Raw genomic sequence first — 121896 nt, 5'->3', positions numbered from 1 at the left:
GTTTTATAAACCATTCTGCAGCAACATGACAATAATTGACAGTTACTGATTTACTGATCACCTACCAGGTTAGTTGTTTTACCTCAGATTTACCGATGTGTTTCCGCTATGCCTACATTCTATAACAATAGGTAAAAAGATCAAAGAAAGTGTAATTATAGTCTGTTTCAAGTTTCTTACTACATGTACTTACCTGGACTTTACCTATGCGTACATATAGATTATAGTTGTATACTATCAGTTGTTAGTTTAAAATTATATAATAGTTTTATTAATATTACATATAGAATCATTATTGAGATGAAACATCATTTAATAACACAATTGCTATGGGCAGTATGGTGATATTTTCCTGCAAAAATATACATACGGCATCATAATCTTCTTATCAAAGTTTATACATGTAAATATAAAATGTTGTATGTCTTCGATTGTAAGGTTTGTAATACCTATTTTTACTGAATGCTCGATACATGTAAATGGAATTGAGATCTTTAATTCCCTTAGTCGCTGCCATCGGTTTTATTTCGTTTTTTTTTTTTTTTTTTTTTTTTAATAAGTATAAGTTCGCCTGACGAAGGTAGTTTGCTGTCCATGTTATCAGAAAATAGACATTTTATAAAAAAAATGTATATTTTGCCATGGGTTGTATCAGTTATGAACTTGTGGTTCATTAAGGGCTATACAGTGTATGCATGGTTTATGCCTTTTTGACCCACGAAATACGTCTTTTTAAAATTTGTTTTTAGGTTGAAATTCAAATATCGAGTGCAAATTCCGTGATACAATAAATACAACGATTGTATAGCATCGTGGCTGTAGTTGTTATGGTAACCATCTTAAATATGCATAAATTATTAAAAAACACAGACACTTTTTTGTCAACATTTGCTAGATTTTTCATAAAGAAAACATGGAGCGCATCATCGAACAAAACTTTATCCTATAAGATGTATCTGAAGTGCCTGCATATTACCTGTAATCTTGCAATTTTGAGATAGACTATACCTCCCTATCAACACATCTTAACCCCTATGAAAACACCCCACCCTAACCAGAGTTGGTGTTCGGGGAAGGCCCCGTTTGAATATCTCGTGGGGCAATTGCCAGGCACTGACAGCAGGTCGGTGGTTTTTCTTTTGATACTTTAGTTTTCACCACCTGTTAACCTTGCACGACCATTTATGAATGTTTGTCATGTCAGTATTTCTTCTGTAAGGTACATATGTAGAGATAGGGTTGTTTATTCTTTGTACATTTTCTCTCTGACAAAATAAGGTAGTCAGATGTGCCGCCGATATCGGTCGTTGTAGGATTGAAGGTAGCTTATTGCACAACGCGGCTATGTATACTGTTTATTTGCATTGGAAAAATCTACCTTGTAACAGGTTTACCGCTGGTTTTAACCCGGACATAAATACACATTAATACATGACGTTATTGTGTCGGTAAATGACAAGATTTCTACCACATATTTGTCGCTTCTCATTTGTAATTTATAAATGATTTAGAAGAACAGGAGAACTTCCCCTTGTACACGATCGAATGGAACACGAACCACCGAAACTTTCTTCAGTTTGAATATTTGTTTTGTTAAAGCCTATTATCTGTGTATATTGAAATCAGTATTTTATTCACCTATCTTTGAAACAAAGCTCACTTACAAACACAAAACTTGGTTTTATCATGTGTCTTCATACAACTACTGCATGAGCCTTTCATACAGCGCTTATTCTCATTTTGTTGTTTAATGAATACTTCATAGGTCTTGAATAGAGAGTTAATTCTCTTTGTTGTTGTTGTTAATTCTCTTTGTTGTTGTTGAATGAATACTGCATTAGTCTTGTATACAGAGTTTATTCCCTTTTTGTTGTTTAATTAACACTGCATGAGCCTTGAATAGAGAGGTTTTTCTCTTTTTTGATGTTGTTTGAATACTGCATGAGCCTTGCTTAAAAAATTGTTTTCCGTTTTTGTTGTTGAATGAATACTGCACGAGTCTTGCATAGATTTTTATTCTCTTTTTTGTTGTTGAATGAATACATCATGAGCCTTGCTTTGAGAGTTTATTCTCCTAGATCATGAAGATGTATTACATAAAAGTATTGATTTTGCCTATTATTTCTTATGTCTTTTAATCAAATTCTATTTACGAGTTGGGCTCTAGAAACGCCCCTAAAAACAATCTGGGGACGTCATGCAAATTAGTTTATTTGCACTAAACATATCATATAAGTATCAGCATGAATGTCTTTGGATACTTTTGATATCAAACACTATGATGTATCGCCGTTGATAAATCCTTAGAAACGTTGTTACTTACAGAGTAGGGTATGAATGCCTTAAAAGTGAAGAGCACAGCTATTTTGGTACTTTCACATATAAAGCATTCTCCAAGAGGAGGTTACTCTGTCGTACAACACAGATAGTCTGTGGCTATTATTGTTGATCATTGATATGGTTTTACGTATATCATCAGTGTCTCCTTATTACAAAGTGATTTCTTCCAGTTTAAGATTGATAGACTTCGGTTGCAGCATTCCAATGTTTCTGAGCCCAGGAGGAATCTATGAAGCAGAGAAAATTAAATATTACATAAAAAATCTGTTAGACAAAGAAAATTAGATATGTCATTGAATATGTAATACGGAATAAGCAACTGTAGTACATCTTCTTTCTGTACAGGGATAAACATATGCCATACCATCACCAGTCAGTCTAAAAGATAGTTACCTTTGTTTCACTGCAGACAGAAAGTGGGGCAGTTCTTTCTTAACCTATGGCTTCACCTGTGTTCTTGTAATACATGCATTTACCCCCTTTTTCAGTATTGAGAAAGTCATCGCAATCAGGTAAGGATTTTACATGAGAAGATGATATTTATTCATATAACATTTAGCGCTATATGAATAAGCGTTTCACGACAGCGTAACAATGTTAGAATAATCTACTACTATGATAAATACAATATGTACAAACCGAGCCGGTTTGGTCCGATTTCCTGTCTAAGTTTGTCCTGGTACTCCGGATGTATAGACAGATAATAGCATGCCATCGACAGTGGTATTGTAACAGTCTCGTAACCAACAAAGAAAAAATATTTCAGAATTTCCAAGAATTTCTTCAAATGTGATACCTGTTTGTGAATAACAATGCAACTATTATAGAAACCGTATCACGTTCATTCTTACAGTATATCGAAACACCACATCGTAACACAAATTGTATCGATAATAAATGTCAACATTAAACGATGTAAACTAAATTATGACAAATGCCCAATGAGGATAAACAGGTATCCAATACAATTAATGCTTTATTTATCTTGGTAGATACAAGTTACATACCTAAATAAGTGTAGAATTGTAATTTAAGAATAAATAAACAGGAAGAAAAATAGTTATATTAATACGACACATTTGGTTTGAATGGTTGAGTTGGAACTTTAACCTGAATGTTATAACAAGTGTTAGACTGATATAGCCATATTCATGTCAACAATCTTAAAGATAATTTTGTACCTTTCTTTGTTTACGACGTTTGGAGTTTCTTCTTTTGCTCATTGTTTCTATCATCATCAGAATCCTCGTCTTCTTTATCTTAATTTTGTTGTACATTCTTCAACAGTTGAAGGAAATCTGAATGTTTCTGAAATAACCAACGATGCTTATACAATGTGGTAATGTATAACCCGTTCATAAATGTATAACTGACAGACCTGATGCGAAAACCAGGATGCAATTTTATTTGCTATGGCTAAATAATGTACCTTTGTTTCTCGTGTAATTACAACATAACTGTTGGAGAATCATGTTTAAACGTCGTCTTTTTTCTACCCAGGAGTATTTAAAGTCAATAAAGACAGCATCCTGTGTATGCTGTGTGTTGCGTGTGTAAAGTGCGTGCGTATTTGGGAGACTGCAGTATGTTCATGTTGTGCTCTTTGTAAGAAAGGAGCACATGCATTTGTTGCCAGACAGAGAGAAGGCGTACCCCAATCGATCACATTATAGAACTTAAGGATGTAAAGAATAGACAAGTTCCCGGTGAGAGTTTAGTGTAAGCCAACTGTATGTTATATATAGGCCCAGTTTATGTGAAGTGCAATTTTAATTATACATCGCTATTTACCTCTCTTCCCACAATGCGTTCGTCGAGAAGCTTGATCGTTACATCATCCGGAAAAAAACACAAAGGACCCTTAAGTCATCAAAGGGGCGACCTAGTTTGGGGAAAAACACTGCAAAGAAAACGTCAGTTAAGTCATCAAAGGGGCGAGTTTGGGGAAAAACACTGCAAAGAAAACAACAGTTAAGTCATCAAAGGGGCGAGTTTGGGGAAAAACACTGCAAAGAAAACAACAGTTAAGTCATCAAGGGGCGAGTTTGGGGAAAACACTGCAAAGAAAACAACAGTTAAGTCATCAAAGGGGCGAGTTTGGGGAAAACACTGCAAAGAAAAAACGTCAGTTAAGTCATCAAGGGGCGAGTTTGGGGAAAAACACTGCAAAGAAAAACAACAGTTAAGTCATCAAAGGGGCGAGTTTGGGGAAAAACACTGCAAAGAAAACAACAGTTAAGTCATCAAAGGGGCGAGTTTGGGGGAAAAACACTGCAAAGAAAACAACAGTTAAGTCATCAAAGGGGCGAGTTGGGGGAAAAACACTGCAAAGAAAACGTCAGTTAAGTCATCAAAGGGGCGAGTTTGGGGAAAAACACTGCAAAGAAAACAACAGTTAAGTCATCAAAGGGGCGAGTTTGGGGGAAAAACACTGCAAAGAAAACAACAGTTAAGTCATCAAAAGGGGCGAGTTTGGGGGAAAAACACTGCAAAGAAAACAACAGTTAAGTCATCAAAGGGGCGAGTTTGGGGGAAAAACACTGCAAAGAAAACAACAGTTAAGTCATCAAAGGGGCGAGTTTGGGGAAAAACACTGCAAAGAAAACAACAGTTAAGTCATCAAAGGGGCGAGTTTGGGGAAAACACTGAAAAGAAAACAACAGTTAAGTCATCAAAGGGGCGAGTTTGGGGAAAAACACTGCAAAGAAAACAACAGTTAAGTCATCAAAGGGGCGAGTTTGGGGAAAACACTGCAAAGAAAACAACAGTTAAGTCATCAAAGGGGCGAGTTTGGGGGAAAAACACTGCAAAGAAAACAACAGTTAAGTCATCAAAGGGGCGAGTTTGGGGAAAACACTGCAAAGAAAACGTCAGTTAAGGCATCAAAGGGGCGAGTTTGGGGAAAAACACTGCAAAGAAAACAACAGTTAAGTCATCAAAGGGGCGAGTTTGGGGAAAAACACTGCAAAGAAAACAACAGTTAAGTCATCAAAGGGGCGAGTTTGGGGGAAAAACACTGCAAAGAAAACAACAGTTAAGTCATCATCAAGGGGCGAGTTTGGGGAAAAAACACTGTAAAAGAAAACAACAGTTAAGTCATCAAAGGGGCGAGTTTGGGGAAAAACACTGCAAAGAAAACAACAGTTAAGTCATCAAAGGGGCGAGTTTGGGGGAAAACACTGCAAAGAAAACAACAGTTAAGTCATCAAAGGGGCGAGTTTGGGGAAAAACACTGCAAAGAAAACAACATCGTTAAGTCATCAAAGGGGCGAGTTTGGGGGAAAAACACTGCAAAGAAAACAACAGTTAAGTCATCAAAGGGGCGAGTTTGGGGAAAAACACTGCAAAGAAAACAACAGTTAAGTCATCAAAGGGGCGAGTTTGGGGAAAAACACTGCAAAGAAAACAACAGTTAAGTCATCAAAGGGGCGAGTTTGGGGAAAACACTGCAAAGAAAACAACAGTTAAGTCATCAAAGGGGCGAGTTTGGGGAAAAACACTGCAAAGAAAAACAACAGTTAAGTCATCAAAGGGGCGAGTTTGGGGGAAAAAACACTGAAAGAAAACAACAGTTAAGTCATCAAAGGGGCGAGTTTGGGGAAAAACACTGCAAAGAAAACAACAGTTAAGTCATCAAAGGGGCGAGTTTGGGGGAAAAACACTGTAAAGAAAACAACAGTTAAGTCATCAGAGGGGCGAGTTTGGGGGAAAACACTGCAAAGAAAACGTCAGTTAAGGCATCAAAGGGGCGAGTTTGGGGGAAAACACTGCAAAGAAAACAACAGTTAAGTCATCAAAGGGGCGAGTTTGGGGAAAACACTGCAAAGAAAACAACAGTTAAGTCATCAAAGGGGCGAGTTTGGGGAAAAAACACTGCAAAGAAAACAACAGTTAAGTCATCAAAGGGGCGAGTTTGGGGAAAAACACTGCAAAGAAAACGTAGTTAAGGCATCAAAGGGGCGAGTTTGGGGGAAAACACTGTAAAGAAAACAACAGTTAAGTCATCAGAGGGGCGAGTTTGGGGAAAAACACTGCAAAGAAAACAACAGTTAAGTCATCAGAGGGGCGAGTTTGGGGAAAACACTGCAAAGAAAACAACAGTTAAGTCATCAAAGGGGCGAGTTTGGGGAAAAACACTGCAAAGAAAACAACAGTTAAGTCATCAAAGGGGCGAGTTTGGGGGAAAACACTGTAAAGAAAACAACAGTTAAGTCATGCAAAAGGGGCGAGTTTGGGGAAAAACACTGCAAAGAAAACAACAGTTAAGTCATCAAAGGGGCGAGTTTGGGGAAAAACACTGCAAAGAAAACAACAGTTAAGGCATCAAAGGGGCGAGTTTGGGGAAAAACACTGCAAAGAAAACAACAGTTAAGTCATCAAAGGGGCGAGTTTGGGGAAAAACACTGCAAAGAAAACAACAGTTAAGTCATCAAAGGGGCGAGTTTGGGGAAAAACACTGCAAAGAAAACAACAGTTAAGTCATCAAAGGGGCGAGTTTGGGGAAAAACACTGCAAAGAAAACAAAGTTAAGTCATCAAAGGGGCGAGTTTGGGGGAAAAACACTGCAAAGAAAACAACAGTTAAGTCATCAAAGGGGCGAGTTTGGGGGAAAAACACTGCAAAGAAAACAACAGTTAAGTCATCAGAGGGGCGAGTTTGGGGAAAAACACTGCAAAGAAAACAACAGTTAAGTCATCAAAGGGGCGAGTTTGGGGGAAAAACACTGCAAAGAAAACAACAGTTAAGTCATCAAAGGGGCGAGTTTGGGGAAAAACACTGCAAAGAAAAACAAACAGTTAAGTCATCAAAGGGGGCGAGTTTGGGGAAAAACACTGCAAAGAAAACAACAGTTAAGTCATCAAAAGGGGCGAGTTTGGGGAAAAACACTGCAAAGAAAACAACAGTTAAGTCATCAAAGGGGCGAGTTTGGGGAAAAACACTGCAAAGAAAACAACAGTTAAGTCATCAAAGGGGCGAGTTTGGGGGAAAAACACTGCAAAGAAAACGTCAGTTAAGTCATCAAAGGGGCGAGTTTGGGGAAAAACACTGCAAAGAAAACAACAGTTAAGTCATCAAAGGGGCGAGTTTGGGGCAAAGAAAAAATCAAGGGCGAGTTTGGGAAAAACACTGCAAAGAAAACAACAGTTAAGTCATCAAAGGGGCGAGTTTGGGGAAAAACACTGCAAAGAAAACGTCAATTAAGGTATCGATAAGGCTTCATTGAACAATGTACATACTGCTATAAAGTATAAAATGTATCGGGGAAGTGAATCGGGGAAATGCATCTAAATTGTGAAACGTACAAAACAATGAAGAGTAGAGAAAACAAAATCTGATCAAATATGTGCATTATCAAGAAAAAATTATAACAAAAAAATTAGTCCTGTGGCTTTATTCTTGAACGTCTACTGTTGAAAGTACCACCGAGTTGGTGCTCATATTCAACTTAAACTTAATAAAACTGAAGAGTTTAAAGATCCATGGATTTTTGGCATTTTTTTTTATCAAATCGTCGTTAGGGTTTTTCTGTGAATCCACTTTGATACCAAAAGGTGTAGAAAATATCACATCCATAGCATAAGGCCCGGATGCTTTAAGTAAATCATATTTATATATATGGGCAACATGCAAAGCTTACACATCAATATAAAGAGAATATATAATTAATCTAAATCTATGCGTAGTATGATGAATATGCGATATAAGTGATAGCAAATGTAAAGATGATATATATATCATGAAGAGTCTTGTAACGTAAAAGGGGGATAGAACCGGATGTTTCTAAAGAATGAGTCATGTTTGCCTGATCGACTACTCCATAATACAGGTCAATTATCAATAGGTCTTCATTGACCAAGCGAAAATTTGCTTGCTATGATGGTAATCACAAAACATCTCATTGATTGCAGCGGAAGAATGGATCAGGTCATGGGATTCCATCTTAAAGGGACAATTTAGTCTGAGAGTACATTAAAAGTTGCACATATATCGGAAAGAAACCAGTTCTAATGGAAGTTGGATAAGATGGTTTTACTGTGATATGCCAGAAAAAGCTCAATGTGGTGAAATGTGTGTGTGAAGTATGTAAACTCGCCTGCTGTCCGCGCCATTAGACATTGGGATCCGAACTCTTGTATGCCGAACTCTCGCCTTTGCCATTTGAATAAAGCAACTTTTGTTTAGAACTACATAAATCGCTCTTACAGAAGTGTTTTACCGTATTAGGTGCATGGTTATGTCTAGAAAACAATTTCATCAATTTCCAACTTACGTGACAACGGCTCGGCTATGGGTAAAGCATACATATTGTACCTGCTTAATCGTATTGCTATATGATTTGGAATTTCAACGGTATTGATTAAAATATTTAACAAAATCGATATTTAAATTTTGAGTTATACTGTTTTTATAATTGTAGATCAATATATTTATGCCATATTTTGCTTCGTGGTTATGAACAGATTCTTTTTCACTGTGTCCATTAATGTTTATCATAATTCACAGTTATCTTAATCATGTTCGCTACACTTAAGCAATAAACTGTTACCAGATTGGACATACAGTTGATATGAAGCCCATCCGCCAGAACGCCATTCTATTTATCTTCCTTCCGGTTGGGCTTCATTTAAGGACTAAATTGAATAGATTTTTATGTTATGGATATATGATACAAAAATCTGAGTGTACTCTAAATAAACTGCGAAGCGGTTTATGACGAGAGTACACTCAGACTTTTGTGTTATATCTCCATAGCATAAAAAAAGTAATCAAATTAAATTGGTAAAAATTTGGTGAATTAATAACCTCTTAAACAATATTGGATGTTGTAATCATTTTTTTCTGCCTTCCAAGACTTATTAATATTAAGTCTAGCAAAACACAGAGGGGATAACATTGACATTGCAGTCTGTCAATTGTTAATTTTCATTTTTTTTTTTGATAATAGCCTCCTTGCTTTCTTTCATGCGATATGCATGCTTCTGATATTTAAACAGTTTGGAAACAGCTATGTGAATGTTTTATCCTCGCTATCATAAAGTTATGCGGAAGTAAAGCATACCATGTCATTTATATTTTACACAACACCACAGGTATTATTTACAGCACTAAAATTATTATTACTTCACCATAGATAACACAGGGGGAGAGGGCTATTTTTGTCATGATTTTAAAACCAATGGGAACAATTACAAATGTCACCAAATCCTGTTCAATTATATATGTACACTCGACTTGTACATTGGACACTTCAATACCTAGCTGCAAATATTGTAGCTCAAAAAGACCTTTTGACAGAAAATGGTATCGTCTTTAGAAAGGTACATGTATAGTAGGCCGGGTACTTATGTTCGTTCTATTCAATACCCATCCTCGATACTCCAGGGGTTCCGACCACATACGATCTCTACACCCCTGGACTATCTCATAGTAAAACTGGAGGCAAACGGACAGAACAGGTAGTTTAGTACTTTGATGTACATCAAAAGAGCTGTGTAACGGTACACTGTGGTTGGCTGTGTGGCTTTGAAGTTGGGCGTCTCTCTGTCTGTAGTCTTCAAAGGAAATCTTTGCTGGTCTGTGATTGGTCAGAAATTTTCTTCTGAACTGCCTTCAGTTTTACTATGAGATAGTCCAGGGGTGCATATAACGGGGTGCATATAACGTCAGTTATGGTAACCCGATGAAGTCAAACAATTGGGACTTACTCCAACTCACCGCCCTGATAATGGGATAAATATATCGCCATATATGTCACAGAGTTAGTATTCGGTGAACACAGGAAACAGCATCAATGGAGATCCTGGGATTTACTGTCCCGCTGTGGCTGCTGCTGATCGTCCATCATTCTGGTCCTCTATACATAGTAAGTGCAATAATATAAAACAGACACAATATGGAGGCCCTGGATCGAGTATACAGCACGGAGCTCATATGTTTTACTGTAGCTGTCTCTCTTCAGCCGCAAGCATGTTTGTAAATGCATTGTAATTATAGACCTATGAGCATTCATCAGACACTGTTTATAATAGTAATTATTTGATTTTAATCATGTGCAGACATGATATATACAGTATGTCACAGCACGGCCTTACTCGCTAGCTATGTAAACATTACATCATTATGCAAGGAGGTCAGAGTTCAAAAGTCATTATCTTGTTCTATATAATAAATAAAGAGCGTTATCCCTGAGTTTAAGAGAGTATAACTTGATGTTACGAGTAAGACCTTTCTTGGTTCTTAAATAAAATCAAGCAATGAAAAGTCCTTACTGTGCATCATCATTGAATAATTTTGTCCTCGAATCATTACGTACATTCAGTTTTCTAATATTTTTCCTCTAATTATTACATTCAGTTTTCTAATATTTTTCCAGGAATTATTACATTCATTTTTCTAATATTGTTTCCTCGAATTATTACATATAGGTTTCTAAACAAGCATTTGTGTCGATGTTGATTTTATAACGATTTAAGAAAATCACAAACAAATGTAGGTAAACAATGAACTTTATACGTGTTTGTTTATGTAAGCCTTTGTATGTTTTAGTGTATGTAATAACCATGCAATTAATGGAATCAAACTTAATATTGACAAAATATATCAATAAGAATAGTGCTTTAAAATCTTTGTTTTTCATATTTCGCGGTTTCATTGCAGGTTTTTGCTGCATATCAAAAATGTGAGCTAAATTAATGTATCATTTTAAAGATAATTCTTTACATAAGCTCTGATATGATACTTTTATATTTGTTACCATTTGATGACTTTAGAAATGTTTTACTGGTGTTTTAAAATCACGGATTTTGCAGGGAAGAGGAACATAATGAAAATAAAAAACAACAACAGTTGTTATTTCCGTATGGATTCCAAAGTAAGGAAGTGCGGTGTTATTGTAATAGATATTGATTGTTAAGTTATTGACAATTTATTGTACTAGATATCACTTAAATTGCACATACCTATATATATCTATAGTGCTATACTATCTATTGGCACATTTCGCTGTATCCAATATATGCTTTCTTTTAAAGTATGATGAGTCGGCATCATGGCACATTCAAGAAGCTCAACATTCCCGGTCCCGCTCCTTGGCCGATCATTGGTAGTCTCCCAGAGATAAGTAAGAAGGTAGGGATCTTAGTATATTTGTTATAAATAATATATACTGGTGTCTGGGTCTTATAAATAATTTGTTATGTAATATATACTGGTGTCCTGGGTGTTTATAAATAATTTTTTATGTAATATATACCTGTGTCTGGGTGTTATAAATAATTTGTTATTAATATATACTGGTGTCCTAGGGTTCTTATAAATAATTTGTTATGTAATATATACTGGTGTCTAGGTGTTATAAAAATAATTTGTTATGTAATATATACTTGGTGTCTGGTCCTTATAAATAAATTTGTTATGGTATATATATACTGGGTCTGGGTCTTATAAATAATTTGTCTATGTAATATATACTGGTGTCTGGGTCTTATATAAATAATTTGTTATGTAATATATACTGGTGTCTGGGTCCTTATAAATAATTTGTTATGTAATATATACTGGTGTCTTGGGTTGTTATAAATAATTTGTTATGTAATATATACTGGTGTCTGGGTCTTACAAAATAATTTGTTATGTAATATATACTGGTGTCTGGGTGTTATAAATAATTTGTTATGTGATATATACTGGTTTATTAATGGTGTATTTATACTGGTGTCTTGGGTGTTAATAAATAATTTGTTATGTAATATATACTGGTGTCTGGGTGTTATAAATAATTTGTTATGTAATATATACTGGTGTCTGGGTGTTATAAATAATTTGTTATGTAATATATACTGGTGTCTGGGTGTTATAAATAATTTGTTATGTAATATATACTGGTGTCTTGGGTGTTATATTAATTTAATAAATACTGGTGTTGGGTATGTAAATATATACTGCTGTTGTGCTGGGTGTTATAAATAATCGTTGTTATGTAATTTATATACTGGTGTCTGGGTGTTTGATAAATGTATTTGTTATGTAATATATACTGAGTGTCTGGTCTTATAAATAAATTTGTTATTGTGAATATATTACTTGTCTGGTGTCTGGGTGTTATAAATAGTTTGTTTATTGTAATATATACTGGTGTTCTGGGGGTTATAATATAATTTGTTATGTAATTAATATACTGGTGTCTGGGTTGTTATAAATAATTTGTTTTGTAATATACAATACTGGTGGTGTCTGGGGTTATAAAATAATTTGTTATGTAATATATACTGGTGTCTGGGTGTTATAAATAATTTGTTATGTAATATGATACTGGTGTCTGGTGTTAATAATAATAAATTTTGTTATGTAATATGATTACTGGTGTCTGGGTCTTACAAATAATTTGTATTTATATGATACTCTGGTGTGTGGGTGTTATAAATAATTTGTTATGTAGTAATATATGCTAGGTTGTCTGGGTGTTATTTGTATGATTTATGTTATGTAATATATACTGGTGTCTGGGTGTTATAAATAATTTGTTATGTAATTTATACTGGTGTTCTGGGGGGTGTTAAAATAATTTGTTTATGTAAAATAATAACTGGTGTTGGGTGTAATAATATAATTTGTTATGTGTAATAATATAATGGTGGTGTTGGGGTGTTATTAATGATCTGTTATGGAATATATACTGGGGTGTGTCTGGTTGTTATGATTGTTATAAATAATTTGTTATGTAGTATTATACTGGTGGTGGCGGGGTTGTTTTATAAATAATTTGTTATGTATTATACTGGTGTCTGGGTCTTATAATAATTTGTCATGTAAGTATATTACTGGTTGTCTGGGTGTTATAAATTATTTTTTGTTAATAATACTCTACTGGTGTCTGGGTGTTTAAATAATTTGTTATGCTAATATATACTGGTGTTGGGTGTTATAAATATATTTGTTTAGTAATATTACTGGTGTCTGTTTGTCTTATAAATAATTTGTTATGTAATATTTTACTGGTGTCGTGGGTGTTATTAATAGATCTGTCGATGTAATATATACTGGTTGTCTGTGGTGTTATTTGATGAATTGTTATGTAATATATACTGGTGTCTGGGTTGGGTGTTATAAATAATTTGTTATGTAAATGTTTTACTGGTTGTCGGGGTGTTTTATAAATAATTTGTTTTATTACATAATTGTTACACCAATCTTTTATGATGTATATAATTTTTTCAAACTAATTACACCGACAGATTCAATAAAACCCTTGTTATATTGCACGGTTCGAAGTTATATTGCACGTTCCATGGAACGTTATATTGCACGGTTCGAGATGTTATATTGCACGGCTTTAGGAACACCTCGCTGTTGTTGTCTAGTTTTGTAAGAAAAACTTCCGAGGTATTGCGGAGTAACAGTGAGTGACGTTATTATGACGTCACAAAGTGTTCACGCTCAATTTCGCGCATGGGATTTATAAATCTAATGATATCATATACGTCATGACATGGACGTGTCATGTACGATTTGTAAAGGAATCTACACGATGAAAAGTATTAGAGTGTCAAAAGCGCTGCAAGTTAGGTAATAAAAACTGGTGTCTGGGTGACAATAAAGACATCCAAACGGAGTGCAATTATGTACTGGTGTCGTGGGTGTTTATACTTTCAATCTTCATGTAGGAAATTAAGGGTTTTTTTCCGTTTAATAAATACGGTGTTGGTGATATATACTGGTGTAAGTGATTGTCGATAATCGTGTTTATAAAAACAAATACTGGTGTCTGGTCTTGATAATACTGGTGTTATGAGATAATAAAAACTAATCCAGTCCATAGTCAATGATGTCTAGTTATGTAATATTTACCTCTCGCGTGATGGGTAATCAACACAATATGTTATATTGCACTTGGCCTGGTGGCCGCGTGATTAAATAACATTTGTATATGAAATATATACTGTGGGTCAGGGTGTTATAAATAATTATGATTATGTAATAGAAATACAGGGTGTCCTGGTGTTATAAATAAATTTGTATAATGTAATATATACTGGTGTGTCTGGTGTGTTATAAATAATTTGTTATATCGTAATATCATACTACTGGTGTCTGGGTGTTTATACAAAAATTTGTTATGTAATATATACAAGGTTGTCCTGGGTGTTATAAAATAATTTGTTATGTATAATATACTGTGGTCCTCTGGGTGATATATTACTGATTTGTATTATGATAATATATACAGGTGTCTGGGTGATATAAATAAAATTGTTATGTAAATATATACTGGATGTCTTGGTCTTATAAATAATTTAGTTATGTAATATAATACTGGTGTCTGGTGATATAAATACTTAGTAACGTAATATAGTAACTGAGTGTGGTGTCGCGTGTTATCAATGATTTGTTATTTAATATATACTGGTGTCCCTGGTGTTATAAAATATAATTTGTTATGTAATTAATATATACTGGCTGTCATGGGTCTTATAAATAATTTCTCATGTAAATATATACTGGGTTCTGGTTTTATTAAACGAATATGTTATGTAATATATACTGGGTGATCTGGTGGTTATAAATAATTTGTTTATACATAATTTGTTACACCAATCTATATATGAAGAGAATAATATAGTATATCAACTATTACACATACACCGATAGTTCATAAAACCATGTTATATTGCACGGGTTCGAATTATATATCACGCTTACATGGAAACGATATATGCAAACGGTTCGAGATGTTATATTGCCGGCTTCATTAGGACTCCTCGCTGTTTGTTAGTCTAGTTTTTGTATAAAACGTCCTGAGAATTGCGAGTAACAGTGGAGTTACGTTATATTCCATACCACAAAGGATACACAGCTCAATTTCCGCGCTGGATTTACAAATCTCGAATCAAAGCACTCATGTAGACGATTACTGATACCGCGTACAAGGACGGACACGAAGAAAGAATTAAAATCAAAAGGCTGCAAGCAGGTCTAAAAATGTGAAACAGACAAAAAACATCCAAACCGTAGTTACAACGATGACGTACGTGGTGCTAACTACGTCAATGTTCAATATGATAATTAAGGTTTTTTTCCCCGTGTACGGTACGATGTTGGTGAATGTGTTAAGTGATTGTCGTATTCGTCTTTATAAAAAACATAATCAACTGAAAAACTGGTGATTATGTAATAAAAACAATATTCCATGGTCAAAAGTGCACAGGAGTAAATATTTACCTCTCGTGATGGTAATCAACAACTGTATGTGCACTAAGGGCCTTTTGCCTCAGTGCCAATATAGACAATAGTGATTACCATACACCCATCGGTTAAATATTATGAACAAGAGCACTAGGTAACACCATGAAAATTTTGGTATAATGTAAGATATACTGGTGTCTGGGTCATATAAATAATTGAATGTAAATATATACTGGTGTCTGGTCTTATAAATAATTTGTTTATGTAATATATATACTCGTGCCTTAGTACCTTTCTACATATAGTATTTTATTAGGTTGTTCCCGGATCAGTTACAATCGTGACGGCATATTTTTTTCTAGACAGAGAAAGCGACGTACTTTTTTAGCATACAAAGTAATGACTTTACAATCGATACATACATGTTTCATAGAGAGGGAGATAAACTCCGTATTATGAAAAGACGAAACTGTTGAAAGAAAATGTGAAGTTAACTCTATCATCTAATGTCAGAGAGGAAGTAATAATTGTGTTGAACATTGTTTGGGTTGTTATGTTACGTTCTAAAATTATTGATCATTTTGGCATTACCATTACGTAATCACATTCGGTAGAGAAACTGAATTATCGCATGAGACTAGAACGCTCTGTTTGTTCTCTAGAATATTATTTATGTTATACAGGGTATTCACAATTTCCAGTATGATTGTATGAAGAAGTATGGAAAGGTTTTTTGGGTATGTAGTTATGAATTCAATGTATTTCAGTAAGCCACATATTTATACTGAATTACTGAACACTGAAACACACTCAATTAAAACATCAGTATGCGTCCTTGAAGTAGCAGGATAAAGTATACTGCGAACTCGCTATCACAAGAAGCCACACAGCCATGACTGAGCCTCTCACAACAAATAAAGGCGATTAGGCCTACTACCCGCGGATATGATTTATATTAAGGGTTATAATCTCGTTTGGTTTTAATTTGGGCGCAGCTTTACAAACAACAAAATCGTATGGTCTGTTTTGAATTTTCTGCATGTTTCCTTCCAATAGAAATAATAATTTTATTTTACCCTTCTAGATTTTACGGAGGAGTGTCTCCTAGTACCATCGTTGTCGGAGACAAGGAAATGCTTCGGCAAATTATGATCAAGGAATTCGCCAATTTTTCCGACCGAATGGTGAGCAATACACACGATACTTTCATCAAATCAGATCACCTAGATCAAGTTAGCTGACGACTTTTCATTGTATTGGCCCACACTCTGCGATACCGCATAACATGGTCAGAGGTTCCTTGAAGCGATATCTCTCTTTTCTACACTAAAACATCTATCTCTGTCATGATTCCATAAGTAATACAAATAACCAGCAAGTAGAAATGATATTATATGTATAATATTTTGATATCAATATTTCTACAATCCTACAACAATGTCTACAAACAATGTCTTCATATCTGTACATTGTTCTTTATCACCTATGGTATGAAACAGGCCTAAGAGATTTCATAATAAGATCAATGATCGACATTGTTTAACGTTTCCCGATAAGTTCAAAGATTGACAAAGATCCCTGGTCGATACAAACACTCAAGAAGATGTCGAATAAAAAACAATAAAGTTCATGTGATCTGAAAAGGACGTTTTAAGAAACATAATTTTGAAAATGAGAAATATTTTGTAACCTGAGTTACTTCTTCAGCAGTGTAGCCATAATTAATTGATTTCCAGACAATCAACGGGTTGAATGGTGACCTGGATTCGTCACTGCTTTGTCTATCTGGTGACCATTGGAGACATGTCCGTAACAAGATAACGCCCGCATTCTCCTCCGGGAAACTACGGAAGGTAAACTACGTAGACCTGTTGAGTAATTCCAAAGCAAGCTTGAACGCCAGTAATGTCTTTTAAAAAAATAACAACTGTTGAGGTTGAATGATAAGTTAAAGTTATTTGTGCCGTAACTGGAAACTATTTTGACTTGTTGTTTTTGGATACCATAAGTTTTGATGAATTAAGCTGTGTGAAATCATTCAAATAGCGTCAGATGCATTATAAAATTTATGAACATTTCAATTATTAATAACACTGTAAAATGTAAAAAGAAAAATTGCAGACCCCAATCGAAATTTGGCTTAAATTTCTGATTGTATGTATACTTTTTTGAGCTTTTATTTGTACTTTGTAAAATTAAAATCTATGTATTGAACGTACAACAAACGTACTATAATTCTCAACATGTTGGTGAGTTTTGGTGATGAGTAAGATATAAAAGCTCATTTCGATTCATGTACACGTACCTTGTTTGTTATCCAATGACATGCCCATTACTAACTTATATAGGAAGTTTTCCATTATATTCACCAGATGTGTTTGCTGGTAGATACATGCAGTGACACACTCGTGCAATCATTGAAGAGAAAGGTCAAGGACGGACACGGGGTCATGGACATGATGGAGTGCGTATTTAATGGGACATATGCAGAGTGAATTTCAAGTATTTTACACCTTGTATTAAAATCATTAATTATCCATAATGTTGCAAAAGGTGTTCATTCAAAAAAAATATAGAGTAGCTTGTATTTTTGCTTACCTATTCAAAGCAAAGACGGAATATATGTCAAATGCATTGCAGTGTATAATCCGACTAATTCGACTAGATATATGTGGTAATGTTATACATTGTGGTGTTTCTATTGTTTCAGTGCATTCGGTGGCTACACCATGGACGTAATATGTTCTACTGCCTTTGGTATACAAGTGGATTCACAACAAAATCCTAATGACGAATTTTGTGTTGCACGCAAAAAAGTTTCTTGATGTGAATTTCTCATCTCCAATCTTATTGGTTTTAAGTAAGTGAAAATGTTGTGGTAATACATATAAAGAATGAATGTTAGGTTAGTTTAAAAAAGAGGGTTTATTTCCTTTGATATTTATCTCCTTCACTTGAACTGCCAAATAGATTACCCCTTTACATTATTTCACTTCTTTAATTTACACTCTCTTGGATTTATGTTGAATTGCTTCTATCTAAACCTGTTATAAATAGTTTTCATGAAGCGTTTAAATTTGATACTGTTTCGTTAAGATTACTGTAAACTATTTATCCCTGTTTTTATTAGAATACTCGAATATACTCTTAACACTAATTCACACTAATTATGTTAATTAGTTTTTAATCAAGTGTTCAATCCCTACTCCAATGTTTGGCCACTTTTGCGGTAGTTTTTGTTTGTTCCTTCTTCAATTAAGCTTATGATTTTAACACAATTCTCCTTTTTATTTTTTACAGTGCTAATGTTTTATACAATCTCTGTTTTGTCACATGTTCACGCTGCGCTCCGCTATATCCCTCCTTTACCACTTTTGCAGTGTTTTTACCCAAACTCATCCCACTAATTATTAAACTCGGATGGACCTTCGCTGATAAAAATACATTAAAATTCTTCCGACAAGTCACGATCAAACTTCTCAATGAACGAGTATCAGGAGACAAGGTACTGTACCATGTTTCACATTATGTTATTGTTATTAATTTTAACTTCCAAAACAAATACCTTCTTTTGTTCTCGTATGAATAAGAGTATTCTAATGTGTTTAGTTGCGTCAGTTATAGCCACATTTGATAAGTTTGATACGTCTCCTTTCCTTTCTTCTTCTAACGGTATGCACTCCATTGTTATTCCCCAGACCACAAGGTAAAATACAACATACATAAAATGAATAAAAATGTCTATCGCCGACAGAATTGCCTATTGTACTACCTCACACCTGCCAAGCAGGGAATTATTCTACTAGGCAATTTTTTGTGATGATATGATACCCGGTATCTAATTTCATTAAATCCTTGAATGTCTTTGACGGGATTGTATGAAGTCAAGAATAACAAAGAAACACGTGAAACAATTTGCTGTTATTTTCAGAATCATGCAGATTTCCTTCAGTTAATGAAAAAATGTACAACAGGATGTAGACGATTCGGATGATGACGGCGATAAAGGACGAAGAAATTGATGGGGGAAACAACCAAACAAAATCATGGCGTAATGAAGGTAATCATAAACCAACTCTGTTCTCATCATCAGCGTTTCTTCTGTCTTGATAAAGAATTTTTCTGAATGACGAAATACGGTGTATATATTGCGGCCTATTAATATTAGTTTTATTTATAATTGGAAACATATGGTTAAATAAATTTAATATTGGCATCTTTCGTAGGGAAACTTAACGTTCTGATATTGCCCATTTGGCAAACTCGATTAAGAGAGCTTTACTAGAAAACGTTTTCGTAAGATAGAATGACAGGGAAAGGGCAGGGAACAGATAGGAGGGCAAGGAAAAATTGGAGGACAGGGAAAAAGATAGGGAGGACAGGGGAGGACAGATAGGAGGACAGGGAGAAGGAAGAAGGGAAAAGATAGGAGGACAGGGATACGATAGGAGGACAGGGAAAAGATAGGACAGGAAAAGATAGGGGACAGGGAAAAGATAGGAGGACAGGGAAAAGATAGGAGGACAGGGAAAAGATAGGAGGACAGGGAAAAGATAGGAGGACAGGGAAAAGATAGGAGGACAGGGAAAAGATAGGAGGACAGGGAAAAGATAGGAGGACAGGGAAGATAGGAGGACAGGGAAATAGGAGGACAGGGAAAGATAGGAGGACAGGAAAAAGATAGGAGGACAGGGATAATAGATAGGAGGACAGGGAAAAGATAGGAGGACAGGACAGGAGAAAAGATAGGAGGACAGGGAAAAGATAGGAGGACAGGGAAAGATAGGAAAGGGAGATAAAGACAGGGAAAAGATGGAGGACAGGGAAAAGATAGGAGGACAGGGAAAAGATAGGAGGACAGGGAAAAGATAGGAGGACAGGGAAAAGATAGAAGGACAGGGAAAAGATTGGAGGACAGGGAAAAGATAGGAGGACAGGGAAAAAAGATTGGAGGACAGGGAAAAATGGAGGACAGGGAAAAGATAGGAGGACAGGAAAAGATAGGAGGACAGGGAAAAGATAGGAGGACAGGAAAAGATAGGAGGACAGGGAAAAGATAGGAGGACAGGGAAAAGATAGGAGGACAGGGAAAAAGATAGGAGGACAGGGAAAAGATAGGAGGACAGGGAAAAAAGATAGAGGACAGGGAAAGATAGGAGGACAGGGAAAAGATAGGAGGACAGGGAAAAGATAGGAGGACAGGGAAGATAGGAGGACAGGGAAAGATAGGAGGACAGGGAAAAGATAGGAGGACAGGGAAAACGATAGGAGGACAGGGAAAAGATAGGAGGACAGGGAAACGATAGGAGGACAGGGAAAAAGATAGGAGGACAGGAAAAAGATAGGAGGACAGGAAAAAGATAGGAGGACAGGGAAAGACGATAGGAGGACAGGGAAAAGATAGGAGGACAGGGAAAAAGATAGAAGGACAGGGAAAAGATAGGAGGACAGGGGAAAAGATAGAGGACAGGAAAAAGATAGGAGGACAGGGAAAAGATAGAAGGACAGGGAAAAGATAGGAGGACAGGGAAAAGATAGGAGGACAGGGAAAAGATAGGAGACAGGGAAAGATTGGAGGACAGGAAAAGATAGGAGGACAGGGAAAAGATAGGAGGACAGGGAAAAGATAGGAGGACAGGGAAAAGATAAGGACAGGGAAAGACAGGGACAGGAAAGAGAGGACAGGGAAAAGATAGGAGGACAGGGAAAAGATAGAAGGACAGGGAAAAGATAGGAGGACAGGGAAAAGATAGAAGGACAGGGAAAAGATAGGAGGACAGGGAAAATAAGGATAGGAGGACAGGGAAAAGATAGGAGGACAGGAAAAGATAGAAGGACAGGAAAGATAGGAGGACAGGGAAAAGATAGGAGGACAGGGAAAGATAGAGGACAGGGAAAAGATAGGAGGACAGGGAAAAGATAGGAGGACAGGGAAAAGATAGAGGACAGGGAAAAGATAGGAGGACAGGGAAAAGATAGGAGGACAGGGAAAAGATAGGAGGACAGGAAAAAGATAGAAGGACAGGGAAAAGATAGGAGGACAGGGAAAAGATAGGAGGACAGGGAAAAGATAGGAGGACAGGGAAAAGATAGGAGGACAGGAAAAAGATAGGAGGACAGGGAAAAGATAGGAGGGACAGGGAAAAGATAGGAGGACAGGGAAAAGATAGGAGGACAGGGAAAAGATTGGAGGACAGGGAAAAGATAGGAGGACAGGGAAAAGATAGGAGGACAGGGAAAAGATAGGAGGACAGGGAAAAGATAGGAGGACAGGGAAAAGATAGAAGGACAGGGAAAAGATAGGAGGACAGGGAAAAAGATAGGAGGACAGGGAAAAAGATAGGAGGACAGGAGAAGGGAAACGATAGGAGGACAGGGAAAAGATAGGAGGACAGGGAAAAGATAGGAGGACAGGGAAAAGATAGGAGGACAGGGAAAAGATAGGAGGACAGGGAAAAGATAGGAGGACAGGGAAAAGATAGGAGGACAGGGAAAAGATAGAGGACAGGGAAAAGATAGGAGGACAGGGAAAAGATAGGAGGACAGGGAAAAGATAGGAGGACAGGGAAAAGATAGGAGGACAGGGAAAAGATAGGAGGACAGGGAAAAGATAGGAGGACAGGGAAAAAGATAGGAGGACAGGGAAAAGATAGGAGGACAGGGAAAAGATAGGAGGACAGGGAAAAGATAGGAGGACAGGGAAAAGATAGAAGGACAGGGAAAAGATAGGAGGACAGGGAAAAGATAGGAGGACAGGGAAAAGATAGGAGGACAGGAAAAGATAGGAGGACAGGGAAAAGATAGAGAGGACAGGGAAAAAGATAGGAGGACAGGAAAAAGATAGGAGATAGGAGACAGGGAAAAAGATAGGAGGACAGGGAAAAGATAGGAGGACAGGAAAAAAGATAGGAGGACAGGGAAAAGATAGGAGGACAGGGAAAAGATAGGAGGACAGGGAAAAGATAGGAGGACAGGGAAAAGATAGGAGGACAGGGAAAAGATAGGAGGACAGGGAAAAGATAGAAGGACAGGGAAAAGATAGGAGGACAGGGAAAAGATAGAAGGACAGGGAAAAGATAGGAGGGACAGGGAAAAAGATAGAGGACAGGGAAAAAGATAGGAGGAAAGATAGGAGGACAGGGAAAAGATAGAGGACAGGAAAGATAGAGGACAGGGAAAAAGATAGGAGGACAGGGAAAAGATAGGAGGACAGGGAAAAAGATAGGAGGACAGGGAAAAGATAGAAGGACAGGGAAAAGATAGGAGGACAGGGAAAAGATAGGAGGACAGGGAAAGATAGGAGGACAGGAAAAGATAGGAGGACAGGGAAAAGATAGGAGGACAGGGAAAAGATAGGAGGACAGGGAAAAGATAGAGAGGACAGGGAAAAGATAGAGGACAGGGAAAAGATAGGAGGACAGGGAAAAGATAAAAGGACAGGGAAAAGATAGAGGACAGGGAAAAGATAGGAGGACAGGGAAAAAGATAGAAGGACAGGGAAAAGATAGGAGGACAGGGAAAAGATAGGAGGACAGGGAAAAGATAGAGGACAGGGAAAAGATAGGAGGACAGGGAAAGATAGGAGGACAGGGAAAAGATAGGAGGACAGGGAAAGATTGGAGGACAGGGAAAAGATTTGGAGGACAGGGAAAAGATAGGAGGACAGGGAAAAGATAGGAGGACAGGGAAAAGATAAGGAGGACAGGAAAAGATAGGAGGACAGGAAAAAGATAGAAGGACAGGGAAAAGATAGGAGGACAGGGAAAAGATAGGAGGACAGGGAAAAGATTGGAGGACAGGAAAAGATAGGAGGACAGGAAAAGATAGAAGGACAGGGAAAGATAGGAGGACAGGGAAAGAAGGAGGACAGGGAAAAGATAGAAGGACAGATAAAAGATAGAAGGACAGGGAAAAGATAGGAGGACAGGGAAAAGATAGAAGGACAGGGAAAAGATAGGAGGACAGGGAAAAGATAGGAGGACAGGGAAAAGATAGGAGGACAGGGAAAAGATAGGAGGACAGGGAAAAGATTGAAGGACAGGGAAAAGATTGGAGTTCAGGGAAAAGATAGAGACAGGGAAAGATGGAGTTCAGGGAAAAGATAGGAGGACAGGGGAAATCTCATAGATCTGATATTGAACTCTATTAATGTTTAATTTACGCCAGGAATCACATTTGACGAAGTCCTTGGAAACGCTGAAATCTTTTTCTTTGCTGGATACGAGACGACTACAGCCTCGTTAGCAATGGCAGCATATCATCTAGCTGTGCATCCGGAATGCCAGGAAAAACTACGACAAGAACTCGCGACCAAGATTGGTTCGGTATGTTATATCATTAGAGCAAATCTTTGCCTTGGATCTGGCACCTTTGGATAATGTATTACAAATGATCTATCATTTAAAAACATTACTAATAACAAACTTCAAAATATGCAAATTGTTGAAAGTAGTCAAAATCATTATGTATTGAAAATTTAATGTTTTTCTGTGTTTTAACAGAACCCGTTGACATATGACAATGTTCAAAAAGTGGAATATTTGGAAATGGTTATCAACGAAACACTTCGGATCCATCCAGTGGCGATTCAGTAAAATATCACTTTATCAAAAATAAGCATTCTCTTACAAAGAAAATGTAATCTTTTCAACCACATCTCGAAATAACTATCCTGCTGAAAAACTTAGAAATTGCAAATTTGGGGTAAAAGATAATAATTTCGACAATCTGAATAAGACATGATCTTCAATACATTTACGCTTTAAAGCGCTATTGGAGGTTTGGTTTTAATCAGATTTCAATTTGAATAACCGGTAGCAAAGTACTTTTATGACCTATTATCAGTAGCATCGAACGATAATTTTACAGGACAGACAGGATGTGTATGAAAGACACCGTTATCGGTGGTATTAGGATTCCGGCAGGCATGAGTATTGGTATACCAATATACTGTATACACCACGATCCGGACAACTGGGAAGATCCGGACAAGTTTATACCAGAAAGGTATTTATTGTTTCAATTTTCAACATAAGCTTATCACATTGAGTGTCATTAAGACATTTTGGAACTATCCATTTTGTAATTGATTTTTTCTTTTTTCTTTTATAATAATACAAACATGTTCCACAATGTGCTCACGAACGCGAACGAAAGAAAATGTCAATTTTTATAATCAAGAATACAAACATGACGTACAAAAATTTTCATTTTCGATTTTTCTATGAATTTTATTTTTTTACCGATATTGCTTTGACTTATTTAAAATCTTAAGTATTTTTGACTTTTAATCGCTACAGATTTGCTGGCAAAGATAACCATGATCCTCTGAACTTCCTTCCCTTCGGATACGGTCCCAGGAACTGCGTTGGAATGAGGCTAGCCCTGATGGAGATGAAAATGGCACTTGCTAAAGTCGTCCGTAATTTCAAGATGTCTGTTTGCAAAGAGACGCAGGTGACCGCTTTACTTTCAAATCTAAAATATATTATATGCCCGGTGCCGTTTCATTAAGCTGTGCAACTTAAATATTTTTTTTATTAAAATTTACCAAAATGTGACAAAAAATGTACGTATTTCGAAAGTATGTTGGTAATTCTAGAGTTCACAATTTACAATAAAATACGAATTTTTCTTTGTAAAGATACCCCACCCTCTAACATCATGGTCTAAACATGTAATAGCCATATATAATATGTGTATACTATCTAATACTGTTACAAATCAATAATCAATGCATAAAATTTGAAATTTTGTATAAACCATTCTTTATCACTTTTGCACTCTATCGGTACTGCACTTTCGGGATCAAGTGTATGCATATTTTACTCAGTTATAACCACTTAGCCGGTGCCTTAACAAATATTGATTTCTCTATAAACAATGCTATCACACATCAAAATAACTATAAACCGAATAATTTTAGTTTTATTTCAAAAGAAAATGAACACAAACGAACATTTTCATTTATATGTATACCATCTAAAACTGACTTATTTTGTGAAAGGGTTTGTCCTTCTGGTCAATACATTATGTTTTAAGTCAATGTTTGAAATAGTTTATTATTACAATTCTACCCGCAACCACCGGAGTGTTCTGTTCTGCCTAGTATAAATCGTTAAGTATGCATATGCTATCTCTTGAAATGATAAAAACGTTAGTAAAAAAAACGTATTCGACAAAATAGATCTCTCTCTGTTGAAGCAAAATGGAAGTAATGTTTCACGATGACATATCGTAGCGTAAATGAAAAGACTTTCATACACTTCACCATATCGTTACTTATAAATAAGAATAAGTTATATCAAAAATATTATTTAAAAAACATTTTCAAAATTAGTTTTTTTCCTAATATAAATGTATTTGTAATAAATGTTTAGCTTTATATGTGTGAATCTTTTCAAAATGTGTTTGTCTTCAAATCGCTTTTACAATTTTACTTATTCGAAAAGTTCAGCTTTTACACATTGTTCATAACATGCCCAGTATGATTGCATTCTATGTTCCATCTATCATATTTTGTAGGTTCCTCCTGACTTCCATAGGATGGGATTACTAAAGCCGAAATCTTCTAATCTTAAGCTGGAGAAAATTTCACCTTAATTATTTTTACGATTGTATAATTTGTTTCATCATACTATACAAACATAAAATTTTCATCAGAGATTCAAAGTTGCAAAAACATAGCTCTTACAGTCTCTTTACAATGAACAAAACTGTGTGTGTCCTGGTTAAATTACGATGAACAACTAATAGCAAGGACTTGGAAAGTTTCTAGCTCCAATACATTGGTCAGGACATTTGAGAGTTTAATGCTTACAAAACGCGGTTGTTAGTTCCAGCACACAGCATTCTCCTGGTTCTGAGTTAGGACACGACAAGCAGATCAAAGAATTGTCATATGCATTAAAACGTGGGTTACATTGTGACTGTTAACACAGCATAAGAAAGGTATAATAGGACTATGATTTAACCTTATGTGCTTATGCCATTTTATTACCATTTATATTGTGGTAAATATTTGATATATTAGATTTTATTAAACATGCAGTTGAAAAATGACGGATACTTTATATTATATTCCTTTAAATATGTATATTCATATATAAAAATAATTACCCCTTCAGAAGTTTCCGGTATTTCCCATTTTTACATGTATTAAACCACTAGTAAATGAATACTTGTTGTTTGTTCTTTGTTAGTCCTGTATTAAACCGTTAGCTTAGAATTAGGTTTGGTAAACCAGGGATTTAATGAACTCGTCTACGCAAATTTCATTGGGTTCGTCAATTGCCCTTTTCCCCTGAAAAGCTATATATCCTCAGTACATGGGTATATTGATGAACACCTATTGATACGAGAGAAAATGATATATTTAAATTTTGGTAATTTTTTGCTAAGGTTTTGTTTTTATAAACCATAGAGCGCATCCTTGAATAAAATGTATATTTCTCCTAATAATGTATTGGAAGTGCATACATATTCTCATTAAATATTTAGTTTGTTTAAGGATGTTCAAGGATGAGCTCTATAGGTTCTTAGATAAAAAATTATCAAAAATGGCCAAAATTGTCAAAATTGTCCCATTTGTATAATTGATGCATACTTTCGGATGATAACCATGGCAACTAGAGCTGCAAATTATTAGAAAACAGTCATTAAAGATGAATGAGGTTGGAATATAAGGATTGACTTGAATATAGAACTATAAATAACACAAAAACTAGAATGTCTTCTTATCGTAAATAGATAGAAAGTGACCATTTGATATAGATACCGGTATTCACCTTCCGATTCAAATTCCGATAAAATTACAGTTGTAAACAGACACAAAAATCTCGTTTCCGTAATTACCAAAGAAAATGATTACTTTTAAAACACTGAGCGTGTTGACCGGTACCTGGCCAACATTCACTTAGTAGTACAGGTTTAAGAGATAACTCCCATTTACCCTGATAAAAGCTGTATGATGAAATCTTTCAACACACAACTCTTCCTTTGACATTTAGCGATGACCAGATATTTGTTCTATGTATGATGATGAAACCACGATACTGATTGGATCTTGGTCTACAGTGAAAAAGGTATGGACGTTAGAGGTATGATGAAATCAGCCGACAGACCAGGCAGTATTAAAATTAGCATATATACACAGCATTTCACTATCGGGTGGTATTCACTCTGGTCAGGCTGGACTGAGGGCTTCACTTACAGAATGGAGGTGCTCGGATTGACTGTTCCGTTATGGCTAGTACTAACTCTACTAATCATGGCTCTATATACATAGTAAGTAAACATAAGACAAATAACCTTTATCTGTGTGTGTATTGGTCATACATTGTAACATATAAACTGTGAAGTTTTTCATGACGATAAAGTGGCCATGTACTAAAACTTCAGGGGAAAGCATCACAAAATAATAGTGTAAATTGTGCTGAAAAACAGAAATTGGCCACACATATCACACACAAACAGCCCTAAATACACATGCATGTACCAACTTATTCGGTCTATATTTTGACATATATCAGCATGGTCTGGCAAAGAAAGATAACTCTTGACGAACGATCGATCCATATTTGAGTTTAATCGTTGTAAGCTGTAACGTTATAAACAATAAATATGTATAAAAAGGCTTTACAACTCTTAATACGCCAGAACATCGATAGCCTTGGATAAGTGTGTGATACTTATACACGCTACACAAATAGACATATGTATGTCGATACGCTTCTATTGAGTACTCCCTATTGTTACAGTATGATGAGTCGGCATCACGGCACGTTCAAGAAGCTCAGTATCCCAGGACCTTCACCGGTACCCATTCTCGGCAGTCTCAGAGAAATAAAGAAAAAGGTTGGCGATACCATCAATTTACTTGTTACTGTATATTATAACTGTTATCTTTAATGTTTTATATAGAACGAATAAATATGGAATATGGAAGAATTGTAATTGCTCTTTTTATTCTACTGACGACTCTCTTCACACGAATTATTGTTTCTTTTCTAGGGATTTCAACAATTCCAAAAGGAATGCATGGCGAAATATGGAAAAGTTTGGGGGTATGTGTTCAAAAGTTTTGTTGTTTGAAATTTTTAAAAAATGTTTAAGGAAAATTTTCTCTACAAATGTTAGCGTACAAAATGTACATCTATTCTGTTACCAAAAATATTGTGTATGATAAAAACAAGATATGGCATTGTAGATAGTATCATTTATCCAGAATACAAACTTATATATGTAATAGGATCTTTTGACATTTTGAGCTATTCAACATTTACCACATTTTGCTATTTGATTTTTTTTTTAAATTTTCAACAGAAACGTGTCTTGCCTCATTGAAAACTTTTGTTTTGGCACAAAATCAAAGTATCTACATCATGGACATAGACTCAGCCCGAAAGTTTAGTAAAATATCATCACATCATAGAATACAAACGAAATATGCTGTATTGTTCCATTCTCCATGGCGTTTCATTACATTTTCCGATTTGTGATTTCAATAAATGTGTGTTTCTTTCAGATTTTACGGAGGGCTTACTCCCCAGACACTCGTGGTCGGAGACAAGGACATGTTAAGACAGATTCTTGTGAAAGACTTCTCTAACTTTCCAGATCAAGTAGTAAGAAAGTCTAAGAAATAATCATGTGTCAAAGGAAACACTTTCAACAATATTGTAGGAATGTTCAATTTTCAAGCAAAATTTTTCGATATGCATGTTATTTTTCGTTTCAGAAATACAGCATAGCAATTTGAAGATATTATTTCAATCTACACTATTTAATTTAAACCTTTTTATCGTAATCATAAAATTGATTGTATGAAACCAATAATGGTAATTTTGTTTGACATATTAGTTAGCTCATTTGCGAGTATAGCTATCCATTGTGACGTCATTTTTTGTGGGCGTAATTCACGTCTTTTTCTCCAAAATGTATGACGTTACGCTCCAAACACGTTACGTCACAAATAACACCAACTTGCAAATACAGATGACTCTGTAATAACTTCTTATGACATATTTTCTTTTCTTTACAAGGTATTTAAAGGTTTCAATGGTGACTTGGAGACATCTCTTAACCATTTAACTGGAGATGACTGGAAACATGTTCGCAACAAGATCACGCCTGTGTTCTCTAGTGGAAAGTTACGCAAGGTAGGTTAATACGGGAGACAATGTTTCTCTTGTAACTATAATCCAGGCAGGTGAGTGATTGTTATTTCACAAGTCAAACAATTAGGTAAATGTTCTGTATACCAAACAGCGTTACGTCGAGTCAACATAGTAGCGTCCTCTTGTATCTTAAAAATCACTCAATAATATTACAAATTATAATATATAATGATATAAACTTGGTGTTTATCATATCATTAATTCAGATTCTTCACGCTAAATTTTAATATAAGTATATATTCGTTATGCATTTTGTCTATCGTGTTTTATTCAAATCAATATCATCACCCTTCTTAGAGAACAAGTTCCATATTCGTCATAACTTAAATATTGCAGATATTCAATAGACGTTCAAGTATAAAAAGAAGCAGGCTTTGCTTTATATAATACTGAGTACAATACTACCCCTAATAACTATTAATTTCAGCATTTTCATATTTAGCAAGGTAACTGAATTCATGACCGATATCCTCCTGACATAAATGCCACTAACATGGTGTGTTACAGATGTTTCAGATGGTGGATCACGCCAGCGACACCTTGGTGGAGTCCCTGAGGACGAGGCTGAAGGAAGGAGAAGTGATGACGGACATGATGGAGTAGGTCAAATAACTATCAATTATACGGAAAATATTTGCAAAATTAACACTTTAACTTACGTTAAAATATACTGATCTTATCTGGAATTTAAAACCACATATTTTATTGGGTATAGAGGTATACCAGAAGCTTTATGGGAAATACCACAATGAACCCAGCACCAATCAACTAATCGATGTGTGGAATAAGCGTTTTAAAAATGCAAACATTCATCATAAACATGACCTATTTATTGATGGTAAAATGGAGTGTTAGCAACACTCTAAAGATCCTTATTTCCCTGTCATATCCAAGTAAAAAAATAGTTATGTGGCATGCTATGAAAATGTATATGTGGAAGCAACCCACTACGTGAACAATTGGCCAAAAGTTTGAGCTCAGCAAAACATGTTTTGTTATGTACATGTGTGTATTGTTCATTTGGCCTTTGTGGTGAACATCTAATTGTTTGCTATAAACAAATTTATATCAGAGAAAAATTTCGCGGGAAAACTGAAAGTGAAATAAAGTATTTACCGAATATTGTACACAATGTTATATATATGAATGTTTAAATAAATTGTTATAGGTGATCGTACATAATGGTTTGTCCTATCATTTTTTTCAATTCGGTATGTACTAAATTATTATTGCCTTCTTTTGAGGGCTCTAGGGTTTCATAGTATTGTTTTGTGATGGCATAGTACCCTCGGCTCGGGTACTATGACATCCCTCGACAATACTATAAGACAAGTGCCCTCAAAAGACGGCAAAAATATATAAATGTACAATGGACTGTGGGTAAGATCGCTTGATGGTGAATATATTGTTTACGCAAAAATGAAGTGGTTTACAATGGTTAACAGGGCGTATCATGCATAGCTACAGGTATTCGTTCTGTAACCTAGATCGATGCCATTATTTACATATCTGATACTTTATATTGTTATATTGTAGAGTGTATGGTGGATTTACTATGGACGTGATCTGTTCCACAGCCTTCGGTATCCAAGTGGACTCACAAAAGAACCCTAACGACGAATTCGTTGTCAACGCTAGAAAGTTTATGAATTTGAATTTTTCCTCCCCGATTATATTGATTTTAAGTAAGTGCGTGTTTGCTTAAACTGCTCATCCATTTATAGTCAGTTATTTTTACAATACCTTAAAATTACGTCATGGCGCATGGACATTGCACAAACAACTGGAACTGGTTTTTAATTCGAATATGTAGCCCGGCTTTTTATTAGTAAACTTGTGTAGTTTTTTAATTAGAAATTTCATGTTATAAGCGCAAAATTGTTATATGGATTTTGATTGAAATCAAAGGCATGGTATGGTAATGTTATGTAAAAAAACAAATTAATTTTAAAGGTCATGACCTATCGGGAAATCAAGTGATGTGATGCCAATGGCATTGGCATTGTAATTATTCCTTTCATTGAACTAGAGTTGTTAGGTGAGAGTTGTCTTTCTTGTGTTTCCGGATTAGTATTCCTACCCAGACTCGGCTTCCTGATGCCTCTCCTTGGCTTGTCCTTCGCTGATAGAGGTGTACAGGCGTTTTTCCGAAAAGTAACAATAAAACTTCTCAATGAACGTGTTGCTGGAAATAAGGTAAAGAATAGATACGTGATCGATGGGATTGTTACAAAGAATTTAAAGGGACAATTCACTCAAATTCTTTTACATAACCAAGAAGCAAATATGGCATAAATGTATTGTTCTACATTTCTTATGAAACATATAACATAAAATATTGACAAATTCCACGTCATTGTAAAGTATTTTAATTGATACCATTGAAATTACAAATCGTTGATCAATACGATAAAGCAGGTACATGTATACGTTGTACCCTTACCCGAGCCAAAGTCACGCACGCTAAACGATGAAACATAACCACTGAGGGGTGATAAAATGATTTAGGTAAGACAATTCACCTAATAAGGTAAACACACTACTGTCAAGCGATTTGACAGTTCTGACAAAGTCATTATTTAGTGCAGGGCGGTTCGGCATACAGACTTTGACATCACACCGAACAATTTCCATTAGAAAATATATGGACAAATTTTAATGTTCTCTTAAATGTCCCTTTAATAAACAGCACATACTTAATCAAATACACTTCAATTCAACGTTTCGCAAAAAAGCTCAACAACAATAACCATAACGGTCCCTTTTTAATCAAAACTACAAAAAAAAACCTAGAAAATCAGTTAAAGTAAAGTCTTTCAAACGTGTTTTATATTTTCAGGAAAAAGCAGATTTCCTTCAGTTGATGAAAAATATACAAGAAAACAAAGATGACGATGCCAAAGAAGATGGCAGCGAACCGTTTAGAGGAAATAAGCTACCGTCATCATGGTCAAGAAAAGGTAAACAATAAAGAAATATGCTGATAAAATAGTTAAATCAGGACGCACTCTGATTAAAAGCATTTGTCTTTGACTTTGTTTACTAAGTTTTACGCCAGAGGCAATGAAGGCAACCAATAAGTCATGAACATAGTGGTTTTGGTAAGATTTAAATCCAGAAAATTGTTTGGTTTGGTTTTCAACATAAATGCAGTGGAACGACTGTCTCGCACATTGTCAGTATAATGTGACCCGGTGGGTTTTATTGTTTGGTGACTTCGGTGGTATGCTTCAGTGAGAGATCTCTATAAAAAGGGCAAGAACTCCACTATTACACAATTACATAGCGACTTATCACGAATATACTGCCGCATCTCATACCATACAATTATTAACACGAAACGCATTGCATACAATGGAAGCCGTCCTTTGGTAACCTTAGCTGTTCAGTAGGACGTTGAACCCAACCAACCAACACTTTTAATTTCAGGTATACTGGTACACATTATCTAATTATCAGAATTATAGCTCAGATAACATACAAATGGTACACTGAGCTTTATTATTGTCGTTCACTCTGAATAAGACTTTTATGTAAGTAATTTCTCTATTACACAACAGATATCACGTTTGATGAAATTCTTGGAAACGCTGAGATCTTTTTCTTCGGAGGCTACGAGACTACTACTATAGCCTTATCAATGGCGTCCTATTATCTCGCTATACATCCGGAGTACCAGGACAAACTAAGACAGGAAATCTCGGACAAGATCGGCTCGGTATGGACACTGTTTCACATACTTCTTCCTGTATTATACTGAACCAACAGTTTATTTTGTAGTGATTATTTTTTGTCATCCATTGTCTTGTGTTTGGGATTGGAAGGCCATTGTAGACATGTTCGGTTTGCCGAGTCTCTCTCACATCCCTATTGTCTCATTGGGAACGTTTATTTATGACAATGCTTCCTCACAGTGCAAAACTTGACTAAAATGCAAACAAAATTACCCTGTAACTGCTTTCAACTGTATTTTAGTTGGTTTTATGATCGACAATTAGTGTCTATGTTTCTATATTCACAGAGTCCCCTGACATACGAAAATGTTCGTCAAATCGAATACCTGGAAATGGTCATCAATGAAACCCTTCGAATCAACCCTCCCTTTACATTGTAAGTGTTTACATTGGGGACACAGAGATTGCTGATAGATTCGTTTTATACAAGTAGCTATACCGGCATGCAACATCTACCTTTCCAAGAAAAATAATGAAAACGATGTTAAGTAAATTCGGTTGTTTACTAAAGTATGAGAAGTTCTGAAGTAATTTATAAATAACTTGATTGTTTTGATTTTGTTGTTGTTGATTTTTTATGTATTTATAAAATTTTGTTTCCATATGTATTGGCTGTTTCTGATTAAGGAACCCTTGTTTTGTTTTATTAATTTTCAAATGATGGTCGGCAATAAAATCTTGTGAATTATACACTGGCAATACATAAAGCTGTAACACATACACATCCTCGATATTGCAGGAGTTACTACCATTGTCGTTATAGCCCCAGCCATGGACTATGCCATAGGAAAATTGAAAGCATTTCAAGAGAAAAAAGATTTAATAGGGAGCGACGCCTAACTTCAAAGTAATACTACCGTTATTCGATTCTTCTTATATATCATCATCCAGCGTTTATCATCTGTTGTCGCACACACATAGAGCCTTCAGTTTTGATATGACATAGTCCATAGCGCTGGACATAACGACAGTGATAGTAACCCATGCAGTATTGAGGGTGATTACACCAATTAATACCAATGGTTCTGCTATCACAGCACAGATAGGGTGTGCCAGAGAGATACTGTGATCAATGGTGTCCAGATCCCGGCCGTATGAACATATCCCATCCCGATTTATTGTATACACCACGATCCGGATAATTGGCAGGATCCGGACAAGTTCCTGCCAGAAAGGTACGTGCATATTTTGACGTTATTAAAGTGACAAATAACACACAAGTCAAACTGAAATGACATATTTAAGTCAAACTAAACAATTAGAAACCAATGTAAAGTCTAGAGCGGTGTGACTATGTTTTACAGCCAATGACACATATTTGGCGGTGTACGCGCTTTTGTATGTAGTCTACGAATCGTCCTTCGAAGGTATTAGCCACTGATTATACTAGTGATTTGCTTGTATATCACTTCTTCGTTGTAGTTGATAAAAAGTGTGTAGGCATCGGGCGCAACTTTAGATATTGCTTTTGCCTCATAGATTGTTGTTTTGCCTGTAAATTTTGGCAAAATATGCAAACAATTGTACATTTGAATTAAACGAGTCCACTGCGCCGGTAGATATTTCTGTCACCAAATAACCATACCATCATGTTTACTAGATATGTTCACTTTTGCATACACGATAATGTCAACGGAGATAAGACACCTCAATATTCCTGATCAAATAAGCTAAGTAATGGATTTCCGTGGAAAACACATTTTACAATATTTTAATGGCCTTTGTGGAATAATACTACATTTATATGAATGTTTAATCTGTTGATCTTTAATGACTATCTTCAAACATACAGGTTTTCTCACTGCCACTCCAACCAAAAGTTTTAAAATTTTAACTAAATTATAAAAATGATTACACCCTTTTTACATACAGGTTTGCTGACAAAGACAACCTTGACCCCCTGACCTTTCTTCCGTTTGGGTACGGACCGCGGACGTGTATTGGGATGAGGCTGGCCTTTATGGAGATGAAAATGTCGCTTGCTAAAGTCATCCGAAATTTCCGCCTTTCTGTTTGCAGTGAAACTAAGGTAATCATTGTGTTTTACTTTTACTGGGGCCGCGGTGGCCGAGTGGTTAAGATGATGTACCGACATATTACCACATGCCCTCGCGAGTTCGAATCCCATGTGGGGCAGTTGCCAGGTACTGGCCGCTGGTCGGTGGTTTTCTCCGGGTACTCCGGCTTTCCTCCACCAACAAACCTGGCACGTCTTTAAATGACCCTGGCTGTTAATAGGACGTTAAACTAATCAAACCAAACCAATTTTATTTTTACGACCTACGTTGTCTTGTTGCTCCAATAAAGCATATACCGTAGTCAGTTATCTAAACGGGCCATATTTTTGTGGTTTTAAAACGATAAAATTATGTTTTAAAAGTTTCACATTTACGCAATCTAGCTTTCATGTTATATATGATTCAACAATGTCTCGATATATAGCAGGTCACGTTTTGGCGGCCATACATAACCGGCTTTGCGGAAATGCTTGCAGTTATTTTTTACATATATGGAAATTCTCAACAAATAATACTTTTCTGTCTTTAGGTATTTGAGTACGCACAATGTAGATAAACTCGCCTTCGGGATAAACTTTTATATTTCAATCTTTAATTATATGCTAGCTCTCTAAACTTGAGGGTGTATAATACTTAGTTGAATAATCGCAAACTTTTTATATTTGAGGTACCTCCTGAATTCATGAAGATAGGAATTCTGAAGCCAAAGTCCGTTAATCTCAAAGTGGAGAAAATTGGGTCAAAGTGAACTGGAGAAAAGTGGATTATAGTCAGCTGGAGAAAATTGGGTCATAATGAGCTGGAGACAAATGGGTCTTAGTGAGCTGGAGAAAATTGGGTCATAATGAGCTGGAGAAAATTGGGTCATAATGAGCTGGAGAAAATTGGGTCATAATGCATTGGAGAAAATTTGGTCATAGTGTGCTCGAGAAAATGGGGTCATAGTGAGCTGGAGAAAATGGGATCATAATGAACTGGAGAAAACTGGGTCATAAAGAGCTGGAGGAAATGGGTTCATAACGACCTGGAAAAAATTGGGTCATAATGAGCTGGAGAAAATGGGTTCATAACGACCTGGAAAAAATTGGGTCATAATGAACTGGAAAAACACAGGTCATAGTGAGCTAGAGAAAATCGGGTCATAATGACCTGGAGAAAATTGGGTTGTACTGAGCTGTAGAAAATCGGGTTATTGTGAGGTGGACTGAAAGTTAAGAATGAGATCTACGCTTTACATAAACATACGATCCGTCATGTTCAGACATAGTTGTCTCGGTGGCTTTGAAAATAACGGCAATCGAATGTCAACTTGTATATATAACACAATCTAATTTGTATTATTGAAGGACTAAAATAAGTTTGATAACTTGTGTCGAGTCCAATTGTATATTTCAGATAAAATACAATACAGTTTTGTATGTTCAATCCCCAAGTAACATTATTTGTACGATATAAATATTAAGTGTAAAGCTATCAAAATGACAACATCAACCAACCAAAATAAAGACTGGGCAAAATTTAATAAACATTTATATATAAATGTTAAGTGTAAAGCTATCTAAATGACAACATCAACCAACCAACATAAAGACTGGGCAAATTTAATAAACATTTACACATAAAATTATTACAAGTCAATATCCATTGACAGTAAAAATAAAATAAATTAATTGTACATATAGAGAAAAATTGAAAAGTTGAAATGTCTAAAAAACTTTAACCCCCTACATTATATGGAGAGAACTATCTATTGTAATACCACTATGGAGATAGGAAGCAATGCGAATAATATTACCCTAGTGGGCAAGCAAAAGGGGATGGGAGGGTGGGTTAAAAAGATATTTTAATGGCCCACCAAGCATACTCCCATACTGCATGGAGCTATGCATTGTAACAGCGTGCACATGGCTGTAAAACTGTTCTACTACTTAGAGAGCATCGCAAGGGGTAACTCTAACCGCCATGTCCGGAAAAGGCCCCAGAGGCCTGCATATTTTTACAGTCTTACAAAATTTAATTTTACCAAAATTATCACTTTGCACGATATAAATGTTTAGTGTAAAGCTATCTAAATGACAACATCAACCAACCAACATAAAGACTGGGCAAATTTAATAAACATTTACACATTTAATTATTACAAGTCAATATACATTGACAGTAAAAATAAAATAAATTGATTGTACATATAGAGAAAAATTGAAAAGTTGAAATGCCTAAAAAAAGTAGATATGATAGGACCAGTATTTGGCCTTAATTTTTCAGGCCGAAAAAATATTAACTCTGATCCAAATCAATTTCACATCAATAAATACTCTCATACTTGCCATTCATCAAAACATAACTTTTCATAACCATGTACACGATGTGCTGCACCTATGACGTCATCAAATTGATGATTTTCCTCTTCTCGTCAAATTTTGCTAGAAATTTATCATCTTTAGGTTAGAAAAGGCTCGAAATGGATTTGGCCGCCACCTTGGAGCAACGTTATATTTTGCATGAGTATGCGTAAATATAGGTTACACAACGTATGAAAATCTCTTTCTGCTCCACGAAGGCGGCCACATTCATTTTTAGAGAAAACCACTTAAAAAGTATGTTTTTCAAGGATTTTTTGTGAAAAATGGCGGGAAACCGCATGTTGATGACGTCATAGTGAATATAACTGGCACATGCGGGATATTTTCGGGATGTAATGTGTTAGCAAATGTATTCAACTGTTATATGGCAAAATATATTGTTCTTTACTGGATAATTAATTTTGGGGACATATTCGAGTCTTAACGTACCTTCTCCTTTAACCCCAAGCCCAGTGAAAATTGGTTGATTAGTGAAGTAATTGGTTAAAGAAAAAAATAGTTATGGTATATGTACAAATGGAAAAATATGGAGACAGCCAGGCGTGGTTAGCTTGTGCACAAAACATCAATTCAACGCAACTGATTTTGTAAATTCTTGCATAGTACGCAATTTTACATCATTGTCATGTTCTATATATCTATAGACCTTCAACGGCCAAAGACCAATATGCTTGGATAACGTCCACAGGAACACCTAGTTTGTTGAGCCACGTGGCTCCACCTCTACGGAAAGAATGTCCTTTGATATTCGAGGATGGAATGCCAGCCTTTGTCAAGCAGCCATGAAGCAAACTGAGAAAAGTTCTATAACACAGGGCCGACCCATCGTTTCTGAAGAAAACAAAGGGCCCATAGGGTCTGCAGACTTGGAGAACTGTAATAATACTAGAATAGCACTTGCTGGACATAATACACTAGATTTTTCTAATTTGGGGAGGTACACTTCCACTACCTTCCTCCCTATATCGGGGAGGTACACTTTGTCCACTACCTTGACTCCCTATATCACAGGCTAAAACATACACTCGTCCATAGATCCTCTTTCCTTGTTAGAAGGCTTGGCGAACTACCACATTACCTGGCCCGTAGTATCGGAAAAAATAAGCTACTAAGGCATGCACACCAAAAGGATATGTGAATTGTAGGTATGTCCATACTTAGAGTTGAATGTATTGCTTGTAGAATTTGAGGTGTAATAACATCAATCAGGCTTTTGCGCGACACCCAAAAACACACGTTTAACTCCCGGATAACTCCGTTTTGCAGGTGGTAGTCTCCCTTTAGGGGATCAGGTAATTTGAACACTTGTGAAGGTGAGTGATTATGGTTGAGAGTATTGTCTAACTGTACTAAAACGAAAGTGCTTTACCGATACCAGATAGGCGATATAACATCTGTAAGGTTAGCAGTACACAGCTTGAACAGGTGTTAGACGAAACTGCGCACAAAATTCCACATAGCACCTCAGATGTGTAGTATACGTCGCCGCCGTAGAATTAGCTCAACGCCCTTCTTTTCAGGTCTTCGGCCACTCCCTGGAGGGACTCTGCTGTTGAACCACCTGTAATTCACAAACGACAAAGACATATGGTGAGTGAGTTCCTCTACTGTAAATGGTTCAAATTGGAGGGATGGTATTAAATTGTACAGGTGTGTCAGTTTTTGTGGCTCATGTAACCTAGAACATGTGTCTGCAATCACATTATATACACCGGGGAAGTACACACACTTCAAAGTGAAATTGTAAAAGGCACAAAACCAGAAGAGAATTCACAGTAGAATCATGCCTGTGTGGCTTCGACAAGATCCTTTATTAATCCATGCTGCTGCGGACATATTGTCTGGTGTAGATAAGTACTTTTTTGTCTTTTAATTGAGAACACCAGCGACAAATTGCTAGGTAAATAGCGACTAGCTCCTTCACATTAATGTGTTCTGATTTAAGTGGTGGTAAATCAAGATTCCAATTAGTATAATAATAGTCTCCACAAAAATAACCTCCCGCACCATGATCACAGGCATCAGTTTGTAATGAAATTACAGGTTTTGTGTCTAGAATTTTGCAGATACCATTGAACTGGCATAATAAAGGGTAGACCACCAGAATATGTCCTGATAAAACTCGTGAGGATAGCAGCACTTTGTGGTGACGGTGTTTGATGGAACCTTTCATGTTGATGATACGTCTTAAAAATGTGCGACCACCACAGATTACTTGAGCAGCCCAATTAAGCTTCCCACACAGTGTTTCGAGTTGGGCTTTACTAGCACGGCGCTTTCTATAATACGACAATAAAAGAGTTGAGAACTCTGCAAGTTTGTTTGGCGGTAATTCAAAATGTCATTTGGATGCTGTCGATGATGATACCAAGAAAACAAATCCTAGTATTTGGACCCGCTACTTTGGAGTAGATTATGGAAAAATTCTAATCTGCGTAAAATGGTGATCAGTCTATAGAGGGCTTTTGATCACGCCGAGAAAGTCTTCCAAAAGATTAGAAAATCGTCCAAGTACGTCAATAACAGTAATGCCATATTTAGCCTTTAAAATCCGACATACTGCACTGCTGAGTCGTTGAAAAATCTGCGGCTCTTAGCAATACCCCAAAAGGGAGCCTAGAATCGTAAAGGTAGGTCGGAGATGAGTCACCTGTTAATATCCATTTCTAATCCTGTGGCCTGAATAGTTTGACGGATGAATAGGTACAGAGACCTGTTACGCAGCACTAACTTTAATAAAAGTCAACTTTGGCTAGGGAGCAAACCCCGAATTATGTGTGTATCTACTTCACGGAGGTCCATATATGAACAGGAACAGTCTGTCGTGATATGATCATGTTGGAGAAAGACATGATGGCCTGCTCGCATCATGAATCAGACGTATTTGTGTTATCCGATTTTGGAATCGCGCCCAATGCACTGATAATTCGCGGTTTTCACTACAAAACAACATAAGTTGTACCTTGGATAATCTCAGTGTGAACTTGTTTTTCAAACCAAGTCTATGGTATTTAACACATGATGAATAATTGGTCATTTTTAACATCAATAAATATTGTTCATGTCCTAGCTCATTGGTCGAATAAATCGAATACATTTTTTACAACCACTTAATATGTAAGTCCCTTTCAAAATCATGCTGATCGAGTAAGTCATTCCAGCTACTATAATTCAGAGGACCTAAATTGTCACTTAATCTAGGCGCTGGACCTCTGAATATTCTACTTTTTATGACTCCGCGTTGACTGGGTGTTTAGTGGCCGGATGGTCTCGCGAAAAACACATAGAACAATTATGAGCTAATTTGCAGTATTGTCGAAACAAAACACGGTCACAATTCTCAACGTTGAATCGTCGACAAGTGTCTTTGCCGTTGGGTAGGAATGGAACCTTTCTGGCATTTTGAAGCTGGAGCAACGTCCATTTGGACTGTCTTAGTATAGTATAGATGTAATTAGTACCTGCATTAGGTTTAAGGATTAACTGAAGTCCTGAATGTCACGACGTGGAGAACCCCAAGGAAAGCCGTCCTTGCACTGTGCCTCGCGATATTCCTTGTCATACAAGTGTGACACTACCCCTGGCATAACGACTGAATAGACGCAATGTATTTTTTGGTGTGGTTTGATGTATTGTTACTACCTCTGGGGTCTTTATTTCACCATTGTTTGATCATGTGTAATAAAATTCCCAGGCTTACCAATCCCCACTGTTCTACGGATACAATTGGTGGACTTCGGGACGTTGAGAGCTTCCGATTAAATTTTATGCCGTTGTCCGTTATGGTAATGCCCCCTCCTCGCGAATCGAGGGTTCTTTCCCAAACAAAATCTTTGACTTTGTATGCCTTTTATTGACTGACAGTTTTGGGGCGTTTTCGTTGATCACACCTGACACACCTAACATATCACATAGTGTTTTAAAAGATTCAGCGTTAGTGAAGTGACCATTTTTGTCAACGTTTATCTGGCCCTAGTATCAACACACTTGGGCCTAACTTGTTCAATTTTGTTGGGAGACTCTGTCCGACGTCTGGTCTTTTTGTAACCCATTTGGTCTGCATATCGGCGATCCTTTGTTTTGTTTGTTCAATGTCCGACATTAGTTTTATTTTTTTTCTCCTCTAGCTTGCAGATATACCAGTTGTTTGTCCAATATGTCGGTTTCCCGCGTAATTTGCGCCTAGGCCTAGCCTCGTGAGAGTCATGAACCATGTGTTTTCCCCCTCGTCCGACGGAATTTTGAAACTGGCCGAGGCAAAGTTCGTATTTTGGGGGTTACATCTTGCTCGGACCCACTTTTCCGCGTTGCACTGCACATGTCAAAATCGAGGTGTTCCTCTTCGGATGTCTCCGAAATCCTGAAGGGCCTCGTGTTCCACGGCCGCCACCCATTTGAAAAAAAAAATGTTCCGGTTTTGTCAGAATCAAACGCTGACTTAGGCTTCTATAAAACTCTGGATACACCGTATTTTTTCGGGGAAGTGGTCTTAATTCCATGTCCATAAACAGTTCATGTTAGGTGAGTACTTCTTTGATAACATCTCTAAAAAGATATTTAATGGCCCACCAAGCGTACATCCCATACTGCATGGAGCTTATACGTTGTAACAGCGTGCACATGAGCTGTTAAAACTGTTCTAAACTACTTAGATAGGACGGTGGTTCTCTTCCCTTAGTTTTCTCTACTCTCCGCCAGGGCTGCGCTCCCGCTCAATAGGGACCGGTAGCGGGTAACCATGATTGGGTCAATCTACATATCCGGTTCGCCTGGGCAATCACTGTTTTTAGACGTGGGAAATACACCCTTACGCACGAAGCGACGATCTTAACCTAAAGAATAAATAAATCATTTGAACAATACAAAAACAAAAGTAAATTAGGTTTTCAGTTTTGAAATGATTTCGTGCGAACAGAGTTTAGGGTGCTCATAGGAACGAACTTTAATGACGTTTTATTTTCTTCTTAAAGGAAGTAGCCTGTCTCCATGATGACAAATCATGCGCAGAATTGATGCGCACTACTCTGGAGTAGGAATTTCTCACTCAAGATGGTTACTCGCTACCGGGTCTCAGTGAAGCGTACGCCAAGGGAGGTAACTGAGAAGGGAACCAGTTCTAACTACTTAGAGAGCATCGCAAGGGGGGTAACTCTAACCGCCATATCCGAAAAGGCCCCAGAGGCCTGCATATATTTACAGTCTTACAAAATTTAATTTTACCCAAATTTATCACTTTTTGTTATGATAATGACAGAAACAGTAGTCATTTATATAGCTGAACAAAACTAATGATATTGGTGAAGCGTTTGTATTAAAAAAGTAGCATGAACTCTCGGGTTTTTCATTTTGTTTTAATCCATCTGGCCATAGAGCTTTGGTTTCAGCGTGTTTTTTGAATTTTTAAAAAACCACAGCCAACAAGGCTGTAAAACGTATCATAGAGGTAATCGTTTTTTTTTTGCCCACCTAAAAAGTTCGGGATTTTAAAAAAATACAAACTAATCATAATACACATGCATTTATCCAATGCTGATGAATAATTTACGGGATTTTAAAGTTCTTTCCTTGTCCTATATTCATACCTAAGACTGACGACGCAAACGATACATCAAAAATACCTTCCGGTTGCAGACGTCATCATTTTTTGCGCACCTCACAAAACAACATTTCTACGGTGATTCGCAAATAAGTTATGTCAAATAAAAATATTATTTTATTCTGTCGGTATTATCCATGAAAAGTAGAAAAATTCTGAGCAAGAAAGAAAGGAAAATGTGTTAATATCTGTTATTTTTATCGATTTCCTGCATTTTTAAAGTCCTATTATGTTCTTTAGGGAGGGGGGGGGGTTTAAAATTATCGTCATAAAGTAAAATAATTTGCTGAATGATAGAGCATACATGTATATCCTTAAGAAAATATCCGCTAATGAAAATGCCAAACGTGTCCATGTTTTTCAAAAACATCAGAAAATCCCTCTCATAAGAGGATGTTCCCCGACTCCTTGCCACGGAGATAAAAAGAGCTACAAAAATGTAAGCATACCGAGCAGGCAGAAAATAAGTGGGATTTCCCAAACAAACTTTGTAGATGACGCATAATGCGCCTTGTTTCACAGTATTACCCTTCCTCACATTTCCCGGGTCATACCAGTACAGTGTGTCTTTTGTCTGTGATACAGTGAGGCTTCCTTACATTTCACGGGTCAAACCAGATAGTGTTTCTTTTGTCTGTGATACTGTGGGGCTATCCTTACATTACCACGTGTTCAAACCTGTATATTGTGGTCTCCTTTGTCTGTGATTCAGTGAGGCTATCGATTACATTTTTCCCGTGTCCATACAAGTACCGACATTGTGTCTTTTGTCCTGTTGATCACAGATGAGGCTTTCGTTACATTTCCCGAGTCATACCTGTACATTGTGTCGATATGTCTATGTGTGAGGCTCTTTTGGGTCATACAGTCCGTGTGTCTTTGTCAGTGATAACAGTGAGGCTTCCTTACATTTTTCACGGGTCGATACCAATAGTGTTGTCTTTTGGTCTGTGATACAGTAGCTTCCGTTACATTTCCCGAGTCATACCAGTAAAGTGTGTCTTTTATTCTGTGGGATAACAGTTGAGGCTCCCTTACATTTTCCCGTGTCATAACCAGATAGCAGTGTTCTTTTGTCTGCGATACAGTGAGGCTTCCTTACATTTCTCCCGGGTTCATACCAGTACAGTGTGTCTTTTGTCTGTGATACAGTGAGGCTTCCTTACATTTCCCGGGTCATACCAGTACAGTGTGTCTTTTGTCTGTGATAACAGTGAGGCTTCCTTACATTCCCGGGTCATACCAGTACCGTGTGTCTATTGTCCTGTTTCACAGTTCTCTGTGCTTTCGTTAGCGTCCCCGAGTCAAATACATTACAGTGTGTCCCTTTTATCTGTTGATAGCAGTGAGGCTTCGTTGACATTCCCGTGTCATACCAGATAGTTGTTTCTTTTGTCTTGCGATACAGTGTGAAGGCTTCCTTACATTTCCCGATTTAATACCAGTACAGTGGTCTACCCAGTACAGTGTGTCTTTTATTTCTGTGTTGACGCACAGTGATGGTCACACGTTCCTTAATCACTTTCCCCGGGTCATACCAGTACAGTGTGTCTTTTCGTCTTCGCTCGATTTCCCGGGTCACACAGTGAGGCTTATCCTTACTTTTCCCGGGTCATATCAGTAGTGTGTGTACTTTTGTGTGTCTTTTGTACTTTTCCCGTGTCATACAGTGACAGTGCTTTATTCGTTACATTTCCCATTTCCCGGGTCATACCAGTACAGTGGTGTCTTTTGTCTGTGATTTCAGTGAGGCTCTTCCTTACATTTCCCGGGTCATACCAGTACAGTGTGTCTTTTGTCTGTGATACAGTGAGGCTTCCTTACATTTCCCGGGTCATACCAGTACAGTGTGTCTTTTGTCTGTGATACAGTGAGGCTTCCTTACATTTCCCGGGTCATACCAGTACAGTGTGTCTTTTGTCTGTGATACAGTGAGGCTTCGTTACATTTCCCGCGGGTCATACCAGTACAGTGTGTCTTTTGTCTGTGATTACAGTGAGGCTTACCTTACATTTCACAGGCGTCATACCAGGACATGTGTGTCCCCACGTTGTATCTGTGCTACAGTGAGGCTTCCTTACATTTCCGGGTAATACCAGTACAGTGTGTCTTTTGTCTGTGAGACAGTTGAGCGCTTCCTTACATTTTCCCGGGTCCATAAACAGTACAGTGTGTCTTTTGTCCTGCGATACAAGATGGAGGCATCCTTACAATTTCACGGGTCCATATCAGTAACGTGTGTCTTTTGGTCTGATTGATACAGTGAGGGCTTCCTTTCACATTTCCCTAGTCATTACCAGTACAGTATGTGTCTTTTCTCGTGATACAGTGTGTCTTTTGTCTTGTGATACAGGCGCTTCCTGAATTTTCTCGGGTCATACCAGATAGTGTTTCTTTTGTCTGTGATACATTGAGGCTTCCATTACAGTTCCCGGGTCATATCAAGTACAGTGTGTCTTTTGTCGTGTGATACAGTGAGAGCTTCCTTACACATTCCATCGGGTTCATACACAGATACAGTGTGTCTTTTGTCTGTCGATTACAGTGAGGCTTCCTTACATTTCCCGGAGTCATACCCAGTACAGTGTGTCAATTGTATACTGTGATACAGTGAGGCTTCCTTACATTTCCCGGGTCATACCAGTACAGTGTGTCTTTTGTCTGTGATACAGTGAGGCTTCCTTACATTTCCCGGGTCATACCAGTACAGTGTGTCTTTTGTCTGTGATACAGTGAGGCTTCGTTACATTTCCCGGGTCATACCAGTACAGTGTGTCTTTTGTCTGTGATACAGTGAGGCTTCGTTACATTTCCCGGGTCATACCAGTACAGTGTGTCTTTTGTCTGTGATACAGTGAGGCTTCGTTACATTTCCCGGGTCATACCAGTACATTGTGTCTTTTGTCTGTGATACAGTGAGGCTTCGTTACCCATTTTCCCTTCCTTACATTTTCCCGGATCATACCAGTACAGTGTGTCCTTTTATAATGTGATACCAGTTGTAGGCTACCTTACATTTCCCCGGGTCAATTACCAAGTAACAAGTGTGTCCTTTTGTCTGAGATACCAGTGAGGCTACCTTACATTACCCGTGGGTCATACCCAGTACACGTGAGTCTTTGGTCTGTGATCCAGTGTGGCTTACGTTACATTTCCCGGGTTCATACCGTGTACAGTGTGTCTTTTGTCTGCGATAACAGTGAGGCTTCGTTTACATTTCCCCGGGTCATACTCAGTACAGTCGTGTCTTTTGTCTGTGATACAGTGAGGCTTTCAAGTTACATTATATCCCACCCGGTCATACCCAGTACAGTGTGTCTTTTGTCTTTGACGATACAGCTGAGGCTTCGTTACACATTCCCGGGTCATACCAGTACATTGTGGTACCAGATTATCTGTGATACAGTGAGGGCTTCCTTTACATCTCCCGGGTGAATACCATTCAGTGTGTCTTTGGCTGCGATACAGTGAGGCCTCTTCGTTACATTTCCCCGGGTACATATCAGTACCGTGTGTCTTATTGTCTGAGATACAGTGAGGCTCCTTCGTTACATTTCCCGGAGTCATATACAGTACAGTGTGTCCTTTCGTCTGCGATACAGTGAGGCTTCGTTACATTTCCCCGGGTCATACCAGTACAGTTGTGTCTTTTGACTGCGATACATGTTGAGGCTTCGTGTACATTCTCCCGGGTAATAACCAGTACAGTGTGTCTTTTGTCTGTGATTTTAAAAAAACAGTGAGGCTTCCTTTAACATTTTCCCGGGTCATACCAGTAACAGTGTGTCTTTTGTCTGTGATAACAGTGATGGGTTTCGTTACATATTCCCGGGTCATCACCAGAACAGTGTGTCTTTTGGTCTGTTCGATACAGAGAGGCTACGTTACATTTCCCGGATGCATACCAGTACAGTGTGTCTTTTATCTGCGGTATACAGAGGAGGCCTTTCGATTACATTTCCCGAGTCCATACGTGACAGTGTGACTTTGTCTGTGATTCAGTGAGGCTTCGTTACATTTCCCCGTTCATACTGTACAGTGTGTCTTGCTTCGTTACATTTTTGGTCATACCAGTACAGTGTATTTTCTGTTGATACAGTGTGGCTTCGTTACATTACCGAATCATTCGTACAAGTGTGTCTTTTGTCTGGTGATACAGTGAGGCTTTCGTTACATTTCCCGGGTCATAACCAGTACAGTGTGCCTTTTTGTCTGTGATACAGTGTGGCCTTCGTTACATTTCCCGTGATCATACCAGTACAGTTGTGACTTTTGGTGTCTGGTTGATACTGTGAGGCCTTCCATTACGTCTTTCCCGGGTCATAACCAGTACAGTGTGTCTTTTTGTCTGCGATACAGTGTGGCTTCCTTACATTTCCCGGGTATACCAGTACAGTGGTCTCTTTGTCTGTGATCCAGTGAGGCTTCCTTCATTTCCGTGTCATTACCAATTCCGTGTGTCTTTTGTATGTACCTGATTATGTTATGTACAGCGAGGCATTTCCTTACCATTCACTGGTCACATAATGAATACAAACGCTCATCATCCTTGTTTTTAGATAGTGAAGTTGACTTACACTTCAACTATGAACGTAGACACTGTTGGTAAGTACTGACCTTCAATAGGGTTCGATTACAATCACCTTTTTAAGGTAGGTATTACTTTTTGACCTAAGTGCTAGATGCAGATATATGGCCTCATGAGTGAGGTATTTGCGTCCAAAATGAGATGTAGGTCGTATCTGCGGGTAACTGTAGGAGTGTTCTACGCGTAGCGAAATAAATGACAGTATAGCACAAGATACAAGACACATAAGCACTCAATTCAAAAGGGTAAAAGCAGAATCACAAATACAGTGGCGCACTACAATTTAGGAATAAAGACATTTAAATGTCCCAATGCTATTTTAATCCAGCATTGTTAGATGTTTGACATGACAAAAACCGTTCATATTTTAAAATATATTGCACGTTAAAACGGTCCTTTAATAGAATAAAGGGAGTGGAATTGCATGACCAAAATGCGACCGTCTTATAACTGGTTTAAAGTCAGTTTACATAATGTGTACAATAGGATTCCCAGATTAAACACAATGGCTGAACAACATGATTGGCATTGTTTCGAAAATAGAAATATTTTTCCTTGAAGGAACTCTGAATAAAATACAGTAACTGATTTTGAAAACAATTTAGCGGGAAAATATAAAAAAAACAAAATATGAAAAAACTTTGGTATTCGATTATGACTGCTAGAATACACGCATTCATGAAATAAGCAAGAGGAATGTTTATCGCCGATACCGCAGTACTTTGAAAAAATAACCTTTATGTTCAAATATCGGTCTTCTTTGACTAGGAATCTCTTTTGTTAACTAAACTGAGGGTACGTAGTTTATATATGCACTTTTGAGGTTAGAGTCAAAAAAAAAAATGATAAGTCTGTTTTAGGGTTTCATTAGCAAAAAAAAATAAAAAAAAAATAGGGTGGGGTCGTCCTGGTGATTGTTTTTTTATCACTGTCATTTTTTTTAAGTGTTATTCACTCGCAAATGATGGCCGGAACCGGGAGGTCTGAGATCGAAATCCCGATTTTTTATTTTTTCCTTTTTCGTAGTTTAGTGGAAAAAAATACGGGTCGGGGGTAATAAATTTAGGGTCGGGTACGGTTAACCCTAAAAAGATTTTTTATGGCCTTAGTAAATTGATTTCTGGTCAATGCTATGGTTTCACAATGTTGCATGCTGTTTTTTTGATAAATGAACTACTGCTACGATTGATACGATGGAATGCATGTATTCTGTTAGATTCGAGGTATAATTTGAATAAGACTATCCAATAGAGGCATTTTTTTTAAGACAAACATGTAATGTCTAAAAGAGCACATTGTTATTCAAGATAACAGTACATTTTTTTGAAGGGGCTTTATGGATTTTGTTAATGGTTTTTCGGCTCTATATAACGTTTATCATTTACAGATCCGAGTATACCAGTCTACTGATTTCATGCTGCGGTTAATGGCCAAAGACAGGGGCGTATTTGTCCCGTAACAGCAAATTACTTCCGGTGAGGTTAAGCCGTGCTTATTGTGGCCGATGGCTCATTGGTCCACCTTGTAAGGTGTCAATCTCTGGGTACTGACTTGGACTCGGAATCGAGATTGAGAGGTTATCCATTTTATTCGATTGATGACTAAAACTACAAGTCGGCGTATCTTTTGGTTAAAAGTAATAACATCAAATTGTTTCATCCAACAGAAATACATCATCGATTTTCCAGAGTTTAGTATCACTGTCGTTATATGGAGCTATTGGATACATGTATAACGAGATTGATGGGTAAACCCGGAATATCAGGCGGATGGCAATCTACAATGACAACATTAGTTATACTGATACATGACATTTGACAGCATTTATATGTGAATTAATCTACATTTATGCTTTTACAAGTGTTTTTTTCTCCATTTTTTTTTAAACTTTCTTATAACTTATTGAATTACCACAGGCGTCAATGTAGAGAACGCGTCGTACGGTCTGAGTGTCTGCGCGGAGAGAGTGGCCATTTGGAATGCGGTAGCCCAGGGACACACAGAATTTAAAGGCGTGGCCATATCGTGGTAAGGACCTAACCCTTGTGGTATTAACTTGGTTTTATTGCTGTGTTGGTAATGTTGAAATATTCCGAAAATTGAAAACAAAAGTAATGTCTTACATAATTTGCAATAAAGGTATGAGTTAATGTATGTCCATTTTTTTTCATTCCAGCGATGTGAAGGGGTCGTTTAAAGGCTCTTGTGGGGCGTGCAGACAGGTGTTCGCTGAGGTATAGTACATGTATATTGTCTTTGTTGTGTTGTATAATGAACCTCTTTGAGGTGCATCTATTGATGTTGACGTCAATAAAGTTTCTTAAGACCTATCACATTTGGTCATTTTTAACAGATGTTTTTACTCCTCTCTTCCTGTGCGTTTGCTCTTCTTGTTTTTCTTCTCATTCCTGATATTGTTTTTGCCGTTATTATTGATGTTCTTTTCTGTTTGTTCTTTTTTCTTATCCCATTTCCTCCATCTTGTTGTTCTTTATTTGGTTGTCGTTTTTGTTTTTAATCTTGTTATTTTTGTGTTGGATCCTATTCTGATTGCAACTATGTGTAATCTGCATAGATTATCAAAAATATGGTTGATAGCCATTCATTTATACATAGATTCACTAACCATTGACAGAACGTTTTTTAATTACGAACGTTTGATTTTTTTAAAATAGAAAATATATAAATTGACCTAGTATCATTTAGAGGGTTTGGATATCTGAAAACATTTAGTAGCCTTTATTGATACGTTGATGTACATGTATACTTAAATATTGTATCTATATATTGTTGTAGTTTAACCTTGAGATGCCGCTGTATCTCGTCAAGCCCGACATGACTGTCAAAGTTGTTACGGTAGCAGAATTACTCCCGATGTCTTTCACACCACAAAGTCTAAAGGAGGAACGCACAACGTGAATGAAAGACTTTCACAATTAAAAGAAATTAGAAAAAATGCGATTGTTTTTTTTCTTTTTTTTTCATATCTATATAAGAAGATAAAGACCATTATAATGCTTATCATGTTAATCGTGCCTGTCCCATCCAATTCTCCGTAGGAAGCGGGGGGGGGGGGGGGCAAACATGTCTTTTTGCGCCCCCCCTCCCATTTTCGCAGAGTGAAATGTTCTAAAAATGCATATTTGAAAGAAAAAAAGAGTCCTCCTGCACATTTTTGTATTTATTTTAGGAAATTTTCCGCTGCGCGGTGCGTTTCGTAAAACGTTCAACACGTAATGTTCCAACCTTTAATACAGAAAAATTCAATACACACGAACTAGACTAAAATGTCCATCAAGGGATTATACTTTTTCAAAAAATGCTTCTTAAAAGATTGATTTGTTTATATGTCTTAGCAAGACAATCAATTCGTTATTTTTTGAGTAATTGCGAGCTGGGTTGCATAATGGCAAGACGACAATCACAATAACCATTTCTAAATGCAGGTAACTTTAAATCGAAAAATTACCGTGTTAAGAACGCTTAAAAATCATCAAAATACAAAATCGTAGGGGAGACCCTCGGCCCCCACAAAAACCAACATCTCGCGCCAACGGCGCTCGCAAATTCAACAAAATGCATTGTAAAACTCATCTCAGCCATTCTAAATCGTAAATTGTTTTCCTGGGGGAGAACCCAGGACCTCCCAAACAACAAAATCTGATGCCTTCTGTGCTCGCAAATTCATCAGAATACTTTACAAAATTCATCTTGGCCTTTCTAAATCGTTATTTTTTCCCCGGGAGATGATCCTCAGACCCCCCAAACACCAAAATCTCGCGCCTTCGTCGCTCGCAAATTCAACAAAATGCATCGTAAAACTCATCTTAGCTATTCTAAATCGTATTTTTTTTCCAGGGGGAGACAACCGGACCCCCAAAACACCAAATATTTCGTGCCGAATACATTGTAAAATCCATCTCAGCCTTTCTAAATAGTAATATTTTTCTAGTGGATATCCCCCAAAACTCGCACGCTAATTATTAATTTCCTGTTAGCGAAGCCACTGTCTATAAATTTGTACAAGGATTATATGTAATGATACATGAAAAAAAAGTATATCAATTATCTCCTGTGGGTGCGGAGCGCGCGAGGGGGGTGTTACGAAATATTGAGGACCTAATTGCCTCCCCATTACGTTGTATCTTCCTACGCCACTGGTGTATACCTCACGTTACACCCCGCTTTACACGAAGACAGAATTAAATTCCAGTTGCAGTAACGTACATTTAGTCAGAAACCATTGCTCAACATTACCAATGTCCGTACCTTTCCTAAAAAAAGAAAGAAAAAAAAACCCCACAAAACAGCAACATTTTTTTTTCATATCCGATGTTTTCACTGGGGGCAAAATATACATGTACCGACAGAGTTGCTGTCCTTGGCTTTTGATATGCAATACAGTGAATATACACACTGTGCTTTATAAGGTTGAATATTGTTTAGAAAAGAAGAAAAAACATCATGACATTTTCAAAATTCTTGATTCATTGAGTTTTTTTCGACCTTCTCCGCTTCGTAGTTTTGATATTTCAATAATCAAGATTTATTTTCAGTTTTAATTTCGATTATCGGCGGGAAATGTACAAACAAAATGTTCATTGTACCTTTTGTTAACAAAATCACTAGAAACAACACACCACTACAGGTACATTTAATACATGGATTGGGCTATTCTCATCTACATGTACATAAGACATTTAATACATGGTTTGGGCTATTCTCATCTACATGTACATAAGACATTTAATACATGGTTTGGGCTATTCTCATCTACATGTACATTGTACGTACTTGCAATTATTAATCTACCATAACGAGCGTTATCGGATTAATTTCATACAATTTGCAGAGCTACTGTACTGCTATACATGTGTATGTAGTTTCCTATATTTATTAGTTTTTTTTTCCTAATATAAATTAGGCAAAAAACATAAAGAAGCCTAGGCAGGTTTAGCGGACTACTAGTTTGCATGCCAAGTAAAATGGAAATATATATATATACAGTATGTTTATATAAAATCTTGTTTGCATATTTAAACAGATTTCCTTGCATTATCTGTCCAAATTCCGATGGTAGCCGGAAAGTCCCGAGTATTTTTTCTTGTTTTCAAAGTTTTCATTAAGAGTTACGTCCCTTTTATCAAGATGGCGGCCTCCACGAAACGACACCGGTATCAATACAACAAACCAGAAGTTTGCTGCTTATTGTTGATTGCTTTGATCAACATCATTGTGGTGTCGTCTGTGAGTTGCCACGACATGTTTAACCCTTCTGATATTTTATCGTCTGTTGACAACGCGTGTTTAGTCTTATTGACGGAGTTTGCTAGCATGGACACGTCAGCTGTCTTCAATGATCTGGCAACCAAAACATTCATTGATGAACCACGCACGCGATTCGGATTAATTGAAGTGACACCATTTATATGGCCGAGTGGTCAGGAAATATCAGTACAATTTACTTCACATTCAGGTCAAGCAGAAATAATTATTTTTGAAAGAAGAATACCGGATAGGACTTGTTTGCTTATGAGAAAAAGTCCATCATCTCTGAGTCCCAGCCTTTATTCTGGATTTGTAAGCCATGCCAGTCTGACTGATTTTATAAACAACAAGTGCAATACGTATATTTCTGCGAGTGGGGGACTGAGTATAGAAGGTCTTCACAGAAAAGAAATTCTAAATACGCTTTTTTCTGTATCACAGATTTCAGATAACACAATGAGGAAACTGTTGGGCTTGGATGATCCTTATGTTGGTATACTGAATATGGAAGATGGAGAACAAGAAATAACCTCTACAGAAATGTTACATGATTTAAAAACAAATGATGAAAATAAAGAAAGTAATGAAGAAAATGGAGTATGTCAAACAGGTCATAGTCCAGATGAAAGTTTGTCATGTAAAAAACATGGTTTTGGAAATGATGAATCTATACCACAATGTGAGAGAATAAGTAAACCATCTGTTGAGCATTTTTTTCATAACTACATAAAACTATCAAAACCAGTTATTATAGAAAATATAACAAAATCTTGGCCCGCTTTTCAGAAATGGACAAATGAGTATTTCAAGAAAGAATTTGGCAATCATGATATTTATGTTAAGTTAACACCAGGAGGAGAATTTGAAGGAGTAGAAAAAGCAGAACTCTGGGAAAATTTTAACACTTTCTCTATCCCCCCTGAGGTAAAATTGCAGCTTCCACATCCCGAACTAGTGGTTGTAAGACCAGCATCACTAGGATTGAAGTTTTCAGATTTTGTGGACATGATTGAAAATGTTACCAGGGGAGAGTTGAAAAATGTATCAGCATATTTAGAATATTCATCAATTCCTGAACACCTGCCAGAATTAGAAGAGGATATAATAGAAATGCCATTTATAGCTCCTGGGAGACATCGATTGGACCATCTTAACATATGGCTCAGTGATGGGAATACTTTGGGGAAACTTCACTTTGATCCGTATGATAATTTTCTTTGTCAGGTAAAATGGTTAAATCTATTTCATTTACATATCTGTCGTCATGGTTTTTAAGTACATGATGTTAATGTAACTTAAAGTGAATAGTCGGGCAAAGAAAACCAGTCTAAATGCGTTCATTGGCCTGCCAAAAGTTCTCGCATATTAATACGACGGTAAAGTTCTGCTTAGTTTCCCAGTTCTGACCATTAAAGTAAAGAAAAGTTGAAATAACCACGGACATAGTGAGCCGGGAGGACGTTTTAGAATTTCCATACTTTAAATTAATTTATTCGTACGCAGACAGATTTTGACGAGATATTTTATTTTTTTCATTTCATAAGAAAGTATAATGGATACATTCACACCATTTTTACTGACTTTAGCCATCCTTGCCCGACTGTTCACTTTAAGGTGTCTACACAATAATTATATTTTAATTATTTTAATCAATATCATGCAATAAATTGCTAATAATAATATATTGTATGTGATATTGACTCATTGGAGTTAATGCTCATGTATTTCAAAGTCTGATTAAGGAATTGAACCATTTTGTGTGTAATTTGATATTACATCAATTGATGTTATCACCATAAACTTATTAAACTTAACATTTATTTTGACAGATTCATGGGCAAAAGCAAGTGATCCTCTTTGAGCCACACCAAAATGAAAATCTATATGAGGCCCATATTGCAGAAGCTATTTTTTCATACAACAAAACAACAAAAGAATTCCGACGCAGCTCATTAGTTGACAGTACATCCATGGTTATGTCACCTGTCGATATCCTGAAACCAGACTTTCAGGTAAATTATAAGATATAATCATAAAGTTTTGAATTTCTGCAATCCTCATGCAATGCTTTGTTTAGTATTTGTTATATTGAATGGGATTTCCAGACAAGAAATCAATGATTCATTCCATGCTTGCATGCATAGTAATTTTCTGTTAATACAAAAGCAGACAAATGTCCATATGTACAAGTATTTGTTTTACAAATTGTGTATATATATCTTTGATGATTTAGACATAATAGATTTTCTGAAATATGACTAGTTGTACGTATGTACCTCTTTTTAGAAATTTCCACAGTTTGCCTCAGCTATGCCACTAAACTGCACATTGAGGGAAGGTGACGTCCTGTTCATGCCAAGTTTCTGGTGGCATGAGGTCCAATCTTCACCAAATGTAACAGTCGGACATAACCTTGCTGTCAATTTCTGGTCAGTTTGATCATGTATAGATACAGCCTTGCTGTAAGCTTATAACCTCAGATAGATATCACATTGCTGTAAACATACATTTAGGCAGATCATACAGCATAAAGTTATAACACAACTGATGTTGATTTACAGCCAGTCATGCATACATTTATACGAAAAATACATCATTGTTTTTCCTAAAATATTTCTTTCCTTGAATCTACTATGATAACGATTGTTTGTCAAATGTTATCCTTCTAATCTATAAAAGTTCTCTTTCTTTTATTTGATCAACAAGGTAGCTATTCATACTAGGAAGGCTCATGGAAAATCTCCATGATCTAAACAGTAATCCAGCTACACAACATTTTACAAATCATACATTACCAGTGCTCACTAGTCACCATATATTAGTAAGAAATATATATATCGATGTTCCTTCTAGGTTCTACTTAAATATTTATTGTTTTCAGGTATGATCCCTTCCTGACAAAAGAGTTCCCTGTCAGGAGTGTCGATTAGATATCAACCCTAGGTACCGTCACCCTGCTGTGACCTTTGGACCCTACCAGTGACTCCGTCCAGTGACCCCTGCCAGTGAAGATATGTATGTGCGAAGCCTGGTATGACCTCTCTTATATGTAGCCCACTAAACTATCAATATCGAGAAAATTTTACACCTAGGGCTGTTTTAATTATATGATTTCAGTTTAGTTATTTGTGTTTATACAGGGGGTAATGCAAATATATGTATTGGGCGTATGAAAAAAAGTTTTTAAGTGGGCAAGGCAATTAAGTGAGTTCAATCAACTTAAACTTACAAGGGCCCAATATATTTCTTTATCTTTTCTCTACTGATGAAAACAGTACAGAAATAATCTATTAGTGCAGAGTGGAAAATCAAGAAACTCATATAATGCATAGATATGCAGAGTAACACTTAATTATGATCACTTTATTGGAGAGATTATTTGAATGATTCAGTGTTAGATTATGATATTAATGAATGGAAATAAGACAAATACAGTATCTTTTTAACATTTTATTAAATGTTTTGCTTCAGGTACAACATGTATGTATTATTATGTTAATGTATAGATACCTAGAAAATATTTCATAACCTAGATTTTCTTACCTAAATTCACCTGAAATTGACGAGAAATTCTTGTCAATTTAAAGTCAATTTCAGATTAAAATTTCTCGACATGAAATTCAGGTCAAATTTCATGCGAGGTTCTGGTCTCTTTTGTCTCTTTATGTTTTGCTTTATTATCCTACAACAACAATTTTTTGTATTTACGACATGGGTATATATTACTTATACCATACAAGTACGGGTGTTATGAATGTTACCTCCCTTTGTTTCAGTCCGGCAGTACTGACGGAGAGATCATAATGTTATTTTACTGCTGAGATATATTGATCATACAAGTACTAGTGTTACTTATATTACCGTGTAGGTACGTTTTGGTATGGATCAGACGACCTTTCCCTCTGTGGATCCTCCAGATTGCCCTGTCGTCCTTGTGTTTCCTCAGGACTACCATCGCCTTGTACGTCACTCCTCAGGTAAAATCTCGATCGGATTGTACTTTCTTGGCATGTAGCACCAACGTAAATATTCATAATTGAGAGAGTAGGTACAAATATAGAATATCAGTAAAAACAAACCGGAATGTCGGAACGATCAAGTAGTTTTAGGCGTCTAATCGGTTTTTACTACTTTTCGACAGGGGAACCCGCCCGTGTCCGCGATAGGTTTTGTCGTATGAAGAGCCTACTCTTAGATTGGATATGTACAGTACCTTATATTCTCACGGTATGTGTCGTTTTTATACATTAACAGTGTCTAAAAATACGTTTTGATATTAAACTATGATTTTGATCATTTCCTTTCAAAACAATCAATCACGATTTCAAAATTTTAAGGTAACATTGCACCATAGTGATGCTTTTTGCCTGAAAGACAGTTAAAATGGAATTATTCACGGCATGGAAATAAAAAAAATGTGGTTTACAACTCACAATTATGATTTGGTTCCATTCGTTTTGACCAGATTGTGCCAGCCCTAAGAGAGCTTTTTCTACCTGGTTTTCTTGCCTGTTGGTTGTTCCGCCGTGATATCAACAACCTACTGGTAAGTCATTAGCTATTCCAGTATCATTTAAAAATGCATTACCGCTGACAAATGGGTTTTTTTCTCCATCAAAAACAGAAGCAGACGATTTGGTATTTTTCTTGTTACAAAAGTAACTTACTTTACACAGTTACCAAGAAAGTAATACGGACGATGTGCAAAGTCCATTTCTTTCCTTGATATCCTGTAACAGCTATGGTTCGGAATAGAGAAGTTTGTGTTCATGAATCCCCGTAAATTTGAAAAAAGAATGATTGAACTGTGGATAATTTGGTTCAGTCAATGTTTTTTTCTCTATGATATCAATTACGTCCGAGAGGCTATAGCATTAATATCCAGTGAAATAACAACCATCAAAAATATTTTTGGAAATAGTCCATCTTTCTCATTTTTTTACAGAACAAAGTTTAAAATAATTTACATCTGTAGTAACAAGCGTGTTTCTTTTTAATCTATAGAATGACGTTTTCCTTACCAGACAACGTTACCAGACTGTAACCCATCAGCTGATTCTCTTATTGGTCACACTGGCATCACTTATATTTACCACGTGAGTAAAAGTTTATATATATGTACAAACTCATTTTTTATATTGAGATATGCTTTATACATGTAAAGTAACTTTAGTTTCATTGCAAAAATGTATAAGAATGTGTTTATTACCGAATAAAAAGAGTTACTGGCTACTGGCTACTGCATCTACACTGAAAAAGAATAGAAAATGTATTACAAAAATAGACATTATCGTAATACAAAACCAGACATATCCGGAAAGTAATACTGGCTACTGGCTACTGCATCTTCACGCTAAAAAGATTTGATGAGAAGAATTGAAGCCACTATTTTAATTGGCACCGTATATGACTGCTCCGGAGTCTCACAAAAGATTGCTGATGGGTTTTTTCGTGATCTTTGCTTAATTAATTTTTCAGATTTTTTGAAAGAATGAAATATTGTTTTCATGTACGATTTCAGTAATTTTAAATGGATTGATTTCCCGCCGTCATTTGTTTTATTGCATCGTCTTGATAATGGCGAGGTTTCGAATATTCGTTTTATTCGAAAACAATAATAAAACTTTGTAAAGGCATAAGAACAAAAGTATATACGGGCACTTCTGGTTTTCCGTCTACGTAATGACGGTAAAGTTGGACATATTTCCTTATATATCTATTGATTCATGATATGCAACACGTTCTTTATGTTTATGTGTTCATATACTATGATAATTAATTTTTCTTTGTTTTCATACCAAATCTGGCTTTCTGATTGGCCTATATTTTTTTTGCATGCCACTATGAAAAAAAATCCGAGAATGGTGCGAAAACCCGACGTTATCGTGACGTCACAATAGAGACATTGACGTTGCGTATTGATTTGGAAAAAAAATCCCTTGAAAAACCACTATAATGTTACATTTAAACACACTTCATTTTATCAAATAGAGTATAAAATTAATTATAAGTATTGATGTCACTATTTTTTAATTTTATCGGGTTATGAAAAAAAGAAATGTTTGCAAACTTTTGTGAGAATCCGCTACGCGGAAACCGAACGTTTTCATGACGTCACAATAGTGACGTCGACGTTGCGTATTGATTTAGAAAAAAAATAGCCCATTGGAAAATCAATGGAATCATACGTTTAAACGTATTTTGTGTTTGTATCAAGTAGAAATAATTATAAGAATCGATGTAACTGTTTTTAAACTTTTTTGGGTTATAATATAAATTTTATTTGCAAATTTTCGTGAGAATCTGCCAAGCGGATTCACACAGTTTGCAAACGAAATTTGGTTCAAAGCCCCATGAAGTTAGAAAATATTGACATCAATGCTTAAATGAACAAAAATCCGAGACGACGTGAACTGACTTTATCGTTACGTCACAATAGCGACATTGACATTCTAAATTGATAAAGGAAAATATAAAAAAGACCTTTTGTATAGCCGGTGATTTTTACGATTTGATCTATATCGACGGAATTAAATTTCAGCGATTTGAATTTTTGTGTGATAAGGCATTAAGGGTATTTATGACTAAACCATTTCTCAATGTTTTGCGGATCAAATTTTTGCGATTATAACAATGGCCCGGGGAATCGCAAGGATATCCTCCCTACGAAAATAACCGACTATATGCAGTGTACGATGATTCAATTGAATCCTATGGAAAAAAACGAATGAAAAATTAATTACAAGTATTGGTGTCATTGTTTAATTCTAATACGCCGATTCCGGGATACAAGGAACTCTTCTGGGTAGGAGGTAGAAAACGTTGATTTAGTCATGTGACCGCGAAAAATCTAGGTCACATTTTTCCGTCATGGCGGTGACACTTATAGGTAGAGAATACCAATGTCCGAGAAAAGGTCACTGTCGGTAAAACTTGCTAAATAATGGAACTAAGATAGATTGTTATGTTTTGTTTTTCATATTTGTTATTGATTTTTGGAAAAAAAAATACCCAGGTAAGCTATGAAATATTTGTGAGTGAGACGTCAGACACCGTTGATTTCCAACTGCTATGCGACAGCTCCATTTGATGCTGTAACTTACATGTCGTTTCCTTGTGAAGTGTCTAAATTGAATTTTCGCACATATTTAGATTATATTTGATACAATATGTTTTGACAATTAATTCTAAGTATTCTGTCATGATATGTAATTTTCCACCCGTGATCAATCATTACATATGCCGCCATTTTGTTTCAAATGTGCCCTAAATAAAGTCACGTGGTGATGAAAGTCACATGACTAAACTGACTGAATGTTGTATTCCGGAAACGACGTATTCATCGGGTGATGGAAAAACACTTTACAAACGTTTGTGAGAATCTTATTCACTCAGTTTTTAATCAATTTGTTCATACCCTATGGAGTCAAAATAGTGACATGAAATGTTTGGCATAGTATAAATATAACTTCTTCGTGTTTACAATCTCATTTTTTATATATCCTTCATATTTTCTAGGCTGTTCAGTTGTAATAGAAAATTCATGTCTCTCCAGAATGTATAGGCTAGACGTGTACAGTAGATGTTTGGTATTTGATAAATCGTTCATGTTTCTCTAAAATGAGTGGTATTAATACGTCATTCATGACACTCAAAATGCTTGGTTTCAACAGTCTTTTATAGAATATCTGTTAATTTTTTCTCCAAGTTTTGCCATTTATAAATCCCTTTTTTGTTGTTGCCCCAGAATGTGCGGTATACAACACATACAAAGAGGCAGCAGTGGGGCCGAGCTGTCCATGTTTGAATCTTTCTACTTTGTGGTGGTCACCTTCAGCACAGTCGGATACGGGGACATCTCTCCAGATACCTGGCTTGGACAGTTATTCATGACGTTTATGATTGGCCTGGCATTCGCTTTTATTCCCAGACAGGTATTGTTTACTTCTAAAACGGAATGAAAACTCTGGTAACGGAGAAATATCTCTTCCAAATAATGTCTTCAGAATACACCGTATTGCCTATAAAATATCATTTAATGACGTTTAACAATTAATTGTCTTGGATTTTGAAATTATGTTTCTTACATCACTTAAAGGTTTTGATTTTCAAGCCAAACCAAGTATATATGAAGTTGAAATTTTCAAATACTTTTTCCTTGTATTCAACATCATTCCAGGTAGAAGGCGTTACGTCAGCTCTCAACATCATGAGGGCGACCGGCGGTGAATACAGTAAAAGAGAAGCCCATGGAAAACATCACGTGGTCTTATGTACCACGTGTTTAACTGTAGAAAGTGTGTTGAACTTCCTCATTGAGTTCTATGCCGATCTATTACACGAGGTACGTGACATCACGGCACCTACTCACCTTCATCACATAATAATGACTGATGTACATGTATGAGTTAATTTAAGCATTGAACGTTTTTCATGTGGCATTCATAGCCACTATGAAAATTGGCATTCATAGCCACGATAAATGTCAGATTTAAATTCCATGAAGTGCGTTCATGTTGAATTTTTATTTACATTTGGTTACAATTTTATATTGAACTACCAAGGGATTTTGCATCTACATGTATCATGAATTAATTATGCGTTATCGTCAAGGATGGAACAGGCATTTGAATAGCCGTTTTCCGTGATCGCTGGCACGACAATTGTGACGTCACAATGATAATGACGTCATAATGAGCGATTGAATTCCATAGTCTATATGACTGCCAACTGCGGTTAGTAAGGTTATATTGTTGGACTGCAGTGAAAATGTAAATATATAATACTAACTGTAATGTCTCACACCTTGTGTCTGCTAATTGTATGTTTATGTATTGATTATCACACATAATATCTATTTATGTCATTCTTTTGTTTTATTATCACACATTTTTTTGTTATTTTGTTGTAGTTTTTTTTTTCACTTACATTCTTGTGTCATTTGTTTTTAAGCATCACATAGTTTTTCCAGTGATTTTTCTGTTCAGATTTTAGGTTCATGCTTCGGTATTTTAATTTTTGTCTGTGTCATTTGTTATTGAGTATCACACAGTTATCTCTATTAATTTTACTGTTTTATATTTTGAGTATCACACTGTTGTGCTGTTAAGCACCGAAGAAAAGGACATAAATATGCGGATTATCCTCGAGGATCCAAAATGGGCACACCGAGTCGTATATATCAGGGGATCAGCCCTCAATGATACTGACCTAGAGAGGTGTAGGTAGGTTTAGTGTTCACAGCCTGCCTTACAATGGATCCATATCATCACAGGTATCCGATATACTCGTTTTGTATGAGGCTACCTCGACATCTCTTCCAAATAAGTCAACGTTTATACATCTCTGGAACCATAGGACTAATTCACGTACCACGTGATATCCGATAAAAGTTTGTGCAGGACTAGTTTCTCCAGTGGTGATGGAACCATATTCTTTGTAATATTCCCGCTGAAATGACGTAAGTGTGGAATATCATCTTTTGACGTCATTCCATCATCAATAGAAACAATAGTCCCGCACAAACGTTATCGGGTATCACGTGGTACTTGAATTAGTGATATTTGTCCAGTTAAAGAGATAAACAATATATTAATAATATAAATGACGTTAATAAAGCTATCAGTCAGGGTGATAGAAAATACATTTATTCGAATACAGAATTTACGTTCATTCACCCTTATTGTTATTCCATAGACTCAATTGGGCAGTGCAACATGGCATCAAAAAGCATCATTCCCTATAGCTACTTGAGGTGAATTTCAATGAGATTGATTTGAACTTGCATTATAACAACGTGTGGTATAAACAAATTGTTAATCAACAGCTGCAGTGTTCATTAAGTGTCCAGAGTGTTGCATAACACCGCCTATTCTGGAAGAAATACACTTATTTATCCGATGATAATTGTTTATATGTATTCAAAAACATATACCATAAATGTAGTTTTTTTCATGTATAAGTGTATAATTTCATATATAAGTGTATAATTAATGCTCTTCCGTAATATTTTATAGATAATCTATGATTGAAATGTTTTGATTTTCGTTACAAATAGATATAGCTGCCAAGTGATACATTTTACGAGTTCCTGGTAACATATACATAACTATATCGGTATTTTTATTTCATTTTACTTTTAGGATTTCTGGTTAGAAGAAACATATATCAATCATCCAGTTGATCTATTTGTTTCAGATTATGGGAGGCAGATGCATGCTTTTTCCTCTCACAAACAACGTGTGGAAACCGACAACAAACTGTAAATAACCTTGTCAGACGTCATAGCTAGAGTTACTTGGGTTTTTTCAACTACATTATGTATTTTAGTTATGATTTTCCTTATACAGCAGGGTTAGAGTTGATAAGTACTATCAAACATGTCAAAATGTAGTTATCATGCGCTATAACCGAAGGTACGCATATAGCACAAGAAAGAAACGGCATTATCATTATTTTTGTTATTATTTTACTAAAATAAAACTTCTGTTGGAGGAAATGGCTTGTTTAGGGTCCATTATGAATATATGTGCTTCTTCCGTTTAGTAGAAAGGCGACCTTTCACTTTTTTACGTCAAACTTATCAGTTACATAGCTCGTACGACGACATTTTTAGCTATACCAAGTTGTTTTCTGCTGTAAACCTTTCGAAGGTACATTGTTTTTAAACAAAAGCTCAAAAATTAACAAATAGTTACATAACAAAAATCCCAAATTTGTATGCCAATTTCAGAAACAATTTCACACAACCTTTTCTTCTTTTAAACTACAACATATCATAATCAATTATTTGTAAATTAGTATGACGCATAAAATAAAAAAAAGAAAGCATAAAATAAAAAAAAGAAAGAGGATGGGGGGGGGGAGGGAGTTTTGGTATTCACACGTCAGGTTCTGTCCAATCAAACCAAAGTTCGCTTGTCTCAAGTATGATTGTATAATGTGTGGTATAACTTGTAGGATCAATTGATTCTGATGCAGTACTTGGCGGTCAAGGATTTCGCTCGGCACTGTCAACTTTATGTACAGATATACAAAGAGGAAAATAAAATCCACGTGTATAATGAAGGTAATATTTTCATTTTTGAAATTCTAGTACATGTGTAAAACTATTCGCCACTATCATAAGATTTTCTTTTGTTACTATTTTATTCGTTTGTATGCATTAACAATGCCTGTCGTGTTCATTCTGATATACGTATACGCTTTGGACTTCGTCCCACTACAAACGTAGTTCAACGAATTCAAAGTAATTCCGATAGATCATAACGGGCGCGTATTTATTTATTTATTGATTTTTTTGCATAAATGATCTACATCCTTTGTGAAGCAAATGCATAAGGCAAATAATTTATATAATGACAAATACTGATATATGATAACAATTTCCATCAATGGGTATTAATGTTTGTGTATGATGGCTTAATCAGAAAGGTAATATCTATTTATAGACTCCGTGATCTGTGGTGAGGAAATGAAGTTCGCCATTTTAGCAAACAACTGTCTCCATCCTGGGCTGTCAACATTAATTATCCTGCTGGTAAATTCCACAACTGCCGAGTAAGATTAATTAATATTTCCTGTGTTTGTTTACGTCATTCCAAGTATTAATCAACTATCAGTGATTAATACTGCTATATTTACGTCATTCTTTATCCTTAATCAATCGGAAAACCTCGCCCAACCACTACTGCGATGAAAATATGAAAATGATTTGTTTTTCATGATACGCCGAGCGGTGGCCAAAATATTATAACTGCTCGAGCTTATTTTCGGGTACGGGAAATTCAGTCGACTGCTTTATCCAAAGGCCGAATAAAAATAACCGTATTGGAATTCGGCAAACTGCTGCGCGAGCTTTATATCTGTATTGTACTGCATTGTTAAAATACAACCTAATATAGTTAACACAATTGCATGAACACGTATTATAAGGAGAAATAAATTACATGTACTTTATGTTGTCTTGTGAAAGATAAAATTTCATAATACTTTAGATACCAATTCTAAAAGAAAATATCATGACGGCTAGAATATGAAATGATTTTGTAAAAGATCAGTTATGCAAAAATAATGTTCTTCGGGTGTTATTATTAATAAACCAAAGAAAAATGTCATGTATCGTATTGTATTGCATTAACCTTTATATTTGCATACTATTATAGACTTAGGCAAAGTATTTTATGAATGGGATGGGATTACAGAGGGGGACATGTGGTGAGGGTGGGGACGTAGAGAGGAGGTTTAAACTTTAAAACATCAACAGTTATTTTTCAGAGGTAAGATTAAACTATTTATTAGTCATAAAACTGGACCTTATTTTTTGCAAAGTTTTGTTTCAGTCCTTTGAGGATATTTGTATTTTAAACAAATATAACATTCTGGTCTATCAGAGATACTCCCCTTTGTTTCATTTTGTCATTGGGTACGGGAATTAACTTTCATAGATCGTAATGCAAACGTAAGTGCATAGTACATTCGGTACAGGGGAATGGTTTGGCATTTCTAGAGGGGGACAAACCGGTACAAATCAGTTGCTGCTCGTATGACCTACTAATTAATACAAACTATGTCCACCTAGAGCTGTTACCACTGGAATGGACCCCTTGCTACAACTGTATAGTAGGCAGTCCAGGCATTCCCTGTATAACATACAACTAAACCAAAGTCACGTGTTCCGGCAATACAGAGGCTGGAGCTTCACCCTTGCCTCAGCTGATGCCCATAAAAGGTAAAACGAAGACGTGCTAATACTTTCTATTTATTTAGCATTTAAAATCCTTTATCCTTGCAATTGTCGCTTATAGATACAATTTAAAAAGAGGAAAAAAACTATTATAATCTCTATATCATTCATTTCTATTTGAGGCTGGGGTAATGCAAAATCCCTTTTTATTGACATACAACCATGCATACAGTCCAGGAGATACAGGTCATAAATTCCAACATATCCATCTTAGAAGGCGCATGCTAGTCAACACTCTCCTGGTTTATAGCATCTTTGATATTCCAAGGGTTACTATCACTCTCGTCATATCCCCTCCCCTAGAAGATTTCATAGCAAAAATGAAGGCTTTTGTGCAATATCAGAGATAAATAAGATAGCTAGGTTCTTTGATGTACATCAAAAGATTGAATAAATAGACTTAAATGTGTGGCTTTGGAGTTGGGCGCCGCTAACTCTGTAATGTTAAAAAAAATTCTAGATCTCTGCAGACCTGTGATTGGTCAGGTTTTTTCTTCTTCTGAGCTGCTTTAAGTTATGCTTCGAACATTCCAGCGGCGGACATAACGATAGTGATAGTAACTCTTTGAGTATTGAGGATGAGTTTAAAGATTATTAATATATATTCTACAAACAAGACAGAATATAATATTATACAATAGTTGGTTTTATCTGACATTATAGTTCTGAAATGTGTATATATTAAATCCCTTTAAGCATTTAATTAACGAACAATATTGACAATTGTGCATTCATATATTTTATTTTAAATTCTAAGAAATTAGTTGTGTTTGAGCTCCTTTGAAAATAAAGTGATTTTTAGTAGTTCGATTGCAACATATGAGTGTACTGCCTAGCCAAATGAGCATTCTGAGGACTATTTTATAGACCAGCTATTCTGGTATATCTACTATGAAATACATTGTAAAATACTTGTGGTAAACATTGAAAAATACTTGTGGTAAACATTGTAAAATACTTGTGGTAAACATTGTACAATACTTGTGGTAAACATTGTAAAATAATTGTGGTAAACATTGTAATATACTTGTGGTAAACATTGTAAAATACTTGCATTTCACTGCTTACAGTAACACATTATGCATGTATAGCAGACAAAAAATGGTTCGTAGGACTGGACATTTTGCTTTAATGAAATAATCATGTAAATGATGACTAAGGTATAAGATTGGAATGTTCTACTTATACAGGTATGGTGTGTGTTTGTTAGCGGTGCAGGATACAACAACTTCCCGGATAATCCTGAACCCGGGCCCAGACTACAAACTGCGAGATCATCACACTTTGTTTTATATCTCTGATGTCCCGGACAAGTATATGGCAGCTGGGTTGATTTCTTATAGAGAGGGAGCTAGTCTCGGTATGGTTGATTCCTTATAGAGAGAGAGCTAGTCTCGGTATGTTTGATTTCCTATAGAGAGGGAGCTAGTCTCGGTATGGTTGATTTCTTATAGAGAGGGAGCTAGTCTCGGTATGGTTGATTTCTTATAGAGAGAGAGCTAGTCTCGGTATGGTTGATTTCCTATAGAGAGGGAGCTAGTCTCGGTATGGTTGATTTCTTATAGAGAGGGAGCTAGTCTCGGTATGGTTGATTTCTTATAGAGAGGGAGCTAGTCTCGGTATGGTTGATTTCCTATAGAGAGGGAGCTAGTCTCGGTATGGTTGATTTCCTATAGAGAGGGAGCTAGTCTCGGTATGGTTGATTTCTTATAGAGAGGGAGCTAGTCTCGGTATGGTTGATTTCTTATAGAGAGAGAGCTAGTCTCGGTATGGTTGATTTCCTATAGAGAGGGAACTAGTCTCGGTATGGTTGATTTCCTATAGAGAGGGAGCTAGTCTCGGTATGGTTGATTTCTTATAGAGAGGGAGCTAGTCTCGGTATGGTTGATTTCCTATAGAGAGGGAGCTAGTCTCGGTATGGTTGATTTCCTATAGAGAGGGAGCTAGTCTCGGTATGGTTGATTTCTTATAGAGAGGGAGCTAGTCTCGGTATGGTTGATTTTTCCTATAGAGAGGGAGCTAGTCTCGGTATGGTTGATTTCCTATAGAGAGGGAGCTAGTCTCGGTATGGTTGATTTCCTATAGAGAGGGAACTAGTCTCGGTATGGTTGATTTCTTATAGAGAGGGAGCTAGTCTCGGTATGTTTGATTTCCTATAGAGAGGGAGCTAGTCTCAGTATGGTTGATTTCCTATAGAGAGGGAACTAGTCTCGGTATGGTTGATTTCCTATAGAGAGGGAACTAGTCTCGGTATGGTTGATTTCCTATAGAGAGGGAGCTAGTCTCGGTATGGTTGATTTCCTATAGAGAGGGAGCTAGTCTCGGTATGTTTGATTTCCTATAGAGAGGGAGCTAGTCTCGGTATGTTTGATTTCCTATAGAGAGGGAGCTAGTCTCGGTATGTTTGATTTCCTATAGAGAGGGAGCTAGTCTCGGTATGTTGGTGTAAACATTGTAGTGACGTTGCACAAGTTATCGCAATTGTGGGTCCACGTATTTTTAACACAAAAAAATATAAAACAAAAAAACAAACAGACAAGTAAATAATAATAATAAATTAAAAAAAACTCTCATACGTTGCAATTGGTCACAATACTGGTTTATTACATGTCGGCTGAGGTTGTATTACATGGCTAACCATGCACTACAACCTTCTGACGTCACTGCTTCAACATAATTACTAAATTTCAGCAAAATGTTTTATGTGTTATTTTCAGAAACTATGGTGTTTTACTAAAAAGAACACAATTAACGGGATTCGTGTTAAGATATTATGCAATTTCCATGTATGAGGAATTGACTTGAAGTTGTCAGGGTGACATAATTGTATATTTGTTATAAAATGCTGATAGATGAGAGAAAAATACGCTTTCATATGTGGATATGAAGGTTAGGAATATTCTATCCTCGTTTTATGACCCTTGGGTAGAATATCCCTATTCTTCATATCCACTTATGAAAGAGTCCTATAATATGGATCATTACGAAGTAAGATATATACTGCATGACTTGTGCATTTGTTGTAAAAATATTAGATTACACTGCGGACGATAACAACAACATACCGCTTGAGAAGACTGAGGTAAGGGTGCGGGAAATCCGGAGACGTGAACTCGGAAGCTTGGATCCCGGAAATACTGGAGCTAGGATTGTTTCTTCTCCCTGGGAAGATCAGGGGTATGACCATCAATCTGAACCCGGGGATGGCGGGTTGTCAGGGTAAGTCAGTATGATACTATCGTCTGCGGATCGTTTATATCCTTGCTTGTACCAGCAGCTTTCCTTATTGATTTAGGTAAACATTAAAATAACTTTATTTCAAAGCAGATTTTTTTTACATTCCTGTAATGTCTTTATAAATGTTTTAGACATATGTGCTGTCATATTGATAAATGACCTTCGTTCTCGACCTTTAAAATACTTCCATTGTATTTATGAGCTTTGTTATATATATGTTTGGGTACGGTAACATACTGTTTGCTGATCAAAATATAAAAAAGAAATGTAAATTGAAGTACATGTTTCTTATTTTAATCAAAGGGTGATAATGGGCACTCCTCCTCGCTCTTCACGTGATGACCCATCCCCCATACAGTGTCACGTGACCAGACTTAGGCGTTCACAGTGTTGCCTAACGTGGAATCAGGTAAGTACCGAGGCCACTGACATCGAAAATAGCACATTCGGTCTAAAACAATAGTCGTGATCAACATCGTTGTATTGTGTTTGGTTTGAATATATATTTGAGGTGAACATTCTATGCTAGATAAAAAGTTATCGACCCTTTTACCTAGATTCACTTGTAAAAGATGGTATTTTATAGGGAATCAAAATAGAACATTTCAAGGAACACTTCAAGTCTTCAGAACATTGAAATGTAGCCCTGATACAAATGAGTCCAACATGAAGGTTTTCTCGCGCATAGTGAGATAGTGTTTAGATAGTATATCCGTGCAGTTATATATTCTATTATATAAAATATGTATAAAGAGACCCAACACAAATATACCGCAGCCTCCCCTAGCACACCGCATACAAGGGAGGCGTCCCTGAACGATCTGACTCTTTATAAGACATTAAACCCTACCAACCAACCAGCCGACAGTGCTTTGTCCTAATGTTCGATACATTTTCAATGGCAACATGAATTGCTACAATGCTATGTCTGTGACCTATCAATAAATACCAACACAAAACTTTATTTTAAAGCACAAAGAACACTGTACCCTACCTGAAAGCAATATAGTGTCAGGTAAACAGCTAGCAAAATTAACAACGTCATCATGTCCAAATAAAGTAAGTTTTTTAAAGGGACATGAACCTAAATAAACCATGTATATTTGAGTAAAATACATATTTACGACGTGTCAGATACCTTACTAAGTAATATATATCAGTTATTGTGCAAATGTGTCGAATAAAATAATTATAATGGAAATTCCATCTTTCTGCATTTTGAACCGGCCTGGTCGAATTTTGTAACGATAGTATAGTAGTGTTGAATTTTAGTGACCTCCCACAATGCACTGCACATATTTAAACAAAATGGTGGGTCAAAAACGTGGGTGAAGCGAACACAAACGAATTCTGATAGAAAACAGTGTAAGTCAAGAGTCAGTAACGTGCGCGATTGGGAAAGTAGGTAAATATAAATGGATCGCTGAAATGCGAGAGACGGGAGCAACTCCCCACTTTATACTTGCGTGATGTACATATATGCAATAAGTCCTCCCTTCACGGTGCCCTGTCGAATGAAAAGTCTCGTTTGACGTTTGACTTATCATTGTTACGCTATAAATACAACAATTTTATAACATATGGCTTAAACTTTAATTTTCAACCATCGTCAATTAGAAAATAATCTTATAATGCGGAAAACTAATATTCCTTGTCATGTCAGTTTGTTGTTCAGCATTACCTCGCTTTCGACCAGCTTTCGTTTTATGTTCCCAATATAGAATATGACGGTCTATTTTTATCATTTTTGAGGTAGGAATTCCCCGCGTTTTTCTGTCGTTTTATATAACCAAACATTGTAATAAAATATGCAATGAACATTTGAAAACCATATCTAAGCATACAGAACAAATTATTTCAGTTATTTGAATTTATTCATGTCCCTTTAAATACAAATTGATAGAACAACCACAAGGCAAATTCATAGAACTCATGACAAAAACCATAGAACAACCACCAGGAAAATACCATAGAACAACCACCAGGAAAATTCATTGAACTCATGGCAAATACCATAGAACAGCCATCAGCATCATATCCACTACATAGAACAGCCGTCACCAGCAGCATGTCCACTTCATGGAACAGACACCAGACAACGTCAACATATCCAATACCAAACTCAAATAACATATATAATTTGTATATCATGTTTATAACGAAATTATTTCGTTCATCCCCAGAGGTTTATTGTAAACGTGTTTTACTTTTATAGTTTCAAAACACGTCATCATATTCAATATATCAACATATCAACGTTACAAACTTCCATAATTGATTTGCATTGCATAACTGCGTTATACCCTACGTATTACGTTTGCATGACTATTAATATATATATTTTGCCAATAAATAAATTGCATTGTATGTTGCAGGCTTGTGATCACTTTCCAGGCAAAAACACGCGTCATGAGCGTATTGGACATCAAATGATTATACTAGCAGTTGATGAAGAGGGTGCGGGTATAACCAACTTCATAATCCCTCTACGGTCATACAATATTGAGAGCAGTCAGCTGCGACCAATTGTGGTACTTCTGAGAAAACGGTAAGTAAACCTGGCAAACCAAGACTGGTGTAAATGTTCTGTATAACTATATGGTATCTAACTGTCAACCATGTCTATAAAGAACACAAATGGACAGAATCAAATAACAACCAATCGTCTTTGTATGTAGCTCAAAATAAGATGAGATTGGTAATCTGAGCCCCAAAATGTTATTAAGCAGATCCGTCGCCATCTGCGGACGTGTGAGTGATGATCAAGTTATATTTTTTGTTACAGGCCTGGTTACGTGTTTCTAGAGACAATAGCGCATTTCCCAGATGTATTCTGGATGGAAGGAAGTATTACCAGGTTTGATTCAGTGTCCGTATAATACTAACATGTTTCATTTAGGTATTTTTGATTAAATTTCATTATTTCGAACCAAAGGAATGCTTTTATTTCAATATTTGACAGTTGTCTGCTTCCTTTTTTCTTCTTCCTTTAGAAGGTTTGGTTAATATAATCTAACAATAGCGTGGGTATGTCCATTGATTTTCCAAGAGATTTAATACGTAACGCCATTTTCAGATTTTGTTCTTCATATAAATGATATGAGTATGAAGAAAATGAATCGATCAAACAGAATTTAATATGAAAACATATAGAAAATTTAATTATATCATCATTATGTTTCGATTGTGCCTATTATATCTTTGCTCATTCTACTGTGGTATTGCCAACTAGAAGAATTATAAAATACATTATACTTATGAAGTTTGAGTGTCTTGTTCTGAACCATTGCTACGGTCATGATGTTAATATATATACAGCTATATGTTTTAAATTATTGACATCTTAATTTATTCAGCAGCCTTGTTTGATATATCAAACCTTGCTTGCAGTGTTGATGACCTAACCAAGGCAGGTATTAATGAAGCTACACACTTAATAGTGGCAAGCCAGCCCTCGGACTCGGACACAGTGTTTGCTGTACGAACAATCCAGAAGTCAGAAACACATCTAAAGTATCTCTTTATTATTGACCAGAGGCCAGAAAGTAACAAAAAAGAAACAAACCAAACAACACACCATAAAACTCATTAGAATTTGTATCAGGATTTTATTTTAAGGGTGTTAATATTGCTTTATTGAAGTTTGAAAAGAAAAATGATCAATCGATTTGCAATGGGAAAAATGAAAATGTTATCTATTGAACCGTGTTCGAATCATCGTGATTAAATTTGATTTGGTAAGTCGAAAACGAGACATAATAAAACATTGGACTATTCCGATGTGTTAGTGGAAATGTATCCTTCATAGTATAGATTACAGTATTCAACAAGAATCCGTTTTGTCTTGCAGCCGTTTCCCGCACGTCCATGTTGTATTTGAATTAACTCAAGCTTCTAACCTACGATTCACCTATTCTAATGTGCCTGACGGAAAAGATCTGGCAATGAGCAAACTGGAAAGGGTAAACACTTTGACCATTAATGTATTGTGTATTCAATATAGCTTATATCACTTTTGGACGAAATAAAAAAAGAGAAAATTGTCTTGATTAAAAAGATTATTGTTACAAATTATTTTGCGGATATTTTTGTAGATGCTGAAGGAAAAGATGAGTTCGACATTACCACATCTGTTCCGACAGGACTTTGCTGCTGGGAATGTGTTCAGTATCTCTATGCTGGATACCCTACTCTATCAGGTATATGGATAGATAGCATTACACAAAAGAATTATTACCTAAACAATTCTTAAACTATGGATAACATAATCTTTACGTATAATACAGGTAAAGATGCGTTTAGGAACATGATATAGTAAAACTTTTAATTAATGAGTATTGGTTTGTTTTGATAAGTTTAACATCCCATTATGGAAATACCATTTTAGAGAGAGATGTAAGTGTATTTAAAATTAGAATAATTAAATATGGAGCATGGTGTGAGAGCCCTTCAGCGAAAGGGAAATATATTGTTATATACATGTTTTATTGAGAAAAAAACGAATTGTTTTTTCTGTTCCCATCGTAACATACACGTATACCTAGAGCGAAGTGTGGAATATTAATATTAGTACATGTATATACAGTAAAATACGTCTATAGCAAAATACGTTTGGAGGTCCCTAGAGATTCGCTATAACCGTATATTTTACTATAAATGCTGATCGATGACGCATAAAAATATATCAAATGCCATTTTTGTCCCTTGTCTCTTTTGTAGACATTTGTTAGACCTTCCATGCTCACCTTGATACGACTGTTAGTTGGCATTGAGGCTAACAACAACGATGGTTATCTCTCAAGTGTAAGTAAGGAGCAAATGCCTTTGTCCCAACACAGTTGATATGTTAAATGCATTAATTTGTGACATCACACATTGTAAGAAATTATTTCCTCTCAGCTGATTCAAATGTGTGTATGTAATTCATTAAATTATTTATGTCCAAATTCAAATGATGAAACAAATATGTTTCCTTTCGGGCCAATTTGTAAACTTTGTTCGTAATTCGTATTTGTTATCTAAACACAAAACCTTGACAGTCAAAGCCGTTGACATCTTACAAGCAGTATACTATTTCACCATTAAGTGTTTAATGAGAAAATAAAGCAAAATCTTAAAAATTCACAAGCCAAGGCTGCTTCTAAATTTTCTTTTTCATATTATTATTTTTTTCTTTGTTTTATACTTACTCAATAGATACCTAAAGTGAAAGGATTATTTGTTCAAAAGATAAATTCTATCTATATAATTATGGACGACCAAATGTAGCATTACGTTTAATTATACAGCAATGAACCGCGTAAATAATGATAAAACATTGATAAGGCGAGAAACCATTACACAAATGTATGACTGAATACATCTCAATATTTTGTTTTCTTTCGTTGTAGATCTCTGTCGATGGAATGGGATATACAACTTACGGAGAACTGTATAATGGCCTTGCGTCCATATCTGGAAGTATTCCTATTGGCCTTTATAAGACGAGGATAGCTGAGGTAATCCTAATTGGCACGATTTCATTTCTAATCCCAAATTTATTTCAAAGGCTTTCTGATGACTTTATATCGCAAAATATGTTTCATATCTATAAAATCCGATATTCCATAGAATAGCACATCTTTGCTGTTTTTTTTTAAAATAAATAATCTTTCAAGAAGAAAAAAAGGTTTTCCTCGCCGCAGTTTGGTTAGGTTTTCGTTTTCTTATTATTTTCTGCAGAAAGACGATTTAACAGAGCATTTACATGAATTCAGAAGCAGTTCAAAGATGACTGGCCATATCAAAAGTAGACACAAAATATCGGACATAGATACGGATACATGCAGTAAGTAATCGTAAAGCTTAGCAAGCTATTTAGTTTTTGTTTAATTTTATTTTACATCCTGTTGGTTTTGAAGGTCATTGTTGAAGGTTTTTGCCCCCACTAAAACCCGCACAACCCATCGAATATAGATTTTATTTTATTTCGTTGAGATAAAAAGTCTTGTTAATTTTATCTTTCTACCTCTCTGGGTAAACTTACAAAGATACCGAGCAGCACACACACCTTACTCTGTCATACATAACTGTCGATTAATTTCACCGTGCGAAAGAGGATTTCGATTATCAGTAATATTATATTTTATTGGATATTTTTTTTATCTTTTTATATCAAGATAACCTGTGAAATCCATTAATTTATTTGAGAATATTTATCTGTGTATTTTTTTTAAATATATTTAAATTTTACTTATGGTGTAACTTGGTATTCGCCTGATGTCTAATGCCTTCACACATGTAATGGTTTTGCATGTCACAAGTATTGAATGCCATATAACGACTTAATGTAAACAATGGCAAGACGTCAGGATTCTAGACATTGTGATTAAATTCCAGCCTTCGCTATTTTTTGCGACAAATGTTGACGTTGAATTATTAAACCATCTGTTTGTTGTTATTCTGTAATAAGGAGAGTTCCTTAAAGGATGTGTGGTCATTCCAAAACTCGACAAGGTTTTCATTTAGTTTCATAACAAATGAAAAATTGTTATATATAAGAATACGTTTTATTACGTGTTTTAGCCACTGGATGGAACCGTAATGGATGTTCGTCGTTCGTTATATTGAATCCAACCCCAGACATCAAACTTACTACCGGCGACATTGCGTAAGTATGCAACGTAAGACCTACTGTCATAAACATATATATATATATATACATGAACTTTCAGAAAGAAAAAAAAACCTTGTAATTATGAAGTTCGGATACAACCTTCACAGGTACATGTGTTTCTCACAATATGATATAGATATCAAACAAGGATAGGGAAGGGAGAAAATGGATGAGGAAGTCGCTTATGTCAAAGAAATAATACTTAAATAAATTATGAACAGTCAATACTTCATACAAAATGATGAAGTTCCGTACACAAAACAAAATTAAAAAGTATTTTGAAACTGCGGTTAAATAGAAGATATATTTAGAATATAATTAATTTTTCTTTGGTTTTTTTTGCCTATTCAGTTTTTGCATTCCACGATGAAAAAAATCCGCGATTCCGGCGTTATCGTGACGTCACAATAGAAACATTTACGTCGCGTATTGAGTTTGCAAAAATAATCCCTTGGAAAAAATCAATCGAATCGAACGTGTATACGTATTTCACTTTATAAAGTAGCCTGGAAAATTAATTATAAGCATTGAAGTCACAATTTTTTTTAATTTCATCGGGGTATGAAATAAATTTTGTTTGCAAACTTTAGTGAGATTCACACAGTTTGCAAACACAATTTCTTTCATACCCCGATGAAATTATAAAATAGTGAGCCTGGAAAATTAATTATAAGCATTGAAGTCACAATTTTTTTTAATTTCATCGGGGTATGAAATAAATTTTGTTTGCAAACTTTAGTGAGATTCACACAGTTTGCAAACACAATTTCTTTCATACCCCGATGAAATTATAAAATAGTGACTTCAATGCTTAAATGTACTAGAATGAGGACATAGTGTGTCCTTCAGTGTATTACCAAACCAATTCCGACATTGTAGCACTCAAGAGGTCGCTTTGGGACTTGTCAGTACGACGGGGTGAACGAACAGCAAATTTCGGAAAATATCAAGCAGATAAAAGGTTGAAAAATCGTAGAAATCGGTACCCCATAATTACATCGTCATTTAAAGACGGAAAAAAGGATTTGGATAAAGAATTTATTATAAATGAGATTATAGTTGAAAAAGTAGTTAGTATTCCCTAGATAGCAAACATGAACATGCATGGACCTATATTTATATATATATAATTACCTATGAGGAGTAAATAAGCTTTGCATGAGACGGACTAAAGTACAATGTAGCATTCTAATTACGTTTGAAACCAAACTAGTTATCGATTTTATATCAATTTTTTACAACATTTATATCCGTTATAAGCAAAACGTTTGTATCAATGCTAACGTGGATATTTAGAATGTTTTGCCAATTTGATTTTAAAAGTGTTTATATTCTTAGACATTTGGTAACAGTGAAATAAGCTATTTACAGTATTCTGCGGTGACTCTGTGACAATACACCCTTCGTATATTCTAACAATCGATTATTTTATGTTTTTTCGGAATTCAGAAATACTGCCTTGATTATTTATAGATATGTTGTTCGGCCTGGAAATTCCATAGACCATCTCCATACATCTACAGATACTACAGCAACTAGGGATCAGAACAAATGGGCCCATGTCTAAACATCTGTGGCGAAGGAAATCAGCATACGTGGACAGAAAAAGCATAGACATATTGTATGATTGCTTATATATCATTACATTACCCGTCTGACATCTGGTGATTTCGCCAGTGTAATATTTTCACATATGTTACCAGTGTTACATTACCTAGAACGATTTCCATTGGATGTGTCGGGCAGGACATATATTGTGACGTCATGATAGAGATAATAATGTGACGTCAGGAAAATTGCGAGGACTGCGGGACAAAATAGATGCTTCTGTTGGATTTTTGTAGCACATTTTCAAGTTGAAATTCTTTTAAATAAAAATATCTTAAATTTGTGTTAATCTCATATGAGATTTTATGAAACTCGTCTCGCAATATGAATTGAGCACTCATTTAAGGCCCTATGTATATATTTTTATGTATATATGCAGAAAAAAAACTTATCCGTGCCCTAAAATGTGAATTAAGTAAATCCATGAGACTCTACTTCCACATATATAGGCGTTTGAATTAATGTGTAAAATATGTACAAATGTAATAAACATAATAAGCTGCTTCCATGTTGCGCATAGAGTTTTCATTATTTAATTAAAGAACTAACGTCATTGTACCCAAATTGATACTGTACCCAAATTGATACCCTAATTGAAAAAAAAATGCCTAAAACATTTGTGTTGTTAAAGTTTACCTCATTTCTCAGTGGTGATACCAAAGATGCATCATTTATTGATAATTATACTAAGTTTTATGTAACTATTTCTGTTATTTTCTCTGAAAGATAACGTTGAAATTGATAACTCTGTCTGAAACGTGTTAATCCCTAGAAATGTGGCCGTGCGACAATTACTATTTGTACTATAATAGTGTTTTTTTCAAAGCGTAAGCCCCTTAAAGAATTTTTTTCTTAAATAATGAAATTGAAGATATAAACACTTAACAGAAATAGATAAAATATAGTTGCCACACATTATTTTTTTATTTAGTCACGTGCAAATTGCTCTTTGTATAGCGTTATTTCTCCATCTTAATTTTTACTAAAACTGTTACTAGATTCAAGTATTTTGTAACTTGATTGATTCATAATTATGTTTGTAGTTTTTTTACATTGAAATTTTTTACAATCATTAAAAATAATTAATAGTGGTCTTATGACATATACACCACATTGGAACTATATAAGCTTAGGTGAATGCCACAGAAAACTGATTTTAAATCATTGATATATCACACAAGTCATTACGTGGTGTTACGGGGTACCAAATTAGCACAGGTACCGTTGTGAAAACACTTGTACAATTTTTACAGTAAAATGTATAACTGTATTCAGTATAACTTGTTATAATAAACGCAACTACGTCCCCTTTATAAAGTTAAATAAACAAAATCTATATAAATCGATTTTTCTTAATTTTATACATTTTTTCTTGCTGGGTATCAATTTGGGTACACATCATGTGACTACAAATTTCGAGACACGATATTAATCTTTCTAACAATAAAAATAAGCACTGTAATAAGAAAAACAAAGCATCAAAATAAAGTTTGTATGCTCTTTTTGAAAACAAAAAAGAAAAAAAGTGAAGCATACCAAACAACAAATGTCATATAAGAGAAATCTACGTGTATTGGTATCAATTTGGGTACAATGACGTTATCATATAATTTATCTCCAAATTTGAAAAAAAAACCATTTCATACCTAGCTGTTATTTAGTGAATAATTGTTGAATTTCATTTATTGGGTATATCCTTGATACAATAGGTATGATGATTGTTGCGGCAGTTTCTATGGTAAACATTGCTATGGTAACCGTCTTAAACATGTATATATTTCTCCTAATGATGTTTCGGAGCTCCCTATATATTTCCATTAAGTCTCAAAAATAGACACAACATTATTGTATGGTTATTTCGGACGGTGAGGATGATACCTATAGCTGCAAAAAATAAGAAAGCTTCCATTATAATTGAATCAGAGGTGTAATTTTAAACACTTTAAAACTTAACGTCCTGAACACTCTTAAATCGATGGCTTTTGAGGCCAAAAAGGGGGAATGCTCTTAAGTGAAAGAGTCAGTTTTGTATTATGCTGGAACGAAATGTGTAAGTAATTGGGTAAACATTGAAAATTAAATTCGGTATTTCCTTTAATGGGCGTTATAGCTCAGGTCAGTGTGATGGTATGTATTAAGGAAATACAATGCTTTGAAATGATTGATAAGTATCAGATCAGTTTTACTATTTTTTCATCAACAGCCTTTTCGTTGGCTCATCAACAATAAAATTCCGATTCTATCTTCGGACTACATATGTGATCAAATGACAAAAAAACACCAAATGAAAGCTAAAAAAACTTTCGAAAATATATTAGATTAAAAGACTGTTGATATTTTTAAAAAAAAATGAAAATTAATGCTCTGCAAGGATCAGTCAACTATCGATCAGGGACCATTGAAGAGATCGACTAAGTGAGCTGAGGGAAGTAGAGCGAATCCGCAAGACAGACGAGGTAAGAAAAAGAAAAGAGCAGCATTCATAGATAACCTATACGGAAGCAGTGTTTGAAGGAAAAAGACCAGGAAGACTGCAATATTAGGAAGAAGAAATAGAGAAACACTTACATGTGACTAACGAAGGAGGAATTGGAGAGCATAGAGCAGGTAAACCTTTCAAATAGACTAATAGATGTACGGGAACCAATATTGAAGGAGGTTTCAGAAGTTGTAAAGAAGACTAGGGCAGCATCTGCACCAGGACCAATCGCCATTCATTACAAGGTGTGTAAGAAGTGACGAATGACAACATACATGGCTTCTAAAGAGTATATGGATACATCGGCACAGAAAGAAGGAACAACCACGTGTTTTAAGTCTACTGATCAGGAAATTGAAGATGAACCGTGGAGACCTGACAGTAGTATGGCTTGACCTGGAGAATGCGTATGGCACCGTACCACATCAACACCAGCTATTTCCAAGGATTTCTCTGCGGTTTGCATAACAGCATGGCAAAAATGGGGGGGGGAATTGAAATTGTGACATGTTGTATAATTTTTGTAGTGTTATTCATTATGGCTATGGACATGATGATCGAAGCAGGGAAGATAGACTAAGGACACGCTGTTAAAACCTGATACAACTTGAAAGAGAGAGGAAGGCAAAGGGAATACAGAAAGGACCAACATTTATCCATTGTCAAAAAGAGGAATAAACCCCGATAAAATCAGCTGGTAAGACCAACCAAGGCATCCTAGGATGTGCAGGAGACTGGATGACGCGTGTCGACCTGGGAAGAAAAGCATTGGCCTTCCCAGAGGTTGCGGAAACAGAATTAAGACTAGACTTAATGCTGTTATCTTCTAGCAATAAGAAACTAGAATTTGTCGAATTGACTGTGCCCTGGGAGACAAAGGGTGAATCGACCCATGGGCAAAAAATGACAAAGTATGCTGATTAGGTAGACGAACGCGAACATGGTGGCAGACATGGAACTTTCCAGTGGAGGAAGGCTGTCGAGGATTCCCCAACCAGTCAATCTGGAAGATGTTCGGTGCGCTAGGCATCATAGGGACAACCAGAAAGACAGGGGAAGAGTTAAAGATTTGGGGAAGTAGGCAGAGAGAGCATCCCGTTGGCTGTGGATACGCAAAGGAGAGAGTAGCTGGAAGCCAACCGTCAGAGAGCATGAACTGATCTCCCCCAAATGACTCATCATCCGGAGACAGTTCCAGGATAAGGGATGAAACCCTCGGATATGGATGGACCTGGCTGATGACGACGACGGTTAATCAGATACACCAACAGCTTATTGAAGTATTGTTTGGAATGTTTCTGCAGATGTAAATTTTAATTGCAAGAAAACAATATCTTCAAATCATTTGTTCTGTAAATTTGGACATTTTCCAGTGGGCGAGACATTTATGTTTACAAGTGTGGTTATAGCAATATTGTTATGTATGACACTAAATACATGTAGTTATGAGATAAGGGAGATAACTCCTATAGTTTTTTTTTATCAATACATCCTATGAAGGTCATATCATTGATTTAGGTTATAGAACTTTCTAGAATATAATCATGTATAAACAAATATGTTTGTAAACATGTTGATTTTAAGTAGATATCTAGAATGATCTATTTCCAGAAAGTTATGTGTGTTTACTTGTTTACTGTTTTTAGTTAGATATTTCTAGAAGTAGGAGGTTCTCCAATATTCTTGAATTACGGTTTAGCTATATATACTCCAGCTGCCCAAGGCTAATCAGAACTGTAATGAGACCTGTAATAAGACATATCAAGAATTGTACAGCGCCATATAAGATTCTATTGGGAGAGCTATTGTGACTTTATCTGTGGATTATTACAACACTTTGTGTGGATTTATAGATATTGCCTGGAATTTTACAAATCATCGGTGGACATTCAATTTCCTTGTGGATTTGTGATTATTGTTAATTTGAAACCTAGAAGGATCAAGGATTATACCAGGACATTCGCATACAGATAAGTAACACTTTAAATCATCGTATTACTCTTGTACCACCACCAATTACTCTAGATATTGTAAACCATCTCTGTATAATATTGTATATATAATTAAATTGTGTTTTGAATTTAGCTGCTGGTTTCTCCTTTCTGTTATTCGTTCATGTAACAGAATTGGGGGCTCGTGTCCGAGATCGATATTCAATTTGTGAAATCTAACTTTGAAAAAATTAATTAAGAAATTTTCAAAATTTGTGTACAAACTTTGAGTTTACATTTGAAACCAACAGCTAGATAAATATGACTACTATGCAGGTAGAACAGTTTGTTAAAGCGCCATCCCTGGAAGTTCTTTTGCAAGTTAGTAAGAAGGATTTACTATTATTGGGTAAACATTTAGGCCTTACTATCAAAACTAATTTGAGGAAAGCTGAAATTAGGAATGTAATTATAAGATATTTTGTTGACAATGGCAAATTTGACTCTAGTGCATTAGATAGTATAGAGGAAACAGTCACTTCAGAAATCCAAATTAGACAAATGGAACTTGAACATGAAATGAAAATGAAACAAATAGAGAATGAAATGAAAATGAAACAAATAGAGAAAGAAATGAGAGAAAGAGAAATAGAAAAGGAGTTAAGAGAAAAAGAAATAGACAAAGAAAGAGAGTTAAGAGAAAAAGAAATGGAAAGAAAATTAAAAGAAAAAGAGATCGAGAGAGATCAGATGTTAGAACTAGAGAAGCAGAAAATTCAAGCTGAAACAGAACTTAGAATTAAAGAATTAGAGCTAGCTTCTCAAGACGGTTCAAGTAATCCAACTTTTAGGGGTTTACAAGGAAACAGAGGTTTTGATGTCAGTAGAAATATTAGGTTAGTTCCTCCTTTTCAAGAGAAAGAAGTTGACAAGTATTTTCTACATTTTGAGAAAATAGCTGATAGTATGAAATGGCCTGAAGATAAGCTTACAATGCTTCTTCAGAGTGTCTTGATTGGTAAAGCTAGAGACATTTATTCTTCTTTATCTGTTGATGATATTTCAAATTACCAAGTAGTCAAGAAAGCTATTTTGAAAGCTTATGAGTTAGTTCCTGAGGCTTACCGCCAGAAATTTCGAAACTCGAGAAAGAGAGATGAACAAACTCATGTAGAATTTGCCAGAGAAAAGGAACAATTATTTAATAGGTGGTGTGATTCTAAAGAAATTGATGAGGATTTCGGTAAATTGAGGCAATTATTGTTGATAGAGGAGTTTAAACGTTGTGTCCACTCAAACATAAAAACTCATTTAGATGAGAGAAAAGTTGAAACACTTAGTGAAGCAGCTACAATGGCTGATGATTACGCTCTCACCCACAAAGGCTCATTTGTTAAAAACAGTTCTCAAGACAAAAACAGTACCACAGGTACTAGTAAATTTGGTCAGCCTAGGAACCCAACCTTTAGTGGCCCTTCTAACGACAAACCTAAATTAGGTGATAAGACTAAGTCTGATTCTAAAACAGATCATAGGGCAGGTGTGGGGGTCTCCTTCTGGTCCTGTTTGTAATTACTGCAAGAAAGTAGGGCATACTATGTCTGAATGTTATTCTCTCCAGCGTAAGGAGCAAAGGCGTAAACAGTCAGTTCCTTCTGTGTTAGCTATGTCAAAGCCTAGTCAGAAACTTAGTGATATTGTGGAAGATTCTAAAGTGTCTGTTGAAATTAAGAGCTCAGAGTCTGATAGTGTCTTGGAGAAGTACTCTCCCTTCATTTCTGAAGGTTTTGTTTCACTTACTAGTGATATTACCAACTTGAAACCTGTGAAGATTTTGCGCGATACTGGGGCTTCTCATTCTTTGATATTAGATGGCGTAGTGCCTTTGTCTGAGGAGACCTCATCTGGTAGTAGTGTTTTGCTTCAAGGTGTAGAGTTAGGTTTTGTTAATGTGCCTCTCCATTGTGTTTATTTAAAGTCAGATTTGGGTTACTGGGCCTGTCACCATTGGTGTTAGACCGGAACTTCCCATAGAGGGCGTGTCGCTCATTTTAGGCAATGACTTGGCTGGAGAGAAAGTTAGGGTAGATCCCTTAGTGTCCAGTATCCCTGATAAAACAGATGATGCTGAGACTATTCAACATGAATTTCCTGGTATTTTCCCTTCTTGTGCTGTAACTCGTTCAATGAGTAAGAAGGTTTCTGATGTTGCAGTAGTTGAGGATCATTATAGTCCAGGGTTAGGTGACACTTTCTTGGCTCATGATATAGAGGATGTCGGGAGCAAGTGTGATCTTTTGAGCAATCCTGTAGACTTTGATAGTGATAGAGTTGTTCCTAACAAGGGTACTTCTTTGTCTGACATGATGAGTAAATCATCTTTGTCTAGAAAGGAGCTTATAGTAGAACAGGAAAAAGATCCTGAAATCTCCTTATTGTGTAATCGGGCTTTGAGTGAGGAAGAGGCTGAGAAAGTCCCGGTTTGTTACTTCCGTCAGTCAGGTGTGTTGATGCGCAAGTGGCGCCCCCCTGATGTGTCTCCCGAGGAAGACTGGAAGGTTGTTAATTAAATAGTTGTCCCACCGAGGTATAGGCAAGATATTCTGAGTTTGTCTCATGACGTACTTATGGCAGGGCATTTAGGTGTGACCAAGACTTATAACAGGATCTTAGATCACTTCTTTTGGCCCAAGTTGAAACGGGATGTGGCTGATTTTTGTAGGTCTTGTCATACTTGTCAGGTGGTAGGGAAACCTAATCAGAAAATCCCTGTTGCACCTTTGCACCCCATTCCAGCATTTGAGGAACCATTTAGTAGAGTCATTATAGACTGTGTAGGTCCTCTACCCAAGTCTGGGAATGAGTATCTTTTAACTATTATGTGTGCTTCCACACGCTTTCCTGAAGCCATTCCACTCAGGAATATTAAAGCCCCTAACATAGTCAAGGCTTTGGTTAAATTCTTTACATTGGTTGGTCTTCCAAAAGCTGTCCAATCGGACCAAGGTTCGAATTTCATGTCTGGTATTTTTCAACAAGTCATGTACCAGCTCCAGATCAAGCAGTATAAGTCTAGTGCTTATCATCCAGAGTCTCAGGGTGCTTTAGAACGTTTTCATCAGACATTGAAGAATATGATGAGATCTTATTGTTTTGAAAACAAAAGAGATTGGGACGAAGGTATACACATGTTGTTGTTTGGCGTTAGAGAATCTGTACAAGAATCTCTTGGCTTTAGTCCCTTTGAACTTGTGTTTGGACATACTGTACGTGGTCCTTTGAAAATTTTGAAAGACAAAATTTTGGACGAAGATTCTAAAGTGAATCTCTTAGAGTATGTGTCTAACTTTAAGCAAAGGTTGACAAGGGCATGTGAACTGGCAAAAGAAAATTTGGCCGTTACTCAAACCAAAATGAAAACATGGTATGATAAAGATGCCCGTGCAAGAAGTTTTGATCCAGGTGACAAAATTTTGGCCCTATTACCAATACCGGGTCAGCCTTTGCAAGCTAGATATTTTGGACCTTATGTTGTTGAGAAAAAGGTCGATGATGTTAACTACATTGTACAAACTCCAGGGAGGCGCAAGAAAACTCAATTATGTCATGTTAATATGCTTAAGGAATATGTAGATAGAGAAGAGAACAAGACCTCTCAACCTATTGCTACTTTGGCCTCTGTACCATCACAAAGTGAAAGTACAGCTGATATTTGTAAATTAGACTTAGATGGTGGTGTACAAGATGTAGGTTTAGACTGTGGTGTTAAGTTACGGAACTCAGATGTGCTCGCGAACTTGGACAAGAAACTGTGTCATCTATCAGAAAAGGAACGCAATGAACTTAAAGATGTGATACTTGAGTATAAACATTTGTTTCCGGATACACCAGGCAAAACAGATGCTATCTATCACGACGTGGATGTAGGCGATGCGCCACCTGTCAAGCAACATCCTTACCGTGTCAATCCTTTGAAAGAAGAACACTTAAAGAAAGAAATTCAATACATGTTGGACAATGATATTATTGAACCAAGCAAAAGTGAATGGAGCTCTCCATGTGTTCTGGTACCAAAGCCAGACAAGACATACCGGTTCTGTACTGACTTCAGAAAAGTAAACTCTGTCAGTAAAACAGACTCTTATCCAATTCCAAGGATTGACTCGTGTATTGACAAAGTTGGCAAAGCCAAGTACGTAAGCAAGTTTGACCTGTTGAAAGGATATTGGCAGGTGCCATTAACAGAAAGAGCTAAAGAAGTGTCGGCATTTGTAACCTCGCAAGGTTTGTACCAGTACAAAGTTATGCCATTTGGTATGAAGAATGCCCCGGCAACATTTCAACGTCTTCTTAACAGCGTGATATCAGACCTGGAAGGCTGTGATGGATACATTGATGACGTCATCAACTACCACGACACGTGGGAAGACCATCTACGCGGGATTTGTGAATTCTTTGAAAGACTCACTACCATGAAATTGACTGTAAACTTATTGAAATGTGAATTTTGTCATGCAACTGTTGAATTTTTTAGGCCATGTTGTAGGACAGGGGCAGGTTAAACCTGTTCAGGCCAAAGTAGAATCAATTATAGATTTTCCATCTCCTGGAAGCAAGAGAGAGCTGATGAGATTTCTTGGTATGGCTGGATACTACAGAAAATTTTGTCAAAATTTCTCTGTTATAGCAGCTCCACTTACTGCTTTGTTAAAGAAAAATGTCAAATTTGTTTGGTCAGACGAATGTAAGTCTGCATTTGAGAAATTGAAAGCCATACTATCAAACTCACCAGTTCTGACTGCTCCAGATTTTAATAAACAGTTTAAACTGTTTGTTGACGCCAGTGATGTAGGTGTTGGTGCTGTTTTGATGCAAGAAGGTACTGAACAAATTGACCATCCAATTTGTTATTTCTCGAAGAAGTTTGACAAACACCAGAGAAATTATTCCACCATTGAGAAAGAATGTTTAGCGTTGATTTTGGCCTTGAACCAATTTGATGTGTATCTCTGCACTACAGTTGTGCCTGTGTTGGTCTTTACCGACCACAACCCTTTGACATTCATTGGGAAAATGAAAAACAAAAACCAAAGAATTCTCAGGTGGAGTTTGACTTTGCAAGAATACAATCTTGACATCAAACATATCAAAGGGAAAGACAATATTCTAGCAGATGCTTTATCAAGGATTTAAATATTACTTGATATGTCAAGAAAGTTTCCTTTTCAAGAAAACTTTCTTTTCTTTAAGGAGGGGTGTGTTATGTATGACACTAAATACATGTAGTTATGAGATAAGGGAGATAACTCCTATAGTTTTTTTTTTATCAATACATCCTATGAAGGTCATATCATTGATTTAGGTTATAGAACTTTCTAGAATATAATCATGTATAAACAAATATGTTTGTAAACATGTTGATTTTAAGTAGATATCTAGAATGATCTATTTCCAGAAAGTTATGTGTGTTTACTTGTTTACTGTTTTTAGTTAGATATTTCTAGAAGTAGGAGGTTCTCCAATATTCTTGAATTACGGTTTAGCTATATATACTCCAGCTGCCCAAGGCTAATCAGAACTGTAATGAGACCTGTAATAAGACATATCAAGAATTGTACAGCGCCATATAAGATTCTATTGGGAGAGCTATTGTGACTTTATCTGTGGATTATTACAACACTTTGTGTGGATTTATAGATATTGCCTGGAATTTTACAAATCATCGGTGGACATTCAATTTCCTTGTGGATTTGTGATTATTGTTAATTTGAAACCTGGAAGGATCAAGGATTATACCAGGACATTCGCATACAGATAAGTAACACTTTAAATCATCGTATTACTCTTGTACCACCACCAATTACTCTAGATATCGTAAACCATCTCTGTATAATATTGTATATATAATTAAATTGTGTTTTGAATTTAGCTGCTGGTTTCTCCTTTCTGTTATTCGTTCATGTAACAATATTAATATAACGTTTGAATTTAGCTCATTTATACAATCGTACGTTCACATGTTGTTATATATAGTGTATGTGTTTCAACAGCTATTCTTATCACATTTTGCCTGCCTTCATCTACTCAGCCTCGGTTTTACGGACACTGCTCTCGGTTTAGTCATGCTGATATCTGGTTTACTGAAATTCTGTGTCGAGAGTGATAACAGCTATTGGTTCTGTTGGTCACGACTTAAAGCTGACAATGCAAGTTAAAAAAGGTACATTTGAGATTAAAAACAAATGAAAATTTCTTTTTTCAAAATTTGTTTCTGAGACAGCCCATTGCGTTTCTAAGGACGGGCAGACGCCATTTTGTTTGAACTCTGCTTGGATACGAGACGCCTGCCGACCCCTATATAAAGCGCGTGAATCGACACACGTGCGCTCAGTCATGTACATATACACCTAGCAGTTGTCCACTGTGTATCACCTACTAACACATAAACAAACCCACTTACCTGTAAATATGTGTAGGGCTGGTTTTAGCAAGCAAACATGTCAACTCTTCTAAGCTGTCATTTAGAGGTTTCACAAATTTAACTTTCCACACAAATGAATAAAAATCCTGATAATAATACGTCTACCTATCTTCACGTATGCTATCGTACCCGATGTACTCGACTGGCCACTTGCACGTGACCACCTCTCCCGAACAAGTGACGCTTCCATATATAAACTACCAAAGGCACACACGTGTACATGTGCGTGTAATATCTAATATGTTTAAGTGTTTTATTAGCTAGTATTTGACATATTTTGGGATCTAGCTGACATTATTACTTCAATGAAACCTTGTCAGGTGAGTGTAGTATTTATATTGAGTTTGACAATGTTATCTCCTATTAGAATTTCCGTGTTTGTTTACGTTATTATCAAAATGGATCTCGCACGTAGAAAGAAAGTATGAATTCATTCATTACTTTTAATTTAACTGTATAGATCTTTATATGGTTCTTAGAAACTTTATTTGAGAAAACATTGAAAGTACTAACCATTTTATTATCATTACGTCTTGGGTGTATAGTACGGTAGATCTAGAGCCGGTCAAGTGTTAGTTGTTACACCTTGAACAGCAAGCGTTCGACTGATTGCACGTGTGTGTGGTTCACGCGCTTTATATAGGGGTCGGTACCCGGTGTTGTATCCAAGCAGAGTTCAAAACAAAATGGCGACTGTCCGTCCTTAGAAGCGCAAGGGATTGTCTCAGAACCGAATTTGGAAAAAAAATATTGAATTTTTTTTTTTTTTTTTATTCTCAAATGTACAATTTTTAACTTGCATGATGTTCACAGGATCTTTGCTGCATATTTTTGTGATATCTCTCGATCGCTTGTTTCTTTCCCAATATGCTGCATGGAAAACGGTAACAAGACGCTTTCATCCCATCCCACTCGTTATATATATCTTCGCTATAATCATAATTGCGATACCATTTGTCAAGATGACGGCAATCAGGCCAATAAATGACTGCACATTAGAAACCATTTTTGCGGGAAATTGGAGATGTTTTGCACTGTATTATGGCATTTTGGCCGCATGTATAATCATGTTCACCACATCCATCACATGTAAAAACATTAGGATTCTTTGAAACCGTAAAAAGAAAAGAGGTCGCGTCAATAATAATACAAACATTACCAAGGAAACCAGAGGGATGGTTATTTTGAGTATAACCGTTTTCCTTAAGGTTATACTAGCGTCGCCAATCTCATTGTATTTTCTGTTCCATGGAGTTTCTGGGATTGTCATGGTAAAAGAAATATATTTATTACTAAAGTCTATAGCGTTTTTGTGTTCGGCTTGTAATCCTGCGATATATATATTCCTTTCATATACCAGAGACTAGAAAAACATTCAAACATCTAAAGAACAAGATATGGCGATGATAATAAAAGTATGACACTTTTTGCAGTGAAGTACAAGGTCTGACGGTGAACATAAAAGCGATATACATATACTTTATTTGCATTTGACTTCTGCAGCAAAACTTTGAAAATATCATTTTGATTGTTACCTCATTAGTTTGTGCGCAGTGATGGAATAAAAGAGGAATATCCTCTTTAAAATAACGATTTGATTAAGTATTTAACTATCTTCCTATGGCATCTGGTCAATATAGATGCCAGAGCGTTCAGACAATTTTAATAATGCGCGCTAGACTTCACTTTGCCTTGGCTAGCTTATATAGTAGTAGAAATGACATGTAAATATAAGTATACTTAAATATAACTCCGCACCTCGCAGTCACCACAAAGTTAATGTTTATTCGCCAGAAGTCAGGTATTAATTGATAATTGCTGTTTTATGGTGGCGATAATTGGCTCGATATAAATACGGAGTCAGACATCAATTCCGACCTTAAGGGTTTAAAAAGGAGAATTCATCAGCTTATGTTTGCTAATTATTATCTATTCTACAAGATGTAAGCTCGGTTTTTAAGTGTTTTGATACTAACATACGGAAACTTCCGTACGTTTTGTCACGATGTAAAGATGACGAAAGAAAATGTTGAAGTTGAACTTTGGAATTTAATGATGATAACTTTGACTTGACGGATGGCTATTCTGGAATGTCCAGAATATAGCCGTTGTGTTCCGTACAAAGTCGGAGACCTAACTGCTTTACAAATAAAATATTTCATGCTTAAATAATGTACATAAATAAAATTACAGAATTATGATTGACAGATATCGCTCATTGGCAGATTAATCAGCCGTGGTCAGTGTCCTTTAGGCAATTAGGATGGCCGTGACATTAATCCGGTTACGAAATAGAATGGAACTTAAAATCTTTCAGAAAAGATATCAAAGTAAATTGCCAGAGGATATACACAGTTATCACACATAAGGATTTTATCTCAAATGTCACAAACGTAAATATGATCAAGAATATAACCTTAGGAATGTCAAATTACACACAATAGTATTAACTGATAATTGATGTTAAAATTTAGCAACTATTAACGCAAAGTTCAAAGCACTTTAAAATTTATCACAAAATTCTTTGTGATAACTTCCTTCCGCTCCGGGAAAGACGCGTCCCGCGTCTTAATTAAACTGTCCATTGTTTTGATGGAGTCTATTCGCTCGGTGTTCATAGGAAATGTGTGGTCGCTGGCGTCGTGAATTATTTTGTGGTTGGTTTCGTGGTCCGGGAAAAGTATTCGGTCTGGTAGTATTTGGAGCGCTGTAGTAACTAAGTTGTTTTTGGAGGCTTGTGATTATGTTTTGTTTCTGTTTTAATTCCTCGTCCTTCTCCGAAATTTTGAACTTTAAATTCGCAATCTGTCGTTGTGTCTGTTCTTTTTGTTTCGCGGTTGTTTGTAATGTACTGATTGTTTCGTCTTTGCTTTTCATAATTTTCTTTCTGTTGTCCAATGCTTTTTCTAGTTCCTTAATTTGAGACACATAATTGGTTATATTCACATTTTTGACGCGCGCACATTCCTCTTCTAGAATTTCGTTTGATCTTTGTAATTTTGCACACTTTTCTGATATTTTGGAGATGGTAATTTTGGTACGAACAAGTTTTGACTGTAATGAAATTATCTGGTTGCTGTAGTTAGAGTCTTTCTGGAAATCGTTTTGAAGTTCACTATTTTCAATGTTACTGAATGGAAAAATACACAATACCTTTTTGGTTTCTCGGAATTTCCTGAGACGTTCAGAATCTCGCCGCCGTTTAGATGTTGACTTGGCCTTTTTCTTTGGTGCAGTGCGAATAACGGACTTACTGTCCGAAGAGTTTTTCGGGACAGGAACAGGATGGATAGGCAGTTGTCGCTGACTGGTCCAGGGATAATATCCTGTTGTACCAACATTTGTAGTACAATGTCCGGTTCGATTAAAACACATTCTCGAAAAGTGGCCAATGTTTCCACATCGGAAACAGTAACATCCGTTTGCTGGACAACACATCGGATGGTTTGGGGCGAAGTGGCCTCCACATCTATAGCATAATGCCATCCTGAATGGTTACAGTCAAAACGTTACCCTGGTTAACTCCAAAGTATGGCGAACACAGTCTTGGTTAAAATCCAGTCCGTGTGATTCCGAATAGAGTTGGTCCTTCTTTGAGTCACTCGCGGGAAATACTTGCTTGGCAGTTGAGGTTTCGGGAAAGCGTACCCAGCGTAGAAGTGGGTACTACCAGGATTATCTCCACCAATTAACATACGGAAACTTCCGTACGTTTTGTCACGATGTAAAGATGACGAAAGAAAATGTTGAAGTTGAACTTTGGAATTTAATGATGATAACTTTGACTTGACGGATGGCTATTCTGGAATGTCCAGAATATAGCCGTTGTGTTCCGTACAAAGTCGGAGACCTAACTGCTTTACAAATAAAATATTTCATGCTTAAATAATGTACATAAATAAAATTACAGAATTATGATTGACAGATATCGCTCATTGGCAGATTAATCAGCCGTGGTCAGTGTCCTTTAGGCAATTAGGATGGCCGTGACATTAATCCGGTTACGAAATAGAATGGAACTTAAAATCTTTCAGAAAAGATATCAAAGTAAATTGCCAGAGGATATACACAGTTATCACACATAAGGATTTTATCTCAAATGTCACAAACGTAAATATGATCAAGAATATAACCTTAGGAATGTCAAATTACACACAATAGTATTAACTGATAATTGATGTTAAAATTTAGCAACTATTAACGCAAAGTTCAAAGCACTTTAAAATTTATCACAAAATTCTTTGTGATAATACATTGGATTGAATTAACGAAAATACAACGGACGAAAAATAACTATACGGTAAAGGTTTGATCATGGCGGTCTTATATATAATGCTTTGGTAACAAGGATCGGCCGATATCCGGGGATCGAGGGTTATCGAGAGTGCATCGGTGGTTTCGCGGTTTTTGACATCGGACAACATCGGTCTAAAATTGCCACACATCATTTACATAAAAAGGAGGCCGTATGATGGCCGTACGGTAATCGTACGGCGTTTGTTTCGAAAGAGAATTTTGGGGGGACCGGTAGGGCAGTGAATATCGACCGAACATATAATGCTAATCGTCCAATTGTCATATGATGTCCGAGCGTTAACCGGCCTATTCACCGGACATCGTACGAATATCGCCCGAGTATCCTAAGGACAAAGAACGATACAATGGCCGAGTGTCGGGTGGTGTTATTGCTGCTCGATTCTCGCCCGAATATCGGACGATACTAAACGATGCGTGTAGGATATGTTGCCGGTTATAAAAATATACGGGACACCAGAGAGATTTTAAACTTGGGAGTTAAAACTCTTCGGGCACCTCCCCGATTAAGCCTGAAAGCTTTAGCCATAAGCCTGCCATGTCTGATGTCCGGCCAGGATCCACACCAAAATGAATAAACACCATGCCGTTAGTACATCCTAAGCCTAATCGAAAGGGGTTGTGACCAAATTTAAAGCATAACTCCCGATTGAACGGATGTATACCGTTTTTTGTGTATGTATATCAAGCATTCTTGTTAATAGTGCTTATTATTTCTGATCGAATCCAAGTACATGTATTTGTATTAAGTCACAAATGGTCTTATCGCCACAAGTAAACATCAATTAACACGTCTTTTGATGATAAACATTGTTGTTTGATGACTGCGAGATTCGAAGTCAAATTCCAGCTTAAATCTTTATTATATTGTTTACTCATCGCCATAGTTTGTTCTTTTAATTTTTAAATATTTTTCTAATAAGAAATTCGACCCTCAACTTACCCCTCATAACTCAGAATGAATTACAAAAGTTAAGGATTGTTAACATTATTTTCCATAAACTTTGTATTACATCTCTGTGGAGAGTATTATATAGGTTTTTTAAAGATGCTCCACCGCTAACAAATGATATTTTTTCTCTATCAAAAACAGGATAAGACGATTTAGTATTTTTCTTCAGTTACAAAAGTTACTTACTTTACACCATTACCATCGTTGAAAAGTCTGAGCTTGTTATTTTACTTCAAGATAAAAATATCAAAAATAATTAATTGCATCCCGAAAAAATTCCGTGGCACTATGTCCTATATGGAATGCAGTACTGATTGCACATGCACCGAAAGCAAAATTAATTATTTTATATTATTTTTTGAGTTAATAAGACATACATATACACAATTAAACACCAGTTATTGTTCAAATGATGGGTACCATTTATGCTTTGTTGGCTGTGGAGCATCTTTAATAAGTTTGATGAAATTGGAGCCAGGCATTCTAATTCCCTCATAACATGAGCTTTAATCCTCGATAAATTGGTGCTCAAAATATGTAAATTGTAGATGATATTAAATTTGTAACACAACTGTCTACAACATGTTAGATATCATTAAAATGTTATATGGTTAATGACAAGGAAGAATTATGAACATGTTAACAATTGGTATTGTCTTATCTGATCGTGATGGCCAATCATCTTGCTATTTTGTATATGTATTGTACTAGATATCATGTTTTCATCTAAATGAATTCTTTGTGACCTAGTAATTTGCCTCTAGCCTAAGATTTGTTGCTGTTATATCGACCCCATACACGATACCCCATAGGTTACTATCACTGTCATTATATCCACCCCTTGACTATGACATAGCAAAAGCGAAGACGTTGTTTGCGACAACAGGTGAAACAATGAAAACCTAAAAATAGCAAAAGGCACTACTAGACCATAAGACCAATGTGTGTATGAAGTTTCGTGGAAATATCTCTACTGGTTTTAGAGTTATGCTCCGGAAACCATTCGTACGGACGGACGGACGGACGGAACCCATTTGTATATCCCCCGCCAACTTCGTTGGGTGGGAGATAATAAATAATTTTTAATTATTTTAATGAAGTTCACAAATTACAATAATGTAATTGAAATAAGAAACATAGTGTCCAATATATTCCGTTCAATTCCGTACATTTAGTACCAGGATTTGGACACAGAAGAAAGTCATCATTTCTAAAACTCACAAATACCAATTGAAATTCTGAACGATAGGCCAATCTTTACAACGATTTTCCGAAATGACCCTTTAGCAAAAATAATAAATCAAACAACGTCCCTTTTATATATATATATATTTTTTTTATTTCAATTCAAACCCAATAATTCTGATTTTGAAAATCTTAACTGTGAACTAGTAAGCATTCGTACTAAAATTCTAGAATATCATATATTCTATTTACAAAATGTAAGCCTGTCACCATTATACATTGTACAGTGTTAGATATCATCTTAAAACTAGATTTCAGTAAATGGTGCCAATAACTGAAAACCAATTTATATTCACGTACGATTATATTTCGCCAGTGAAAACCTGCCACGAAAATTAATCGCTGCAAACCCTAAATAAAGTTAAACCAAATTACTTTAAAATCGCCGTGAAAAAGTCGGTTAAGATAAAAAAGTGGCCGCCCCCGAAATTCGGTTTGTTTACGACATCCTTACCAGTACAGCCTACTCATAGCATGAATACCTTCCTGAAAGTCCCATTGTATAAAACTGTAAATTAAACATTTCCTAACTGACTTAATACAAATCTGGCAAGCTCGGCTTTTTATCTATTTAACATCTTCGACTAACAAATGACGCTACTATATCTGTTTGGTGGTTTTACACGAAGTCTGACCCCATGACTCAATCCCTCTCTGTGTTACTTAATGAGCATCATTGTATTAGGCTTTAAGTACAGTAAATTATGCGGTAACGACCACCTCTGTATAAAAACCATGTAAAACCACTGACTTGAGGTCCATGACCAATTTTAATATAATTTGACATGTGCGCAATGACCAGTTTGCTGTAAAGGCCTATTTTCTTCCTCCCTTGAGTGGTCTTTTATTTTTTTACTGTCTTTATAAGCAAGTTTACCTTCACATCCATTTGTACATTCTGGTCTTTAAGGATAAAATATATTTTCAGTAACAGCGGCTTTATAATTGGCCTAAAGACAATTAAAACATCACAACATATTTTGGTAATTATTTTTATTACATTTTATATATTTTTTATATAATCTCAATATCTTGTCCTTGATCCACTAAATGAGTAAATAATAGAAATATGAGCTTTAAATTGTTTTCGTGGTTCCTATAGTTGATATTGATGCCAGAATGAAGATTGTTATGTTATCTATATACACCATACTTTCCATAAAAAAGAAGTTTAAAGCTAAAGGTTTATGTGCCATAAATGGGTCGAAAATTTGGACACTCCATTTATTTTTACTTCAGTGAGCTATTAAAAACCATCTGTTTTGATGAATTATGTTGCAAAAAATTGTTAAAAGACGCGTACAAACATGTATGATGCTTAACAAGGATTTCAACAACACAGATATTATGTACAATACTGTAATAGTTACATGTACATGAAAACATACAATGTATCTGATGAAGTCACTTTATAATATATAACTATCACCATACAAATGTGAAATGGTTTTATAAATCACATCATGACTTCTTGGTTTGACCATGTTTTATACTGTATTATAGACATAAATATCAGTACTGACAAAATTAATTTTGAGCTCTTACTTGACTTCGTAAAATTAAAACCTTATGCATTGTAAGTATTGTAATTCTCAAACTATTTAACTATGGTAACTTTTGGTGTTGAATAATGACTATGAACATTAAGACATATCACTTTAAGTAAATCAACCACTACTCTTTGCACTTATCATCACAAACATATTTCTGCAACTGATCTTTGTAATTAACGCTTCGACTCTTAACTCCGCCCACTTCTATGTTACCTTATAGACTGACATTGTATAAGATGCAACCAACCCAATTTACCCTTTTTAAAGATAGAAAACTTCAAATCCACCAATACTTTGTAAAGTTATCTTCTGTAGCCAACATGCTGGTAGACAAACGTCCAATTCCACTGGTACTGATACCTATTGTAGTTCTTATATCAGTTCCACTGGTACAGATACCTATTGTAGTTCTTATATCAGTTCCACTGGTACAGATACCTATTGTAGTTCTTATATCAGTTCCACTGGTACAGATACCTATTGTAGTTCTTATATCAGTTCAACTGGTACAGATACCTATGGTAGTTCTTATATCAGTTCCACTGGTACAGATACCTATGGTAGTTCTTATATCAGTTCCACTGGTACAGATACCTATTGTAGTTCTTATATCAGTTCCACTGGTACAGATACCTATTGTAGTTCTTATATCAGTTCCACTGGTACAGATACCTATTGTAGTTCTTGTATCAGTTCAACTGGTACTGATACCTATTGTAGTTCTTATATCAGTTCCACTGGTACAGATACCTATGGTAGTTCTTATATCAGTTCCACTGGTAGATACCTATGGTAGTTCTTATATCAGTTCCACTGGTACAGATACCTATTGTAGTTCATATATCAGTTCCACTGGTAGATACCTATGGTAGTTCTTATATCAGTTCCACTGGTACAGATACCTATTGTAGTTTTTGTATCAGTTTCACTGGTACAGATACCTATTGTAGTTCTTATATCAGTTCCACTGGTACAGATACCTATTGTAGTTCTTATATCAGTTCCACTGGTACAGATACCTATTGTAGTTCTTATATCAGTTCCACTGGTACAGATACCTATGGTAGTTCTTATATCAGTTCCACTGGTACAGATACCTATGGTAATTCTTATATCAGTTCCACTGGTACAGATACCTATTGTAGTTCTTATATCAGTTCCACTGGTACAGATACCTATTGTAGTTCTTATATCAGTTCCACTGGTACAGATACCTATTGTAGTTTTTGTATCAGTTCAACTGGTACTGATACCTATTGTAGTTCTTATATCAGTTCCACTAGTACAGATACCTATGGTAGTTCTTATATCAGTTCCACTGGTACAGATACCTATGGTAGTTCTTGTATCAGTTACACTGGTACAGATACCTATTGTAGTTCTTATATCAGTTCCACTGGTACAGATACCTATTGTAGTTCTTATATCAGTTCCACTGGTACAGATACCTATTTAGTTCTTATATCAGTTCCACTGGTACATATACCTATTGTAGTTCTTATATCAGTTCCACTGGTACAGATACCTATTGTAGTTCTTATATTAGTTCCACTGGCACAGATACCTATTGTAGTTCTTATATCAGTTCCACTGGTACATATACCTATTGTAGTTCTTATATCAGTTCCACTGGTACAGATACCTATTGTAGTTCTTATATCAGTTCCACTGGCACAGATACCTATTATAGTTCTTATATCAGTTCCACTGGTACTGATACCTATTGTAGTTCTTATATCAGTTCCACTGGTAGATACCTATTGTAGTTCTTATATCAGTTACACTGGTACAGATACCTATGGTAGTTCTTATATCAGTTCCACTGGTACAGATACCTATTGTAGTTCTTATATCAGTTCCACTGGTAGATACCTATTGTAGTTCTTATATCAGTTACACTGGTACAGATACCTATGGTAGTTCTTATATCAGTTCCACTGGTACAAATACCTATTGTAGTTCTTATATCAGTTCCACTGGTACAAATACCTATTGAAGTTTTTGTATCAGTTTCACTGGTACAGATACCTATTGTAGTTCTTATATCAGTTCCACTGGTACAGATACCTATGGTAGTTCTTATATCAGTTCCACTGGTACAGATACCTATTGTAGTTCTTATATCAGTTCCACTGGTACAGATACCTATTGTAGTTCTTATATCAGTTCCACTGGTAAAGATACCTTTTGTAGTTCTTATATCAGTTCCACTGGTACAGATACCTATGGTAGTTCTTATATCAGTTCCACTGGTACAGATACCTATTGTAGTTCTTATATCAGTTACACTGGTACAGATACCTATGGTAGTTCTTATATCAGTTCCACTGGTACAAATACCTATTGTAGTTCTTATATCAGTTCCACTGGTACAGATACCTATTGTAGTTTTTGTATCAGTTCACTGGTACTGATACCTATTGTAGTTCTTATATCAGTTCCACTAGTACAGATACCTATGGTAGTTCTTATATCAGTTCCACTGGTACAGATACCTATGGTAGTTCTTGTATCAGTTACACTGGTACAGATACCTATTGTAGTTCTTATATCAGTTCCACTGGTACAGATACCTATTGTAGTTCTTATATCAGTTCCACTGGTACAGATACCTATTTAGTTCTTATATCAGTTCCACTGGTACATATACCTATTGTAGTTCTTATATCAGTTCCACTGGTACAGATACCTATTGTAGTTCTTATATCAGTTCCACTGGTACAGATACCTATTGTAGTTCTTATATCAGTTCCACTGGTACATATACCTATTGTAGTTCTTATATCAGTTCCACTGGTACAGATACCTATTGTAGTTCTTATATCAGTTCCACTGGTACAGATACCTATTGTAGTTCTTATATCAGTTCCACTGGTACAGATACCTATTGTAGTTCTTATATCAGTTCCACTGGTAGATACCTATTGTAGTTCTTATATCAGTTACACTGGTACAGATACCTATGGTAGTTCTTATATCAGTTCCACTGGTACAGATACCTATTGTAGTTCTTATATCAGTTCCACTGGTACAGATACCTATTGTAGTTCTTATATCAGTTACACTGGTACAGATACCTATGGTAGTTCTTATATCAGTTCCACTGGTACAGATACCTATTGTAGTTCTTATATCAGTTCCACTGGTACAAATACCTATTGAAGTTTTTGTATCAGTTTCACTGGTACAGATACCTATTGTAGTTCTTATATCAGTTCCACTGGTACAGATACCTATGGTAGTTCTTATATCAGTTCCACTGGTACAGATACCTATTGTAGTTCTTATATCAGTTCCACTGGTACAGATACCTATTGTAGTTCTTATATCAGTTACACTGGTACAGATACCTTTTGTAGTTCTTATATCAGTTCCACTGGTACAGATACCTATGGTAGTTCTTATATCAGTTCCACTGGTACAGATACCTATTGTAGTTCTTATATCAGTTACACTGGTACAGATACCTATGGTAGTTCTTATATCAGTTCCACTGGTACAAATACCTATTGTAGTTCTTATATCAGTTCCACTGGTACAGATACCTATTGTAGTTTTTGTATCAGTTCAACTGGTACTGATACCTATTGTAGTTCTTATATCAGTTCCACTGGTACAGATACCTATTGTAGTTCTTATATCAGTTCCACTGGTACAGATACCTATGGTAGTTCTTGTATCAGTTACACTGGTACAGATACCTATTGTAGTTCTTATATTAGTTCCACTGGCACAGATACCTATTGTAGTTCTTATATCAGTTCCACTGGTACAGATACCTATTGTAGTTCTTATATCAGTTCCACTGGTACATATACCTATGGTAGTTCTTGTATCAGTTACACTGGTACAGATACCTATTGTAGTTCTTATATTAGTTCCACTGGCACAGATACCTATTGTAGTTCTTATATCAGTTCCACTGGTACATATACCTATTGTAGTTCTTATATCAGTTCCACTGGTACAGATACCTATTGTAGTTCTTATATCAGTTCCACTGGCACAGATACCTATTATAGTTCTTATATCAGTTCCACTGGTACTGATACCTATTGTAGTTCTTATATCAGTTCCACTGGTAGATACCTATTGTAGTTCTTATATCAGTTACACTGGTACAGATACCTATGGTAGTTCTTATATCAGTTCCACTGGTACAGATACCTATTGTAGTTCTTATATCAGTTCCACTGGTAGATACCTATTGTAGTTCTTATATCAGTTACACTGGTACAGATACCTATGGTAGTTCTTATATCAGTTCCACTGGTACAGATACCTATTGTAGTTCTTATATCAGTTCCACTGGTACAAATACCTATTGAAGTTTTTGTATCAGTTTCACTGGTACAGATACCTATTGTAGTTCTTATATCAGTTCCACTGGTACAGATACCTATGGTAGTTCTTATATCAGTTCCACTGGTACAGATACCTATTGTAGTTCTTATATCAGTTCCACTGGTACAGATACCTATTGTAGTTCTTATATCAGTTACACTGGTACAGATACCTTTTGTAGTTCTTATATCAGTTCCACTGGTACAGATACCTATGGTAGTTCTTATATCAGTTCCACTGGTACAGATACCTATTGTAGTTCTTATATCAGTTACACTGGTACAGATACCTATGGTAGTTCTTATATCAGTTCCACTGGTACAAATACCTATTGTAGTTCTTATATCAGTTCCACTGGTACAGATACCTATGGTAGTTCTTATATCAGTTCCACTGGTACAGATACCTATTGAAGTTCTTATATCAGTTCCACTGGTACAGATACCTATTGTAGTTCTTATATCAGTTCCACTGGTAGATACCTATTGTAGTTTTTATATCAGTTACACTGGTACAGATACCTATGGTAGTTCTTATATCAGTTCCACTGGTACAGATACCTATTGTAGTTCTTATATCAGTTCCACTGGTACAGATACCTATTGTAGTTCTTATATCAGTTCCACCGGTAAAGATACCTATTGTAGTTCTTATATCAGTTCCACTGGTACAGATACCTATTGTAGTTCTTATATCAGTTCAACTGGTACAGATACCTATGGTAGTTCTTACGTCAGTTCCACTGGTACAGATACCTTTTCTAGTTCTTATATGAGCTTACATATCGTAATGTTATTATCAAATCTAAGAATGGAAGCAATTAAGTTGATTTCCAGAGTGTCGATGTTTTCCTGGTTTTGTGGGTGCAAAAAATGGATCTGTGGAAATTTGATAATACTAACAATAAAATGAACTATATTGATATCATTAAAGTCAAATTACAAAATTTTAAAACTACAAAATATAATTTTGTCCAAATCGTGAAATTTTTTGCCTGCAAAAATAACCACCTATACAGTATTTACAATATTACAAAAGTATAAATGGGACTTTGGATGGCCTTTACAGTCTAGACATTAAATTTGAGCACAAAATAGCAAACAAAATAATCAGTTTCAATTTACAGAACAATCTAAAAACAGTTTACATTTGATTGGATCATGTAAATCAACATAATAAGCACAGTAAAACAATTTGATTGTTTACACACAGAGACACAGTAAATACCAGTAAGCATTATACATTGGACATAAAACAGATACAGATATAAAATCAACTTAATACTCAGATTTGATTATATATGTAAATATAAATAAATAATTATTACATATTTAGAAAATAAAATTTGTAGATTACTAATTAGTGGAATGTGCTCGTGGGACAAGTAAGACATCATAATAATGGGGATTAAAATATATGTTTATAATAAAAACTACATGTTTTCAAATGTCAGGGAAATATTTGTCGTGTACATATGAACCTCATTCACTTCAACGTTCATTGCTTGAAATATCTTTTTTATGCTTTAAAGTGTGTTTTTTGGTCCTGACCTAACAATAGAATTGACAAAATTTTGAATGTATTGATTCATGGCAACTAGGCTAGGGGTCAAAGGTGAAAGATAAAATGTAGCTTATGTGAAACCTTTGATCTCTGGCCTAGTTGCAACATAAGTCAAATGATATAATTACATATTGATCATTATTAAAGGTAGATGAAAAACACCAAAAATAGGTCATACACATCTTGATGGATTCAGGTGTAAGGTATCAATAAAGATATTACAACTTCTATCTAACAATGTACAGAACAAATGTCCAGGTACATTAAATGTGTAAAGGTAACTTATAGGTGTTATATCATTTCTTAGCTTTGTACACTAGTAGTTATATTGTAAAATAGTTGTTACATAACATAACAGCAAACCCCTAAATTATGGAAAAAGTCCATAAATATGAAAAGTAAAAAAGAAAATTCTAAATAAGAACAAAAGCAAATGCCAGAAAATGCCAATTTCTGCAACATCCCATCTATAACAGTGCACAGTACCTACAGAGAATTTTACATAAGTAATATCAATGATTTTATTACCAAACATCTGGCTATTGGCATAAAGGTAACTAACAATTAAGGCAATACAAGAAACTCCTTAGTTGAAGCTCTAAGTTTCGAAAATATTTAAAGACTTTGGCCTGAAAAGTAAGTAAAGGACATTTACTTGAACAAACTTGCAATTGGTACATACCCATCATCCTAGTATGCTACAGGTCCAATATCAGGTCTCTAGGCCTCTCAGTTTTTCACAAGATTTTGTTTTGTTCTTGGTCCCGCAGATTACAATTAAATACTTAACATTTTATATTACAGCGTAATCACTTAACACAAAGAAGGACATAAAATTACACAGCATATACAGAGATCCGTATTAAATAAATTATACTGTATTTGTCTTATTTCCATTCATTAATATCATAATCTAACACTGAATCATTCAAATAATCTCTCCAATAAAGTGATCATAATTAAGTGTTACTCTGCATATCTATGCATTATATGAGTTTCTTGATTTTCCACTCTGCACTAATAGATTATTTCTGTACTGTTTTCATCAGTAGAGAAAAGATAAAGAAATATATTGGGCCCTTGTAAGTTTATTGATTGAACTCACTTAATTGCCTTGCCCACTTAAACTTTTTTCATACGCCCAATACATATATTTGCATTACCCCTGTATAACACAACATAACTAATGAAATCATATAATTAAACAGCCAGGTGTAAAATTTTCTTCGATATTGATAGTTTAGTAGGCTACATATAAGAGAGGTCATACCAGGCTACATATCTTCACTGGCAGGGGTCACTGGTAGGGTCAAAGGTCACAGCAGGTGACGGTACCTAGGGTTGATATCTAATCGACACTCCTGACACGGGAACTCTTTTGTCAGGAAGGGATCATACCTGAAAACAATAAATATTTAAGTAGAACCTAGAAGGAACATCGATATATATATTTCTTACTAATATATGGTGACTAGTGAGCACTGGTAATGTATGATTTGTAAAATGTTGTGTAGCTGGATTACTGTTTAGATCATGGAGATTTTCCATGAGCCTTCCTAGTATGAATAGCTACCTTGTTGATCAAATAAAAGAAAGAGAACTTTTATAGATTAGAAGGATAACATTTGACAAACAATCGTTATCATAGTAGATTCAAGGAAAGAAATATTTTAGGAAAAACAATGATGTATTTTTCGTATAAATGTATGCATGACTGGCTGTAAATCAACATCAGTTGTGTTATAACTTTATGCTGTATGATCTGCCTAAATGTATGTTTACAGCAATGTGATATCTATCTGAGGTTATAAGCTTACAGCAAGGCTGTATCTATACATGATCAAACTGACCAGAAATTGACAGCAAGGTTATGTCCGACTGTTACATTTGGTGAAGATTGGACCTCATGCCACCAGAAACTTGGCATGAACAGGACGTCACCTTCCCTCAATGTGCAGTTTAGTGGCATAGCTGAGGCAAACTGTGGAAATTTCTAAAAAGAGGTACATACGTACAACTAGTCATATTTCAGAAAATCTATTATGTCTAAATCATCAAAGATATATATACACAATTTGTAAAACAAATACTTGTACATATGGACATTTGTCTGCTTTTGTATTAACAGAAAATTACTATGCATGCAAGCATGGAATGAATCATTGATTTCTTGTCTGGAAATCCCATTCAATATAACAAATACTAAACAAAGCATTGCATGAGGATTGCAGAAATTCAAAACTTTATGATTATATCTTATAATTTACCTGAAAGTCTGGTTTCAGGATATCGACAGGTGACATAACCATGGATGTACTGTCAACTAATGAGCTGCGTCGGAATTCTTTTGTTGTTTTGTTGTATGAAAAAATAGCTTCTGCAATATGGGCCTCATATAGATTTTCATTTTGGTGTGGCTCAAAGAGGATCACTTGCTTTTGCCCATGAATCTGTCAAAATAAATGTTAAGTTTAATAAGTTTATGGTGATAACATCAATTGATGTATAATATCAAATTACACACAAAATGGTTCAATTCCTTAATCAGACTTTGAAATACATGAGCATTAACTCCAATGAGTCAATATCACATACAATATATTATTATTAGCAATTTATTGCATGATATTGATTAAAATAATTAAAATATAATTATTGTGTAGACACCTTAAAGTGAACAGTCGGGCAAGGATGGCTAAAGTCAGTAAAAATGGTGTGAATGTATCCATTATACTTTCTTATGAAATGAAAAAAATAAAATATCTCGTCAAAATCTGTCTGCGTACGAATAAATTAATTTAAAGTATGGAAATTCTAAAACGTCCTCCCGGCTCACTATGTCCGTGGTTATTTCAACTTTTCTTTACTTTAATGGTCAGAACTGGGAAACTAAGCAGAACTTTACCGTCGTATTAATATGCGAGAACTTTTGGCAGGCCAATGAACGCATTTAGACTGGTTTTCTTTGCCCGACTATTCACTTTAAGTTACATTAACATCATGTACTTAAAAACCATGACGACAGATATGTAAATGAAATAGATTTAACCATTTTACCTGACAAAGAAAATTATCATACGGATCAAAGTGAAGTTTCCCCAAAGTATTCCCATCACTGAGCCATATGTTAAGATGGTCCAATCGATGTCTCCCAGGAGCTATAAATGGCATTTCTATTATATCCTCTTCTAATTCTGGCAGGTGTTCAGGAATTGATGAATATTCTAAATATGCTGATACATTTTTCAACTCTCCCCTGGTAACATTTTCAATCATGTCCACAAAATCTGAAAACTTCAATCCTAGTGATGCTGGTCTTACAACCACTAGTTCGGGATGTGGAAGCTGCAATTTTACCTCAGGGGGGATAGAGAAAGTGTTAAAATTTTCCCAGAGTTCTGCTTTTTCTACTCCTTCAAATTCTCCTCCTGGTGTTAACTTAACATAAATATCATGATTGCCAAATTCTTTCTTGAAATACTCATTTGTCCATTTCTGAAAAGCGGGCCAAGATTTTGTTATATTTTCTATAATAACTGGTTTTGATAGTTTTATGTAGTTATGAAAAAAATGCTCAACAGATGGTTTACTTATTCTCTCACATTGTGGTATAGATTCATCATTTCCAAAACCATGTTTTTTACATGACAAACTTTCATCTGGACTATGACCTGTTTGACATACTCCATTTTCTTCATTACTTTCTTTATTTTCATCATTTGTTTTTAAATCATGTAACATTTCTGTAGAGGTTATTTCTTGTTCTCCATCTTCCATATTCAGTATACCAACATAAGGATCATCCAAGCCCAACAGTTTCCTCATTGTGTTATCTGAAATCTGTGATACAGAAAAAAGCGTATTTAGAATTTCTTTTCTGTGAAGACCTTCTATACTCAGTCCCCCACTCGCAGAAATATACGTATTGCACTTGTTGTTTATAAAATCAGTCAGACTGGCATGGCTTACAAATCCAGAATAAAGGCTGGGACTCAGAGATGATGGACTTTTTCTCATAAGCAAACAAGTCCTATCCGGTATTCTTCTTTCAAAAATAATTATTTCTGCTTGACCTGAATGTGAAGTAAATTGTACTGATAATTCCTGACCACTCGGCCATATAAATGGTGTCACTTCAATTAATCCGAATCGCGTGCGTGGTTCATCAATGAATGTTTTGGTTGCCAGATCATTGAAGACAGCTGACGTGTCCATGCTAGCAAACTCCGTCAATAAGACTAAACACGCGTTGTCAACAGACGATAAAATATCAGAAGGGTTAAACATGTCGTGGCAACTCACAGACGACACCACAATGATGTTGATCAAAGCAATCAACAATAAGCAGCAAACTTCTGGTTTGTTGTATTGATACCGGTGTCGTTTCGTGGAGGCCGCCATCTTGATAAAAGGGACGTAACTCTTAATGAAAACTTTGAAAACAAGAAAAAATACTCGGGACTTTCCGGCTACCATCGGAATTTGGACAGATAATGCAAGGAAATCTGTTTAAATATGCAAACAAGATTTTATATAAACATACTGTATATATATATATTTCCATTTTACTTGGCATGCAAACTAGTAGTCCGCTAAACCTGCCTAGGCTTCTTTATGTTTTTTGCCTAATTTATATTAGGAAAAAAAAACTAATAAATATAGGAAACTACATACACATGTATAGCAGTACAGTAGCTCTGCAAATTGTATGAAATTAATCCGATAACGCTCGTTATGGTAGATTAATAATTGCAAGTACGTACAATGTACATGTAGATGAGAATAGCCCAAACCATGTATTAAATGTCTTATGTACATGTAGATGAGAATAGCCCAAACCATGTATTAAATGTCTTATGTACATGTAGATGAGAATAGCCCAATCCATGTATTAAATGTACCTGTAGTGGTGTGTTGTTTCTAGTGATTTTGTTAACAAAAGGTACAATGAACATTTTGTTTGTACATTTCCCGCCGATAATCGAAATTAAAACTGAAAATAAATCTTGATTATTGAAATATCAAAACTACGAAGCGGAGAAGGTCGAAAAAAACTCAATGAATCAAGAATTTTGAAAATGTCATGATGTTTTTTCTTCTTTTCTAAACAATATTCAACCTTATAAAGCACAGTGTGTATATTCACTGTATTGCATATCAAAAGCCAAGGACAGCAACTCTGTCGGTACATGTATATTTTGCCCCCAGTGAAAACATCGGATATGAAAAAAAAATGTTGCTGTTTTGTGGGGTTTTTTTTTTCTTTCTTTTTTTAGGAAAGGTACGGACATTGGTAATGTTGAGCAATGGTTTCTGACTAAATGTACGTTACTGCAACTGGAATTTAATTCTGTCTTCGTGTAAAGCGGGGTGTAACGTGAGGTATACACCAGTGGCGTAGGAAGATACAACGTAATGGGGAGGCAATTAGGTCCTCAATATTTCGTAACACCCCCCTCGCGCGCTCCGCACCCACAGGAGATAATTGATATACTTTTTTTTCATGTATCATTACATATAATCCTTGTACAAATTTATAGACAGTGGCTTCGCTAACAGGAAATTAATAATTAGCGTGCGAGTTTTGGGGGATATCCACTAGAAAAATATTACTATTTAGAAAGGCTGAGATGGATTTTACAATGTATTCGGCACGAAATATTTGGTGTTTTGGGGGTCCGGTTGTCTCCCCCTGGAAAAAAAATACGATTTAGAATAGCTAAGATGAGTTTTACGATGCATTTTGTTGAATTTGCGAGCGACGAAGGCGCGAGATTTTGGTGTTTGGGGGGTCTGAGGATCATCTCCCGGGGAAAAAATAACGATTTAGAAAGGCCAAGATGAATTTTGTAAAGTATTCTGATGAATTTGCGAGCACAGAAGGCATCAGATTTTGTTGTTTGGGAGGTCCTGGGTTCTCCCCCAGGAAAACAATTTACGATTTAGAATGGCTGAGATGAGTTTTACAATGCATTTTGTTGAATTTGCGAGCGCCGTTGGCGCGAGATGTTGGTTTTTGTGGGGGCCGAGGGTCTCCCCTACGATTTTGTATTTTGATGATTTTTAAGCGTTCTTAACACGGTAATTTTTCGATTTAAAGTTACCTGCATTTAGAAATGGTTATTGTGATTGTCGTCTTGCCATTATGCAACCCAGCTCGCAATTACTCAAAAAATAACGAATTGATTGTCTTGCTAAGACATATAAACAAATCAATCTTTTAAGAAGCATTTTTTGAAAAAGTATAATCCCTTGATGGACATTTTTAGTCTAGTTCGTGTGTATTGAATTTTTCTGTATTAAAGGTTGGAACATTACGTGTTGAACGTTTTACGAAACGCACCGCGCAGCGGAAAATTTCCTAAAATAAATACAAAAATGTGCAGGAGGACTCTTTTTTTCTTTCAAATATGCATTTTTAGAACATTTCACTCTGCGAAAATGGGAGGGGGGGCGCAAAAAGACATGTTTGCCCCCCCCCCCCTTCCTACGGAGAATTGGATGGGACAGGCACGATTAACATGATAAGCATTATAATGGTCTTTATCTTCTTATATAGATATGAAAAAAAAAGAAAAAAAACAATCGCATTTTTTCTAATTTCTTTTAATTGTGAAAGTCTTTCATTCACGTTGTGCGTTCCTCCTTTAGACTTTGTGGTGTGAAAGACATCGGGAGTAATTCTGCTACCGTAACAACTTTGACAGTCATGTCGGGCTTGACGAGATACAGCGGCATCTCAAGGTTAAACTACAACAATATATAGATACAATATTTAAGTATACATGTACATCAACGTATCAATAAAGGCTACTAAATGTTTTCAGATATCCAAACCCTCTAAATGATACTAGGTCAATTTATATATTTTCTATTTTAAAAAAATCAAACGTTCGTAATTAAAAAAACGTTCTGTCAATGGTTAGTGAATCTATGTATAAATGAATGGCTATCAACCATATTTTTGATAATCTATGCAGATTACACATAGTTGCAATCAGAATAGGATCCAACACAAAAATAACAAGATTAAAAACAAAAACGACAACCAAATAAAGAACAACAAGATGGAGGAAATGGGATAAGAAAAAAGAACAAACAGAAAAGAACATCAATAATAACGGCAAAAACAATATCAGGAATGAGAAGAAAAACAAGAAGAGCAAACGCACAGGAAGAGAGGAGTAAAAAACATCTGTTAAAAATGACCAAATGTGATAGGTCTTAAGAAACTTTATTGACGTCAACATCAATAGATGCACCTCAAAGAGGTTCATTATACAACACAACAAAGACAATATACATGTACTATACCTCAGCGAACACCTGTCTGCACGCCCCACAAGAGCCTTTAAACGACCCCTTCACATCGCTGGAATGAAAAAAAATGGACATACATTAACTCATACCTTTATTGCAAATTATGTAAGACATTACTTTTGTTTTCAATTTTCGGAATATTTCAACATTACCAACACAGCAATAAAACCAAGTTAATACCACAAGGGTTAGGTCCTTACCACGATATGGCCACGCCTTTAAATTCTGTGTGTCCCTGGGCTACCGCATTCCAAATGGCCACTCTCTCCGCGCAGACACTCAGACCGTACGACGCGTTCTCTACATTGACGCCTGTGGTAATTCAATAAGTTATAAGAAAGTTTAAAAAAAAATGGAGAAAAAAACACTTGTAAAAGCATAAATGTAGATTAATTCACATATAAATGCTGTCAAATGTCATGTATCAGTATAACTAATGTTGTCATTGTAGATTGCCATCCGCGATATTCCGGGGTTTACCATCACTGTCGTTATACATGTATCCAATAGCTCCATATAACGACAGTGATACTAAACTCTGGAATATCGAGGATGGAGTTCTGTAGGATGAAACAATCTGATATTAATACTTTTACCAAAAGATACATCGACTGTAGTTTAAGTATCAATCATAAACTGGAACCTATAAATCTCGATTCCAAGTCCAAGAGGTCAGTTCCCAGAGATTGACCTACCAGTGACCACTGAGCCATCCGCACAAAGCACGGCTGAACCGACCCGGAAGTTGCTGTACGGACAATACGCCCTGTCTTTGGCCTTGACCGCAGCATGAACCAGTGACTGTATACTCGGATCTGAAATGATACAGTTATATAGCGAACAAACAATAACAAAACCCATAACCCCCCCTTCAAAAAGGACAGATATTAGAACAACAATGTGCACCTTTTTGACATTACATGTTTGTTTAAAAAAATGCCTCTATTGCTTGTCTTATCAATTTATAACACGAATCTTGCGTTTGAAAATTGAAAAAAAATAACAGAAAACATGCATTCCATCGTATCATCGTAGCAGTAGTTCATATATCAAAAATACAGCATGCAAGATTGAAACATAGCATTGACCGTATTCAATTTACTATGGCCATAAAAAAAATCTGTTTAGGGTTACCCGACTGACCCTAAATTTTTACCCCCGACCCTAATTTTTTTCCACTTTTCTACGAAAAAAAAAAATAAAAAATCGGGATTTCGATTTCAGACTCCGGTTCCGGCCATCATTTTCGAGTGAATAACACTTAATAAAAGAAAGAAAAAAAAAACTCCAGACCGACCCACCCTATTTTTTTTTTTTTTTTTTTTGCCAATGTAACCCTTAACAGACATACATTTTTTTGACCTAACCACAAAGCATATATATCTACGTCCCTCAGTTCAGTTACAAAAGAGTTCCTATTCAAAAGACCGATATTGCCTTAAGGTTATTTTTTCAAAGTACGCGGATCGGCGATAAACAATCCGTTGCATATCTCATGAATGAGAGTATTCTAGCAGACATAACTGATACCAATGTTCATATTTATGTTTTTTATATTTTTCCGCTAAATTGATTTCAATCAGTTACTGTATTATATCAGATTCCTTCCAGGAAAATTAATTTCTATTTTCAGAACAATGCAATCATGTTGTTCAGCCATTTTTTACTGGGAAGCCTATTGTACACATTGTGAACTACTTTAAATAGCCAGTTATAAGACGGTCGCATTTTGTATGCAATCCACTCCTTTATCTATTATAGGAATTTTAACGTGCAGGATATTTAAATATGAACGTTTTTGTCATGTCAAACATCTAACAATGCTGGATTAAAAAAAATGGGACATTAAATGTCTTTTATTCTAAATTGTAGTGCGCAGATTTTGTATTCTATACCCATTTGAATTGAGTTCTTATGTTTATTGTATCTTGCTATCTGTCAATTATTCGCTACCGTAGAAACACAGTACCCGCTGATACGACCTACTTCTCATTTTGACCCAAATACTCACTCATGAGGCCATATATCTGCATTTAGCACTACGCTCAAAAGAAATACATACCTTAAAAAGGTGATTGTATCGAACCTTGTGAAGGTCAGTACTTACCAAAAGTGTCTACGTTCATAGTGAAGTGTAAGTAAACTTCACAATCTACACAAAGGTGATGAGCGTTGTATTCAGTATGTGACCAGAGAAATGTAAGGAAGCCTCGCTGTACATAACAGAGACAGACAAAAGACACACGGTATTGGTATGACCCGGGAAATGTAACGAAGCCTCACTGTATCACAGACAAAAGACACAATGTACTGGTATGACCCGGGAAATGTAACGAAGCCTCACTGTATCACAGACAAAAGACACACTGTACTGGTATGACTCGGGAAATGTAACGAAGCCTCACTGTGATCACAGACAAAAGACACACGACACGTACTGGTATGACCCGGGAAATGTAACGAAGCCTCACTGTATCACAGACAAAAGACACACTGTACTGGTATGACTCGGGAAATGTAAGGAAGCCTCACTGTATCACAGACAAAAGACACACTGTACTGGTATGACCCGGGAAATGTAAGGAAGCCTCACTGTATCACAGACAAAAGACACACTGTACTGGTATGACTCGGAAAATGTAAGGAAGCCTCACTGTATCACAGACAAAAGACACACTGTACTGGTATGACTCGGGAAATGTAACGAAGCCTCACTGTATCACAGACAAAAGACACACTGTACTGGTATGATGACTCGGGAAATGTAGAAGCCTCACTGTATCACAGACAAAAGACACACTGTACTGGTATGACCCGGGAAATGTAAGGAAGCCTCACTGTATCACAGACAAAAGACACACTGTACTGGTATGACTCGGGAAATGTAAGGAAGCCTCACTGTATCACAGACAAAAGACACACTGTACTGGTATGACCCGGGAAATGTAAGGAAGCCTCACTGTATCACAGACAAAAGACACACTGTACTGGTATGACCCGGGAAATGTAAGGAGCCTCACTGTATCACAGACAAAAGACACACTGTACTGGTATGACCCGGGAAATGTAAGGAAGCCTCACTGTATCACAGACAAAAGACACACTGTACTGGTATGACCCGGGAAATGTAACGAAGCCTCACTGTATCACAGACAAAAGACACACTGTATGGTATGACCGGGAAATGTATCACAGACAAGACAAAAGACACACTGTACTGGTATGACCCGGGAAATGTAAGGAAGCCTCACTGTATCACAGACAAAAGACACACTGTACTGGTATGACACGGGAAATGTAAGGAAGCCTCACTGTATCACAGACAAAAGACACACTGTACTGGTATGACCCGGGAAATGTAAGGAAGCCTCACTGTATCACAGACAAAAGACACACTGTACTGGTATGACCCGGGAAATGTAACGAAGCCTCACTGTATCACAGACAAAAGACACACTGTACTGGTATGACCCGGGAAATGTAAGGAAGCCTCACTGTATCACAGACAAAAGACACACTGTAACTGATACACACATGACGAAAGAATGACCCATGGGAAATGTAAGGAAAGCCTCACTGTATCACAGACAAAAGACACACTGTACTGGTATGACCGGGAAATGTAAGGAAGCCTCACTGTATCACAGATAAAAGACACACTGTACTGGTATGACCCGGGAAATGTAAGGAAGCCTCACTGTATCACAGATAAAAGACACACTGTACTGGTATGACCCGGGAAATGTAAGGAAGCCTCACTGTATCACAGACAAAAGACACACTGTACTGGTATGACCCGGGAAATGTAACGAAGCCTCACTGTATCACAGACAAAAGACACACTGTACTGGTATGACCCGTGAAATGAATAACGAAGCCTCACTGTATCACAGACAAAAGACACACTGTACTGGTATGACTCGGGAAATGTAACGAAGCCTCACTGTATCACAGACAAAAGACACACTGTACTGGTATGACCCGGGAAATGTAAGGAAGCCTCACTGTATCACAGACAAAAGACACACTGTATGTACTGGTATTTACGACACTGTACTGGTATGACTCCGGGAAATGTAACGAAGCCTCACTGTATCACAGACAAAAGACACACTGTACTGGTATGACCCGGGAAATGTAAGGAAGCCTCACTGTATCACAGACAAAAGACACACTGTACTGGTATGACCCGGGAAATGTAACGAAGCCTCACTGTATCACAGACAAAAGACACACTGTACTGGTATGACCCGGGAAATGTAACGAAGCCTCACTGTATCACAGACAAAAGACACACTGTACTGGTATGACCCGGGAAATGTAACGAAGCCTCACTGTATCACAGACAAAAGACACACTGTACTGGTATGACTCGGGAAATGTAACGAAGCCTCACTGTATCACAGACAAAAGACACACTGTACTGGTATGACCCGGGAAATGTAACGAAGCCTCACTGTATCACAGATAAAAGACACACTGTACTGGTATGACTCGGGAAATGTAACGAAGCCTCACTGTGACACAGACAAAAGACACACTGTACTGGTATGACCCGGGAAATGTAAGGAAGCCTCACTGTATCACAGACAAAAGACACACTGTACTGGTATGACTCGGGAAATGTAAGGAAGCCTCACTGTATCACAGACAAAAGACACACTGTACTGGTATGACCGGGAAATGTAACGAAGCCTCACTGTATCACAGACAAAAGACACACGGTACTGGTATGACCCGGGAAATGTAACGAAGCCTCACTGTATCACAGACAAAAGACACACTGTACTGGTATGACCGGGAAATGTAAGGAAGCCTCACTGTATCACACAGACAAAAGACACACTGTACTGGTATGACTCCGGGAAATGTAACGAAGCCTCACTGTATCACAGACAAAAGACACACTGTACTGGTATGACCCGGGAAATGTAAGGAAGCCTCACTGTATCACAGACAAAAGACACACTGTATCTGGTATGACCCGTGGAAATGTAACGAAGCCCATCACTGTATCACAGACAAAAGACACACTGTACTGGTATGACCCGGGAAATGTAACGAAGCCTCACTGTATCACAGACAAAAGACACACTGTACTGGTATGACCCGGGAAATGTAACGAAGCCTCACTGTATCACAGACAAAAGACACACTGTACTGGTATGACCCGGGAAATGTAACGAAGCCTCACTGTATCACAGACAAAAGACACACTGTACTGGTATGACCGGGAAATGTAAGAAGCCTCACTGTATCACAGACAAAAGACACACTGTACTGGTATGACCGGGAAATGTAACGAAGCCTCACTGTATCACAGACAAAAGACACACACTGTACTGGTATGACCGGGAAATGTAACGAAGCCTCACTGTATCACAGACAAAAGACACACTGTACTGGTATGACCCGGGAAATGTAACGAAGCCTCACTGTATCACAGACAAAAGACACACTGTACTGGTATGACCCGGGAAATGTAAGGAAGCCTCACTGTATCACAGACAAAAGACACACTGTACTGGTATGACCCGGGAAATGTAACGAAGCCTCACTGTATCACAGACAAAAGACACACTGTACTGGTATGACCCGGGAAATGTAAGGAAGCCTCACTGTACACAGACAAAAGACACACTGTACTGGTATGACCGGGAAATGTAAGGAAGCCTCACTGTATCACAGACAAAAGACACACTGTACTGGTATGACCGAATGTAAAGCTCAGACACAGACAAAAGACACACTGTACTGGTATGACCCGGGAAATGTAACTGCCTCACTGTATCACAGACAAAAGACACACGTACTGGTATGACCCGGGAAATGTAAGGAAGCCTCACTGTATCACAGACAAAAGACACACATGTACTGGTATGACCCGGGAAATGTAACGAAGCCTCACTGTATCACAGACAAAAGACACACTGTACTGGTATGACCCGGGGAAATGTAAGGAAGCCTCACTGTATCACAGACAAAAGACACACTGTACTGGTATGGACCCGGGAAATGTAAGGAAGCCTCACTGTATCACAGACAAAAGACACACTGTACTGGTATGACCCGGGAAATGTAAGGAAGCCTCACTGTATCACAGACAAAAGACACACTACTGGTATGACCCGGGAAATGTAAGGAAGCCTCACTGTATCACAGACAAAAGACACACTGTACAGGTATGACCGGGAAATGTAAGGAAGCCTCACTGTATCACAGACAAAAGACACAATGTACTGGTATGACCCGGGAAATGTAAGGAAGCCTCACTGTATCACAGACAAAAGACACAATGTACTGGTATGACACGGGAAATGTAAGGAAGCCTCACTGTATCACAGACAAAAGAAAACACTATCTGGTATGACCCGTGAAATGTAAGGAAGCCTCACTGTATCACAGATAAAAGACACACTGTACTGGTATGACTCGGGAAATGTAACGAAGCCTCACTGTGACACAGACAAAAGACACACTGTACTGGTATGACCCGGGAAATGTAAGGAAGCCTCACTGTATCACAGACAAAAGACACAATGTACAGGTATGACACGGGTAAATGTAAGGAAGCCTCACTGTATCACAGACAAAAGACACACTGTACTGGTATGACCGGGAAATGTAAGGAAGCCTCACTGTATCACAGACAAAAGACACAATGTACAGGTATGACACGGGAAATGTAAGGAAGCCTCACTGTATCACAGACAAAAGACACACTGTACTGGTATGACCCGGGAAATGTAACGAAGCCTCACTGTATCACAGACAAAAGACACACTGTACTGGTATGACCCGGGAAATGTAAGGAAGCCTCACTGTATCACAGACAAAAGACACAATGTACTGGTATGACCCGGGAAATGTAACGGAAGCCTCACTGTATCACAGACAAAAGACACAATGTACAGGTATGACACGGGAAATGTAAGGAAGCCTCACTGTATCACAGACAAAAGACACAATGTACAGGTATGACACGGGTAATGTAAGGAAGCCTCACTGTATCACAGACAAAAGAAACACTATCTGGTTTGACCCGTGAAATGTAAGGAAGCCTCACTGTATCACAGACAAAAGACACACTGTACTGGTATGACCCGGGAAATGTGAGGAAGGGTAATACTGTGAAACAAGGCGCATTATGCGTCATCTACAAAGTTTGTTTGGGAAATCCCACTTATTTTCTGCCTGCTCGGTATGCTTACATTTTTGTAGCTCTTTTTATCTCCGTGGCAAGGAGTCGGGGAACATCCTCTTATGAGAGGGATTTTCTGATGTTTTTGAAAAACATGGACACGTTTGGCATTTTCATTAGCGGATATTTTCTTAAGGATATACATGTATGCTCTATCATTCAGCAAATTATTTTACTTTATGACGATAATTTTAACCCCCCCCCCCCCCCCCCCCCTAAAGAACATAATAGGACTTTAAAAATGCAGGAAATCGATAAAAATAATTAACACATTTTCCTTTCTTTCTTGCTCAGAATTTTTCTACTTTTCATGGATAATACCGACAGAATAAAATAATATTTTTATTTGACATAACTTATTTGCGAATCACCGTAGAAATGTTGTTTTGTGAGGTGCGCAAAAAATGATGACGTCTGCAACCGGAAGGTATTTTTGATGTATCGTTTGCGTCGTCAGCTAGGTATGAATATAGGACAAGGAAAGAACTTTAAAATCCCGTAACTTAATCATCAGCATTGGATAAATGCATGTGTATTATGATTAGTTTGTATTTTTTAAATCCCGACTTTTTAGGTGGGCAAAAAACGATACCTCTATGATACGTTTACAGCCTTGATGGCTGGTAGGTTTTAGAAATTCAAAAACACGCTGAACCAAAGCTCTATGGCCAGATGGATTAAAACAAATGAAAAACCCGAGAGTTCATGCTACTTTTTAATACAACGATTCCAATATCATTAGTTTTGTTCAGCTATATAAATGACTACTGTTCTGTCATTATCATAACAAAAAGTGATAATTTGGGTAAAATTAAATTTTGTAAGACTGTAAATATATGCAGGCCTCTGGGGCCTTTTCCGGATATGGCGGTTAGAGTTACCCCCCTTGCGATGCTCTCTAAGTAGTTAGACTGGTTCCCTTCTCAGTTACCTCCCTTGCGTACGCTTCACTGAGGACCGGTAGCGAGTAACCATCTTGAGTGAGAATTCCTACTCCAGAGTGCCCATCATTTCTGCGCATGATTTGTCATCATGGAGACGGCTACTTCCGTTAAGAGAAATAACGTCATTAAAGTCGTTCCTATGAGCACCCTAAACTCTGTTCGCACGAAATAATTTCAAAACTGAAAACCTAATTTACTTTTGTTTTTGTATTATTCAAATGAATTATTTATTCTTTAGGTTAAGATCCGTCGCTTCGTGCGTAAGGGGGTTTCCCACGTCTAAAAACAGTGATGCCAGCGAACCGGATATGTAGATTGACCAATCATGGTTACCCGCTACCGGTCCCTAGTGAGCGGAGCGCAGCCTGGCGGAGAGTAGAGAACTAAGGGAAGAGAACCAGTCTATCTAAGTAGTAGAACAGTTTTACAGCCATGTGCACGCTGTTACAACGTATAGCTCCATGCAGTATGGGAGTTCGCTTGGTGGGCCATTAAATATCTTTTTAGAGATGTTATCAAAGAAGTATCACCAACATGAACTGTTTATGACATGGAATTAAGACCACGGGAAAAAATACGTGTATCCAGAGTTTTAGGAAGCCCAAAGTCAGCGTTTGATTCTGACAAAACCGGAACATTTTTTTTTCAAATGGTGGCGGCCGTGGTACACGAGGCCCTTCAGGATTCGGAGACATCCGAAGAGGAACACCTCGATTTGACATGGTGCAACGCGGAAAAGGGGTCCGAGCAAGATGTAACCCCCAAAATACGAACTTTGCCTGGGCCAGTTTCAAAATCCCTCGGACGAGGAAAACACGTGGTGCATGACTCTCACAGGCTAGGCCTAGCGCAATTACGCGGGAAACCGACATATTGGAAAAAACAACTGGTAGATCTGCAAGCAGAGGAGAAAAAAAATAAAACTAATGTCGGACATTGAACAAACAAAACAAAGGATCGCCGATATGCAGACCAAATTGGTTACAAAAGACCAGACGTCGGACAGAGTCTCCCAACAACTTGAACAAGTTAGGCCAAGTGTTGATACCCAGGGCCAGATAAACGTTGACAAAAATGGTCACTTCACTAACGCTGAATCTTTTAAAACACTATGTGATATGTTAGGTGTGTCAGGTATCAACGAAACGCCCCAAAACTGTCAGTCAATAAAAGCATACAAAGTCAAAGATTTTGTTTGGGAAGAACCCTCGATTCGCGAGGAGGGCATTACCATAACGGACAACGGCATAAAATTCAATCGGAAACCACGTCCCGAAGTCCACCAATTGTCCGTAGAACAGTGGGGATATGGTAGCCTGGGAATTTTATTACACATGATCAACAATGGTGAAATAAAGACCCCAGAGGTAGTACAATACATCAAACACACCCAAAATACATTGCGTCTATTCAGTCGTTATGCCAGGGGTAGTGTCACCTTGTATGACAAGGAATATCGCGAGGCACAGTGCAAGGACGGCTTCCCTTGGGGTTCTCCACGTCGTGACATTCAGGACTTCCAGTTAATCCTTAAACCTAATGCAGGTAAATTACATCTATACTATACTAAGACAGTCCAAATGGACGTTCTCCAGCTTCAAAATGCCAGAAAGGTCCATTCCTACCCAACGGCAAAGACATTTGTCGACGATTCAACGTTGAGAATTGTGACCGTGTTTCGACAAACTGCAAATAAGCTCATAATTGTTCTATGTGTTTTTCGCGAGACCATCCGGCCACTAAACACCCAGTCAACGCGGAGTCAAAAAAGTAGATATTCAGAGTCCAGCGCCTAGATTAAGTGACAATTTAGGTCCTCTGAATTATAGTAGCTGGAATGACTTACTCGATCAGCATGATTTTGATAGGGACTACATATTAAGTGGTGTAAAAATGTATTCGATTTATTCGACAATGAGCTAGACATGAACAATATTATTGATGTTAAAAATGACAATTATTCATCATGTGTTAAATACCATGACTTGGTTGAAAAACAAGTTCACACTGAGATTATCCAAGGTAACTATGTTGTTTGTAGTGAAAAACCGCGAATTATCAGTGCATTGGGCGCGATTCCAAAATCGGATAACAAAATACGTCTGATTCATGATGCGAGCAGGCCATCATGTCTTTCTCCAAATGATCATATCACGACAGACTGTTCCTGTTCATATATGGACCTCCGTGAAGTAGATACACACATAACTCGGGGTTGCTACCTAGCCAAAGTTGACCTTAGTGCTGCGTACAGGTCTGTACCTATTTATCCGTCAAACTATTCAGCCACAGGATTCAGGATTAAAATGGATATTAACAGGTGACTCATCTCCGACTTACCTTTACGATTCTAGGCTCCCTTTTGGGGTTGCTAAGAGCCCGCAGATTTTTCAACGACTCAGCAGTGCAGTATGTCGGATTTTAAAGGCTAAATATGGCATTACTGTTATTGCGTACTTGGACGATTTTCTAATCTTTGGGAAGACTTTCTCGGCGTGTTCAAAAGCCCTCTATAGACTGATCACCATTTTACGCAGATTAGATTTTTCCATAAACTACTCCAAAGTAGCGGGTCCAAATACTAGGATTTGTTTTCTTGGTATCATCATCGACAGCATCCAAATGACATTTGAATTACCGCCAAACAAACTTGCAGAGTTCTCAACTCTTTTATTGTCGTATTATAGAAAGCGCCGTGCTAGTAAAGCCCAACTCGAAACACTGTGTGGGAAGCTTAATTGGGCTGCTCAAGTAATCTGTGGTGGTCGCACATTTTTAAGACGTATCATCAACATGAAAGATTCCATCAAACACCGTCACCACAAAGTGCTGCTATCCTCAGAGTTTTATCAGGACATATTCTGGTGGTCTACCTTTATTAGCCAGTTCAATGGTACCTGCAAAATTCTAGACACAAAACCTGCAATTTCATTACAAACTGATGCCTGTGATCATGGTGCGGGAGGTTATTTTTGTGGAGACTATTATTATACTAATTGGAATCTTGATTTACCACCACTTAAATCAGAACACATTAATGTGAAGGAGCTAGTCGCTATTTACCTAGCAATTTGTCGCTGGTGTTCTCAATTAAAAGACCAAAAAAATACTTATCTACACAGACAATAGGTCCGCAGCAGCATGGATTAATAAAGGATCTTGTCGAAGCCACACAGGCATGTTTCTACTGTGAATTCTCTTCTGGTTTTGTGCCTTTTACAATTTCACTTTGAAGCGTGTGTACTTCCCCGGTGTATATAATGTGATTGCAGACACATGTTCTAGGTTACATGAGCCACAAAAACTGACACACCTGTACAATTTAATACCATCCCTCCAATTTGAACCATTCACAGTAGAGGAACTCACTCACCATATGTCTTTGTCGTTTGTGAATTACAGGTGGTTCAACAGCAGAGTCCCTCCAGGGAGTGGCCGAAGACCTGAAAAGAAGGGCGTTGGGCTAATTCAACGGCGGCGACGTATACTACACATCTGAGGTGCTATGTGGAATTCTGTGCGCAGTTTCGTCTAACACCTGTTCAAGCTGTGTCTGCTACCTTACAGATGTATATCGCCTATCTGGTATCGGTAAAGCACTTTCGTTTTAGTACAGTTAGACAATACCTCAACATAATCACTCACCTTCACAAGTGTTCAAATTACCTGATCCCCTAAAGGGAGACTACCACCTGCAAACGGAGTTATCCGGAGTTAAACGTGTGTTGGGTGTCGCGCAAAAGCCTGTTGATGTTATTACACCTCAAATTCTACAAGCAATACATTCAACTCTAAGTATGGACAACCTACAAGACATATCCTTTTGGTGTGCATGCTTAGTAGCTTTTTTTGGCCTACTACGGCCAGGTAATGTGGTAGTTCGCCAAGCCTTCAACAAGGATAGAGATCTATGGAGAGTGTATGTTTTAGCCTGTGAATGGGGGTTCATCATTTTTCTCCGTTGGACAAAGACAATTCAATATAGGGAGGAAGTAGTGGAAGTGTACCTCCCCAAATTAGAAAAATCTAGTGTATTATGTCCAGCAAATGCTATTCTA

At 36.4% G+C, this 121896-nt stretch overlaps 6 protein-coding genes, 1 long non-coding RNA gene and 2 pseudogenes across 8 annotated transcripts; 5 read left to right on the top strand and 4 right to left on the bottom strand.

Annotated features, from left to right (window-relative positions):
• Nucleotides 1–1808: 1808 nt before the first annotated feature.
• Nucleotides 1809–10197, bottom strand: LOC138329245 (uncharacterized). The gene is made up of 4 exons (XR_011209431.1): nt 10057–10197; nt 3522–3648; nt 2980–3136; nt 1809–2567 (listed from the first exon to the last, which is right to left on the bottom strand). It is a non-coding gene; the product is annotated as an uncharacterized lncRNA (long non-coding RNA).
• On the top strand, nt 10041–26699 carry LOC138329244 (cytochrome P450 3A8-like; annotated as a pseudogene).
• A 759-nt stretch (nt 26700–27458) lies between these two features.
• LOC138329243 (cytochrome P450 3A8-like) lies at nt 27459–36956 on the top strand (annotated as a pseudogene).
• Nucleotides 36957–47996: 11040 nt separating this feature from the next.
• On the top strand, nt 47997–50960 carry LOC138328943 (cytidine deaminase-like). Its single transcript, XM_069275651.1, has 4 exons — nt 47997–48015; nt 49915–50026; nt 50175–50232; nt 50795–50960. Exons 1-4 carry the CDS (start codon nt 47997–47999, stop codon nt 50915–50917), a joined length of 312 nt encoding a protein of 103 aa, XP_069131752.1. The 3' UTR covers nt 50918–50960.
• Nucleotides 50961–53130: 2170 nt separating this feature from the next.
• LOC138328941 (uncharacterized) lies at nt 53131–62208 on the top strand. The gene is made up of 8 exons (XM_069275650.1): nt 53131–54490; nt 55096–55278; nt 55553–55695; nt 57135–57243; nt 57732–57812; nt 58271–58362; nt 61014–61200; nt 61446–62208. Exons 1-8 carry the CDS (start codon nt 53147–53149, stop codon nt 61671–61673), a joined length of 2367 nt encoding a protein of 788 aa, XP_069131751.1. The 5' UTR covers nt 53131–53146; the 3' UTR covers nt 61674–62208.
• A 111-nt stretch (nt 62209–62319) lies between these two features.
• LOC138329242 (potassium channel subfamily T member 1-like) lies at nt 62320–78017 on the top strand. 2 transcript variants are annotated; one of them, XM_069276077.1, is made up of 18 exons: nt 62320–62490; nt 63464–63527; nt 64226–64334; nt 64717–64825; nt 65847–65996; nt 67202–67371; nt 69047–69230; nt 69552–69657; nt 71624–71796; nt 72034–72117; nt 72639–72743; nt 73099–73210; nt 73343–73447; nt 73968–74051; nt 74639–74746; nt 74970–75075; nt 75813–75897; nt 77377–78017. In XM_069276077.1, exons 1-18 carry the CDS (start codon nt 62399–62401, stop codon nt 77468–77470), a joined length of 2040 nt encoding a protein of 679 aa, XP_069132178.1. In that variant the 5' UTR covers nt 62320–62398; the 3' UTR covers nt 77471–78017. The 2 variants fall into 2 exon arrangements, with proteins under 2 accessions (XP_069132178.1, XP_069132179.1); XM_069276078.1 differs by having other exon boundaries at nt 62325–62490; nt 72034–72105.
• Nucleotides 78018–97309: 19292 nt separating this feature from the next.
• LOC138328938 (uncharacterized) lies at nt 97310–103059 on the bottom strand. Its single transcript, XM_069275647.1, has 5 exons — nt 103039–103059; nt 100710–101292; nt 99427–100011; nt 98378–98845; nt 97310–97680 (listed from the first exon to the last, which is right to left on the bottom strand). Exons 1-5 carry the CDS (start codon nt 103057–103059, stop codon nt 97310–97312), a joined length of 2028 nt encoding a protein of 675 aa, XP_069131748.1.
• Nucleotides 100969–106791, bottom strand: LOC138329241 (uncharacterized). Its single transcript, XM_069276076.1, has 4 exons — nt 105431–106791; nt 104641–104823; nt 104224–104366; nt 100969–103771 (listed from the first exon to the last, which is right to left on the bottom strand). Exons 1-4 carry the CDS (start codon nt 106772–106774, stop codon nt 103690–103692), a joined length of 1752 nt encoding a protein of 583 aa, XP_069132177.1. The 5' UTR covers nt 106775–106791; the 3' UTR covers nt 100969–103689.
• Nucleotides 106792–108957: 2166 nt separating this feature from the next.
• LOC138328763 (cytidine deaminase-like) lies at nt 108958–111973 on the bottom strand. Its single transcript, XM_069275507.1, has 5 exons — nt 111801–111973; nt 110389–110508; nt 109894–110005; nt 109688–109745; nt 108958–109123 (listed from the first exon to the last, which is right to left on the bottom strand). The coding sequence occupies exons 1-5, from the start codon at nt 111817–111819 to the stop codon at nt 109001–109003; spliced, it is 432 nt and encodes a 143-aa protein (XP_069131608.1). The 5' UTR covers nt 111820–111973; the 3' UTR covers nt 108958–109000.
• Between the last annotated feature and the right edge of the window lie 9923 nt (nt 111974–121896).

The sequence above is a fragment of the Argopecten irradians genome, chromosome 8 (assembly GCF_041381155.1).
Source record: "Argopecten irradians isolate NY chromosome 8, Ai_NY, whole genome shotgun sequence".
In the NCBI taxonomy this organism is placed as follows: Eukaryota; Metazoa; Mollusca; class Bivalvia; order Pectinida; family Pectinidae; genus Argopecten; species Argopecten irradians.
This window is presented reverse-complemented; position numbering and strand designations above follow the sequence as displayed.

What these genes read in the sequence shown, in the direction of transcription:
- LOC138328943 (XM_069275651.1), top strand. An exon ending in AAAGGCGTGGCCATATCGTG is followed by an intron (nt 50,027 to 50,174) that starts GTAAGGACCTAA and finishes TTTTCATTCCAG; the next exon opens with CGATGTGAAGGGGTCGTTTA. An exon ending in GCAGACAGGTGTTCGCTGAG is followed by an intron (nt 50,233 to 50,794) that starts GTATAGTACATG and finishes ATATTGTTGTAG; the next exon opens with TTTAACCTTGAGATGCCGCT.
- LOC138328941 (XM_069275650.1), top strand. Translation starts at nt 53,147, where the DNA reads ATGGCGGCCTCCACGAAACGACACCGGTATCAATACAACAAACCAGAA. An exon ending in AACCTTGCTGTCAATTTCTG is followed by an intron (nt 55,696 to 57,134) that starts GTCAGTTTGATC and finishes ATTACCGTGTAG; the next exon opens with GTACGTTTTGGTATGGATCA. An exon ending in GTGATATCAACAACCTACTG is followed by an intron (nt 57,813 to 58,270) that starts GTAAGTCATTAG and finishes TTTAATCTATAG; the next exon opens with AATGACGTTTTCCTTACCAG.
- LOC138329242 (XM_069276077.1), top strand. Translation starts at nt 62,399, where the DNA reads ATGCGGATTATCCTCGAGGATCCAAAATGGGCACACCGAGTCGTATAT. An exon ending in TAGAGAGGGAGCTAGTCTCG is followed by an intron (nt 67,372 to 69,046) that starts GTATGGTTGATT and finishes TAAAAATATTAG; the next exon opens with ATTACACTGCGGACGATAAC. An exon ending in ACGATGGTTATCTCTCAAGT is followed by an intron (nt 74,052 to 74,638) that starts GTAAGTAAGGAG and finishes CTTTCGTTGTAG; the next exon opens with ATCTCTGTCGATGGAATGGG.
- LOC138328938 (XM_069275647.1), bottom strand. Translation starts at nt 103,059, where the DNA reads ATGGGTATGTACCAATTGCAA. An exon ending in TGGGTATGTACCAATTGCAA is followed by an intron (nt 101,293 to 103,038) that starts GTTTGTTCAAGT and finishes AAACTACAATAG; the next exon opens with GTATCTACCAGTGGAACTGA. An exon ending in TGATATAAGAACTACCATAG is followed by an intron (nt 100,012 to 100,709) that starts GTATCTGTACCA and finishes AAACTACAATAG; the next exon opens with GTATCTGTACCAGTGGAACT.
- LOC138329241 (XM_069276076.1), bottom strand. Translation starts at nt 106,774, where the DNA reads ATGGCGGCCTCCACGAAACGACACCGGTATCAATACAACAAACCAGAA. An exon ending in ATGATAATTTTCTTTGTCAG is followed by an intron (nt 104,824 to 105,430) that starts GTAAAATGGTTA and finishes TTATTTTGACAG; the next exon opens with ATTCATGGGCAAAAGCAAGT. An exon ending in AACCTTGCTGTCAATTTCTG is followed by an intron (nt 103,772 to 104,223) that starts GTCAGTTTGATC and finishes TATTGTTTTCAG; the next exon opens with GTATGATCCCTTCCTGACAA.
- LOC138328763 (XM_069275507.1), bottom strand. An exon ending in GGATGGCTCAGTGGTCACTG is followed by an intron (nt 110,006 to 110,388) that starts GTAGGTCAATCT and finishes GAATTACCACAG; the next exon opens with GCGTCAATGTAGAGAACGCG. An exon ending in AAAGGCGTGGCCATATCGTG is followed by an intron (nt 109,746 to 109,893) that starts GTAAGGACCTAA and finishes TTTTCATTCCAG; the next exon opens with CGATGTGAAGGGGTCGTTTA.